The 143314-nt window shown below is 42.8% G+C and overlaps 2 protein-coding genes across 9 annotated transcripts; one reads left to right on the top strand and one right to left on the bottom strand.

The window, feature by feature from the left end:
- Positions 1-20289: 20289 nt before the first annotated feature.
- LOC110530899 (E3 ubiquitin-protein ligase RING2) lies at positions 20290-46099 on the bottom strand. Of its 7 annotated transcripts, XM_090183005.1 has the most exons (9): positions 46023-46099; positions 42316-42411; positions 38956-39116; positions 35769-35984; positions 35017-35116; positions 34338-34516; positions 33277-33466; positions 24621-24755; positions 23915-24554 (listed from the first exon to the last, which is right to left on the bottom strand). In XM_090183005.1, exons 2-8 carry the CDS (start codon positions 42400-42402, stop codon positions 24654-24656), a joined length of 1035 nt encoding a protein of 344 aa, XP_090039131.1. In that variant the 5' UTR covers positions 42403-42411; positions 46023-46099; the 3' UTR covers positions 23915-24554; positions 24621-24653. The 7 variants fall into 7 exon arrangements, with proteins under 7 accessions (XP_090039130.1, XP_036842664.1, XP_036842665.1 ...); XM_036986769.2 differs by having other exon boundaries at positions 22691-24755; XM_036986770.2 differs by having other exon boundaries at positions 23356-24755; positions 34338-34513.
- A 16806-nt stretch (positions 46100-62905) lies between these two features.
- Positions 62906-140524, top strand: LOC110531063 (protein Niban 1). 2 transcript variants are annotated; one of them, XM_036986768.2, is made up of 14 exons: positions 62906-63972; positions 102730-102860; positions 109377-109505; positions 109733-109847; positions 110241-110408; positions 115163-115278; positions 127714-127818; positions 128131-128293; positions 128530-128717; positions 128886-129032; positions 131210-131320; positions 132337-132444; positions 132615-132726; positions 138235-140524. In XM_036986768.2, exons 1-14 carry the CDS (start codon positions 63918-63920, stop codon positions 139938-139940), a joined length of 3354 nt encoding a protein of 1117 aa, XP_036842663.2. In that variant the 5' UTR covers positions 62906-63917; the 3' UTR covers positions 139941-140524. The 2 variants fall into 2 exon arrangements, with proteins under 2 accessions (XP_036842663.2, XP_090039129.1); XM_090183003.1 differs by lacking the exons at positions 62906-63972; positions 102730-102860 and adding an exon at positions 104325-104460.
- Positions 140525-143314: the final 2790 nt, after the last annotated feature.

The following is a 143314-nucleotide window of genomic DNA, read 5'->3' as shown; positions in this document are numbered from 1 at the left end:
ACAGAGATAAAGGAGGAGAGAGTGAAAGAGAAAAAAGAGAGAGGTAGTGACAGACAGAAAGAAGGAGAGAGAGAGAGAGAAAAAGAGAGAGGTAGCGACAGAGAGAGAAAAAGAGAGAGGTAGCGACAGAGAGAAAGAGAGGTAGCGAGAAAGAGAGAGAGCAACAGGTAGCGAGAGAAAGAGAGAGAGAGGAGAGAGCAACAGGTAGCGACAGAGAGAAAGAAAGAGAGAGAGAGAGAGAAAGAGAGACCAAGGAGGGTCCACAGCAGCACCTAGATCTTCTGCACTGATTCTGTCAGACCTGAGTCGTGATAGTAAATCTCAGTAAGACAAATCAAATCACATTTTATTTGTCACACACACATGGTTAGCAGATGTTAATGCGAGTGTAGCGAAATGCTTGTGCTTCTAGTTCTGACAATGCAGTAATAACCAAGGAGTAATCTAACCTAAATATTACACAACAACTACCTTATACACACAAGTGTAAAGGGTTGAAGAATATGTATATAAAGATATATGAATGATTGATGGTACAGAACGACATAGGCAAGATGCAGTAGATGGTATCGAGTATAGTATATACATATGAGATGAGTAATGTAGGGTATGTAAACATTATATTAAGTGGCATTGTTTAAAGTGGCTAGTGATATATTTATTACATCAAATTGGTGACTGGTGACATAGTGTTGTGGAGGGTAGTATCTTGTATATGTCCTGGTGACATAGTGAAGGTTATGTTGTGGAGGGTAGTATCCTGTATATGTCCTGGTGACATAGTGTTGTAGAGGGTAGTATCCTGTATATGTCCTGGTGACATAGTGTTGTGGAGGGTAGTATCTTGTATATGTCCTGGTGACATAGTGAAGGTTATGTTGTGGAGGGTAGTGTCCTGTATATGTCCTGGTGACATAGTGAAGGTTATGTTGTGGAGGGTAGTATATACAGTGGGGCAAAAAAGTATTTAGTCAGCCACCAATTGTGCAAGTTCTCCCACTTAAAAAGATGAGAGAGGCCTGTAATTTTCATCATAGGTACACTTCAACTATGACAGACAAAATGTGGGAAAAAAATGCAGAAAATCACATTGTAGGATTTTTTATTAATTTATTTGCAAATTATGGTGGAAAATAAGTATCTCCTCCTCTCTATATTCCCCCTATATGATCTCTATGTGATTTTAAATAGCCCATAGCGTGACTAATGATGGAAACATGTTAAAATCAGTACAGAAACGTCCTTGGGAAAGACAAATGAATATTCGTCAGAATAATTAACTTAATGAACTAATTTCACATGAATATTCATAAGCGGGGCTATTGAAGTCTTCCCCTGCTGTCTGTCTGCTGAACAGACCAGTTCCCTGCCCGTCTGTCTGTCTGTCTGTCTGTCTAACAGACCAGTTCTCTCTCTCTCTCTCTCTCTCTCTCTCTCTCTCTGTCTGTCTGTCTGTCTGTCTGTCTGTCTGTCTGTCTGTCTGTCTGTCTGTCTGTCTGTCTGTCTGTCTGTCTGTCTGTGTCTGTCTGTCTGTCTGTCTGTCTGTCTGTCTGTCTGTCTGTCTGTCTGTCTGTCTGTCTGTCTGTCTGTCTCTGTCTGTCTGTCTGTCTGTCTGTCTGTCTGTCTGTCTGTCTGTCTGTCTGTGTCTGTCTGTCTGTCTGTCTGTCTGTCTGTCTGTCTGTCTGTCTGTCTGTCTGTCTGTCTGTCTGTCTGTCTGTCTGTACAAATCAATTCCAATTTTATTGGTCACATACAGATGGTTAGCAGATGTTAATGTGAGTGTAGTGAAATGCTTATGCTTCTAGTTCCGACAGTGCAGTGATATCTAACAATTCCCCAACAACTACCTAATACACACAAATATAAAGGGGTGGAATAAGAATATGTACATATAAATATATGGATGAGCGATATCAGAGTGGCATAGGCAAGATGCAGTAGATGGTATAGAGTACAGTATGTAAATATGAGATAAGTAATGTAGGGTATGTAACAAATAAATAAAGTGGCATTATTTAAAGTAACTAATGATACAGTTCTTACATACATTTTTCCATTATTAAAGTGGCTGGAGTTGAGTCAGTATGTTGGCAGCAGCCACTCAATGTTAGTGATGGCTGTTTAACAGTCTGATGGCCTTGAGATAGAAGCTGTTTTTCAGTCTCTCGGTCCCAGCTTTGATGCACCTGTACTGACCTCGCCTTCTGGATGATAACGGGTTGAACAGGCAGTGGCTCGGGTGGTTGTTGTCCTTGATGATCTTTATGGCCTTCCTGTGACATCGGGTGGTGTAGGTGTCCTGGAGGGCAGGTAGTTTGCTCCTGGTGATGTGTTGTGCAGACCTCACTACCCTCTGGAGAGCCTTACGGTTGTGGGTGGAGCAGTTGCCGTACCAGGCGGTGATACAGCCCGACGGGATGCTCTCGATTGTGCATCTGTAGAAGTTTGTGAGTGCTTTTGGTGACAAGCCAAATTTCTTCAGCCTCCTGAGGTTGAAGAGGCGCTGCTGCGCCTTCTTCACGATGCTGTCTGTGTGGGTGGACCAATTCAGTTTGTCCGTGATGTGTACACCGAGGAAATTAAAACGTACTACCCTCTCCACTACTGTCCAGTCGATGTGGATAGGGGGGTCCTCCCTCTGCTGTTTCCTGAAGTCCACGATCATCTCCTTTCCTAATACCACACTCCGATGGCCCTCACCCCGTCCCTGTAGGCCGTCTCGTCGCTGTTGGTAATCAAGCCTACCACTGTAGTGTCATCTGCAAACTTGATGATTGAGTTGGAGACGTGCGTGGCCACGCAGTCATGGGTGAACAGGGAGTAAGGGGGAGAGCTCAGAACGCACCCATGTGGGGCCCCAGTGTTGAGGATCAGCAGGGTGGAAATGTTGTTACCTACTCTCACCACCTGGGGGCGGCCCGTCAGGAAGTCCAGTACCCAGTTGCACAGGGCGGGGTCGAGACCAAGGGTCTCAATTGCGTCGTCTGTGGACCTATTGGGGTGGTGAGCAAATTGGAGTGGGTCTAGGGTGTTAGGTAGGGTGGAGGTGATATGGTCCTTGACTAGTCTCTCAAAGCACTTCATGATGACGGAAGTGAGTGCTACAGGGCGGTAGTCGTTTAGCTCAGTTACCTTAGCTTTCTTGGGAACAGGAACAATGATGGCCCTCTTGAAGCATGCGGGAACAGCAGACTGGGATAAGGATTGATTGAATATGTCCGTAAACACACCAGCCAGCTGGTCTGTGCATGCTCTGAGGACGTGACTGGGGATGCCGTCTGGGCCTGCAGCCTTGCGAGGGTTAACACGTTTAAATGTTTTACTCAAGTCTGCCACAGAGAAGGAGAGTCCGCAGGTTTTGGTAGCGGGTCGTGTCAGTGGCACTGTGTTGTCCTCAAAGCGAGCAAATAAATTGTTTAGTCTGTCTGCGAGCAACACATCCTGGTCCGCGACTGGGCTGGTTTTCTTTTTGCAGTCCGTGATTGTCTGATACCCTACCACATACCTCTTGTGTCTGAGCCGTTGAATTGCGACACTACTTTGTCTCTCTACTGACGCTTAGCTTGTTTGATTGCCTTGAGGAGGGAATACCTACACTGTTTGTATTTGGTCATGTTTCCAGTCACCTTGCCCTGGTTAAAATCAGTGGTTCGCACTTTCAGTTTCGCACGAATGTTGCCATCAATCCACGGTTTCTGGTTTGGGAATGTTTTAATAGTTGCTGTGGGTACGACATCGCCGATGCACTTTCTAATGAACTCGCTCACCGAATCAGCGTATTCAATGTTGTTGTTTGACGCAATGCGGAACATATCCCAATCCACGTGATCGAAGCAATCTTGAAGCGTGGAATCAGATTGGTCGGATCAGCGTTGAACAGACCTGAGTGCGGGAGCTTTCTGTTTTAGTTTCTGTCTATAGGCTGGAAGCAACAAAATGGAGATGTGGTCAGCTTTTCCGAAAGGAGGCCGGGGGAGGGCCTTATATGCGTCGCAGAAGTTAGAATAACAATGATCCAGGGTTTTACCAGCCCTGGTTGCGCAATCGATATGCTGATAGAATTTAGGGGGTCTTGTTTTCAGTTTAGCCTTGTTAAAATCCCCAGCTACAATTAATGCAGCCTCAGGATATGTGGTTTCCAGTTTGCAAAGAGTCAAATAAAGCTTGTTCAGGGCCATCGATGTGTCTGCTTGGGGGGGGGGGGGGGGGGGGGGGATATATACGGCTGTGATTATAACCGAAGAGAATTCTCTTGGTAGATAATGCGGTCGACATTTGATTGTGAGGAATTCTAAGTCAGGAGAACAGAAGGACTTGAGTTCCTGTATGTTCTTATGGTCACACGACGTCTCTTTAATCATAACCCCCCGCCCCTCTTCTTACCAGAAAGATGCTTGTTTCTGTCGGCGCGATGCGTGAAGAAACCAGCTGGCGGCACCGACTCCGATAGCGTGTCTCGAGTGAGCCATGTTTCCGTGAAGCAGAGAACGTTACAGTCTCTGATGTCTCTCTGGAATGCTACCCTTGCTCGGATTTCATCAACCTCGTTGTCAAGAGACTAGACATTGGCGAGTATGTCTGCCCCTTTTACGGCGTTGTTGTTTTGGTTCACCGGCTGGATCCATTGTCCTGGGATCCGCTTCGGGAAAGTCGTATTCCTGGTCGTAATGATGGTGAGTTGACGTTGCTCTTATATTCAGTAGTTCCTCCCGACTGTATGTAATAAAACCTAAGATTACCTGGGGTACCAATGTAAGAAATAACACGTAAAAAAAAAATATCCTGCATTGTTCCCTAGGAACGCGAAGCGAGGCAGCCATCTCTGGCACCAACAGACACAACTAATGGTCCAGTTACAGATTCCATCTAGACACCGTTGTCCTAGAGCACACAAAAAACTATACCTACCTCGGCCTAAACATCAGCACCACAGGAAACTTCCACAAAGCTGTGAACGATCTGAGAGACAAGATAAGGCAAGAAGGGTCTTCTATGTCATCAAAAGGAACATCAAATTCAACATACCAATTAGGATCTGGCTAAAAGTACTTAAATCAGTTACAGAACCCATTACCCTTTATGGTTGTGATGTCTGGGGTCCGCTCACCAACCAAGAAATCACAAAATGGGACAAACACCAAATTGAGACTCTGCAATTCAGAATTCTGTAAAAATATCCTCTGTGTACAACGTAACACCAAATAATGTAGAGCAGAATTAGGTCGATATGCGCTAATTATCAAAATCCAGGACAGAGCCGTTAAATTCTCCAACCACCTGGGTCTCCTGAGTGGAGCAGCGTTCTAAGGCGTCACAGCTCTAGAGATTCTGGGTTCCAGTCCAGGGTCTGTCGCAGCCGGCCGCGACCGGGAGACACATGGGGAGGTGCGCAATTGGCCCACCGGGTTAGGAGAGGGTTTGGCCGGCAGGGATGTTCTTGTCCCATTGTACACTAGCGACTTCTGTGGTGGGCCGGGCGCAGTGCACGCGGACACGGTCGCCAAGTGTACGGTGTTTCCTCCGACACATTGGTGCGGCTGGTTTCCAGGTTAAGCTGGCGTTGTGTCAAGAAGCAGTGTGGCTTGCCTGGGTTGTGTTTCGGAGGACGAATGGGAGTACGGGAGTCGCAGCGATGGGACAAGACTGTAACTACCAATTGGATACCACGAAAATGGGGTAAAAAATAAAATAACATCTACAACCACCTAAAAGGAAGTGATTCCCAAACCTTCCATAACAAAGCCATCACCTACAGAGAGATGAACCTGGAGAAGAGGCCCCTAAGCAAGCTGGTCCTGAGGCTCTGTTCACAAACACACCCCACAGAGCCCCAGGACAGCAGCACAATTAGACCCAACCAAATCATAAGAATACAAAAAGATAATTGCTTTACACATTTGAAATAACAAAAAAACAGAGCAAACTAGAATGCTATTTGGCCCTAAACAGAGAGTACACAGTGGCAGAATACCTGTCCACTGTGACTGACCCAAATTTAAGGAAAGCTTTGACTATGTACAGACTCAGTGAGCATAGCCTTGCTATTGAGGAAGGCCGCCGTAGGCAGACATGGCTCTCAAGAGAAGACAGGCTATGTGCTCACTGCCCACAAAATGAGGTGGAAACTGAGCTGCACTTCCTAACCTCCTGCCAAATGTATGACCATATTAGAGACACATATTTCCCTCAGATTACACAGATACACAAAGAATTTGAAAACAAACCCAATTTTGATAAACTCCCATATCAACTGGGTGAAATACCACAGTGTGCCATCACAGCAGCAAGATGTGTGACCTGTTGCCTCAAGAAAAGGGCAACCAGTGAAGAACAAACACCATTGTAAATACAACCCATATTTATGGTTATTTATTTTCCCCTTTGTACTTGAACTATTTGCACATCATATGACAATTGAAATGTCTTTATTCTTTTGGAACTTTGTGAGTGTAAGGTTTACTGTTCATTTAACCATGTATATGATTAAAACCCACAGTGGTTGTTGATGTTGTAGTTACTTAGGGCCCCCCAGTGGCCATGGAGAGTCTCTGCATACATAGAAAAGAGGGTCCTGTCCAGAAACAACCCTTAACCCCTTATACTTAACCCCTAACCCCTTACACTTAACCCCTTACACTTATCCCCTAACCCCTGCACTTAACCCCTAACCCCTAACCTCTAACACTTAACCCCCAACCCTTAACCCCTGCACTTAACCCCAAACCCCTTACACTTAACCCTTAACCCCTTACACTTAACCCCTAAACCCTAACATTTAACCCCTAACCTCTAACACTTAACCCCTAACACTTAACCCCTGCACTTAACCCCTAATCTCTAACACTTAACACCTAACCACTGCACTTAACCCCTAACCCCTGCACTTAATCCATAACCCCTGCACTTAATCCCTAACCCCTAACCCTTGCACTTAATCCCTAACCCCTGCACTTAACCCCTAACCACTTCACTTAATCCCTAACCCCTGCTCTCTAACACTTAACCCCTAACCCCTAACCTCTAACACTTAACCCCTGCTCTCTAACCCTTAACCCCTGCTCTGTAACCCTTAACCCCTAACCTCTAACACTTAACCCCTAACCACTGCACTTAATCCCTAACCCCTAACACTTAACCCCTAACCCCTGCTCTCTAACACTTAACCCCTGCTCTCTAACACTTAACCCCTGCTCTCTAACCCTTAACTCCAGCTCTCTAACCCTTAACCCCTGCTCTCTAACACTTAACCCCTGCTCTCTAACACTTAACCCCTGCTCTCTAACCCTTAACCCCTGCTCTCTAACCCTTAACCCCTAACCACTGCACTTAATCCCTAACCCCTAACACTTAACCCCTAACCCCTGCTCTCTAACACTTAACCCCTGCTCTCTAACACTTAACTCCTGCTCTCTAACACTTAACCCCTGCTCTCTAACCCCTAACCCCAGCTCTCTAACCCTTAACCCCTGCTCTCTAACACTTAACCCCTAACCTCTAACACTTAACCCCTGACCCCTAAACCAGTGGTATTCAAATGATTTCAGCGGGGACCCCACACAACCCTCAAAGCGTTACATTTCCATTTTTATATCTTATAAACATTTAAAGAAACCCGCTGAATACACTTACTCAATAATATTTTATTTTTCAAATGATCTTTCTCAGAAACGTCATCTCATTTCAGCTGTGTATTTTCGGTGGGACAGGCTGACGCATCAGAGCATCAAGAGATGTGCCGAAGCATCGGTTTTAAAAATAAGTACATTGAACAAAAATATAAACACAACATATAAAGTGTTGATCCCATGTGTCATCTACAAAATTGCTTCCAACACTCTACTCAGCAAACTGGATGCAGTTTATCACAGTGCCATCCGTTTTGTCACTAAAAGCACCTTATACCACCCACCACTGCGACTTGTATGCTCTAGTCGGCTGGCCCTCGCTACATATTCGTCGCCAGACCCACTGGCTCCAGGTCATCTACAAGTCCATGCTAGGTAAAGCTCCGCCTTATCTCAGTTCACTGGTTACGATGGCAACACCCATCCGTAGCACGCGCTCCAGCAGGTGTGTCTCACTGATCATCCCTAAAGCCAACACCTCATTTGGCCGCCTTTCGTTCCAGTTCTCTGCTGCCTGTGACTGGAACGAATTGCAAAAATCGCTGAAGTTGGAGACTTTTATCTCCCTCACCAACTTCAAACATCTGCTATCTGAGCAGCTAACCGATCGCTGCAGCTGTACATAGCCTATTGGTAAATAGCCCACCCATTTTCACCTACCTCATCCCCATACTGTTTTTATTTATTTATTTTTCTGCTCTTTTGCACACCAATATCTCTACCTGTACATAACCATCTGATCATTTATCACTCCAGTGTTAATCTGCATAATTGTAATTATTCGCCTACCTCCTCATGCCTTTTGCACACAATGTATATAGACTCCCCTTTGTTTTCTACTGTGTTATTGACTTGTTAATTGTTTACTCCATGTGTAACTCTGTGTTGTCTGTTCACACTGCTATGCCTTATCTTGGCCAGGTCGCAGTTGCAAATGAGAACTTGTTCTCAACTAGCCTACCTGGTTAAATAAAGGTGAAATAAATAAAAAAAATAACAATTAAAATTAGCTGAAATAAAAGACACCAGAAATGTTCCATACGCTCAAAAATATTTTTCTTTAAAATTTTGTGCAGAGCTGTTGCCAAAGAATTGAATGTTAATTTCCCTATCATAAGCTGTCCCCCATGTCGCTCTAGGGAATTTGGCAGAACGTCCAACTGGCCTCATAACCCCAGCACTTGTAAACATGCCAGCATGCCAGGAGTATTTCTGCCTGTAAAGTCCTTTTGTGGGGAAAAACTCATTCTGGCTGGGCTTGGCTCCCCAGTGGTTGGTCATATGCCCTCCCAGGCCCACCATGGCTGCACCCCTGCCCAGTCATGTGAAATCCATAGATTAGGGCCTAATGAATTCATTTAAATTGACTGATTTCCTGATATGAACAGTAACTCTGTTATATAAAAATATTTGAAATTGTTGCATGTTGCGTTTATAACGTTATTCAGTATAATTTCAGGTGCCTAGGAGACCTTGTAGCTGTCACTGAAAATGATAACACAGGGGTCAGGGGTCAGGGCTTTCACATAAAGGAAACTGTTTTCTGTGTAGTGTATGTAGTGGTAGGGTTTGGTTTATGAGGCGTTAGCGGTCAGGGGTCAGGGCTTTCACATAAAGGAAACTGTTTTCTGTGTAGTGTATGTGGTGGTAGGGTTTGGTTTATGAAGCGTTAGAGGTCAGGGGTCAGGGATTTTATCTGACAGAGAGGAAGCGAGAGGCGGAAAATCTGTCTCCCTCCAGCAGGTGGCGTGTGTTCATTGTTTCGCGCACCAACAAATACGTTTTTGTGTGGAGGTCAATGAGTGTCAGATTTGGTCAACAAATGACTTGCTACATGAGGTTTATTTGATCTAATAGAAGTTTGGTAATGCTGTTGTTACGAGTGTACTGATATAAGTAGGACACGTGACTTTGACAAAAAAAAACTATATCGGATTTGTCTCCAGATGGCTATGCATATTCATGAGGCTAGAAGCATAGCATCTCTCTCCATTCATGAGGCTAATAGCATAGCATCTCTCTCCATTCATGAGGCTAGTAGCATAGCATCTCTCTCCATTCATGAGGCTAGCAGCATAGCATCTCACTCCATTCATGAGACTAGCAGCATAGCATCTCTCTCCATTCATGAGGCTAGCAGCATAGCATCTATCTCCATTCATGAGGCTAGCAGCATAGCATCTCTCTCCATTCATGAGGCTAGCAGCATAGCATCTCTCTCCATTCATGAGGCTAGCAGCATAGCACCTCTCTCCATTCATGAGGCTAGCAGCATAGCATCTCTCTCCATTCATGAGGCTAGCAGCATAGCATCTTTCTCCATTCATGAGGCTAATAGCATAGCATCTCTCTCCATTCATGAGGCTAGCAGCATAGCATCTCACTCCATTCATGAGACTAGCAGCATAGCATCTCTCTCCATTCATGAGGCTAGCAGCATAGCATCTATCTCCATTCATGAGGCTAGCAGCATAGCATCTCTCTCCATTCATGAGGATAGCAGCATAGCATCTCTCTCCATTCATGAGGCTAGCAGCATAGCATCTCTCTCCATTCATGAGGATAGCAGCATAGCATCTCTCTCCATTCATGAGGCTAGCAGCATAGCATCTCTCTCCATTCATGAGGCTAGCAGCATAGCACCTCTCTCCATTCATGAGGCTAGCAGCATAGCATCTCTCTCCATTCATGAGGATAGCAGCATTGCATTTCTCTCCATTCATGAGGCTAGCAGCATAGCATCTCTCTCCATTCATGAGGATAGCAGCATAGCATCTCTCTCCATTCATGAGGCTAGCAGCATAGCATCGCTCTCCATTCATGAGGCTAGCAGCATAGCATCTCTCTCCATTCAATACAGGCGGATGACTTGGACAACCCTCATTTATTATTCAAAAAAGAACTAGAGTAATGAGATGTATCCACCATTCCAAAGAAAGGACAGGCGTGAGTTAGAACAGCCTGCCGTGCCTCTTTGTGGACAACGACTCCCATTGTTAGGGCGGAGAGACACGTTTCTTGTCAGTATATTCATCATCTTTGCCTGACATTAGAGAGAAGGTAGTGGTATCCTGACGACACTCCAGTTCCTGCTTTGCTGCTGATCATGTGTAGGAGAGACCATATACATGGTTATCTGTAGGAGAGACCATATACATGGTTATCTGTAGGAGACCATATACATGGTTATCTGTAGGAGACCATATACATGGTTATCTGTAGAACTACTATTACTATAGAACTAGCTAACAACGATTATTATATAAATAAATACTATAACTATAGAACTAGCTAACTATTATTACTATAGAACTATTAGTACTATATAACTAACTAACTACTATTAATATAGAACTATTATTACTATAGAACTAACTATTATTACTATAGAACTATTAGTACTATATAACTAACTAACTACTATTAATATAGAACTATTATTACTATAGAACTAACTATTATTACTATAGAACTATTATTACTATAGAACTAACTAACTACTATTACTATAGAACTATTATTACTATAGAACTATTATTACTATAGAACTATTATTACTATAGAACTATTATTACTATAGAACTAACTACTATTACTATAGAACTATTATTACTATAGAACTATTATTACTATAGAACTAACTACTATTACTATAGAACTAACTATTATTACTATAGAACTAACTACTATTACTATAGAACTAACTATTATTACTATAGAACTAACTACTATTACTATAGAACTATTATTACTATAGAACTATTATTACTATAGAACTATTATTACTATAGAACTATTATTACTATAGAACTAACTACTATTACTATAGAACTAACTATTATTACTATAGAACTAACTACTATTACTATAGAACTAACTATTATTACTATAGAACTAACTACTATTACTATAGAACTATTATTACTATAGAACTATTATTACTATAGAACTATTATTACTATAGAACTATTATTACTATAGAACTAACTAACTACTATTACTATAGAACTATTATTACTATATAACTAACTAACTACTATTACTATAGAACTAACTATTATTACTATAGAACGAACTACTATTACTATAGAACTACTATTACTATAGAACTATTATTACTATAGAACTAACTACTATTACTATAGAACTAACTATTATTACTATAGAACTAACTACTATTACTATAGAACTATTATTACTATAGAACTATTATTACTATAGAACTATTATTACTATAGAACTAACTACTATTACTATAGAACTAACTATTATTACTATAGAACTAACTACTATTACTATAGAACTATTATTACTATAGAACTACTATTACTATAGAACTATTATTACTATAGAACTATTATTACTATAGAACTAACTACTATTACTATAGAACTATTATTACTATAGAACTAACTAACTACTATTACTATAGAACTATTATAACTATAGAACTAACTAACTACTATTACTATAGAACTATTATTACTATAGAACTAACTAACTACTATTACTATAGAACTATTATAACTATAGAACTAACTAACTACTATTACTATAGAACTAACTATTATTACTATAGAACTAACTATTATTACTATAGAACTAACTATTATTACTATAGAACTAACTACTATTACTATAGAACTACTATTACTATAGAACTATTATTACTATAGAACTATTATTACTATAGAACTAACTAACTACTATTACTATAGAACTATTATTACTATAGAACTAACTATTATTACTATAGAACTATTATTACTATAGAACTAACTACTATTACTATAGAACTAACTAACTACTATTACTATAGAACTACTATTACTATATAACTATTATTACTATAGAACTATTATTACTATAGAACTAACTATTATTACTATAGAACTATTATTACTATAGAACTAACTACTATTACTATAGAACTATTATTACTATAGAACTAACTACTATTACTATATAACTATTATTACTATATAACTAACTATTATTACTATAGAACTAACTAACTACTATTACTATAGAACTATTATAACTATAGAACTAACTAACTACTATTACTATAGAACTATTATTACTATATAACTAACTAACTACTATTACTATAGAACTATTATTACTATAGAACTAACTATTATTACTATAGAACTATTATTACTATATAACTATTATTACTATAGAACTATTATTACTATAGAACTAACTATTATTACTATAGAACTAACTATTATTACTATAGAACTAACTACTATTACTATAGAACTAACTACTATTACTATAGAACTATTATTACTATAGAACTAACTATTATTACTATAGAACTATTATTACTATAGAACTATTATTACTATAGAACTATTATTACTATAGAACTAACTACTATTACTATAGAACTAACTACTATTACTATAGAACTAACTACTATTACTATAGAACTATTATTACTATAGAACTAACTATTATTACTATAGAACTATTATTACTATAGAACTATTATTACTATAGAACTAACTATTATTACTATAGAACTAACTATTATAACTATAGAACTAACTAACTACTATTACTATAGAACTAACTATTATTACTATAGAACTAACTATTATTACTATAGAACTAACTATTATTACTATAGAACTAACTACTATTACTATAGAACTACTATTACTATAGAACTATTATTACTATAGAACTATTATTACTATAGAACTAACTAACTACTATTACTATAGAACTATTATTACTATAGAACTAACTATTATTACTATAGAACTATTATTACTATAGAACTAACTATTATTACTATAGAACTAACTATTATTACTATAGAACTAATATTACTATAGAAATAACTACTATTACTATATAACTATTATTACTATAGAACTAACTATTATTACTATAGAACTAACTATTATTACTATAGAACTATTATTACTATAGAACTAACTATTATTACTATAGAACTATTATTACTATAGAACTATTATTACTATAGAACTAACTATTATTACTATAGAACTAACTATTATAACTATAGAACTAACTAACTACTATTACTATAGAACTAACTATTATTACTATAGAACTAACTATTATTACTATAGAAGTAACTATTATTACTATAGAACTAACTACTATTACTATAGAACTACTATTACTATAGAACTATTATTACTATAGAACTATTATTACTATAGAACTAACTAACTACTATTACTATAGAACTATTATTACTATAGAACTATTATTACTATAGAACTAACTAACTACTATTACTATAGAACTATTATTACTATAGAACTAACTATTATTACTATAGAACTATTATTACTATAGAACTAACTATTATTACTATAGAACTAACTATTATTACTATAGAACTAACTATTATTACTATAGAACTATTATTACTATAGAACTAACTACTATTACTATAGAACTAACTACTATTACTATAGAACTAACTATTATTACTATAGAACTATTATTACTATAGAACTATTATTACTATAGAACTATTATTACTATAGAACTAACTATTATTACTATAGAACTAACTATTATTACTATAGAACTAACTACTATTACTATAGAACTACTATTACTATAGAACTATTATTACTATAGAACTATTATTACTATAGAACTAACTAACTACTATTACTATATAACTATTATTACTATAGAACTAACTACTATTACTATAGAACTATTATTACTATAGAACTAACTACTATTACTATATAACTATTATTACTATAGAACTAACTATTATTACAATAGAACTAACTAACTACTATTACTATAGAACTATTATAACTATAGAACTAACTAACTACTATTACTATAGAACTATTATTACTATATAACTAACTAACTACTATTACTATAGAACTATTATTACTATAGAACTATTATTACTATAGAACTAACTAACTACTATTACTATAGAACTATTATTACTATAGAACTATTATTACTATAGAACTAACTACTATTACTATATAACTATTATTACTATAGAACTAACTACTATTACTATAGAACTAACTAACTACTATTACTATAGAACTATTATTACTATAGAACTAACTACTATTACTATAGAACTAACTAACTACTATTACTATATAACTAACTACTATTACTATAGAACAAACTACTATTACTATAGAACTATTATTACTATAGAACTAACTAACTAACTACTATTACTATACTACTACTACTATAGTAGTTGTCTCAGCCTCCAGTATTTATGCTGCAGTAGTTTATGTGTCAGGGGGCTAGGGTCAGTTTGTTATATCTGGAGTACCTCTCCTGTCCTATTTGGTGTCCTGTGTGAATTTAAGTGTGCTCTCTCTAATTCTCTCTTTCTTTCTCTCTCTCGGAGGACCTGAGCCCTAGGACCATGCCTCAGGACTACCTGACATGATGACTCCTTGCTGTCCCCAGTCCACCTGGTCGTGCTGCTGCTCCAGTTTCAACTGTTCTGCCTGTGATTATTATTATTTGACCATGCTGGTCATTTATGAACATTTTGAACATCTTGGCCATGTTTTGTTATAATCTCCACCCGGCACAGCCAGAAGAGGACTGGCCACCCCACATAGCCGGGTTCCTCTCTAGGTTTCTTCCTAGGTTTTGGCCTTTCTAGGGAGCTTTTCCTAGCCACCGTGCTTCTACACCTGCATTGCTTGCTGTTTGGGGTTTTAGGCTGGGTTTCTGTACAGCACTTTGAGATATCAGCTGATGTACGAAGGGCTATATAAATACATTTGATTAGACTATAGAACTAGCTACTATTACTATAGAACTAACTACTATTACTATAGAACTAACTAACTACTATTACTATAGAACTACTATTACTATAGAACTAACTACTATTACTGTAGAACTAACTAACTACTATTACTATAGAACTAACTAACTACTATTACTATAGAACTACTATTACTATAGAACTAACTATTATTACTATACAACTAACTACTATTACTATAGAACTAACTAACTACTATTACTATATAACTAACTACTATATAACTAATATTACTATAGAACTACCTAACTACTATTACTATATAACTAACTAACTACTATATAACTAACTTACTAGTACTAACTACTATTACTATAGAACGAACTACTATTACTATAGAACTAACTAACTACTATATAACTAACTACTATTACTATAGAACTAACTAACTACTATTACTATAGAACTAACTAACTACTATATAACTAACTTATTATTACTAACTACTATTACTATAGAACTAGGTAACTACTATTACTAACTACTATTACTATAGAACCACCTAACTACTATTACTATATAACGAACTACTATTACTATAGAACTAACTACTATAGAACTAACTAACTACTATTACTATATAACTAACTACTATTACTATATAACTAACTACTGTTACTATACAACTAACTATTATTACTATAGAACTAATTAACTCCTGTTACTATACAACTAACTACTATATAACTAACTACTATTACTATATAACTAACTACTGTTACTATATAACTAACTACTATTACTATATAACTAACTACTACATAACTACTATTACTATAGAACCACCTAACTACTATTACTATATAACTAACTACTATTACTATAGAACTAACTACTACATAACTACTATTACTATAGAACCACCTAACTACTATTACTATATAACTAACTACTACATAACTACTATTACTATATAACTAACTAACTACTATTACTATATAACTAACTACTATTACTATATAACTAACTACTATTACTATATAACTAACTACTACATAACTACTATTCCTATAGAACCACCTAACTACTATTACTATATAACTAACTACTATTACTATACCAGAGTAATTATTTGGGTCTTTTGGGGGTTTACTACCAGGGGGTCGGTGACAGCAGGCGCAGATCATCTGCGAAGAGGAGGCACTGAACCCCTGAATTGTGGTATTTCTCTAGAATAGTGGCCAATTCTTTGATGTAAATATTGAATATTTATTGGCAATTTTGATGCTGCAAGTATTGCCAGTTGATTAAATGATGTCATATGTTTATCCCCTAGACCACTTTCAATAAATGTGTAGAACAGTCCTATAATCCAAATAGAATCAAATGCTTTTTGAAAGTCGATAAAGTGTACATGTTTTTACTATTCTGGTGGATATGTTTATCAGCTGTAGACCTGACAGTGAAATGCTGAATTCAACAGGTGTAGTAGACCTTACAGTGAAATGCTGAATACATCAGGTGTAGTAGACCTTACAGTGAAATGCTGAATACAACAGGTGTAGTAGACCTTACAGTGAAGTGCTGAATACAACAGGTGTAGTAGACCTCACAGTGAAATGCTGAATACAACAGGTGTAGTAGACCTTACAGTGAAATGCTGAATACAACAGGTGTAGTAGACCTCACAGTGAAATGCTGAATACAACAGGTGTAGTAGACCTTACAGTGAAATGCTGAATACAACAGGTGTAGTAGACCTTACAGTGAAATGCTGAATACAACAGGTGTAGTAGACCTTACAGTGAAATGCTGAATACAACAGGTGTAGTAGACCTCACAGTGAAATGCTGAATACAACAGGTGTAGTAGACCTTACAGTGAAATGCTGAATACAACAGGTGTAGGTAGACCTTACAGTGAAATGCTGAATACAACAGGTGTAGTAGACCTTACAGTGAAATGCTGAATACAACAGGTGTAGTAGACCTAACAGTGAAATGCTGAATACAACAGGTGTAGTAGACCTCACAGTGAAATGCTGAATACAACAGGTGTAGTAGACCTTACAGTGAAATGCTGAATACAACAGGGGTAGTAGACCTGACAGTGAAATGCTGAATACAACAGGTGTAGTAGACCTCACAGTGAAATGCTGAATACAACAGGTGTAGTAGACCTTACAGTGAAATGCTGAATACAACAGCTGTAGACCTCACAGTGAAATGCTGAATACATCAGGTGTAGTAGACCTTACAGTGAAATGCTGAATACAACAGGTGTAGTAGACCTTACAGTGAAGTGCTGAATACAACAGGTGTAGTAGACCTCACAGTGAAATGCTGAATACAACAGGTGTAGTAGACCTTACAGTGAAATGCTGAATACAACAGGTGTAGTAGACCTCACAGTGAAATGCTGAATACAACAGGTGTAGTAGACCTTACAGTGAAATGCTGAATACAACAGGTGTAGTAGACCTTACAGTGAAATGCTGAATACAACAGGTGTAGTAGACCTTACAGTGAAATGCTGAATACAACAGGTGTAGTAGACCTCACAGTGAAATGCTGAATACAACAGGTGTAGTAGACCTTACAGTGAAATGCTGAATACAACAGGTGTAGGTAGACCTTACAGTGAAATGCTGAATACAACAGGTGTAGTAGACCTTACAGTGAAATGCTGAATACAACAGGTGTAGTAGACCTTACAGTGAAATGCTGAATACAACAGGTGTAGTAGACCTTACAGTGAAATGCTGAATACAACAGGTGTAGTAGACCTCACAGTGAAATGCTGAATACAACAGGTGTAGTAGACCTTACAGTGAAATGCTGAATACAACAGGTGTAGGTAGACCTTACAGTGAAATGCTGAATACAACAGGTGTAGTAGACCTTACAGTGAAATGCTGAATACAACAGGTGTAGTAGACCTAACAGTGAAATGCTGAATACAACAGGTGTAGTAGACCTCACAGTGAAATGCTGAATACAACAGGTGTAGTAGACCTTACAGTGAAATGCTGAATGCAACAGGTGTAGTAGACCTCACAGTGAAATGCTGAATACAACAGGTGTAGTAGACCTCACAGTGAAATGCTGAATACAACAGGTGTAGTAGACCTTACAGTGAAATGCTGAATACAACAGGTGTAGTAGACCTAACAGTGAAATGCTGAATACAACAGGTGTAGTAGACCTCACAGTGAAATGCTGAATACAACAGGTGTAGTAGACCTTACAGTGAAATGCTGAATACAACAGCTGTAGACCTCACAGTGAAATGCTGAATACAACAGGGGTAGTAGACCTTACAGTGAAATGCTGAATACAACAGGTGTCGTAGACCTTACAGTGAAATGCTGAATACAACAGGTGTAGTAGACCTTACAGTGAAATGCTGAATACAACAGGTGTAGTAGACCTCACAGTGAAATGCTGAATACAACAGGTGTAGTAGACCTCACAGTGAAATGCTGAATACAACAGGTGTAGTAGACCTCACAGTTAATTACTTACTTACAAGCCCTTAACTTTAAGAAGTTAAGAAAAAATTTGTTGATCAATTTCTTCAACAAATGATCAGGTCTATGTACTTCTGAAACATACATTAGTAATGGAAAGGAAACAGACTCTTAGTTTAAGTATTAAAATACTCAATTGTAATACGATTGTAGGCAGAAGTTGATACAGAGTACAGTATAACAGTGCATAATAGTTCTATCATGCACCCCCGAGGGGCCCCCGTATTGAGGATCAGCGTGGCGGAGGTGTTGTTACCTACCCTCACCACCCGGGGGCAGCCCTCACCGCCCGGGGGCGGCCTGTCAGGAAGTCCAGGATCCAGTTGCAGAGGGAGGTGTTTAGTCCCAGAGTCCTCAGCTTAGTGATGAGCTTCGTGGGCACTATGGTGTTGAACGCTGAGCTGAAGTCAATGAACAGCATTCTCACGTAGGTGTTCCTTTTGTCCAGGTGTGAAAGGGCAGTGTGGAGTGCAATAGAGATTGTGTCATCTGTGGATCTGTTGGTGCGGTATGCAAATTAGATGTGGTGTCTCAGGTGTAAATATGATTGTTCGTGCCATGTTTTGGCATAATTCCAATTAGGCTTTTACTCAAGACATTGTGCTTATTAAGGAAGTTTATAACTCTTACAATGTATTATTCTACAGAAAACCTTCCCCAGGTTACTGTTCACACAAATGCCTCTGTAGTTGTTAGGGTCAAGTTTGTCTCTGTTCTTAAAGATTGGGGCTATGAGTCCTTGATTCCAGAAGTCAGGGAAATAACCTAAAATCAGTATCAAATTAAACTGTTTAAATATAGGCATTTGAAATGTTGCACTAGTGAGTTTGAGCATCTCATTTAGGAGGCCATCAGGTCCACATGCTTTTTAAATTTGAGGGCCTGAAGTTTCTTATAGAGCTCCTGGTCAGTAATAGTTTAGTTTCTTATAGAGAGGTGTACCTAGGGGAAACTACACCCTGGAGCCGTCATGAACCTGCACCTAGGGGAAACTACACCCTGGAGCCGTCATGAACCTGTACCTAGGGGAAACTACACCCAGGAGCCGTCATGAACCTGTACCTAGGGGAAACTACACCCAGGAGCATTGAGCCGTCATGAACCTGTACCTAGGGGAAACTACACCCAGGAGCATTGAGCCGTCATGAACCTGCACCTAGGGGAAACTACACCCTGGAGCCGTCATGAACCTGTACCTAGGGGAAACTACACCCAGGAGCCGTCATGAACCTGTACCTAGGGGAAACTACACCCAGGAGCATTGAGCCGTCATGAACCTGTACCTAGGGGAAACTACACCCAGGAGCATTGAGCCGTCATGAAACTTCACCCCGGAGCATTGAGATATCATGGGGCTTGGGTTCAATGATGAACACACATTGTTTTGTTTATTTTCCAAACAAGTATTTCCATTTACACTTTCAACAATAATAACTGATATTTATACAAAGGATGCTGTCAAACTGTAAAACTGAACATGCTTCTAAAAAGTACATTTGCACATTTTTCTTCCACGGTATCGTCGTTCTGAAACATTTTTTGGGGGGAGAAAACCCGATTTGGGTCCCTCTTCTATCTCACACTAAGCTTGAAGGTGATGAATGGAGCTGGTTGGTTTATGTACAGACATTACTTCCATACAGCTGATGACGTCTGACCTGTGAATGAACGATTCATTCATTCTTCTCCCAAAATGTGGTTGAGATGTTGGCATGAACAAAGGTCCTGGACAATACACAGAAAGAATAACCAGCCTAGTTGTATTGAACTGGACTGTTAGCCCGCTGAGCTAATGAAATGTTTCAGTGAAGCAGGGTTAGGGGTCAATTTTAGCCTTAATCAATTCAGGAGGAGGTGGATTCAAACTCAAATCAGGAATAGAAAATTGTTCATTGTTTTCAAAAAACAACTGGATCCTTGAAGAAGTCACAGCACACAGGACAGAAGAGATTCATCCGACTAAGGCAGATGGAAGGTTTAGAGATTATTCCACTTCCTGATCTGATTGAAGTGAAGAGGAATTGAGCCCAACCCTGCTGTTAACATCAAGCGTTTTCTAGGAGAACAGAATGAAAGCCAAGCAGACTAGAGAAGGAAAACAAAGAGATGAAGTCTGTCTCTTCAGGTTACTATAACATAATGTCCTCGTGTCATAGCAGACGTTTGTTTGTCATTGGAGCACCCTAATTATTATGTATCAAAGCCCTAGTTTGCAATTTCAGTCAAAGGGAACAGGAGAGGAACAGTAGACCTTACTCCATCCACTGTGATGATTTAACCAATGATATGTTGTCATGGCTCCCAGATCAGTCAGGTGAAGTGACATCAATATGGTTCTGTCCTAAAGTGCACTCTATTCCCTATGGGCCCTTGTCAAAAGTAGTGCACTACATAGGGAAATAGGGTGCCATTTGAGTCACACAATGTCAACAAATACAACAGGATTGTGGGTTTATAGAAAACAGCTTCATGACCTCTCTGCTGGACATGTTTTTAAAAACACAACAAAAACATTAGTTCTCTGTACAGAAACACCGCTAATATATCCCAAAACACATCCCACCCCGTCCCCAACCCAGTTCGCCGTCCCCCAGATACAAAAAGACCATACAACATCCTGAAGCAGCCACAGTTATCCAGAGCAGGTAGAAGCCCCTGAAACTACCAGGTACCACCTCGGTATTAGGACCTGAACACAGAGAGCAGGTAGCAGGTAGAAGGCCCTGAAACTACCAGGTACCACCTCGGTATTAGGACCTAAACACAGAGAGCAGGTAGCAGGTAGAAGGCCCTGAAACTACCAGGTACCACCCCCGTATTAGGACCTGAACACAGAGAGCAGGTAGCAGGTAGAAGGCCCTGAAACTACCAGGTACCACCTCGGTATTAGGACCTAAACACAGGTAAGCAGGTAGCAGGTAGAAGGCCCTGAAACTACCAGGTACCACCCCCGTATTAGGACCTGAACACAGAGAGCAGGTAGCAGGTAGAAGGCCCTGAAACTACCAGGTACCACCTCGGCATTAGGACCTAAACACAGGTAAGCAGGTAGACAGCCCTGGAGAGAGCGATGTAGAGAGAGAGAGAGAACATACTCTGACATGTAGAGTAAGGAATCATGACAAATCCATTTCTAGCAGCAGCGTTCGGTATGCAGTGCCCTCCTGAACGCCACCCTGGAATTGCAGTGACGTTCTGCATGGCTAGTGACTATATCAGATACATTTATACATACCCCCTATACTAACATGTTACCAACAAATTCACACCAGACAGAGAGAGAGGTGTAGAGAGCGAGAGAGAGATGTAGAGAGCGAGATGTAGAGAGTGAGAGAGATGACGAGAGCGAGATGTGGAGAGAGAGATGTAGAGAGATATGTAGAGAGAGAGAGAGATATGTAGAGAGTGAGATGTAAGAGAGAGAGATGTAGAGAGAGAGAGATGTATAGATGTAGAGAGAGAGAGCAAGATGTAGAGAGAGAGAGCAAGATGTAGAGAGAGATGTAGAGAGAGAGAGCGAGATGTAGAGAGAGAGATGTAGAGATATGTAGAGAGTGAGATGTAAGAGAGAGAGATGTAGAGAGCGATGTAGAGAGAGAGATGTATAGATGTAGAGAGAGAGAGCAAGATGTAGAGAGAGATGTAGAGAGAGAGAGCGAGATGTAGAGAGAGAGATGTAGAGATGTAGAGAGAGAGAGATGTAGAGAGAGAGAGATGTAGAGAGAGAGAGATGTAGAGAGAGATATGTAGAGAGAGAGAGATATGTAGAGAGAGAGAGAGATGTAGAGAGAGAGATGTAGAGAGAGAGATGTAGAGAGAGAGAGATGTAGAGAGAGAGAGGTGTAGAGAGAGAGAGAGAGATGACGAGAGCGAGATGTAGAGAGAGAGAGAGATGTAGAGAGAGAGAGAGATGTAGAGAGAGAGAGAGATGTAGAGAGAGAGAGAGATGTAGAGAGAGAGAGAGATGTAGAGAGAGAGAGATGTAGAGAGAGAGAGAGATGTAGAGAGAGAGAGAGATGTAGAGAGAGAGAGAGAGATGTAGAGAGAGAGATATGTAGAGAGATATGTAGAGAGATATGTAGAGAGAGAGAGAGAGATGTAGAGAGCGAGAGAGATGACGAGAGCGAGAGAGATGTAGAGAGAGAGATGTAGAGAGATATGTAGAGAGAGAGAGAGATGTAGAGAGAGAGAGACAGAGAGAGATAGATGTAGAGAGAGAGAGATGGAGTGAGATGTAGAGAGAGAGAGAGATGTAGAGAGAGAGAGAGATGTAGAGAGAGAGAGATGTAGAGAGAGAGAGATGTAGAGAGAGAGAGAGAGAGAGAGAGAGAGAGAGAGAGAGATGTAGAGAGAGAGAGAGAGAGAGAGAGAGGTGTAGAGAGCGAGAGAGAGATGTAGAGAGCGAGAGAGAGATGTTGAGAGCGTTAGAGATGACGAGAGCGAGATGTAGAGATATGTAGAGAGAGAGAGAGAGATATGTAGAGAGAGAGAGAGATGTAGAGAGAGTGAGAGAGATGTAGAGAGAGAGACAGATGTAGAGAGAGATGTAGAGAGAGAGATGTAGAGAGAGAGAGATGTAGAGAGAGAGAGAGAGAGAGAGAGAGATGTAGAGAGAGAGAGAGAGAGATGTAGAGAGAGAGAGAGAGAGAGAGATGTAGAGAGAGAGAGAGAGAGAGAGATGTAGAGAGAGAGAGAGAGAGAGAGAGAGATGTAGAGAGAGAGAGAGAGAGAGAGAGAGATGTAGAGAGAGAGAGGTAGAGAGAGAGAGATGTAGAGAGAGAGAGAGGTAGAGAGAGAGAGAGAGAGAGAGAGAGAGAGAGATGTAGAGAGAGAGAGATGTAGAGAGAGATGTAGAGAGAGATGTAGAGAGAGAGAGAGAGAGATGTAGAGAGAGAGAGAGAGAGAGAGAGATGTAGAGAGAGAGAGAGAGAGATGTAGAGAGAGAGAGAGAGAGAGAGAGAGAGAGAGAGATGTAGAGAGAGAGAGAGAGAGAGAGAGATGTAGAGAGAGAGAGAGAGAGAGAGAGAGAGAGAGAGAGAGATGTAGAGAGAGAGATGGAGAGAGAGAGAGAGAGAGAGAGAGATGTAGAGAGAGAGAGAGAGATGTAGAGAGAGAGATGTAGAGAGAGAGAGAGAGAGAGATGTAGAGAGAGAGAGAGAGAGAGATGTAGAGAGAGAGAGAGAGAGAGAGATGTAGAGAGAGAGAGAGAGAGAGAGAGAGAGAGAGATATAGAGAGAGAGAGAGAGAGAGATAGATGTAGAGAGAGAGAGAGAGAGATGTAGAGAGAGAGATGTAGAGAGAGATGTATAGATGTTGAGAGTCCATTAGACACCTCGTCCTCCTGGCAGGTCTCATCCAGGGTTGTGTCCTAAAGGGCACCCTATTCCCTATATAGTGCACTACTTTTGGCCAAAGCCCTACATAGGAAATAGGGTGCCCCAGGTGTACTCCAGGTGATCTACCCCCAGGTGTACTCCAGGTGATCTACCCCCAGGTGTACTCCAGGTGATCTACCCCCAGGTGTACTCCAGTTGGTCTACCCCCCCAGGTGTACTCCAGTTGGTCTACCCCCCCAGGTGTGCTCCAGGTGGTCTACCCCCCCAGGTGTGCTCCAGGTGTACTCCAGGTGGTCTACCCCCCAGGTGTACTCCAGGTGGTCTACCCCCCCAGGTGTGCTCCAGGTGTACTCCAGGCGGTCTACCCCCCCAGGTGTACTCCAGGCGGTCTACTTGTGCTCCTTGGTGGGGGCGAAGTACAGCTCCATGGGTTTGTTCACCTTCCAGTACTTCTCACTGACAAGCTCCAGAGAGAAAGACCCGTTCAGCACCTAGAGGACAGATGATTGGTTGATGTTCATCATCCTCAGGAGGAAATGTTTCCCACAGTTCACAAGATACAGATAGACAAGCTCACCTCACCAAGAGTGAGAGGAGATAACACTAGGGTAAAGGTCACCAGGAAATACTGATTGACATACTTGACCCTCTTACGTCTCTCTGGATAGGAGGGCTGTTAAACCATGGGATCCTAAATGTTTAACACAGGCCACCACTATCACTACTAGTAGAGATAGTAATAGTAGTGACAGTGATAGTAAAAGTAGTGATAGTGGTAGTAATAGTAGTGATAGTGGTAGTAATAGTAGTAATAGCGTCAGTAATAGCAGTAATAGTGGTAGTAATAGTAGTGGTAGTAATAGTAGTAGTAATAGTAGTAATAGTAATAATAGTAATAGTGGTAGTAGTAATAGTGGTAGTAGTAATAGTAATAGTGGTAGTAGTAATAGTGGTAGTAGTAATAGTGGTAGTAACAGAGTAATAGCGGTAGTAATCGTAGTAATAGTGGTAGTAGTAATAGTGGTAGTAATAGTAGTAATAGTGGTAGTGATAGTGGTAGTAATAGTGGTAGTGATAGTAATAATAGTGGTAGTAATAATAGTAGTAATAGTGTCAGTAATAGCAGTAATAGTGGTAGTAATAGTGGTAGTGATAGTGGTAGTAATAGTAGTAATAGTGGTAGTGATAGTGGTAGTAATAGTGGTAGTAATAGTAATAATAGTGGTAGTAATAATAGTAGTAATAGTGTCAGTAATAGCAGTAATAGTGGTAGTAATAGTGGTAGTGATAGTGGTAGTAATAGTAGTAATAGTGGTAGTGATAGTGGTAGTAATAGTGGTAGTAATAGTAATAATAGTGGTAGTAATAGTGGTAGTGATAGTGTCAGTAATAGCAGTAATAGTGGTAGTAATAGTGGTAGTAGTAGAGGTAGTAATAGAGTAATAGTGGCAGTAATAGAGTAATAGTGGAAGTATCAGTAGTAGTAATAGTAGTAATAGTGGTAATAGTGGTGGTAGTAATAGTGGTAGAAATAGTAGTAATAGCAATAGTGGTAGTAGTAATAGTGGTAGTAGCAATAGTGGTAGTAATAGTAGTAATAGTGGTAGTAATAGTGGTAGTAGTAATAGTGGTAGTGATAGTAATAGTAGTGATAGTGGTAGTGATAGTAATAGTAGTGACAGTGGTAGTGATAGTGGTAGTGATAGTAATAGTAGTAATAGTGGTAGTGGTAGTGATAGTGATGGTAATAGAAGTGATAGTGGTAGTGATAGTGATAGTAATAGTAGTAATAGTAGTAGTGATAGTAATAGTAGTGGTAGTGGTAGAAATAGTAGTGATAGTAATAGTAGTGATAGTAGTGATAGTAATAGTAGTGATAGTAATAGTAGTGATAGTAATAGTAGTGATAGTGGTAGTGATAGTAATAGTAGTGATAGTGGTAGTAATAGTAGTGATAGTAATAGTAGTGATAGTAATAGTAGTGATAGTGGTAGTAATAGTAGTGATAGTAGTGATAGTGGTAGTAATAGTAGTGATAGTAATAGTAGTAATAGTAGTGATAGTAATAGTAGTAATAGTTATAATAGCAGTAGTGGTAGTGATAGTAATAGTAGTGATAGTGGTAGTAATAGTAGTAATAGTGATAGTAATAATAGCAGTAGTAATAGTAATGGTAGTGATAGTAATAGTAGTAATAGTGGTAGTAATAGTAGTAATGTCAATAGTGGTAGTAGTAATAGTGGTAGTAGCAATAGTGGTAGTAATAGTAGTAATAGTGGTAGTAATAGTGGTAGTAGTAATAGTGGTAGTGATAGTAATAGTAGTGATAGTGGTAGTGATAGTAATAGTAGTGACAGTGGTAGTGATAGTGGTAGTGATAGTAATAGTAGTAATAGTGGTAGTGGTAGTGATAGTGATGGTAATAGAAGTGATAGTGGTAGTGATAGTGATAGTAATAGTAGTAATAGTAGTAGTGATAGTAATAGTAGTGGTAGTGGTAGAAATAGTAGTGATAGTAATAGTAGTGATAGTAGTGATAGTAATAGTAGTGATAGTAATAGTAGTGATAGTAATAGTAGTGATAGTAATAGTAGTGATAGTGGTAGTGATAGTAATAGTAGTGATAGTGGTAGTAATAGTAGTGATAGTAATAGTAGTGATAGTGGTAGTAATAGTAGTGATAGTAGTGATAGTGGTAGTAATAGTAGTGATAGTAATAGTAGTAATAGTAGTGATAGTAATAGTAGTAATAGTTATAATAGCAGTAGTGGTAGTGATAGTAATAGTAGTGATAGTGGTAGTAATAGTAGTAATAGTGATAGTAATAATAGCAGTAGTAATAGTAATGGTAGTGATAGTAATAGTAGTAATAGTGGTAGTAATAGTAGTAATGGCAATAGTGGTAGTAGTAATAGTGGTAGTAGCAATAGTGGTAGTAATAGTAGTAATAGTGGTAGTAATAGTGGTAGTAGTAATAGTAGTGATAGTGGTAGTGATAGTAATAGTAGTGATAGTGGTAGTAATAGTAGTAATAGTGATAGTAATAATAGCAGTAGTAATAGTAATGGTAGTGATAGTAATAGTAGTAATAGTGGTAGTAATAGTAGTAATGTCAATAGTGGTAGTAGTAATAGTGGTAGTAGCAATAGTGGTAGTAATAGTAGTAATAGTGGTAGTAATAGTGGTAGTAGTAATAGTGGTAGTGATAGTAATAGTAGTGATAGTGGTAGTGATAGTAATAGTAGTGACAGTGGTAGTGATAGTGGTAGTGATAGTAATAGTAGTAATAGTGGTAGTGGTAGTGATAGTGATGGTAATAGAAGTGATAGTGGTAGTGATAGTGATAGTAATAGTAGTAATAGTAGTAGTGATAGTAATAGTAGTGGTAGTGGTAGAAATAGTAGTGATAGTAATAGTAGTGATAGTAGTGATAGTAATAGTAGTGATAGTAATAGTAGTGATAGTAATAGTAGTGATAGTAATAGTAGTGATAGTGGTAGTGATAGTAATAGTAGTGATAGTGGTAGTAATAGTAGTGATAGTAATAGTAGTGATAGTAATAGTAGTGATAGTGGTAGTAATAGTAGTGATAGTAGTGATAGTGGTAGTAATAGTAGTGATAGTAATAGTAGTAATAGTAGTGATAGTAATAGTAGTAATAGTTATAATAGCAGTAGTGGTAGTGATAGTAATAGTAGTGATAGTGGTAGTAATAGTAGTAATAGTGATAGTAATAATAGCAGTAGTAATAGTAATGGTAGTGATAGTAATAGTAGTAATAGTGGTAGTAATAGTAGTAATGGCAATAGTGGTAGTAGTAATAGTGGTAGTAGCAATAGTGGTAGTAATAGTAGTAATAGTGGTAGTAATAGTGGTAGTAGTAATAGTAGTGATAGTGGTAGTGATAGTAATAGTAGTGATAGTGGTAGTAATAGTAGTAATAGTAATGATAGTAATAGTAGTGATAGTAATAGTAGTAATAGTAGTTATAGTAACAGTAGTAACAGTAGTGATAGTGGTAGTAATAGTAGTGATAGTAATAGTAGTAATAGTAATGATAGTAATAGTAGTGATAGTAGTAATAGTAGTTATAGTTATAATAGCAGTAGTGGTAGTGATAGTAATAGTCGTGATAGTGGTAGTGATAGTGATAGTAATAATAGCAGTAGTAATAGTAATGGTAGTGATAGTAATAGTAGTAATAGTGGTAGTAATAGTAGTAATGGCAATAGTGGTAGTAGTAATAGTGGTAGTAGCAATAGTGGTAGTAATAGTAGTAATAGTGGTAGTAATAGTGGTAGTAGTAATAGTAGTGATAGTGGTAGTGATAGTAATAGTGGTAGTAATAGTAGTGATAGTAATAGTAGTAATAGTAATGATAGTAATAGTAGTGATAGTAATAGTAGTAATAGTAGTTATAGTAACAGTAGTAACATTAGTGATAGTGGTAGTAATAGTAGTGATAGTAATAGTAGTAATAGTAATGATAGTAATAGTAGTGATAGTAATAGTAGTAATAGTAGTTATAGTTATAATAGCAGTAGTGGTAGTGATAGTAATAGTCGTGATAGTGGTAGTGATAGTGATAGCAATAATAGCAGTAGTAATAGTAATGGTAGTGATAGTAATAGTAGTAATAGTGGTAGTAATAGTAGTAATAGCAACAGTGGTAGTAGTAATAGTGGTAGTAGCAATAGTGGTAGTAATAGTAGTGATAGTGGTAGTGGTAGCGATAGTAATAGTAGTAATAGTGGTAGTGATAGTGATAGTAATAGTAGTAATAGTAGTGATAGTAATAGTAGTGATAGTGGTAGTAATAGTAGTGATAGTAATAGTAGTAATAGTAATAGTAGTAATAGTAGTGATAGTTATAATAGCAGTAGTGGTAGTGATAGTAATAGTAGTAATAGTGGTAGTAGCAATAGTGGTAGTAATAGTAGTAATAGTGGTAGTAATAGTGGTAGTAATAGTAGTAATGGTGATAGTAATAATAGCAGTAGTAATAGTAATGGTAGTGATAGTAATAATATCAGTAGTAATACTAGTGGTAGTAATAGTGGTAGTAATAGCAGTGAAAGTAATAGTAGCAGTAGTAATAGTAGTGATAGTAATAGTGATAGTAATAGTAGTGATAGTAATAGTAGTAATCGTGGTAGTAATAGTAGTGATAGTAGAAGTAGTAGTAGTAGTGATAGTAATATTAGTAATAGTGGAAGTAATAGTGGTAGTAATAATATCAGTAGTAATAGTAGTGATAGTAATAGTGGTAGTAATAGTCGTGATAGTGGTAGTAATAGTAGTGATAGTAATAGTAGCAGTAGTAATAGTAGTAATAGTTATAGTAGTGATAGTGGTAGTAATAGTGGTAGTAATAGTAGTGATGGTTATAGTAGTGATAGTAATAGTAGTAGTGATAGTAATAGTAGCAGTAGTAATAGTAGTAATAGTGATAGTAATAGCGATAGTAATAGTGATAGTAATAGTAGTGATAGTAATAGTAATAGTAGTAATAGTGGTAGTAATAGTAGCGATAGTGGTAGTAATAGTAGTAGGAGTGGTAGTAATAGTGGTAGTAATAGTAGTAATAGTGGTAGTAATAGTGATAGTAATAGTGATAGTAATAGTAGTGATAGTGGTAGTAATAGCGATAGTAATAGTAGTGATAGTAATAGTAGTGATAGTAATAGTAGTAATAGTGGTAGTAATAGTGATAGTAATAGTAGTAATAGTGGTAGTAATAGTAATAATAGTGGTAGTAATAGTAGTAATAGTGATAGTAATAGTAGTAATAGTGGTAGTAATAGTGATAGTAATAGTAGTGATAGTAATAGTAGTAATAGTGGTAGTAGTAATAGTGATAGTAATAGTAGTAATAGTGGTAGTAATAGTAGTAATAGTGGTAGTAATAGTAGTAGTGGTAGTAATAGTAGTGATAGTGGTAGTAATAGTAGTGATAGTGGTAGTAATAGTAGTGAAAGTAATAGTAGTAATAGTAGTAGTAATAGTAGTGAAAGTAATAGTAGTAGTAATAGTAGTGATATTAATAGTTGTAATAGTGGTGGTAATAGTAGTGATAGTAATAGTAGTAGTAATAGTAGTGGTAGCAGTGATAGTAATAGTAGTAATAGTGGTAGTAATAGTAGTGATAGTGGTAGTAATAGTAGTGAAAGTAATAGTAGTAATAGTAGTAGTAATAGTAGTGATAGTAATAGTAGTAATAGTGGTAGTAATAGTAGTGATAGTGGTAGTAATAGTAGTGAAAGTAATAGTAGTGATAGTAATAGTGATAGTAATAATAGCAGTAGTAATAGTAGTGGTAGTGATATTAATAATAGCAGTAGTAATAGTAGTGGTAGTGATAATAATAGCAGTAGTAATAGTAGTGGTAATGATATTAATAATAGCAGTAGTAATAGTAGTGGTAGTGATATTAATAATAGCAGTAGTAATAGTAGTGGTAGTGATATTAATAATAGCAGTAGTAATAGTAGCAGTAGTAATAATACTGGTCGTAGCATCAGTAATATTGATAGTAATAGTGATAGTATTAGTAGTAATTGCAGTGGAAGTAGCAGTAACAGTGGTAGGGATATAAATGGTGTATTGTAGATGTATTTGTAGTAGTATATTGTATTACTACCGTGAACTGGCCGTTGGCTGTAGGGATATAAATGGTGTATTGTAGTAGTATATTGTATTATTACCGTGAATTGGCCGTAGGGATATAAATGGTGTATTGTAGTAGTATTTGTAGTAATACACTGCTCAAAAAAATAAAGGGAACCCTTAAACAACACAATGTAACTCCAAGTCAATCACACGTCTGTGAAATCAAACTGTCCACTTAGGAAGCAACACTGATTGACAATACATTTCACATGCTGTTGTGCAAATGGAATAGACAACAGGTGGAAATCATAGGCAATTAGCAAGACACCCCCAATAAAGGAGTGGTTCTAGAGGTGGTGACCACAGACCACTTCTCAGTTTCTATGCTTCCTGGCTGATGTTTTGGTCACTTTTGAATGCTGGCGGTGCTTTCACTCTAGTGGTAGCATGAGACGGCGTCTACAACCCACACAAGTGGCTCAGGTCATGCAGCTCATCCAGGATGGCACATCAATGCGAGCTGTGGCAAGAAGGTTTGCTGTGTCTGTCAGCGTAGTGTCCAGAGCATGGAGGTGCTACCAGGAGACAGGCCAGTACATCAGGAGACGTGGCGGGGACATAGGAGGGCAACAACCCAGCAGCAGGACCGCTACCTGCGCCTTTGTACAAGGAGGAGCAGGAGGAGCACTGCCAGAGCCCTGCAAAATGACCTCCAGCAGGCCACAAATGTGCATGTGTCTGCTCAAACGGTCAGAAACAGACTCCATGAGGGTGGTATGAGGGCCCGACATCCATAGGTGGGGGTTGTGCTTACAGCCCAACACCGTGATGGACATTTGGCATTTGCCAGAGAACACCAAGATTGGCAAATTCGCCACTGGCGCCCTGTGCTCTTCACAGATGAAAGCAGGTTCACACTGAGCACATGTGACAGACGTGACAGTCTGGAGACGCCGTGGAGAACGTTCTGCTGCCTGCAACATCCTCCAGCATGACCGGTTTGGCGGTGGGTCAGTCATGGTGTGGGGTGGCATTTCTTTGGGGGGCCGCACAGCCCTCCATGTGCTCGCCAGAGGTAGCCTGACTGCCATTCGGTACCGAGATGAGATCCTCAGACCCCTTGTGAGACCGTATGCTGGTGCGGTTGGCCCTGGGTTCCTCCTAATGCAAGACAATGCTAGACCTCATGTGGCTGGAGTGTGTCAGCAGTTCCTACAAGAGGAAGGCATTGATGCTATGGACTGGCCCACCCGTTCACCAGACCTGAATCCAATTGGGCACATCTGGGACATCATGTCTCGCTCCATCCACCAACGCCACGTTGCACCACAGACTGTCCAGGAGTTGGTGGATGCTCTAGTCCAGGTCTGGGAGGAGATCCCTCAGGAGACCATCCGCCACCTCATCAGGAGCATGCCCAGGCGTTGTAGGGAGGTCATACAGGCACGTGGAGGCCACACACACTACTGGGCCTCATTTTGACTTGTTTTAAGGACATTACATCAAAGTTGGATCAGCCTGTAGTGTGGTTTTCCACTTTAATTTTGAGTGTGACTCCAAATCCAGACCTCCATGGGTTGATAAATTTGATTTCCATTGATAATTTTTGTGTGATTTTGTTGTCAGCACATTCAACTATGTAAAGAAAAAAGTATTTAATAAGAATATTTCATTCATTCAGATCTAGGATGTGTTATTTTAGTGTTCCCTTTATTTTTTGAGCAGTGTATATTGTATTATTACCGTGAACTGGCCGTTGGCTGTAGCGATATAAATGGTGTATTGTAGTAGTATTTGTAGTAATATATTGTATCATTACCGTGAACTTGCCGTTGGCTGTAGGGATATAAATGGTGTATTGTAGTAGTATTTGTAGTAATATATTGTATCATTACCGTGAACTGGCCGTTGGCTGTAGGGATATAAATGGTTTATTGTAGTAGTATTTGTAGTAGTATATTGTATTATTACCGTGAACTGGCCTTTGGCTGTAGGGATATAAATGGTTTATTGTAGTAGTATTTGTAGTAATATATTGTATCATTACCGTGAACTTGCCGTTGGCTGTAGGGATATAAATGGTGTATTGTAGTAGTATTTGTAGTAATATATTGTATCATTACCGTGAACTTGCCGTTGGCTGTAGGGAAATAAATGGTGTATTGTAGTAGTATTTGTAGTAATATATTGTATCATTACCGTGAACTGGCCGTTGGCTGTAGGGATATAAATGGTGTATTGTAGTAGTATTTGTAGTAATATATTGTATCATTACCGTGAACTGGCCGTTGGCTGTAGGGATATAAATGGTGTATTGTAGTAGTATATTGTATTATTACCGTGAACTGGCCGTTGGCTGTAGGGATATAAATGGTGTATTGTAGTAATATATTGTATTATTACCGTGAACTGGCCGTTGGCTGTAGGGATATAAATGGTGTATTGTTTCTCTGAGGCAGCGTCTACATTGACAGGGCTGGCCTCTCCGTTCTTCCTCAGTTCCTCCAGAGCCAGACGCACAGCCAGGTACTTAGACAGGTGGTCCACTGTGGCGTTACCCGACGTCTTGATGTACCTGGGAACAAACTCAACACTACCACACACAAGTGTTACTTAATGTCTTCAGCCAGGGGTCTTGGACCAGAGACTTAGACAACAACACACAAGTATCCCCTCCCACACGTTAACCTCTCCCACAAGTTAACCCCTCCCACCTCCCACACGTTAACCCCTCCCTCCCTCCCACACGTTATGCCCCTCCTCCCCCCCACACGTTAACCCCCCTCCTCCACCCCACACATTAACCCCCCCACCGCCCACACGTTAACCCCTCCCTCCCACACGTTAACCCCTCCTACCTCCCACACGTTAACCCCCCCCACACGTTAACCCCCCACACGTTAACCCTCCCTCCCACACATTAACCCCCCCCCTCCCTCCCACACATTAACCCCCCCCCCTCCCTCCCACACGTTAACCCCCCCCCCCCCTCCCACACGTTAACCCCCCCCCTCACTCCCACACGTTAACCCCCCTCCCTCCCTCCCACACGTTAACCCCCCTCCCTCCCTCCCACACGTTAACCCCCCTCCCTCCCTCCCACACGTTAACCCCCCTCCCTCCCTCCCACACGTTAACCCCCCTCCCTCCCTCCCACACGTTAACCCCCCCCTCCCTCCCACACGTTAACCCCCCCTCCCTCCCACACGTTAACCCCTCCTCCCTCCCACACATTATGCCCCTCCCACACGTGATGCCCCTCCTCCCTCCCACACGTTATGCCCCTCCCCCCTCCCACACGTTATGCCCCTCCCACACGTTATGCCCCTCCTCCCTCCCACACATTAACCCCTCCCACATGTTATGCCCCTCCCACACGCTAACCCCTCCCTCCCTCTCACACATTAACCCCTCCCTCCCACACGTTAACCCCTCCCACACGTTATCCCCTCCCACAAAGCCACCTGGTCTGCACGGTGTCCTCCTTGTCCATGAGCGTAGGATGAGGACAGAACACCAGTTCTATCTCGCTGGCTCCGTCCATGGCCACGTCCCCTCCCCCTCCGTTCTCTGTAGCGTTGTCCATGTCCAGACCAGAGTCATCTGACGTCTTGGTGCGCTTGATGCTCGGCCCCGCCTCCTGCTTTACATTTATTGGGGGGGAAAGACTCGCTGAGTACAACCCAGGGGATAACATGTAACAGCAGGAAGACAGGAGAACGTTCCTGGTGTCACGTTCCTGGTGTCACGTTCCTGGTGGGATTGATCTTTACTCAACAAAATGTATATTTGTATGCATGCATTGTTATCGCGTCATAATAACAGTACATTACATTGCACGCTAACCCATCCCATGTCACACACGTCTCGTATAGGCACATACATAACCCTTACACATTATGTCAGAGGCGTACTAACACAGCTCAACTTTACTGATTGCCGTTTAGGTATTTGATAGATGTGATTAGGGTTGAAAACCCCCCCAGCTCCTTTAATCAAGAGTCCCAGTGGGAGGTTTCCAGCCCCCCCCCCCCCCCCCCTGATCCTGGGAATTTTCCAACCGGGATTTCTGATAAACCTGGGAATTTGGGGGAAGTTACCAGAATTTTGCTACCCTACATGGGAATGAAGGTATCCTTGTACCTGGTTAGAGTGGACGGAGGCGTTGCTGCAGTGGGAGGAGTCACCGTTGTCCTCCAGCCCACTCCCGTTCTCCAGCTGGTGCTTCTTCCCTCGCTGCAGCCTGGAGGGAGGTGGGGACACCCAGTGGTGGGAGGAGGGAAGATCAGAGAGGATTTTGATAAAGTAACATTCAAGAACATAGTTCCAGAAACATATTCTGCATCATAGTTTCTGTTAGTGAGGAGACATCATAGTTTCTGTTGGTTAGGAGACATCATAGTTTCTGTTGGTTAGGAGACATCATAGTTTCTGTTGGTTAGGAGACATCATAGTTTCTGTTGGTTAGGAGACATCATAGTTTCTGTTGGTGAGGAGACACCGAAATGGGAAATAGTGAGGAGCAGGACAGTCATGGTCTGTATGTTGAGGCCCTCCTCGATGCTGTGGGACAGGGGTTAGGGTTTAAAGGTCAGGGTACAGTACCTGTATCTTGAGGCCCTCCTCGATGCTGTGGGACAGGGGTTAGGGTTTAGAGGTCAGGGTACAGTACCTGTTCATGGCCTGTATCTTGAGGCCCTCCTCGATGCTGTGGGACAGGGGTTAGGGTTTAGAGGTCAGGGTACAGTACCTGTATCTTGAGGCCCTCCTCAATGCTGTGGGACAGGGGTTAGGGTTTAGAGGTCAGGGTACAGTACCTGTTCATGGCCTGTATCTTGAGGCCCTCCTCGATGCTGTGGGACAGGGGTTAGAGGTTAAAGGTCAGGGTACAGTACCTGTTCATGGCCTGTATCTTGAGGCCCTCCTCGATGCTGTGGGACAGGGCCTGCTGGTTGTTGTGTTTGGAGATGCGGGCCAGAACCCTCTCCTGGTGGGCCTCGTACTCATCTCTGCTGGGGTAGATCTTACTGATGAGGGCATCAAAGTTAGGGTCCGGCCGCAGGGACCGCTTAGACACCAGCTTCTTCCTGCACGTAGGGCATTCCTTGTTGCTAGGGGGAACAGACAGAGTTAGACCGAGCGAGCCCTTTTAAGTTGTTCTTTACCAGGCAGGTCAGAGCCTGACCCCCTTGTTATACAGGACATCAACCCTGTGGTGGTGGTGATGACGTCCTGTGTAACAACAGATATCTGCTGTCAATCAGGACTTTGATAAATACAACAAAAATAATCAGTGTCTGAGACCAAACGGATAGATTAGTGTCAACAGTGGCATGTCGTGTTGCTTTCTGCTCAAACTGAGGAGCATCATGTGAACATGGTTAGGCTACATAACAAATCTTTATCATAACCTTTACCCTGATCTGAATGCAATGATGATGCAGTCAGCACAAGACTAGTTAGAGGTAGTTAGCCTAGCCTGACCTAAAGTAACCTAAGTTACTAGAGGTCAGGCTAGGCTAAGTTACTCTAGGTCAGGCTAGGCTAAGTTACTTTAGGTCAGGTAAGGCTAGGTTCCTTTAGGGTAGCCTGGGTTACTTTAGGGTAGGCTGGGTTACTTTAGGTCAGGTTAGGCTAGGTTCCTTTAGGGTAGGTGGGTAACTTTAGGTCAGGTTAGGCTAGGTTCCTTTAGGGTAGGCTAGGTTCCATTAGGGTAGGCTAGGTTCCTTTAGGGTAGGCTAGGTTCCTTTAGGGTAGGCTAGGTTCCTTTAGGTCAGGTTAGGCTAGGTTCCTTTAGGTCAGGTTAGGCTAGGTTCCTTTAGGTCAGGTTAGGCTAGGTTCCTTTAGGGTAGGCTGGGTTCCTTTAGGGTAGGCTGGGTTACTTTAGGTCAGGTAAGGCTAGGTTCCTTTAGGGTAGGCTAGGTTCCTTTAGGGTAGGCTAAGTTACTTTAGGGTAGGCTAGGTTCCTTTAGGGTAGGCTGGGGTTCCTTTAGGGTAGGCTTGGTTCCTTTAGGGTAGGTGGGTAACTTTAGGTCAGGTTAGGCTAGGTTCCTTTAGGGTAGGTTCCTTTAGGGTAGGCTGGGTTACTTTAGGTCAGGTTAGGCTAGGTTCCTTTAGGGTAGGTTCCTTTAGGGTAGGCTAGGTTCCTTTAGGGTAGATGGGTAACTTTAGGTCAGGTTAGGCTAGGTTCCTTTAGGGTAGACTGGGTTACTTTAGGGTAGGCTAGGTTCCTTTAGGGTAGGTGGGTTACTTTAGGTCAGGTTAGGCTAGGTTCCTTTAGGGTAGGTGGGTAACTTTAGGTCAGGTTAGGCTAGGTTCCTTTAGGGTAGGCTAGGTTCCTTTAGGGTAGGTGGGTAACTTTAGGACAGGTTAGGCTAGGTTCCTTTAGGGTAGGCTGGGTTACTTTAGGGTAGGCTAGGTTCCTTTAGGGTAGGTGGGTAACTTTAGGTCAGGTTAGGCTAGGTTCCTTTAGGGTAGGCTAAGTTACTTTAGGGTAGGTGGGTTACTTTAGGTCAAGTTAGGCTAGGTTCCTTTAGGGTAGGCTGGGTTCCTTTAGGGTAGGCTGGGTTCCTTTACGGTAGGTGGGTAACTTTAGGTCAGGTTAGGCTAGGTTCCTTTAGGGTAGGCTGGGTTACTTTAGGGTAGGCTGGGTTAGTTTAGGTCAGGTTAGGTTGCTTTAGGGTAGGTTCCTTTAGGGTAGGCTGGGTTACTTTAGGTCAGGTTAGGCTAGGTTCCTTTAGGGTAGGCTGGGTTACTTTAGGGTAGGCTGGGTTACTTTAGGTCAGGTTAGGCTAGGTTCCTTTAGGGTAGGCTGGGTTACTTTAGGGTAGGCTAGGTTACTTTAGGGTAGGCTAGGTTCCTTTAGGGTAGGTGGGTTACTTTAGGTCAGGCTAGGCTAGGTTCCTTTAGGGTAGGTGGGTTACTTTAGGTCAGGTTAGTCTAGGTTCCTTTAGGGTAGGCTGGGTTACTTTAGGCCAGGCTAGGCTAGGTTCCTTTAGGGTAGGCTGGGTTACTTTAGGCTAGGTTAGTTTAGGATAGTTTAAGCTAGGTTAGTTTAGGGTAGTTTAGGGTTGGTTACTTTAGGGTAGTTTGGGGTTGGTTACTTTAGGTTAGGTTGATTTAGGGTAGGTTAGGGTAGGTTACTTTAGGGTAGGTTAGGGTTGGTTACTTTAGGGTAGGTTAGGGTTGGTTACGTTAGGGTAGGTTACTTTAGGGTTGGTTACTTTAGGGTAGATTACTTTAGGGTAGGTTACTTTAGGGTAGGTTACTTTAGGGTAGGTTAGGGTTGGTTACTTTAGGGTAGGTTAGCGTAGGGTTGGTTACTTTAGGGTATGTTAGGGTAGGGTTGGTTACTTTAGGGTAGGTTAGAGTAGGGTTGGTTACTTTAGGGTAGGTTAGAGTAGGGTAGGTTAGGGTTGGGTTGGTTACTTTAGGGTAGGTTACCACCTTACTTTAGGGTAGGTTACTTTAGGGTAGGTTACTTCAGGGTAGGTTACCACCTTACTTTAGGGTAGGTTAGGGTAGGTTACCACCTTACTTTAGGGTAGGTTAGGGTTGGTTACTTTAGGGTAGTTTACTTTAGGGTAAGTTACTTTAGGGTAGGTTACTTTAGGGTAGGTTAGGGTTGGTTGCTTTAGGGTAGTTTACTTTAGGGTAGGTTACTTTAGGGTAGGTTAGGGTTGATTGCTTTAGGGTAGTTTACTTTAGGGTAGGTTAGGGGTACATACCCTGATCTGAGGGCGGTGATGATGGGTAGGTATTGTTACTTTAGGGTAGGTTACTTTAGGGTAGGTTAGTGTTGGTTACTTTAGGGTAGGTTACTTCAGGGTAGGTTAGGGGTACATACCCTGATCAGAGGGCGTGATGATGGGTAGGTGAGGTTACTTTAGGGTAGGTTGGGGTATGGGTACATACCCTGATAGGAGGGCGGTGATGATAGGTAGGGTAGGTTACTTTAGGGTAGGTTGGGGTATGGGTACATACCCTGATAGGAGGGCGGTGATGATGGGTAGGTTAGGTTACTTTAGGGTAGGTTACTTTAGGGTAGGTATGGTTACTTTAGGGTAGGTTAGGGGTACATACCCTGATCGGAGGGCGGTGATGATGCAGTCGGCACAGAAGCGGTGCAGACATTCCTTGGTTGTCATGGTGTTCTTCAGCATGTCCAGACAGATGGGACACATCAGCTCACTGTGGAGGCTCCTGGGAGACACCGCTATCTCCAGCCCATCTGTGATGGCCTCCTGTACGGGGGGGACAGAGGAAAACATATACCTTACTCTGGTCCTATATATAGTAACCTATATACTTACTCTGGTCCTATATAGCCTCCTGCACAGGGGATGGGGTATTCAGACCCCTTGACTTTTTGTTACTTCACAGTCTTATTCTAAAATGGATTTAATTGTTTTCCCCCCTCAATCTACACACAATACCTCATATTGACAAAGCAAATGTATAGATTATAAATAAATAATGAAATATCACATAAGTATTCAGACCCTTTACTAGGTACTTTGTTGAAGCACCTTTGGCAGCGATTACAGCCTCAAGTCTTCTTGGGTATGACGCTACAAGCTTGGCACACCTGTATTTGGGGAGTTTCTCCCATTCTTCTCTGCAGATCCTCAAGCTCTGTCAGGTTGGATGGGGCGGATTTCTGCACAGCTATTTTCAGCTCTCTCCAAGTCCAGGCTCTGGCTGGGCCACTCAAAGACATTCAGAGACTTGTCCCAAAGCCACTGCTGCGTTATCTTGGCTGTGTGCTTTGGGTCGTTGTCCTGTTGGAAGGTGAACCTTCACCCCAATCTGAGGTCCTGAGCGCTCTGGAGCAGGTTTTCATCAAGGATCTCTCTGTACTTTGCTCCGTTCATCTTTACCTCTATCCTGACTAGTCTCTCAGTCCCTGCCGCTGAAAAACATCCCCACAGCATGATGCTGCCACCACCATGCTTCACCGTAGGGATGGTGCCAGGTTTCCTCCAGATCATGGTCAGAGTCTTTTAGGTGCCTTTTGGCAAACTCCAAGTGGGCTGTCATGTGCCTTTTACTGAGGAGTGGCTTCCATCTGACCACTCTACCATAAAGGCCTGATTGGTGGAGTGCTGCAGAGATGAGTGTTCTTCTGGAAGGTTCTGCCATCTCCACAGAGGATCTCTAGAGCTTTGCCAGTGACCATCGGGTTCTTGGTCACCTCCCAGACCACCTCCCAGACCTTGTCCTCTGATTGCTCAGTTTGGCCGGGCCGCCAGCTCTAGGAAGAGTCTTGGTGGTTCCAAACTTCTTCCATTTAAGAATGATGGAGGCCGCTGTGTTCTTGGGGACCTTCAATGCTGCAGACATTTGTTGGTACCATTCCCGCAGATCTGTGCCTCGACACAATCCTGTCTCTGAGCTCTTCGACCTCATGGCTTGGTTTTTGCTCTGACATGCACTGTCAACTGTGGAACCTTATATAGACAGGTGTGTGCCTTTCCAAATCATGTCCAATCAATTGAATTTACCACAGGTGGAGACCAATCAAGTTGTAGAAACATCTCAAGGATCATCAATGGAAACAGGATGCACCTGAGCTCAATTTCGAGTCTCAAAGCAAAGAATCTGAATACTTACGTAAATAAGGCATTTATGTTTTTTTATTCTACAAAAAATGTAAAAACTGTTTGTAATTATGTGGTATTACGTGTAGATGGGTTAAATCAACATTTTCCTCATCCATTTTAGATTAAGGCTGTAACGTAACAAAATGTGGAAAAAGTCCAGGGGTCTGAATACTTTCCGAAGGCATGGTATGATGTCGGAAGACACACACCAACACAAAAGGAAACTAGGGAATAGAGATTCACCAAGGGTTACAATTTCTTATTTTTAATTTTTAGATTCATACAGCGCCTCATCATCCACCTAAAGAAACCACTGGGTTTATTACACTAAAAAGCCGATTCACACAGAAGCTCATGTTGGAAACAGTGAATATGACGCATTTGAGGAGTCTCGGTTAACGTAATGTCTTCAGATTTCAGAACTCCGTTTTACAAAGGAATCCATGAGGAGCCTTCCTGTAATATCTGAACTGATTGGCTAGCCTATGCCGTGATCAATACCGTATATTATAAACTGGGTGGTTCGAGCCCTGAATGCTGATTGGCTGAAAGCAATGGTATTTGAGACAGTATACCACGGGTATGACAAAACACTACGTTAGTAACCAGTTTATAACAGCAATAAGGCACCTCAAGGGTTTGTTGTATATAGCCAATATACCACGGCTAAGGGCTGTATCCAGGCACTCCGCGTTGTGTCGTGCTTTAGCACAGCCCTTAGCCGTGGTAAATTGGCCATATCCCACACCCCCTCAGACCTTATAACTGAAACAGAGCTGCTCCCCTCCTCACAGAAGTCCTCCACCTGCCAATCCAAGGCCATTACTGTGCTTCCACTGTGGATGTGGTACCTTTATCTGCATTACCATTTCTCCTGACGGTGCGCTGCGTGGGAGAGGCGGGTTTCAGCCGCACCGCTCAGAAAAGAGCTGCCAAACTATCGCCAAAAGTCAGAGGAGGCACACTCTACGGCACCAGGGCGGCTCCGCCTCCGCTCTACGGCACCCGGGCGGCTCCGCCTCCGCTCTACGGCACCCGGGCGGCTCCGCCTCCGCTCTACGGCACCAGGGCGGCTCCGCCTCCGCTCTACGGCACCAGGGCGGCTCCGCCTCCGCTCTACGGCACCAGGGCGGCTCCGCCTCCGCTCTACGGCACCAGGGCGGCTCCGCCTCCGCTCTACGGCACCAGGGCGGCTCCGCCTCCGCTCTACGGCACCAGGGCGGCTCCGCCTCCGCTCTACGGCACCAGGGCGGCTCCGCCTCCGCTCTACGGCACCAGGGCGGCTCCGCCTCCGCTCTACGGCACCAGGGCGGCTCCGCCTCCGCTCTACGGCACCAGGGCGGCTCCGCCTCCGCTCTACGGCACCAGGGCGGCTCCGCCTCCGCTCTACGGCACCAGGGCGGCTCCGCCTCCGCTCTACGGCACCAGACGGCTCCGCCTCCACTCTACGGTACCAGGCGGGTGAACTAGGGCTAAGTCTAATGCAGCTAGTGATGGTGTTCGGTGTCTGCAGCCATGTCAGGACATATATACGAACCCTGATCTGTGAAACACGGAAATCTACGTAATAACACTTTAAAACTAAAAATGAAAAGCAACCCTACCTGCGGAGTCCTCTGTAGCTCAGAGACAGAGAGGTGTTACAGTAAATGTGCTCCCCTACCTGCGGAGTCCTCTGTAGTTCAGAGACAGAGAGGTGTTACAGTAAATGTGCTCCCCTACCTGTGGAGTCCTCTGTAGCTCAGAGACAGAGAGGTGTTACAATAAATGTGCTCCCCTACCTGCGGAGTCCTCTGTAGCTCAGAGACAGAGAGGTGTTACAGTAAATGTGCTCCCCTACCTGTGGAGTCCTCTGTAGCTCATACAGACTGAGTTCCCATGTCTTACTGAGGGGCTGCACCCCATTCGTCTGCACTGTCTGTGTCATACTCCCAACCTGGAATAAAAAAACATTAGCATCATTAAAATGGACCAAACACACAGGCACACAGTTTACTTTTGGTTAGCATCAAAAAAAATACATAGTTGATGTACCATTGGCTGAAAGCCATGGTATATCAGACCGTATACCACGGGTATGACAAAACATTTTCTTTACTGTTCTAGTTACGTTAGTAACCAGTTTACAACAGCAATAAGGCACCTCAGGGTTTGTTAAAGTCAGAAGTTTACATACACTTAGGTTGGAGTCATTAAAACTTGTTTTTCAACCACTCCACAAATTTCTTGTTAACAAACTATAGTTTTGGCAAGTCAGTTAGGACATCAACTTTGTGCATGACACAAGTAATTTTTCCAACAACTGTTTAAAGACAGATTATTTCATTTATAATTCACTGTATCACAATTCCAGTGGGTCAGAAGTTTACATACACTAAGTTGACTGTGCCTTTAAACAGCTTGGAAAATTCCAGACAATTATGTCATGGCTTTAGAAGCTTCTGATAGGCTAATTGACATCATTTAAGGTCAATTGGAGGTGTACCTGCGGATGTATTTCAAGGCCTACCTTCAAACTCAGTGCCTCTTTGCTTGACAGCATGGGAAAATCAAAAGAAATCAGCCAAGACCTCAGAAAAAGAATTGTAGACCTCCACAAGTCTGGTTCATCCTTGTGAGCAACTTCCAAACGCCTGAAGGTACCACGTTCATCTATACAAACAATAGTACGCAAGTATAAACACCATGGGACCCCGCAGCTGTCATACCACTCAGGAAGGAGACGTGTTCTGTCTCCTAGAGATGAACGTACTTTGGTGCGAAAAGTGCAAATCAATCCCAGAACAACAGCACAGGGCCTTGTGAAGATGCTGGAGGAAACAGGTACAAAAGTATCTATATCCACAGTAAAACGAGTCCTATATCGACATAACCTGAAAGGCCGCTCAGCAAGGAAGAAGCCACTGCTCCAAAACCGCCATAAAAAAGCCAGACTATGGTTTGCAACTGCACATGGGGACAAAGATCGTACTTTTTGGAGAAATGTCCTCTGGTCTGCTGAAACAAAAATAGAACTGTTTGGCCATCATGACCATCGTTATGTTTGGAGGGAAAAGGGGAGGCTTGCAAGCCGAAGAACACCATCCCAACCATGAAGCACGGGGGTGGCAGCATCATGTTGTGGGGGTGCTTTGCTGCAGGAGGGACTGGTGCACTTCACAAAATAGATGGTGTCATGAGGGGGAAAAATTATGTGGATATATTGAAGCAACATCTCAAGACATCAGTCAGGAAGTTAAAGCTTGGTCCCAAATGGGTATTCTAAATGGACAATGACCCCAAGCATACTTCCAAAGTTGTGGCAAAATGGCTTAAGGACAACAAAGTCAAGGTATTGGAGTGACCATCACAAAGCCCTGACCTCAATCCTGTAGACAATTTGTGGGCAGAACTGAACAAGCATGTGCGAGCAAGGAGGTCTACAAATCTGACTCAGTTGCACCAGCTCTGTCAAGGAGGAATGGGCCAAAATTCACCCAACTTATTGTGGGAAGCTAGTGGAAGGCTACCCAAAACGTTTGACCCAAGTTAAACATTTTAAAGGCAATGCTACCAAATACTAATGGAGTGTATGTAAACTTCTGACCCACTGGGAATGTGATGAAAGAAATAAACGCTGAAATAAATCACTCTCTCTACTATTATTCTGACATTTCACATTTTTAAAATAAAGTGGTGATCCTAACTGACCTAAGACAGGGAATTTTTACTATGATTAAATGTCAGGAATTGTGAAAAACTGAGTTTAAATGTATTTGGCTAAGGTGTATGTCAACTTCTGACCTCAACTGTATATGGCCAAAAACAGAGAAGCAAGATAGGTAGATAAATCCAATAGCTTGCTAGGTAGATTTGTTATTTTACCAGATAAGTTGACTGAGGACACATTGTCAGCAATGACCTGGGCGGTAGTTACAGAGAAGATGAAGGGGATGAATGAGCCAATTGGAAGCTGGGGAAGATTAGGTGGCCATGATGGTATGAGGGCCAGATTGGGAATTTAGCCAGGACACCGGGGTTAACACCCCTATTCTTATGATAAGTGGCATGGGATCTTTTAGTGACCACAGAGTCAGGTCAGCCGTTTAACATAACATCCAAAAGACAGAACCCTACACTGGGCAATGTCCCCAATCACTACCCTGGGGCATTTGGATATTTTTTTAGACCAAAGAGTGCTTCCTACTGACCCTCCAACACCACTTCCAGCAGCATCTGGTCTCGCATCCTGGGACTGACCAGGACCAACCCTGTTTACCTTCATAGGCAGGGTGGTATGCTGTCATTGTGATCATTACACAGGTGCACCTTGTACTGGAGACAATAAAATGTGCACTTGTCACAACACATTGCCACAGATGTCTCAAATTTTGAGGGAATGGGCAATTGGCATGCTGACTGCAGGAATGTCCACCAGAGCTGTCACCAGATAATTTAATGTTTATTTCTCTAGCATAAGCCGCAACCACGTCATTTTAAAGAATTTGTCAGTCCGTCCAACCGGCCTCACAACCGCAGACCATGTATAACCACACCAGCCCAGGACCTCCACTTCCTGCTTCTTCACCTGAGGGATTGTCTGAGACCAGCCACCCTGACAGCTGATGAAACTGAGGAGTATTTATGTCTGTAATAACACCCTTTTGAGGGGGAAAACTAATTCTGATTGGCTGGGCCTGGCTCCCAAGTTGGTGGGCATATGCCCTCCCAGGCCCATCAATGGCTGTGTCCCTCCCCAGTCATGTGAAATCCATAGATTAGGGCATAATTGATTTATTTCACTTGATTGATTTCCTTATATGAAATATAAAACTCAAGAAAATCTCTGAAATTGTTGCGTTTATATTTTTGTTCAGTATAGATAGCTAGGTAGATAAATTAATACTGTAGCTACATCATCAGGGAACAACTGGACAACAAAAAATAACCTCAACATGGTAATAGTTGTCAAATCAATCTGATGGTTTGACAGGTAACTACCGTGGGGTTAATGTCCTGCCTCCAAAGCACATGAATTAACTAGTTACCCCGAATAACGTTACATTCACACCAATGAATACTGAACACTATGTTGGAAGTAAACTGTCAAACTGTATTTTATATTTCCAGTTTCATGTCCCAGACACCACATTATTAAGTAACATTAGTTTAACACAGTATTAACAGAGCTTCTTTGTGTAGGATCCCGGCTGCGTGCTACAGATGTGCAAATACTGAATCGCCTGGATAAAATATGCTTTTGCCTTTTACATGCTCAATTGTAATCGTATTTAGAAATAATGGTGTATGTGCATCAAGATAAAACCGCTTTATATGCATATCGTTCTGCAATGTCACTAGAAAAAGACAGGCTAGCTAGCTAGCTAGATTGCTAACGTTAGAGCTGTGACGAAGCCTCACGACCAATCAACGATGCACTAAAATAGACGAAGATATGTATTCTTCAATGTACATTTAGACGGTCAACCCTTGTCTTATCGTTACTGTGTGAGTCTAGATGAAAAACAATCAAATATATGACCAAAGCGTGTTTGTTTATGTACTTACGTGTTGTGGATACAGACGAACCAGACGAGTATTCTGCCAGCAGCACAAACACTGACGTCACCCTGTATGGTAATGAGGAATCATTCAAAATAAAAGCCCGCGTTTAAAAAAAAAAAACATAAATGTGGATAACTAATTCAAAAATACATTACATTTTAGTAAATGTCCATTTTTAGTGTGCTTGTTAGCAAATGCTAGAAAGACTTAATTGAAACAATTACAAATATGCTTCTAAAAACCCCTATTGAAAAAAAAATACAATGTCCAGATTGTTCACAACATGAGACTGCAGAGAAAAAAACATATATATTATTATTATATATTTTTTTTCATTCACCTTTATTTAGCCAGGTAGGCCAGTTGAGAACAAGTTCTGATGTACAAGTGCGACCTGGACAAGATAAAGCAAATGTATATTTAGATGTCAAATAGAGGTACAAGTGTGGTTGAAAAGACGCAGTGGGGTCAACAGCATCTATCAGTGGAGGCGGGCCATAAAAATGTCTGGAATTGAGTCAATGGAGCGGTATCCGACCGCAAGGCACTACAGAGGGTAGTGAGTACGGCCCAGTACATCACTGGGACCAAGCTTCCTGCCATCCAGGACCTCTAAACCAGGCGGTGTCAGAGGAAGGCTAAAAAAAAATGTCAAAGATTCCAGCCACCTTAGTCACAGAGTGTTCTCTCTGCTACCATACGGCAAGCGGTACCGGAGCGCCAAGTCTAGGTCCAAAAGGCTTCTTAACAGCTTCTACCCCCAAGCCATAAGACTCCTGAACAGCTCATCAAATGGCTACCCAGACTATGTTAGTTTACGCTGCTCTCTGTTTATTATTTATGCATAATCATTTTACCTCTACCTACATGTACATATTACCTCGACTAACTTGTGCTCCCGCACACTGACTCTGTACCGGTACCCCCTGTATATAGCCTCCACATTGACTCTGTACCGTAACACCCTGTATATAGCCTCCACATTGACTCTGTACCGGTACTCCCTGTATATAGCCTCCACATTGACTCTGTACCGGTACCCCCTGTATATAGCCTCCACATTGACTCTGTACCATAACACCCTGTATATAGCCTCCACATTGACTCTGTACCGGTACCCCCTGTATATAGCCTCCACACTGACTCTGTACCGTAACACCCTGTATATAGCCTCCACATTGACTCTGTACCGGTACCCCCTGTATATAGCCTCCACATTGACTCTGTACCGGTACCCCCTGTATATAGCCTCCACATTGACTCTGTACCGGTACCCCCTGTATATAGCCTCCACATTGACTCTGTACCATAACACCCTGTGTATAGCCTCCACATTGACTCTGTACCGGTACCCCCTGTATATAGCCTCCACATTGACTCTGTACCGGTACCCCCTGTATATAGCCTCCACATTGACTCTGTACCGGTACCCCCTGTATATAGCCTCCACATTGACTCTGTACCGGTACCTCTTGTATATCAATGTTTAGCAGATGTTAATGCGAGTGTAGCGAAATACTTGTAGCGAATATAGCTACTGTATTTTACTGCTGCTCTTCAATTATTATTATTTTCGATTTTATTTTTATTTTTCTTATCTATTTTTTACTTAACACTAATTTTTTCTTAAAACTGCATTGTTGGTTAAGGGCTTGTAAGTAAGCATTTTAAGGTCTACTACACCTGTTGTATTCAGCATTTCACTGTAAGGTCTACTACACCTGTTGTATTCAGCATCTCACTGTGAGGTCTACTACACCTGTTGTATTCAGCATCTCACTGTGAGGTCTACAGCTGTTGTATTCAGCATTTCACTGTAAGGTCTACTACACCTGTTGTATTCAGCATTTCACTGTAAGGTCTACTACACCTGTTGTATTCAGCATTTCACTGTAAGGTCTACTACACCTGTTGTATTCAGCATTTCACTGTAAGGTCTACTACACCTGTTGTATTCAGCATTTCACTGTAAGGTCTACTACACCTGTTGTATTCAGCATTTCACTGTAAGGTCTACTACACCTGTTGTATTCAGCATTTCACTGTGAGGTCTACTACACCTGTTGTATTCAGCATTTCACTGTGAGGTCTACTACACCTGTTGTATTCAGCATTTCACTGTGAGGTCTACTACACCTGTTGTATTCAGCATTTCACTGTCAGGTCTACTACACCTGTTGTATTCAGCATTTCACTGTAAGGTCTACTACACCTGTTGTATTCAGCATTTCACTGTAAGGTCTACTACACCTGTTGTATTCAGCATTTCACTGTAAGGTCTACCACACCTGTTGTATTCAGCATTTCACTGTAAGGTCTACCACACCTGTTGTATTCAGCATTTCACTGTAAGGTCTACTACACCTGTTGTATTCAGCATTTCACTGTGAGGTCTACTACACCTGTTGTATTCAGCATTTCACTGTAAGGTCTACTACACCTGTTGTATTCAGCCTTTCACTGTGAGGTCTACTACACCTGTTGTATTCAGCATTTCACTGTAAGGTCTACTACACCTGTTGTATTCAGCATTTCACTGTCAGGTCTACTACACCTGTTGTATTCAGCATTTCACTGTCAGGTCTACTACACCTGTTGTATTCAGCATTTCACTGTAAGGTCTACTACACCTGTTGTATTCAGCATTTCACTGTGAGGTCTACTACACCTGTTGTATTCAGCATTTCACTGTGAGGTCTACTACACCTGTTGCATTCAGCATTTCACTGTAAGGTCTACTACACCTGTTGTATTCAGCACATGTGACAAATAACATTTGATTTGATTTGATCAACCACATGGAAACGTTTTATGTGTATGATACCATTCCACTGACTGAGCCTGCTTCCCCTCAGCAGCCTCCACTGGAATCTATATATGCCTTTATTTCATAGAGGACAGGTCTATATATCCACAGGCACTTTCTACTCCAGCCATTCCATTCACTGCAATGCAATCCATTGTAGGCCTATAAATGACATACTGGCTAGTGGTTAGATTTCGGCGCTCTCACCACCACGGCCCTGGTTCAATTCCCGGTCAGGGAACAGATCTAGGGGGGGGGGGGGGGGGGGGGGGGGGCAGGTAGCCTAGTGGTTAGAGTGTAGAGGCGGCAGGTAGCCTAGTGGTTAGAGTGTAGAGGCTGCAGGTAGCCTAGTGGTTAGAGTGTAGAGGCGGCAGGTAGCCTAGTGGTTAGAGTGTAGAGGCGGCAGGTAGCCTAGTGGTTAGAGTGTAGAGGCGGCAGGTAGCCTAGTGGTTAGAGTGTAGAGGTGGCAGGTAGCCTAGTGGTTAGAGTGTAGAGGAGGCAGGTAGCCTAGTGGTTAGAGTGTTGGGCCAGTAACTGGAAGGTTACTAGATCAAATCCCTGAACTGACAAGGTGTCAATCTGAACAAGGCAGTTAACCCACTGTTCCTAGGCTGTCATTGTAAGTAATAATTTGTTCCTAAATGACTTGTCTAGATAAATAAAAGTCAAATAAAAAAAAATTCACAGCCAAAATTGCTGGAGCTAGGATCACAAGCATTTTGCTAAACCTGTAATAACATCTGCTAAATATGTGTATGTGACCAATATAATTTGATTTGATGTTCTGAAGTTAAAGTGGGGTTGAGATTCTACTTCCTCTCTGTAGAATCTATATATGGTGTCATTTCATAAGGGAAGTTGGTCTAAATTCCCTCTAGTCCCTGATCATGACTAGTTCCATTACAGTCACAAGAGTCATTGGACGAAGGCATCTTCTGTACTGGGGAGTTTTGTAGGATTGTACCCTTTAAAAACATTTTTTTTTGCCTAAAATGACACACCAAAATCTAACTGTTATGGTGAGTGAATGAGGACCCAAAAGCGAACTAACTTAAACAGAGCTTCTTTAATAACCAAACATAGGTAGGCTCAGATAGACCGGCAGATTCCGACAGGACAGGACAAGGTTACAGCAAACATGACGATAGTCTGGCTCAGGCATGAAACACAAACAAGAATCCGACAAGGACAGGAACAGAAACAGAGAGAGATATAGGGACCTAATCAGAGGGAAAAAGGGAACAGGTGGGAAACGGGGTGAATGGGTAGTTAGAGGAGACAAGGAACAGCTGGGAGAAAGCGAGGGAGAAAAGGTAACCTAACAACGACCAGCAGAGGGAGACAGGGTGAAGGGAAAGGACAGAGACAAGACACAACATGACAGTACCCCCCCACTCACCGAGCGCCTCCTGGCGCACTCGAGGAGGATACCTGGCGGCAACGGAGGAAATCCTCGATCAGCGCACGGTCCAGCACGTCCCGAGAGGGAACCCAACTCCTCTCCTCAGGACCGTACCCCTCCCAATCGACAAGGTACTGGTGACCACGGCCCCGAGGACGCATGTCCAAAATCCTGCGGACCCTGTAGATGGGTGCGCCCTCGACAAGGATGGGGGGGGGGGGGGGAGACGAGCGGGGGCGCGAAGAACGGGCTTAATACAGGAGACATGGAAGACCGGGTGGACGCGACGAAGGTATCGCGGAAGAAGAAGTCGAACTGCGACAGGATTAATGACCCCAGAAATACGGAACGGACCAATGAACCGCGGGGTCAACTTGCGAGAAGCCGTCTTAAGGGGAAGGTTCTGAGTGGAGAGCCAAACTCTCTGACCGCGACAATATCTAGGACTCTTAGTTCTACGCTTATTAGCAGCCCTCACAGTCTGCGCCCTATAACGGCAAAGTGCAGACCTGACCCTCTTCCAGGTGCGCTCGCAACGTTGGACAAAAGCCTGAGCGGAGGGGACGCTGGACTCGGCGAACTGAGATGAGAACAGCGGAGGCTGGTACCCGAGGCTACTCTGAAAAGGAGATAGCCCGGTCGCAGACGAAGGAAGCGAGTTGTGGGCGTATTCTGCCCAGGGGAGCTGTTCTGACCAAGACGCAGGGTTGCGAAAAGAAAGACTGCGTAAGATGCGACCAATAGTCTGATTGGCCCGTTCTGCTTGACCGTTAGACTGGGGGTGAAAGCCGGAAGAGAGACTGACGGAAGCCCCAATCAAACGGCAAAACTCCCTCCAAAATTGAGACGTGAATTGCGGACCTCTGTCCGAAACGACGTCTGACGGAAGGCCATGAATTCTGAAAACATTCTCGATGATGATTTGTGCCGTCTCTTTAGCAGAAGGAAGCTTAGCAAGGGGAATGAAATGAGCCGCCTTAGAGAACCTATCGACAACCGTAAGAATAACAGTCTTCCCCGCTGACGAAGGCAGTCCGGTGACAAAATCTAAGGCGATGTGAGACCACGGTCGAGAGGGAATAGGAAGCGGCCTGAGACGGCCGGCAGGAGGAGAGTTACCGGACTTAGTCTGCGCGCAGACCGAACAAGCAGCCACGAAACGACGCGTGTCATGCTCCCGGGTGGGCCACCAAAAACGCTGGCGAATGGAAGCAAGCGTACCCCGAACGCCAGGGTGGCCGGCTAACTTGGCAGAGTGAGCCCACTGAAGAACGGCCAGACGAGTAGGAACGGGAACGAAAAGAAGGTTCCTAGGACAAGCGCGCGGCGACGGAGTGTGAGTGAGCGCTTGTTTTACCTGCCTCTCAATTCCCCAGACAGTCAACCCGACAACACGCCCCTCAGGGAGAATCCCCTCGGGGTCAGTGGAGGCTACTGAAGAACTGAAGAGACGAGACAAAGCATCAGGCTTGGTGTTCTTAGAGCCCGGACGATAAGAAATCACGAACTCGAAACGAGCGAAAAACAGCGCCCAACGCGCCTGACGCGCATTAAGTCGTTTGGCAGAACGGATGTACTCAAGGTTCCTATGGTCAGTCCAAACGACAAAAGGAACGGTCGCCCCCTCCAACCACTGTCGCCATTCGCCTAGGGCTAACCGGATGGCGAGCAGTTCGCGATTACCCACATCATAGTTACGTTCCGACGGCGACAGGCGATGAGAAAAATACGCGCATGGGTGGACCTTGTCGTCAGAGAGGGAGCGCTGAGAAAGAATGGCTCCCACGCCCACCTCTGACGCGTCAACCTCGACAACGAACTGTCTAGAGACGTCAGGTGTAACAAGGATAGGAGCGGATGTAAAACGATTCTTGAGGAGATCAAAAGCTCCCTGGGCGGAAACGGACCACTTAAAGCACGTCTTGACAGAAGTAAGGGCTGTGAGAGGAGCTGCCACCTGACCGAAATTACGGATGAAACGACGATAGAAGTTCGCGAAGCCGAGAAAGCGCTGCAGCTCGACGCGTGACTTAGGGACGGGCCAATCAATGACAGCTTGGACCTTAGCGGGATCCATCTTAATGCCTTCAGCGGAAATAACAGAACCGAGAAATGTGACGGAGGAGGCATGAAAAGTGCACTTCTCAGCCTTCACAAAAAGACAATTCTCTAAAAGGCGCTGGAGGACACGTCGAACGTGCTGAACATGAATCTGGAGTGACGGTGAAAAAATCAGGATATCGTCAAGGTAAACGAAAACAAAGATGTTCAGCATGTCTCTCAGGACATCATTGACTAATGCCTGAAAGACAGCTGGAGCGTTAGCGAGGCCGAAAGGAAGAACCCGGTATTCAAAGTGCCCTAACGGAGTGTTAAACGCCGTCTTCCACTCGTCCCCCTCCCTGATGCGCACGAGATGGTAAGCGTTACGAAGGTCCAACTTAGTGAAAAACCTGGCTCCCTGCAGGATCTCGAAGGCTGAAGACATAAGAGGAAGCGGATAACGATTCTTCACTGTTATGTCATTCAGCCCTCGATAATCTATGCAGGGGCGCAGAGACCCGTCCTTCTTCTTGACAAAAAAAAACCCCGCTCCGGCGGGAGAGGAGGAGGGGACTATGGTACCGGCGTCAAGAGCTACAGACAAATAATCTTCGAGAGCCTTACGTTCGGGAGCCGACAGAGAGTATAGTCTACCCCGGGGGGGGGGTGGTTCCCGGAAGGAGATCAATACTACAATCATACGACCGGTGTGGAGGAAGAGAGGTGGCCCTGGACCGACTGAACACCGTGCGCAGATCGTGATATTCCTCCGGCACCCCTGTCAAATCACCAGGCTCCTCCTGTGAAGAAGAGACAGAGGAAACAGGAGGGATAGCAGACATTAAACATTTCACATGACAAGAGACGTTCCAGGAGAGGATAGAATTACTAGACCAATTAATGGAAGGATTATGACAAACTAGCCAGGGATGGCCCAAAACAACAGGTGTAAAAGGTGAACGAAAAATTAAAAAAGAAATGGTTTCACTATGATTACCAGAAACAGTGAGGGTTAAAGGTAGCGTCTCACGCTGAATCCTGGGGAGAGGACTACCATCCAGGGCGAACAAGGCCGTGGGCTCCTTTAACTGTCTGAGAGGAATGTCATGTTCCCGAGCCCAGGTCTCGTCCATAAAACAGCCCTCCGCCCCAGAGTCTATTAAGGCACTGCAGGAAGCTGACGAACCGGTCCAGCGTAGATGGACCGACAAGGTAGTGCAGGATCTTGAAGGAGAGACAGGAGTAGTAGCGCTCACCAGTAGCCCTCCGCTTACTGACGAGCTCTGGCCTTTTACTGGACATGAAGTGACAAAATGACCAGCGGAACCGCAATAGAGACAGAGGCGGTTGGTGATTCTCCGTTCCCTCTCCTTAGTCGAGATGCGGATACCTCCCAGCTGCATGGGCTCAGCACCCGAGCCGGCAGAGGAAGATGGTAGTGATGCGGAGAGGGGGGCGACGGAGAGCGCGAGCTCCTTTCCACGAGCTCGGTGACGAAGATCAACCCGTCGCTCAATGCGAATAGCGAGTTCAATCAAGGAATCCACGCTGGAAGGAACCTCCCGGGAGAGAATCTCATCCTTTACCTCTGCGCGGAGACCCTCCAGAAGACGAGCGAGCAAGGCCGGCTCGTTCCAGCCACTGGAGACAGCAAGAGTGCGAAACTCAATAGAGTAGTCTGTTATGGATCGATTGCCTTGACATAGGGAAGACAGGGCCCTGGAAGCCTCCTCCCCAAAAACAGATCGATCAAAAACCCGTATCATCTCCTCCTTAAAGTCCTGATACTGGTTAGTACACTCAGCCCTTGCCTCCCAGATTGCCGTGCCCCACTCACGAGCCCGTCCAATAAGGAGAGATATGACGTAGGCGACACGAGCAGTGCTCCTGGAGTAAGTGTTGGGCTGGAGAGAAAACACAATATCACACTGGGTGAGGAACGAGCGGCATTCAGTGGGCTCCCCAGAGTAACACGGCGGGTTATTGATTCTGGGCTCCGGAGATTCGAAAGCCCTGGAAGTGGCCGGTGGATCGAGGCGGAGATGGTGAACCTGTTCTGTGAGGTTGGAGACTTGGGTGGCCAGGGTCTCAACGGCATGTCGAGCAGCAGACACTTCCTGCTCGTGTCTGCCTAGCATCGCTCCCTGGATCCCGACGGCTGAGTGGAGAGGATCCGAAGTCGCTGGGTCCATTCTTGGTCGGATTCTTCTGTTATGGTGAGTGAATGAGGACCCAAAAGCAAACTAACTTAAACAGAGCTTCTTTAATAACCAAACATAGGTAGGCTCAGATAGACCGGCAGATTCCGACAGGACAGGACAAGGTTACAGCAAACATGACGATAGTCTGGCTCAGGCATGAAACACAAACAAGAATCCGACAAGGACAGGAACAGAAACAGAGAGAGATATAGGGACCTAATCAGAGGGAAAAAGGGAACAGGTGGGAAACGGGGTGAATGGGTAGTTAGAGGAGACAAGGAACAGCTGGGAGAAAGCGAGGGAGAAAAGGTAACCTAACAACGACCAGCAGAGGGAGACAGGGTGAAGGGAAAGGACAGAGACAAGACACAACATGACACTAACTGCCTGCAGCTCAGGACCTGAAGTAAGGATATGCATATTCTTGGTACCATTTCAAAGGAAACACTCTGAAGTTTGTGGAAATGTGAAATTAACGTAGGAGAATATAAGAGATAAGATCTGCTAAAAGATAATCCATCATCATTGAAATGCAAGAGAAAGGCCATACTTTCAGATAGGAGTCGAGGTGTCATTTACATTTTGGCCACCAGATGGCAGCAGTGTATGTGCAAAGTTTCAGACTGATCCAGTGAAGAATTACATTGCTGCACAATATTTTGTATCAAGTCCGCCAGGAGTTTGCCCAAATGTGCCGATATTGGTCAATTGATACATTTTCAAGTACATAACTATAGAGAACATACAAACTTGCTATGGAAATACATTTAAATGTACACACTACCAGGAATGATGGATCATTAGCTTATACACAACATTTTTTTTTAAACATTTGTATATATATTTTTTAACAATACAAAACATACACATACAAACAACAGCATAGAGATGCACACAAACATACACATAACATCACACCTGCCCAGAACCACCTGCTCTGCCCCCCCCCCCCCCTCCCTCTCCAGCGCCCACATCACTCTCCGCCACATGGCCTCAAACTGCACCATGTAGTTTCTCTCTGTCACCCCCCCCCCCCCTCCAGCGCCCACATCACTCTCCGCCACATGGCCTCAAACTGCACCATGTAGTTTCTCTCTGTCACCCCCCCCCCTCCAGCGCCCACATCACTCTCCGCCACATGGCCTCAATCTGCACCATGTAGTTTCTCTCTGTCACCCACACACGTTCAACATTTAGATAATAAACCAGTTCACCTTTCCGTTGTTTTAATGATGGAGGATTGGTTGATTTCCAGTTGAGTATACGTTTTTTTTCATGATGATTGAGGAGAAAAGTATTGTCCAACCCACTGGGTATATCCCTGCACCTTCATATGTTAGGGATCCTGAGTGGTGCAGCGGTCTAAGGCACTGCATCGTCACTACAGACCCAGGTTCGATCCTGGGCTGTATCACAAACGGCCGTGATATGGAGTCCCACAGGGCGGACCACAATTGGCCCAGGGTCGTCCGGGTTAGGGGAGGGTTTGGCCAGGGTAGGCCATCATTGTAAAATAAGAATTTGTTCTTAACTGCCAAACCTAGTTAAATAAAGTTAAAATAAAAACATATCTGGAAATATGCGGACAGACGGATTAAAAGTACATGTACATTGTAAAACCCCTGACAGCAAAATATCTAACTCTGCCCTTAACTTTTGGACTTTGCATTTTACATTTTGTGACACTTTTAAGTTGCATGTATTTTAAAATATCTCCATTGTTCACCTCCCTCTGCAACTGAATCCTGGCCACGCTGATGCAACACATCCTGGCCACGCTGATGCAACACATCCTGGCCACGCTGATGCAACACATCCTGGCCACGCTGATGCAACACATCCGCCACGCTGATGCAACACATCCTGGCCACGCTGATGCAACACATCCTGGCCACGCTGATGCAACACATCTGCCACGCTGATGCAACACATCCTGGCCACGCTGATGCAACACATCCTGGCCACGCTGATGCAACACATCCTGGCCACGCTGATGCAACACATCCGCCACGCTGATGCAACACATCCTGGCCACGCTGATGCAACACATCCGCCACGCTGATGCAACACATCTGCCACGCTGATGCAACACATCTGCCACGCTGATGCAACACATCCGCCACGCTGATGCAACACATCTGCCACGCTGATGCAACACATCCTGGCCACGCTGATGCAACACATCCTGGCCACGCTGATGCAACACATCCTGGCCACGCTGATGCAACACATCCTGGCCACGCTGATGCAACACATCCTGGCCATGCTGATGCAACACATCCTGGCCACGCTGATGCAACACATCCTGGCCACGCTGATGCAACACATCCTGGCCACGCTGATTTAACACATCCGCCACGCTGATGCAACACATCCGCCACGCTGATGCAACACATCTGCCACGCTGATGCAACACATCCTGGCCACGCTGATGCAACACATCCTGGCCACGCTGATGCAACACATCCGCCACGCTGATGCAACACATCCGCCACGCTGATGCAACACATCCTGGCCACGCTGATGCAACACATCCGCCACGCTGATGCAACACATCCGCCACGCTGATGCAACACATCCGCCACGCTGATGCAACACATCCTGGCCACGCTGATGCAACACATCCTGGCCACGCTGATGCAACACATCCTGGCCACGCTGATGCAACACATCCGCCACGCTGATGCAACACATCCGCCACGCTGATGCAACACATCTGCCACGCTGATGCAACACATCCTGGCCACGCTGATGCAACACATCCTGGCCACGCTGATGCAACACATCCGCCACGCTGATGCAACACATCCTGGCCACGCTGATGCAACACATCCTGGCCACGCTGATGCAACACATCTGCCACGCTGATGCAACACATCCGCCACGCTGATGCAACACATCCTGGCCACGCTGATGCAACACATCCTGGCCACGCTGATGCAACACATCTGCCACGCTGATGCAACACATCCTGGCCACGCTGATGCAACACATCCTGGCCACGCTGATGCAACACATCCGCCACGCTGATGCAACACATCCGCCACGCTGATGCAACACATCTGCCACGCTGATGCAACACATCCTGGCCACGCTGATGCAACACATCCTGGCCACGCTGATGCAACACATCCGCCACGCTGATGCAACACATCCGCCACGCTGATGCAACACATCCGCCACGCTGATGCAACACATCCGCCACGCTGATGCAACACATCCGCCACGCTGATGCAACACATTCGCCACGCTGATGCAACACATCTGCCACGCTGATGCAACACATCCTGGCCACGCTGATGCAACACATCCGCCACGCTGATGCAACACATCCGCCACGCTGATGCAACACATCCTGGCCACGCTGATGCAACACATCCTGGCCACGCTGATGCAACACATCCTGGCCACGCTGATGCAACACATCCGCCACGCTGATGCAACACATCCGCCACGCTGATGCAACACATCCTGGCCACGCTGATGCAACACATCCTGGCCACGCTGATGCAACACATCCGCCACGCTGATGCAACACATCCGCCACGCTGATCCTCAACATGGGGGACCCTCAGGGTTGCGTGCTCATTCCCCTCCTGTACTCCCTGTTCACTCATGACTGCGTGGCCAAGAACGACTCCAACACCATCATTAAGATTGCCGACGACACAACAGTGGCAGGCCTGATCACCGACAATGATGAGACAGCCTGTAGGGAGGAGGTCAGAGACCTGGTGGTACCAGGACAACAACCTCTCCCTCAACGTGATCAAGACAAAGGAGATGATTGTGGACTAAAGGAAAAGGAGGGCCGAGCACGCCCCCATTGTCATCGACGGTGCTGCAGTCGAGCAGGTTGAGAGCTTCAAGTTCCTTGGTGTCCACATCACCAACAAACTATCATGGTCCAAGCACACCAAGACAGTCATGAAGAGAGCACAACAATGCCTTTTCCCCCTCAAGAGACTACAAGGATTTGGGATGGGTCCTCAGATCCTCAAAAGTTATACAGCTGCACCATCGAGAGCGTCCTGACTTGTTGCATCACCGCCTGATATGGCAACTGCTCGGCGCTACAAAGGGTAGTGAGTACGGCCCAGTGCATCACTGGGGCCAAGCTTCCTGCCATCCCGGACCTCTATACCAGGTGGTAGTGAGTACGGCCCAGTGCATCACTGGGGCCAAGCTTCCTGCCATCCCGGACCTCTATACCAGGTGGTAGTGAGTACGGCCCAGTGCATCACTGGGGCCAAGCTTCCTGCCATCCCGGACCTCTATACCAGGTGGTAGTGAGTACGGCCCAGTGCATCACTGGGGCCAAGCTTCCTGCCATCCCGGACCTCTATACCAGGTGGTAGTGAGTACGGCCCAGTGCATCACTGGGGCCAAGCTTCCTGCCATCCAGGACCTCTATACCAGGTGGTAGTGAGTACGGCCCAGTGCATCACTGGGGCCAAGCTTCCTGCCATCCCGGACCTCTATACCAGGTGGTAGTGAGTACGGCCCAGTGCATCACTGGGGCCAAGCTTCCTGCCATCCCGGACCTCTATACCAGGTGGTAGTGAGTACGGCCCAGTGCATCACTGGGGCCAAGCTTCCTGCCATCCAGGACCTCTATTCCAGGTGGTAGTGAGTACGGCCCAGTGCATCACTGGGGCCAAGCTTCCTGCCATCCCGGACCTCTATACCAGGTGGTAGTGAGTACGGCCCAGTGCATCACTGGGGCCAAGCTTCCTGCCATCCCGGACCTCTATACCAGGTGGTAGTGAGTACGGCCCAGTGCATCACTGGGGCCAAGCTTCCTGCCATCCCGGACCTCTATACCAGGTGGTAGTGAGTACGGCCCAGTGCCTCACTGGGGCTAAGCTTCCTGCCATCCCGGACCTCTATACCAGGTGGTAGTGAGTACGGCCCAGTGCATCACTGGGGCCAAGCTTCCTTCCATCCCGGACCTCTATACCAGGTGGTAGTGAGTACGGCCCAGTGCATCACTGGGGCCAAGCTTCCTGCCATCCAGGACCTCTATTCCAGGTGGTAGTGAGTACGGCCCAGTGCATCACTGGGGCCAAGCTTCCTGCCATCCCGGACCTCTATACCAGGTGGTAGTGAGTACGGCCCAGTGCATCACTGGGGCCAAGCTTCCTGCCATCCCGGACCTCTATACCAGGTGGTAGTGAGTACGGCCCAGTGCATCACTGGGGCCAAGCTTCCTGCCATCCCGGACCTCTATACCAGGTGGTAGTGAGTACGGCCCAGTGCCTCACTGGGGCTAAGCTTCCTGCCATCCCGGACCTCTATACCAGGTGGTAGTGAGTACGGCCCAGTGCATCACTGGGGCCAAGCTTCCTTCCATCCCGGACCTCTATACCAGGTGGTAGTGAGTACGGCCCAGTGCATCACTGGGGCTAAGCTTCCTGCCATCCCGGACCTCTATACCAGGTGGTGTCAGAGGAAGGCCCTAAAAATTGAAAAAGACTCCCGCCACTGTGTCATAGACTGTTCTCTCTGCTACCGCATGGGAACGGTAATATCGGTTGAAAATTAGCCGGCTGGCTAAAACCGGCACTTTTACTGAAACGTTGATTAATGTGCATTATAAAAATAAAAATAAACTCAACTTAAACTCATCATGTTGTATTCAGCGCATGTGACAACCCACAGGGGGTGCTATAGTGCATGTGAACTTGTGTTACTTTGGACAGTTATAGCCATAGATATGGACAGTTATAGCCATAGATATGGACAGTTATAGCCATAAATATGGACAGTTATAGCCATAGATATGGACAGTTATAGCCATAGATATGGACAGCTATAGCCATAGATATGGACAGTTATAGCCATAGATATGGACAGTTATAGCCATAGATATGGGCAGTTATAGCCATAGATATGGACAGCTATAGCCATAGATATGGACAGTTATAGCCATAGATATGGACAGTTATAACCATAAATATGGACAGTTATAGCCATAGATATGGACAGTTATAGCCATAGATATGGACAGCTATAGCCATAGATATGGACAGTTATAGCCATAGATATGGACAGTTATAGCTATAGATATGGGCAGTTATAGCCATAGATATGGACAGCTATAGCCATAGATATGGACAGTTATAGCCACAGATATGGACAGTTATAGCCATAGATATGGACAGTTATAGCCATAGATATGGACAGTTATAGCCATAGATATGGGCAGTTATAGCCATAGATATGGGAAGTTATAGCCATAGATATGGACAGTTATAGGCATAGATAGGGACAGTTATAGCCATAGATATGGACAGTTATAGCCATAGATATGGACAGTTATAGCCAAAGCTATGGACAGTTATAGCCAAAGATATGGACAGTTATAGCCAAAGATATGAACCGTTATAGCCATAGATATGGACAGTTATAGCCATAGATATAGACAGTTATAGCCATAGATATAGCCATAGATATGGACAGTTATAGCCATAGATATGGACAGTTATAGCCATAGATATAGCCATAGATATAGACAGTTATAGCCATAGATATTTCCATGGATATAGGCAGTTATAGCCACAGATATAGCCATAGATATAGACAGTTATAGCCATAGATATAGCCATAGATATGGACAGTTATAGCCATAGATATGGGAAGTTATAGCCATAGATATGGACAGTTATAGCCATATATATGGACAGTTATAGCCATAGATATGGACAGTTATAGCCATAGATATGGACAGTTATAGCCATAGATATGGGCAGTTATAGCCATAGATATGGACAGTTATAGCCATAGATATGGACAGTTAAGCCATAGATATGGACAGTTATAGCCAAAGATATGAACCGTTATAGCCATAGATATGGACAGTTATAGCCATAGATATGGACAGTTATAGCCATAGATATGGGCAGTTATAGCCATAGATATGGACAGTTATAGCCATAGATATGGACAGTTATAGCCATAGATATGGGCAGTTATAGCCATAGATATGGACAGTTATAGCCATAGATATGGACAGTTAAGCCATAGATATGGACAGTTATAGCCATAGATATGGACAGTTATAGCCATAGATATGGACAGTTATAGTCATAGTTGTGATGGATGTGACAATGCATGGGGTTTTGGTGGATGTGACAATGCATGGGGTTTTGGTGGATGTGACAATGCATGGGGTTTCAGTCTCCTGAGGGGCAAAAGTTTTGTCGTGCCCTCTTCATGACTGTCTTGGTGTGTTTGGACCATGATAGGAACCACTACAGCCCCGTCGAGGTTAATGGGAGCCTGTTCGTCCTGCCTTTTTCTGTAGTCCACGATCAGCTCCTTTGTCTTGCTCACATTGAGGGAGAGGTTGTCGTCCTGGCACCACACTGCCAGGTCTCTGACCTCCTCCCTATAGGCCGTCTCATCGTTGAGGGAGAGGTTGTTGTCCTGGCACCACACTGTGCCAGTTATCTGAACTCCTCCCTATTGGCTGTCTCATCGTTGAGAGAGAGGTTGTTGTCCTGGCACCACACTGCCAGTTTTTTGACGTCTTCCCTATAGTCTGTCTCATCGTTGTCGAAAACTTAATGATGGTGTTGGAGTCTTGTTTGGCCACGCAGTCGTGGGTGAACAGGGAGTACAGGAGGGGACTAAGTACACACCCCTGAGGGGCCCCAGTGTTGAGGATCAGCATGGCAGATGTGTTGTTGCCAGATGTGCATTGAAGTACAGATTGAGCTTGTATTTATAATATAATATTCCAATTCCATTTTTTATAATGCATGTATTATGTATTTATAACACATTCCAGATGACTACATCATGAAGCTGGTTGAGAGAATGCCAAGAGTGTGCAAAGCTGTCATCAAGGCAAAGGGTGGCTACTTATAAGAATCTCAAATATAAAATATGTTTTGATTTGTTTAACACTTTTTTGGTTACTACATGATTCCATATGTGTTATTTCATAGTTTTGATGTCTTCACTATTAGAAAAACCCCTGAATGAGTAGGTGTGTCCAAACCTCTAATGCTGCATTCAAAACAACTGGGAACTTGGAAATGTCCTACTTCTGACTTCAGTGCAACTAGGAATTAGTGGGAAAAAACAGCTCTGACTTCGAAAAATCTTTTGATTGGTCATCCAACTCGGAATTCCAACTCGGGAACTCAGGCCTCTTTCCAGAGCTCCGACTTTTTGACCTGAAAATCACTGACTTCATGATTTGACCTCAAATTTTTCAGAGTTCCCAGTTATTTTGAATGCGGCAATATTTACAGGAGGCATCAGGCATGACACACCAATTCAAAGTTGCAAACTCTTCCCAAACTCTTCCCAGAACATTGACTTTCCGACCTGAAGATCACTGACATCATGATTCGACCTAGTTTTTTTGCCCGAGTTCCCAGCTGTCTTGTGCGTGTTCACAACAACTGGGAACTCAGAAATCCCTGACTTCTGACTTCAGTGCAACTAGGAACTAGTGAAAAAACGAGCTCTGACTTTGAAAAATCTTTTGATTGGTCATCCAACTCGGAATTCCAACTCGAGAACTCTGGCAAACCTTTCTAGAGCTCCGACTTTCCGAACTGAAGATCAGTGATGTCATGATTTGATTTTGTTTTTTTCAGAGTTCCCATCCGACTTCAGTGCGTTCAAGACACCAGGGGAAATCGTTTTGAAAGGACATCCAACTCGGAATTCCAACTCGGGAACTCGGGCCTCTTTCCAGAGCTCCGACTTTCCGACCTAAAAATCACAGACTTCATGATTTGATTTGACCTCACATTTTTCCGAGTTCCCAGTTATCTTGAAAGCACCATTAGCTGTTCTGCGATTGGTCTGAGTTTACGAGGTTTTCAAGAGTAACGTTAATAACAATAGTTTTGGGGAAAAGCTTGGAGATTTAAAGATGCTTCTACGAAGATTCTAACGATTAATTTATCCTTAAGATATTTTTGGGAAACTGGGCCAAGATTAGCAAAAAAATTCTAATGAATTTAAACGACAAAATAGTGGACCAAATTGGAAATATATATTTGAATAATTCAGCCACACATTTCAGCTGAAATCGATCCATTATAATAATACAGTTATTTTAAAAACGTATTACAGTGACTCTTTCAATGTGTTTATCTGTATTGCAGTGTATCTGTATAGATATAACTATATACAGTCATTGATATATAGCCTAGGCTACATGAGGAGAGGAAAAACAACAATGTAAACGTCGCTCTTAAACCGGAATGCTTCTGAACAGGGTTAGGCTACTTAAGGCGGCGCTGTAGAATGAGGAAGTTCCTACGGTATGATAGTGGTTTCTTCAAGCATGCTTCTTTCTCCACGTCCGTTCTCTGTCAGATGCCAGAATCGACACACTGAAGCGGTCTGTTGACGGGACAATAAACAGCTTCTTCGCCTGTGGCATAGCAGTCTATCGTGGACCGAGATCATTTCATTTCGCTATGGGGGCATCTTCTTCCAGTCTGCTGGATGAGACTAAATCCAACTACATCAGAGGTAAAATAAAGTTACACTTATTGTGGGGGAATTGTGTGTGCTCACCATACCCAGCCTTATCTGTGAAAACAAAACGGTTATTTGGGTTTGTTTTATTTTGTATCAATGAAAGGCATTGCAATTTAATTGATGTATGTTATTACTGAGGTCCATGTAGATTGGCTTCTCAAAATGACAAAGAAAAAGACAGAAATCGTCTGTTGGAATTTGTATTATTATTTGGGGATATGTATAGAACATTTAACTGAAGGCTTTGATAGGTGCAAGGGCTAATGTAAACAATACAAACAATTCATTACTTACAATTCCTCAGAACTGGGGCACACCCATGTCTGTTACAACAATTGGTTTGTGTCTAGCAATGTATTTAATTATGAGAGAGAGAGAGAGCAACACAATTAGACCCAAACAAATCATAAGAAAATAAAAAGATAATTACTTGACACATTGGAAAGAATTAACAAAAAAACAGAGCAAACTAGAATGTTATTTGGCCCTAAACAGAGAGTACACAGCGGCAGAATACCTGACCACTGTGACTGACCCAAAATGAAGGAAAGCTTTGACTATGTACAGACTCAGTGAGCATAGCCTTGCCATTGAGAAAGGACGCCTTAGGCAGACATGGCTCTCAAGAGAAGACAGGCTATGTGCTCACTGCCCACAAAATGAGGTGGGAACTGAGCTGCACTTCCTAACCTTCTGCCAAATGTATGACCATATTAGAGACACATATTTCCCTCAGATTACATAGACCCACAAAGAATTTGAAAACAAACCCAATTTGATAAACTCCCATATTTATTGGGTGAAATACCACAGTGTGCATCAATCACAGCAGCAAGATGTGTGACCTGTTGCCTCAAGAAAAGGGCAACCAGTGAAGAACAAACACCATTGTAAATACAACCCATATTTATGGTTATTTATTTTCCCTTTTGTACTTGAACTATTTGCACATAATATGACAATTCTAATGTCTTTATTCTTTTGGAACTTTTGTGAGTAATGTATACTATGAATTTGTTTTTATTGTTTATTTTACTCAGGTCTATTATCAATTTCACTTGCATGTTAACATATGTTTCCTGTGCCAATGAAGCCCTTTGAATTGACATTGAGAGAGAGAGAGAGAGAGAGCAAGAGAGAGAGAGAGAGAGCAAGAGAGAGAGAGAGAGAGCAAGAGAGAGAGAGAGAGAGAGAGAGAGAGAGAGAGAGCAAGAGAGAGAGAGAGAGAGAGCAAGAGAGAGAGAGAGAGCATGAGAGAGAGAGCAAGAGAGAGAGAGAGAGAGAGAGAGAGCGCAAGAGAGCGAGAGAGAGAGAGAGCAAGAGAGAGAGAGAGCAAGAGAGAGAGAGAGAGAGAGAGAGAGAGAGAGAGATGACCACTTGCAGGGAGAAGTTCAGTTGACTCCTAGAACTCTGGGAATGTGCAGCTGTGCTGTGAGAGAACTAGGCTACATCTACATGGTTGTATTTTCCTTTCTGTTCCAGTTCTGTTCCAGTTCTGTTCAGTTCTGTTCAGTTCTGCTTCAGTCCTGCTTCAACTCTATAGGCTACTCGATAGGATGATTTCCTGAGAGAGATTTTAAGTTGCAAATGGCACATGTACGCACCACATTTCTGTGTGTAAAAATTCTAGAAACACCAGTGGTATATCTGAGTGTTGATTCTAGTGGGTTTAAGACCAGTGTTATATCTGAGTGTGGATTCTAGTGGGGTTAACACCAGTGTTATATCTGAGTGTTGATTCTGAATTCAGATTGTGGATGATAAAAAGTTACATTTGTTGAATATCCTTCCTAGGAATAGGAATTACTAATCACTTCACACAACAGCATATTGAGATTTGGATGTCTGACATGGCCCATGTGCCAGGATTTTCAGACCACAATGTTGGGGGGGGGGGGGGGGGGGGGGGGGACTAGGCCATAACTAAAGGCCTCAGGACATGTCCAATAAGGGTTTATGTTTAATTCAAACACATTCACTTGGTGAAGGCTTCAGGACTGAACATGTATGTAGCAACCATGTCTCTGTCACTAAAAAACACAGTCATTGGTGGGTAACTCTAACATTCACTTGAAAGGGACCCTGGGAAATATGCAAATAAGGCTTTACACAGTGTTAAAACCGACCAAAAAATACTGTAACACCACAGGTGTTAATTCCCTAACACTGAGAAAGTGTAACATCATCCGCTCTAATAAAGTGTTCATTTAAGTTGGGATTTTCAACACTCATGGTGTTAGGGACCCAACACTATGGGGATCTTAGTTTATCAACACATTGAAAAATGTTAGTTTCTCCCAAGTGGCATCGCAGTGCTTGAAGTGTCACTACAGACCTGGGTTCGATCCCAGGCTGTGTCACAGCCGGCCGTGACCAGGAGACCCATAGAGCAGCACACAATTGGCCCAGCGTCGTCCGGGTTAGGGGAGAGTTTGGCCCAGCGTCGTCTGGGTTAGGAGAGAGTTTGGCCCAGCGTCGTCCGGGTTAGGGGAGAGTTTGGCCCAGTGTCGTCTGGGTTAGGGGAGAGTTTGGCCCAGCGTCATTCGGGTTAGGGGAGAGTTTGGCCCAGCGTCGTCCGGGTTAGGGGAGAGTTTGGCCCAGCGTCGTCCGGGTTAGGGGAGAGTTTGGCCCAGCGTCGTCCGGGTTAGGGGAGAGTCTGGCCCAGCGTCGTCCGGGTTAGGGGAGAGTTTGGCCCAGCGTCGTCCGGGTTAGGGGAGAGTTTGGCCCAGCGTCGTCCGGGTTAGGGGAGAGTTTGGCCCAGCGTCGTCCGGGTTAGGGGAGAGTTTGGCCGGGGGGGGGGGGGGGGGGGCTTTACTTAGCTCATCACGCTCTAGCGACTCCTTGTGGCGGGAAACTGTGTTTCCTCTGACACATTGGTGCGGCTGGCTTCCGGGGTTAAGCGGGCGGGTGTTAAGAAGCGCGGTTTGGGGGGTCATGTTTCCGAGGACGCATGCTCAACCTTCGCCTCCCGAGCCCGTTGGGGAGGTGCAGCGATGAGACAAGATCGTAATTGGATATCACGAAATTGGGGAGAAAAGGGGGTTAAAAAAATATCTATAAAAAAATAAAAAATGTTTATTTTAAAGCTATTTGAGATGGTCACATATTGTGACTACCGTAGATTCACCAAGGAGTAGCTAGCTAGCAACTGGTCGAGTGGCTAGTACGTAACTCTGACTTCATCTGAGTCCTATTGAAGCAATAAACGGTGTGGATGGCGAAACACCGTGATGACAATGTGCTGCCTGTTTGCTCCTGGGTCTCCCCTTTGACCTCCTCCCTCTGATCTCACTTCAGCCATGAACTTTCTCAACCTTTAGTCTCTTGAACGTTGATCTCCCTCGTGATGACTAATGATGTTGTTTTTAAATTGCTTGTTTTTTGTTGTTGTTGTTGCTTTACAGCGCTTCAGGATTTCTTTATGTAATAAATAGCTCTATAAAAGTTAAATAAATAATTATTATTATATAATTTCTAAGAAAGTGTTTTTAACACTGTGGGTGTTTAAACTCTGATTAAACATTTCTGGTGGTATATACGGATTCTTTATGATCATCAGCAATGAATGGTCAGAAGCAATGCCTATATATGGTCTGGTCATACTAGTAGCCTATAGGCAACCCACTTCTCTTCTGTAGGTAACATACTAGCAACCCACCTCTCTTCTGTAGGTAACATACTAGCAACCCATCTCTCTTCTGTAGGTAACATACTAGCAACCCACCTCTCTTCTGTAGGTAACATACTAGCAACCCACCTCTCTTCTGTAGGTAACCCACTGGCAACCCACCTCTCTTCTGTAGGCAACACCTAGCAACCCACCTCTCTTCTGTAGGCAACACCTAACTTCTGCACTTTTAGAAATTGTAAACTGATAAAGCAGCATATTACTGTAAGATTTTAAAGTAAAACATACAGCAATTCTTTACTGTGTCAAGAGTATAGTCCTACTCCACTAGCTCTTCATTTGGAGCTCTACACTAGGAGCTCTGATTTAGGAACTCAACATTAGGAGCTCTGATTTAGGAGCTCTACATTAGGAGCTCTACATTAGGAGCTCTGATTTAGGAGCTCTGATTTAGGAGCTCTGATTTAGGTGCTCTACATTAGGAGCTCTACATTAGGATCACTACACTAGGAGCTCTACATTAGGAGCTCTACATTAGGAGCTCTACATTAGGAACTCTACATTAGGAGTGCTGATTTAGGAGCTCTGATTTAGGAGCTCTACATTAGGAGCTCTACATTAGGAGCTCTACATTTAGGGCTCTACATAAAGAGCTCTACATTAGGAGCTCTATATTAAGGGCTCTACATTAAGGGCTCTACATTAGGATCTCTACATTAAGGGCTCTACATTAAGGGCTCTACATTAGGAGCTCTACATTTAGGGCTCTACACTAGGAGCTCTACATTAAGGGCTCTACATTAGGAGCTCTACATTAGGAGCTCTACATTAGGTGCTCTACATTAGGATCTCTACATTAAGGGCTCTACATTAAGGGCTCTACATTAGGAGCTCTACACTAGGAGCTCTACATTAGGAGCTCTACATTTAGGGCTCTACATTAAGGGCTCTACACTAGGAGCTCTACATTAGGAGCTCTACATTAGGAGCTCTACATTAGGAGCTCTACATTAAGGGCTCTACATTAGGATCTCTACATTAAGGGCTCTACATTAGAAGCTCTACATTAGGAGCTCTACATTAGGAGGTCTACGTTATTATTATTTTTTTAACCTTTATTTAACCAGATATTTATATACATATATAACCCTAACCCTTTATTTAACCAGGTAGGCTAGTTCTCATTTACAACTGTGACCTGGCCAAGACAAAGCAAAGCAGTGTGACACAAACAACACAGTGTTACAGATGGGATAAACAAACATACAGTCAATAACACAATAGAAAAAAATAAAGATGATGTGCAAGTAGAAATACTGGTGTGCAAAAGAGCAGAAAAGTAAATAAAAACAATATGGGGATGAGGTAGGTAGATTGGGTGGGCTATTTACAGATGGGCTATGTACAGCTGCAGCTGTACATTAGGAGCTCTACGTTAGGAGCTCTGATTTAGGAGCTCTACATTAGGAGCTCTGATTTAGGAGCTCTACATTAGGAGCTCTGATTTAGGAGCTCTACATTAGGAGCTCTACATTAGGAGCTCTGATTTAGGAGCTCTACATTAGGAGCTCTGATTTAGGAGCTCTACATTAGGAGCTCTACATTATTAGCTCTACATTAGGAGCTCTGTATTAGGAGCTATACATTAGGAGCTCTACATTAGGAGCTCTACATTAGGAGCTATACATTAGTGAGCTCTACATTAGGAGCTCTGATTTAGGAGCTCTACGGTAGGAGCTGTACATTAGGAGCTTTATATTAGGAGCTCTACATTAGGAACCAAGTGGTTTGGCTAGTTTATTTTTGTAAGAGAAGATTCTCCCTCAGAGCTGGTAGGAATACACTCCTTGTGCTTCCTTTATCCCTCTGCACTCAGGTACCTCCAGGACTCAGCTTTTATGGGACATGACATATTTGCACTAAGGTGTCCAATGTACACACATCTGTCTGTCTGTCCGTCTGTCTGTCTGTCCGTCTGTCTGTCTGTCTGTCTGTCTGTCTGTCTGTCTGTCTGTCTGTCTGTCTGTCTGTCTGTCCTTTTGAACAGACCAGTTCCCTGTCTGTCTGTCTGTCTGTCGAACAGACCAGTTCCCTGTCTGTCTGTCTGTCTGTCTGTCTGTCTGTCTGTCTGTCTGTCTGTCTGTCTGTCTGGTTGGCTGGCTGGCTGACTGGCTGTATTCTAGACATGCCATTCACAACCTTTCCCAGACTCTCTAACATGATGTCATTGGTTTCTGGCACTCTGCTCAGGGTGTACTGGTGGGATGTTATCTCCTCCCATCCCCTGGGTCTCTTCTTTCCTCTCTCTGACAGCACAAACTTATCTCTCCTCTCTCTAACAGTACAGTCTCCTCTCTCCTCTCTCTAACAGTACATTCTCCTCTCTCCTCTCTCTAACAGTACAGTCTCCTCTCTCCTCTCTCTGACAGTACAGTCTCCTCTCTCTAACAGTACAGTCTCCTCTCTCCTCTCTATTGCAGTAGCCTCCTCTCTCCAACAGTACAGTCTCCTCTCTCTGACAGTACAGTCTCCTCTCTCCTCTCTCTAACAGTACAGTCTCCTCTCTCCTCTCTCTAACAGTACAGTCCCCTCTCTCTGACAGTACAGTCTCCTCTCTCCTCTCTCTAACAGTACAGTCTCCTCTCCCCTCTCTCTAACAGTACAGTCTCCTCTCTCTGACAGTAGTCTCCTCTCTCTAACAGTACAGTCTCCTCTCTCTAACAGTACAGTCTCCTCTCTCCTCTTTCTGACAGTACAGTCTCCTCTCTCTAACAGTATAGTCTCCTCTCTCTGACAGTACAGTCTCCTCTTTCTGACAGTACAGTCTCCGGTACAGGGGGTACCGGTACAGAGTCAATGTGGAGGCTATATACAGGGGATACCAGTACAGAGTCAATGTGGAGGCTATATACAGGGGGTACCGGTACAGAGTCAATGTGGAGGCTATATACAGGGAGTACTGGTACAGAGTCAATGTGGAGGCTATATACAGGGGGTACCGATACAGAGTCAATGTGGAGGCTATATACAGGGTGTACCGGTACAGAGTCAATGTGGAGGCTATATACAGGGGGTACCGGTACAGAGTCAATGTGGAGGCTATATACAGGGAGTACCGATACAGAGTCAATGTGGAGGCTATATACAGGGGGTACCGATACAGAGTCAATGTGGAGGCTATATACAGGGGGTACCGGTACAGAGTCAATGCGGCAGGGTTGCCTAGTGGTTAGAGCGTTGGACTAGTAACCGCAAGGTTGCAAGTTCAAACCCCCGAGCTGACAAGGTACAAATCTGTCGTTCTGCCCCTGAACAGGCAATTAACCCACTGTTCCTAGGACGTCATTGAAAATAATAATTTGTTCTTAACTGACTTACCAAGTTAAATAAAGGTAAAATAAAAAAATAAAAATGTGGAGGCTATATACAGGGGGTACTGGTACAGAGTCAATGTGGAGGCTATATACAGGGGGTACTGGTACAGAGTCAATGTGGAGGCTATATACAGGGGGTACTGGTACAGAGTCAATGTGGAGGCTATATACAGGGAGTTACGGTACAGAGTCAATGTGGAGGCTATATACAGGGTATTACGGTACAGAGTCAATCTGGAGGCTATATACAGGGGGTACTGGTACAGAGTCAATGTGGAGGCTATATACAGGGAGTTACGGTACAGAGTCAATGTGGAGGCTATATACAGGGTATTACGGTACAGAGTCAATCTGGAGGCTATATACAGGGGGTACTGGTACAGAGTCAATGTGGAGGCTATATACAGGGAGTTACGGTACAGAGTCAATGTGGAGGCTATATACAGGGTATTACGGTACAGAGTCAATGTGGAGGCTATATACAGGGAGTACTGGTACAGAGTCAATGTGGAGGCTATATACAGGGGTACCGGTACAGTATATTGGTATAAAGACACTGACAGGCCACAGACAGTTAGTCCTCTTCACACTGACAGGCCACAGACAGTTAGTCCTCTTCACACTGACAGGCCACAGACAGTTAGTCCTCTACACACTGACAGGCCACAGACAGTTAGTCCTCTACACACTGCCAGGCCACAGACAGTTAGTCCTTTTCACACTGACAGGCCACAGACAGTTAGTCCTCTTCACACTGACAGGCCACAGACAGTTAGTCCTCTTCACACTGACAGGCCACAGACAGTTAGTCCTCTACACACTGCCAGGCCACAGACAGTTAGTCCTCTTCACACTGACAGGCCACACACAGTCAGTCCTCTACACACTGACAGGCCACAGACAGTCAGTCCTCTTCACACTGACAGGCCACAGACAGTCAGTCCTCTTCACACTGACAGGCCACAGACAGTCAATCCTCTACACACTGACAGGCCACAGACAGTCAGTCCTCTACACACTGACAGGCCACAGACAGTCAGTCCTCTACACACTGACAGGCCACAGACAGTTAGTCCTCTACACACTGACAGGCCACAGACAGTCAGTCCTCTACACACTGACAGGCCACAGACAGTCAGTCCTCTACACACTGACAGGCCACAGACACAGTCCTCTACACACTGACAGGCCACAAATCAAATCAAATCAAATTTATTTATATAGCCCTTCGTACATCAGCTGATATCTCAAAGTGCTGTACAGAAACCCAGCCTAAAACCCCAAACAGCAAGCAATGCAGGTGTAGAAGCACGGTGGCTAGGAAAAACTCCCTAGAAAGGCCAAAACCTAGGAAGAAACCTAGAGAGGAACCAGGCTATGTGGGGTGTCCAGTCCTCTTCTGGCTGTGCCGGGTGGAAATTATAACAGAACATGGCCAAGATGTTCAGATGTTCATAAATGACCAGCATGGTCGAATAATAATAAGGCAGAACAGTTGAAACTGGAGCAGCAGCACAGTCAGGTGGACTGGGGACAGCAAGGAGTCATCATGTCAGGTATTCCTGGGGCATGGTCCTAGGGCTCAGGTCCTCCGAGAGAGAGAAAGAAAGAGAGAATTAGAGAGAGCATATGTGGGATGGCCAGTCCTCTTCTGGCTGTGCCGGGTGGAGATTATAACAGAACATGGCCAAGATGTTCAAATGTTCATAAATGACCAGCATGGTCGAATAATAATAAGGCAGAATAGTTGAAACTGGAGCAGCAGCACAGCCAGGTGGACTGGGGACAACAAGGAGTCATCATGTCAGGTAGTCCTGGGGCATGGTCCTAGGGCTCAGGTCCTCCGAGAGAGAGAAAGAGAGAAGGAGAGAATTAGAGAACGCACACTTAGATCACAGACAGTCAGTCACACTGACAGGCCACAGACAGTCAGTCCTCTACACACTGACAGGCCACAGACAGTCAGTCCTCTACACACTGACAGGCCACAGACAGTCAGTCCTCTACACACTGACAGGCCACAGACAGTCAGTCCTCTACACACTGACAGGCCACAGACAGTCAGTCCTCTACACACTGACAGACTACAGACAGTTAGTCCTCTTCACACTGACAGGCCACAGACAGTCAGTCCTCCACACACTGACAGGCCACAGACAGTCAGTCCTCTACACACTGACAGGCCACAGACAGTCAGTCCTCTACACACTGACAGGCCACAGACAGTCAGTCCTCTACACACTGACAGGCCACAGACAGTCAGTCCTCTACACACTGACAGGCCACAGACAGTCAGTCCTCTACACACTGACAGACTAAAGACAGTTAGTCCTCTTCACACTGACAGGCCACAGACAGTCAGTCCTCTACACACTGACAGGCCACAGACAGTCAGTCCTCTACACACTGACAGGCCACAGACAGTCAGTCCTCTACACACTGACAGGCCACAGACAGTCAGTCCTCTACACACTGACAGGCCACAGACAGTCAGTCCTCTACACACTGACAGGCCACAGACAGTTAGTCCTCTACACACTGACAGGCCACAGACAGTCAGTCCTCTACACACTGACAGGCCACAGACAGTCAGTCCTCTACACACTGACAGGCCACAGACAGTTAGTCTTCTACACACTGACAGGCCACAGACAGTCAGTCCTCTTCACACTGACAGGCCACAGACAGTCAGTCCTCTACACACTGACAGGCCACAGACAGTCAGTCCTCTACACACTGACAGGCCACAGACAGTCAGTCCTCTACACACTGACAGGCCACAGACAGTCAGTCCTCTACACACTGACAGGCCACAGACAGTCAGTCCTCTACACACTGACAGGCCACAGACAGTCAGTCCTCTACACACTGACAGGCCACAGACAGTCAGTCCTCTACACACTGACAGGCCACAGACAGTCAGTCCTCTACACACTGACAGACTAAAGACAGTTAGTCCTCTTCACACTGACAGGCCACAGACAGTCAGTCCTCTACACACTGACAGGCCACAGACAGTCAGTCCTCTACACACTGACAGGCCACAGACAGTCAGTCCTCTACACACTGACAGGCCACAGACAGTCAGTCCTCTACACACTGACAGGCCACAGACAGTCAGTCCTCTACACACTGACAGGCCACAGACAGTTAGTCCTCTACACACTGACAGGCCACAGACAGTCAGTCCTCTACACACTGACAGGCCACAGACAGTCAGTCCTCTACACACTGACAGGCCACAGACAGTTAGTCTTCTACACACTGACAGGCCACAGACAGTCAGTCCTCTTCACACTGACAGGCCACAGACAGTCAGTCCTCTACACACTGACAGGCCACAGACAGTCAGTCCTCTACACACTGACAGGCCACAGACAGTCAGTCCTCTACACACTGACAGGCCACAGACAGTCAGTCCTCTACACAGTCCCAGAGGTCTCCACTATTTAGCTTGAAGATAAGAGATCAAATACTGAGGGTCGGAGGGGGTTGGTTTGTAATTGGAGGATGTAGAGAAGAGATAGTGATTTCCTGTTGAATTCCTCTCTCTCTCCACCTCTCTTTCTCTCCACCTCTCAGTAAACCGTCAGAATGACAGTTTCTGTGTCACTACCAAGAATTTGCGGTTGACACAACATTTTAACATTTTAAGGGTGTCTGACAGCGAAACCAGTGTTCTCTAAATCCGTCCTCTATGTTATATATACCACATCTCTTCACCATCTCTCTATATCCATCCTGTATACAATATATACCACATCTCTTCACCATCTCTCTATATCCATCCTGTATACAATATATACCACATCTCTTCACCATCTCTCTATATCCATCCTGTATATTATATACACCACATCTCTTCACCATCTCTCTATATCCATCCTGTATATTATATACACCACATCTCTTCACCATCTCTCTATATCCATCCTGTATATTATATACACCACATCTCTTCACCATCTCTCTATATCCATCCTGTATATTATATACACCACATCTCTTCACCATCTCTCTATATCCATCCTGTATATTATATACACCACATCTCTTCACCATCTCTCTATATCCATCCTGTATACAATATATACCACATCTCTTCACCATCTCTCTATATCCATCCTGTATATTATATACACCACATCTCTTCACCATCTCTCTATATCCATCCTGTATACAATATATACCACATCTCTTCACCATCTCTCTATATCCATCCTCTATATTATATACACCACATCTCTTCACCATCTCTCTATATCCATCCTCTATATTATATACACCACATCTCTTCACCATCTCTCTATATCCATCCTGTATATTATATATACCACATCTCTTCACCATCTCTCTATATCCATCCTGTATATTATATACACCACATCTCTTCACCATCTCTCTATATCCATCCTGTATACAATATATACCACATCTCTTCACCATCTCTCTATATCCATCCTGTATATTATATACACCACATCTCTTCACCATCTCTCTATATCCATCCTGTATATTATATACACCACATCTCTTCACCATCTCTCTATATCCATCCTGTATATTATATATACCACATCTCTTCACCATCTCTCTATATCCATCCTGTATACAATATATACCACATCTCTTCACCATCTCTCTATATCCATCCTGTATATTATATACACCACATCTCTTCACCATCTCTCTATATCCATCCTGTATATTATATACACCACATCTCTTCACCATCTCTCTATATCCATCCTGTATATTATATACACCACATCTCTTCACCATCTCTCTATATCCATCCTGTATATTATATACACCACATCTCTTCACCATCTCTCTATATCCATCCTGTATATTATATATACCACATCTCTTCACCATCTCTCTATATCCATCCTGTATACAATATATACCACATCTCTTCACCATCTCTCTATATCCATCCTCTATATTATATACACCACATCTCTTCACCATCTCTCTATATCCATCCTGTATACAATATATACCACATCTCTTCACCATCTCTCTATATCCATCCTGTATATTATATATACCACATCTCTTCACCATCTCTCTATATCCATCCTGTATATTATATACACCACATCTCTTCACCATCTCTCTATATCCATCCTGTATATTATATACACCACATCTCTTCACCATCTCTCTATATCCATCCTGTATATTATATACACCACATCTCTTCACCATCTCTCTATATCCATCCTGTATACAATATATACCACATCTCTTCACCATCTCTCTATATCCATCCTCTATATTATATACACCACATCTCTTCACCATCTCTCTATATCCATCCTGTATATTATATACACCACATCTCTTCACCATCTCTCTATATCCATCCTGTATATTATATACACCACATCTCTTCACCATCTCTCTATATCCATCCTGTATATTATATACACCACATCTCTTCACCATCTCTCTATATCCATCCTGTATATTATATACACCACATCTCTTCACCATCTCTCTATATCCATCCTGTATATTATATACACCACATCTCTTCACCATCTCTCTATATCCATCCTGTATATTATATATACCACATCTCTTCACCATCTCTCTATATCCATCCTGTATATTATATATACCACATCTCTTCACCATCTCTCTATATCCATCCTGTATATTATATATACCACATCTCTTCACCATCTCTCTATATCCATCCTGTATATTATATACACCACATCTCTTCACCATCTCTCTATATCCATCCTGTATATTATATACACCACATCTCTTCACCATCTCTCTATATCCATCCTCTATATTATATATACCACATCTCTTCACCATCTCTCTATATCCATCCTCTATATTATATATACCACATCTCTTCACCATCTCTCTATATCCATCCTCTATATTATATATACCACATCTCTTCACCATCTCTCTATATCCATCCTGTATATTATATACACCACATCTCTTCACCATCTCTCTATATCCATCCTGTATACAATATATACCACATCTCTTCACCATCTCTCTATATCCATCCTGTATATTATATACACCACATCTCTTCACCATCTCTCTATATCCATCCTGTATATTATATATACCACATCTCTTCACCATCTCTCTATATCCATCCTGTATATTATATACACCACATCTCTTCACCATCTCTCTATATCCATCCTGTATACAATATATACCACATCTCTTCACCATCTCTCTATATCCATCCTCTATATTATATACACCACATCTCTTCACCATCTCTCTATATCCATCCTGTATATTATATATACCACATCTCTTCACCATCTCTCTATATCCATCCTGTATATTATATACACCACATCTCTTCACCATCTCTCTATATCCATCCTGTATACAATATATACCACATCTCTTCACCATCTCTCTATATCCATCCTGTATATTATATATACCACATCTCTTCACCATCTCTCTATATCCATCCTGTATATTATATATACCACATCTCTTCACCATCTCTCTATATCCATCCTGTATATTATATACACCACATCTCTTCACCATCTCTCTATATCCATCCTGTATATTATATACACCACATCTCTTCACCATCTCTCTATATCCATCCTGTATATTATATACACCACATCTCTTCACCATCTCTCTATATCCATCCTGTATATTATATACACCACATCTCTTCACCATCTCTCTATATCCATCCTGTATATTATATACACCACATCTCTTCACCATCTCTCTATATCCATCCTGTATATTATATACACCACATCTCTTCACCATCTCTCTATATCCATCCTGTATATTATATACACCACATCTCTTCACCATCTCTCTATATCCATCCTCTATATTATATATACCACATCTCTTCACCATCTCTCTATATCCATCCTGTATATTATATACACCACATCTCTTCACCATCTCTCTATATCCATCCTGTATATTATATATACCACATCTCTTCACCATCTCTCTATATCCATCCTGTATACAATATATACCACATCTCTTCACCATCTCTCTATATCCATCCTGTATATTATATACACCACATCTCTTCACCATCTCTCTATATCCATCCTCTATATTATATATACCACATCTCTTCACCATCTCTCTATATCCATCCTGTATATTATATACACCACATCTCTTCACCATCTCTCTATATCCATCCTGTATATTATATACACCACATCTCTTCACCATCTCTCTATATCCATCCTGTATACAATATATACCACATCTCTTCACCATCTCTCTATATCCATCCTGTATATTATATACACCACATCTCTTCACCATCTCTCTATATCCATCCTGTATATTATATACACCACATCTCTTCACCATCTCTCTATATCCATCCTGTATATTATATACACCACATCTCTTCACCATCTCTCTATATCCATCCTGTATATTATATACACCACATCTCTTCACCATCTCTCTATATCCATCCTGTATATTATATACACCACATCTCTTCACCATCTCTCTATATCCATCCTGTATATTATATACACCACATCTCTTCACCATCTCTCTATATCCATCCTGTATATTATATACACCACATCTCTTCACCATCTCTCTATATCCATCCTGTATATTATATACACCACATCTCTTCACCATCTCTCTATATCCATCCTGTATACAATATATACCACATCTCTTCACCATCTCTCTATATCCATCCTCTATATTATATACACCACATCTCTTCACCATCTCTCTATATCCATCCTCTATATTATATACACCACATCTCTTCACCATCTCTCTATATCCATCCTGTATATTATATACACCACATCTCTTCACCATCTCTCTATATCCATCCTGTATATTATATACACCACATCTCTTCACCATCTCTCTATATCCATCCTGTATACAATATATACCACATCTCTTCACCATCTCTCTATATCCATCCTCTATATTATATACACCACATCTCTTCACCATCTCTCTATATCCATCCTGTATATTATATACACCACATCTCTTCACCATCTCTCTATATCCATCCTCTATATTATATACACCACATCTCTTCACCATCTCTCTATATCCATCCTCTATATTATATACACCACATCTCTTCACCATCTCTCTATATCCATCCTGTATATTATATACACCACATCTCTTCACCATCTCTCTATATCCATCCTGTATATTATATACACCACATCTCTTCACCATCTCTCTATATCCATCCTGTATATTATATACACCACATCTCTTCACCATCTCTCTATATCCATCCTGTATATTATATACACCACATCTCTTCACCATCTCTCTATATCCATCCTGTATACAATATATACCACATCTCTTCACCATCTCTCTATATCCATCCTCTATATTATATACACCACATCTCTTCACCATCTCTCTATATCCATCCTGTATATTATATACACCACATCTCTTCACCATCTCTCTATATCCATCCTCTATATTATATACACCACATCTCTTCACCATCTCTCTATATCCATCCTCTATATTATATACACCACATCTCTTCACCATCTCTCTATATCCATCCTCTATATTATATATACCACATCTCTTCACCATCTCTCTATATCCATCCTGTATATTATATACACCACATCTCTTCACCATCTCTCTATATCCATCCTGTATACAATATATACCACATCTCTTCACCATCTCTCTATATCCATCCTGTATATTATATACACCACATCTCTTCACCATCTCTCTATATCCATCCTGTATATTATATACACCACATCTCTTCACCATCTCTCTATATCCATCCTGTATATTATATACACCACATCTCTTCACCATCTCTCTATATCCATCCTGTATATTATATACACCACATCTCTTCACCATCTCTCTATATCCATCCTGTATATTATATACACCACATCTCTTCACCATCTCTCTATATCCATCCTGTATATTATATACACCACATCTCTTCACCATCTCTCTATATCCATCCTGTATATTATATACACCACATCTCTTCACCATCTCTCTATATCCATCCTGTATACAATATATACCACATCTCTTCACCATCTCTCTATATCCATCCTGTATATTATATATACCACATCTCTTCACCATCTCTCTATATCCATCCTGTATATTATATATACCACATCTCTTCACCATCTCTCTATATCCATCCTCTATATTATATATACCACATCTCTTCACCATCTCTCTATATCCATCCTGTATATTATATATACCACATCTCTTCACCATCTCTCTATATCCATCCTGTATATTATATACACCACATCTCTTCACCATCTCTCTATATCCATCCTGTATATTATATACACCACATCTCTTCACCATCTCTCTATATCCATCCTGTATATTATATATACCACATCTCTTCACCATCTCTCTATATCCATCCTGTATATTATATATACCACATCTCTTCACCATCTCTCTATATCCATCCTGTATATTATATACACCACATCTCTTCACCATCTCTCTATATCCATCCTGTATACAATATATACCACATCTCTTCACCATCTCTCTATATCCATCCTGTATATTATATACACCACATCTCTTCACCATCTCTCTATATCCATCCTGTATACAATATATACCACAACATGTACACTGTTTATGTTTCCCCATGTCTTTTATTTCATCTCTAACACGTATAGAGTGAAAACAACCCTTGGTGGGTTAGGACTAGGAGAGAGAGAGACTTCCACTTCATATCTACCTGCTCTATATCTACCTTAATAAGACTAGGAGAGAGAGACTCCCACTTCATATCTACCTGCTCTATATCTACCTTAATAAGACTAGGAGAGAGAGTCTCCCACTTCATATTGGCCTTAATAAGACTAGGAGAGAGAGACTCCCACTTCATATCTACCTGCTCTATATCTACCTTAATAAGACTAGGAGAGAGAGACTCCCACTTCATATCTACCTGCTCTATATCTACCTTAATAAGACTAGGAGAGAGAGACTCCCACTTCATATCTACCTGCTCTATATCTACCTTAATAAGACTAGGAGAGAGAGACTCCCACTTCATATCTACCTTAATAAGACTAGGAAAGAGAGACTCCCACTTCATATCTACCTGCTCTATATCTACCTTAATAAGACTAGGAGAGAGAGACTCCCACTTCATATCTACCTGCTCTATATCTACCTTAATAAGACTAGGAGAGAGAGACTCCCACTTCATATCTACCTGCTCTATATCTACCTTAATAAGACTAGGAGAGAGAGACTCCCACTTCATATCTACCTGCTCTATATCTACCTTAATAAGACTAGGAGAGAGAGACTCCCACTTCATATCTACCTGCTCTATATCTACCTTAATAAGACTAGGAGAGAGAGAGACTCCCACTTCATATCTACCTGCTCTATATCTACCTTAATAAGACTAGGAGAGAGAGACTCCCACTTCATATCTACCTGCTCTATATCTACCTTAATAAGACTAGGAGAGAGAGACTCCCACTTCATATCTGCCTTAATAAGACTAGGATAGAGAGACTCCCACTTCATATCTACCTGCTCTATATCTACCTTAATAAGACTAGGAGAGAGAGACTCCCACTTCATATCTACCTGCTCTATATCTACCTTAATAAGACTAGGAGAGAGAGACTCCCACTTCATATCTGCCTTAATAAGACTAGGAGAGAGAGACTCCCACTTCATATCTACCTTAATAAGAATAGGAGAGAGAGAGAGACTCCCACATCATATCTACATGCTCTATATCTACCTTAATAAGACTAGGAGAGAGAGAGAGAGACTCCCACGTCATATCTACCTGCTCTATATCTACCTTAATAAGACTAGGAGAGAAAGAGACTCCCACTTCATATTTGCTTGCTCTATATCTACCTTAATAAGACTAGGAGAGAGAGAGACTCCCACTTCATATCTGCCTGCTCTATATCTACCTTAATAAGACTAGGAGAGAGAGACTCCCACTTCATATCTACCTGCTCTATATCTACCTTAATAAGACTAGGAGAGAGAGAGACTCCCACTTCATTTCTACCTGCTCTATATCTACCTTAATAAGACTAGGAGAGAGAGACTCCCACTTCATATCTGCCTTAATACGACTAGGAGAGAGAGAGACTCCCACTTCATATCTACCTTAATAAGACTAGGAGAGAGAGAGACTCCCACTTCATATCTACCTTAATAAGACTAGGAGAGAGAGAGACTCCCACTTCATATCTACCTTAATAAGACTAGGAGAGAGAGAGACTCCCACTTCATATCTACCTTAATAAGACTAGGAGAGAGAGAGACTCCCACTTCATATCTACCTTAATAAGACTAGGAGAGAGAGAGACTCCCACTTCATATCTACCTTAATAAGACTAGGAGAGATAGAGACTCCCACTTCATACATACCTTAATAAGACTAGGAGAGAGAGAGAGACTCCCACTTCATATCTGCCTTAATACGACTAGGAGAGAGAGAGACTCCCACTTCATATCTACCTTAATAAGACTAGGAGAGAGAGAGACTCCCACTTCATATCTACCTTAATAAGACTAGGAGAGAGAGAGAGACTCCCACTTCATACATACCTTAATGAGACTAGGAGAGAGAGAGACTCCCACTTCATATCTACCTTAATAAGACTAGGAGAAAGAGAGACTACAACTTCATATCTACCTTAATAAGACTAGGAGAGATAGAGACTGCCACTTCATATCTACCTTAATAAGACTAGGAGAGATAGAGACTCCCACTTCATATATACCTTAATAAGACTAGGAGAGAGAGATACTCCCACTTCATATCTACCTTAATAAGACTAGGAGAGAGAGAGACTCCCACTTCATATCTACCTGCTCTATATCTACCTTAATAAGACTAGGAGAGAGAGAGACTCCCACTTCATATCTACCTTAATAATACTAGGAGAGAGAGAGACTCCCACTTCATATCTACCTTAATAAGACTAGGAGAGAGAGAGACTCCCACTTCATATCTACCTTAATAAGACTAGGAGAGAGAGAGAGACTCCCACTTCATATCTACCTTAATAAGACTAGGAGAGAGAGAGACTCCCACTTCATATCTACCTGCTCTATATCTACCTTAATAAGACTAGGAGAGAGAGAGACTCCCACTTCATATCTACCTTAATAATACTAGGAGAGAGAGAGACTCCCACTTCATATCTACCTTAATAAGACTAGGAGAGAGAGAGACTCCCACTTCATATCTACCTTAATAAGACTAGGAGAGAGAGAGAGACTCCCACTTCATATCTACCTTAATAAGACTAGGAGAGAGAGAGACTCCCACTTCATATCTACCTTAATAAGACTAGGAGAGAGAGAGACTCCCAATTCATACCTACCTTAATAAGACTAGGAGAGAGAGAGACTCCCACTTCATATCTACCTTAATAAGACTAGGAGAGAGAGAGACTCCCACTTCATATCTACCTTAATAAGACTAGGGGAGAGAGAGACTGCCACTTCATATCTACCTTAATAAGACTAGGAGAGAGACTCCCACTTCATATCTGCCTGCTCTATATCTACCTTAATAAGACTAGGAGAGAGAGACTCCCACTTCATATCTACCTGCTCTATATCTACCTTAATAAGACTAGGAGAGAGAGACTCCCACTTCATATCTACCTGCTCTATATCTACCTTAATAAGACTAGGAGAGAGAGTCTCCCACTTCATATTGGCCTTAATAAGACTAGGAGAGAGAGACTCCCACTTCATATCTACCTGCTCTATATCTACCTTAATAAGACTAGGAGAGAGAGACTCCCACTTCATATCTACCTGCTCTATATCTACCTTAATAAGACTAGGAGAGAGAGACTCCCACTTCATATCTACCTGCTCTATATCTACCTTAATAAGACTAGGAGAGAGAGACTCCCACTTCATATCTACCTTAATAAGACTAGGAAAGAGAGACTCCCACTTCATATCTACCTGCTCTATATCTACCTTAATAAGACTAGGAGAGAGAGACTCCCACTTCATATCTACCTGCTCTATATCTACCTTAATAAGACTAGGAGAGAGAGACTCCCACTTCATATCTACCTGCTCTATATCTACCTTAATAAGACTAGGAGAGAGAGACTCCCACTTCATATCTACCTGCTCTATATCTACCTTAATAAGACTAGGAGAGAGAGACTCCCACTTCATATCTACCTGCTCTATATCTACCTTAATAAGACTAGGAGAGAGAGACTCCCACTTCATATCTACCTGCTCTATATCTACCTTAATAAGACTAGGAGAGAGAGACTCCCACTTCATATCTACCTGCTCTATATCTACCTTAATAAGACTAGGAGAGAGAGACTCCCACTTCATATCTGCCTTAATAAGACTAGGATAGAGAGACTCCCACTTCATATCTACCTGCTCTATATCTACCTTAATAAGACTAGGAGAGAGAGACTCCCACTTCATATCTACCTGCTCTATATCTACCTTAATAAGACTAGGAGAGAGAGACTCCCACTTCATATCTGCCTTAATAAGACTAGGAGAGAGAGACTCCCACTTCATATCTACCTTAATAAGAATAGGAGAGAGAGAGAGACTCCCACATCATATCTACATGCTCTATATCTACCTTAATAAGACTAGGAGAGAGAGAGAGAGACTCCCACGTCATATCTACCTGCTCTATATCTACCTTAATAAGACTAGGAGAGAAAGAGACTCCCACTTCATATTTGCTTGCTCTATATCTACCTTAATAAGACTAGGAGAGAGAGAGACTCCCACTTCATATCTGCCTGCTCTATATCTACCTTAATAAGACTAGGAGAGAGAGACTCCCACTTCATATCTACCTGCTCTATATCTACCTTAATAAGACTAGGAGAGAGAGAGACTCCCACTTCATTTCTACCTGCTCTATATCTACCTTAATAAGACTAGGAGAGAGAGACTCCCACTTCATATCTGCCTTAATACGACTAGGAGAGAGAGAGACTCCCACTTCATATCTACCTTAATAAGACTAGGAGAGAGAGAGACTCCCACTTCATATCTACCTTAATAAGACTAGGAGAGAGAGAGACTCCCACTTCATATCTACCTTAATAAGACTAGGAGAGAGAGAGACTCCCACTTCATATCTACCTTAATAAGACTAGGAGAGAGAGAGACTCCCACTTCATATCTACCTTAATAAGACTAGGAGAGAGAGAGACTCCCACTTCATATCTACCTTAATAAGACTAGGAGAGATAGAGACTCCCACTTCATACATACCTTAATAAGACTAGGAGAGAGAGAGAGACTCCCACTTCATATCTGCCTTAATACGACTAGGAGAGAGAGAGACTCCCACTTCATATCTACCTTAATAAGACTAGGAGAGAGAGAGACTCCCACTTCATATCTACCTTAATAAGACTAGGAGAGAGAGAGAGACTCCCACTTCATACATACCTTAATGAGACTAGGAGAGAGAGAGACTCCCACTTCATATCTACCTTAATAAGACTAGGAGAAAGAGAGACTACAACTTCATATCTACCTTAATAAGACTAGGAGAGATAGAGACTGCCACTTCATATCTACCTTAATAAGACTAGGAGAGATAGAGACTCCCACTTCATATATACCTTAATAAGACTAGGAGAGAGAGATACTCCCACTTCATATCTACCTTAATAAGACTAGGAGAGAGAGAGACTCCCACTTCATATCTACCTGCTCTATATCTACCTTAATAAGACTAGGAGAGAGAGAGACTCCCACTTCATATCTACCTTAATAATACTAGGAGAGAGAGAGACTCCCACTTCATATCTACCTTAATAAGACTAGGAGAGAGAGAGACTCCCACTTCATATCTACCTTAATAAGACTAGGAGAGAGAGAGAGACTCCCACTTCATATCTACCTTAATAAGACTAGGAGAGAGAGAGACTCCCACTTCATATCTACCTGCTCTATATCTACCTTAATAAGACTAGGAGAGAGAGAGACTCCCACTTCATATCTACCTTAATAATACTAGGAGAGAGAGAGACTCCCACTTCATATCTACCTTAATAAGACTAGGAGAGAGAGAGACTCCCACTTCATATCTACCTTAATAAGACTAGGAGAGAGAGAGAGACTCCCACTTCATATCTACCTTAATAAGACTAGGAGAGAGAGAGACTCCCACTTCATATCTACCTTAATAAGACTAGGAGAGAGAGAGACTCCCAATTCATACCTACCTTAATAAGACTAGGAGAGAGAGAGACTCCCACTTCATATCTACCTTAATAAGACTAGGAGAGAGAGAGACTCCCACTTCATATCTACCTTAATAAGACTAGGGGAGAGAGAGACTGCCACTTCATATCTACCTTAATAAGACTAGGAGAGAGACTCCCACTTCATATCTGCCTTAATAAGACTAGGAGAGAGAGAGACTCCCACTTCATATCTACCTGCTCTATATCTACCTTAGTAAGACTAGGAGAGAGAGAGACTCCCACTTCATATCTACCTGCTCTATATCTACCTTAATAAGACTAGGAGAGAGATACTCCCACTTCATATTGGCCTTAATAGGACTAGGAGAGAGAGAGAATCCCACTTCATATCTACCTGCTCTATTTCTACCTTAATAAGACTAGGAGAGAGAGTCTCCCACTTCATATTGGCCTTAATAGGACTAGGAGAGAGAGAGACTCCCACTTCATATCTACCTTAATATGACTTGGAGAAAGAGACTCCCACTTCATATCTACCTGCTCTATATCTACCTTAATAAGACTAGGAGAGAGAGACTCCCACTTCATATCTGCCTTAATAGGACTAGGAAAGAGAGACTCCCACTTCATATCTGCCTTAATAAGATTAGGAGAGAGAGACTCCCACTTCATATCTGCCTGCTCTATATCTACCTTAATAAGACTAGGAGAGATAGACTCCCACTTCATATCTACCTGCTCTATATCTACCTTAATAAGACTAGGAGAGAGACTCCCACTTCATATCTACATGCTCTATATCTACCTTAATAAGACTAGGAGAGAGAGACTCCCACTTCATATCTGCCTTAATAGGACTAGGAAAGAGAGACTCCCACTTCATATCTGCCTTAATAAGACTAGGAGAGAGAGAGACTCCCACTTCATATCTACCTGCTCTATATCTACCTTAATAAGACTAGGAGAGAGAGACTCCCACTTCATATCTACCTGCTCTATATCTACCTTAATAAGACTAGGAGAGAGAGACTCCCACTTCATATCTGCCTGCTCTATATCTACCTTAATAAGACTAGGAGAGAGAGAGACTCCCACTTCATATCTACCTGCTCTATATCTACCTTAATAAGACTAGGAGAGAGAGACTACCACTTCATATCTGCCTGCTCTATATCTACCTTAATAAGACTAGGAGAGAGAGAGACTCCCACTTCATATCTACCTGCTCTATATCTACCTTAATAAGACTAGGAGAGAGAGAGACTCCCACTTCATATCTACATTGCCTTGCGAAAGTATTCGGCCCCCTTGAACTTTGCGACCTTTTGCCACATTTCAGGCTTCAAACATAAAGATATAAAACTGTATTTTTTTGTGAAGAATCAACAACAAGTGGGACACAATCATGAAGTGGAACGACATTTATTGGATATTTCAAACTTTTTTAACAAATCAAAAACGGAATAATTGGGCGTGCAAAATTATTCAGCCCCCTTAAGTTAATACTTTGTAGCGCCACCTTTTGCTGCAATTACAGCTGTAAGTCGCTTGGGGTATGTCTCTATCAGTTTTGCACATCGAGAGACTGAAGTTTTTCCCATTCCTCCTTGCAAAACAGCTCGAGCTCAGTGAGGTTGGATGGAGAGCATTTGTGAACAGCAGTTTTCAGTTCTTTCCACAGATTCTCGATTGGATTCAGGTCTGGACTTTGACTTGGCCATTCTAACACCTGGATATGTTTATTTTTGAACCATTCCATTGAAGATTTTGCTTTATGTTTTGGATCATTGTCTTGTTGGAAGACAAATCTCCGTCCCAGTCTCAGGTCTTTTGCAGACTCCATCAGGTTTTCTTCCAGAATGGTCCTGTATTTGGCTCCATCCATCTTCCCATCAATTTTAACCATCTTCCCTGTCCCTGCTGAAGAAAAGCAGGCCCAAACCATGATGCTGCCACCACCATGTTTGACAGTGGGGATAGTGTGTTCAGGGTGATGAGCTGTGTTGTTTTTACGCCAAACATAACGTTTTGCATTGTTGCCAAAAAGTTCAATTTTGGTTTCATCTGACCAGAGCACCTTCTTCCACATGTTTGGTGTGTCTCCCAGGTGGCTTGTGGCAAACTTTAAACGACACTTTAAGAAATGGCTTTCTTCTTGACACTCTTCCATAAAGGCCAGATTTGTGCAATATATGACTGATTGTTGTCCTATGGACAGAGTCTCCCACCTCAGCTGTAGATCTCTGCAGTTCATCCAGAGTGATCATGGGCCTCTTGGCTGCATCTCTGATCAGTATTCTCCTTGTATGAGCTGAAAGTTTAGAGGGACGGCCAGGTCTTGGTAGATTTGCAGTGGTCTGATACTCCTTCCATTTCAATATTATCACTTGCACAGTGCTCCTTGGGATGTTTAAAGCTTGGGAAATCTTTTTGTATCCAAATCCGGCTTTAAACTTCTTCACAACAGTATCTCGGACCTGCCTGGTGTGTTCCTTGTTCTTCATGATGCTCTCTGCGCTTTTAACGGACCTCTGAGACTATCACAGTGCAGGTGCATTTATACGGAGACTTGATTACACACAGGTGGATTGTATTTATCATCATTAGTCATTTAGGTCAACATTGGATCATTCAGAGATCCTCACTGAACTTATGGAGAGAGTTTGCTGCACTGAAAGTAAAGGGGCTGAATAATTTTGCACGCCCAATTTTTCAGTTTTTGATTTGTTAAAAAAGTTTGAAATATCCAATAAATGTCGTTCCACTTCATGATTGTGTCCCACTTGTTGTTGATTCTTCACAAAAAAATACAGTTTTATATCTTTATGTTTGAAGCCTGAAATGTGGCAAAAGGTCGCAAAGTTCAAGGGGGCCGAATACTTTCGCAAGGCACTGTACCTGCTCTATATCTACCTTAATAAGACTAGGAGAGAGAGAGACTCCCACTTCATATCTGCCTGCTCTATATCTACCTTAATAAGACTAGGAGAGAGAGAGACTCCCACTTCATATCTGCCTGCTCTATATCTACCTTAATAAGACTAGGAGAGAGAGAGACTCCCACTTCATATCTGCCTTAATAGGACTAGGAAAGAGAGACTCCCACTTCATATCTGCCTTAATAAGACTAGGAGAGAGAGAGACTCCCACTTCATATCTACCTGCTCTATATCTACCTTAATAAGACTAGGAGAGAGAGAGACTCCCACTTCACATCTGCCTGCTCTATATCTACCTTAATAAGACTAGGAGAGAGAGAGACTCCCACTTCATTTCTACCTGCTCTATATCTACCTTAATAAGACTAGGAGAGAGAGAGACTCCCACTTCATATCTGCCTTAATACGACTAGGAGAGAGAGAGACTCCCACTTCATATCTACCTTAATAAGACTAGGAGAGAGAGAGACTCCCACTTCATATCTACCTTAATAAGACTAGGAGAGAGAGAGACTCCCACTTCATATCTACCTTAATAAGACTAGGAGAGATAGAGACTCCCACTTCATATCTACCTTAATAAGACTAGGAGAGATTGAGACTCCCACTTCATACATACCTTAATAAGACTAGGAGCGAGAGAGACTCCCACTTCATATCTACCTTAATAAGACTAGGAGAGAGAGAGACTGCCACTTCATATCTACCTTAATAAGACTAGGAGAGATAGAGACTCCCACTTCATATATACCTTAATAAGACTAGGAGAGAGAGATACTCCCACTTCATATCTACCTTAAAAAGACTAGGAGAGAGAGAGACTCCCACTTCATATCTACCTGCTCTATATCTACCTTAATAAGACTAGGAGAGAGAGATACTCCCACTTCATATCTACCTTAATAAGACTAGGAGAGAGAGAGACTCCCACTTCATATCTGCCTGCTCTATATCTACCTTAATAAGACTAGGAGAGAGAGAGACTCCCACTTCATATCTGCCTTAATAGGACTAGGAAAGAGAGACTCCCACTTCATATCTGCCTTAATAAGACTAGGAGAGAGAGAGACTCCCACTTCATATCTACCTGCTCTATATCTACCTTAATAAGACTAGGAGAGAGAGACTCCCACTTCATATCTACCTGCTCTATATCTACCTTAATAAGACTAGGAGAGAGAGACTCCCACTTCATATCTACCTGCTCTATATCTACCTTAATAAGACTAGGAGAGAGAGACTCCCACTTCATATCTGCCTTAATAGGACTAGGAAAGACAGACTCCCACTTCATATCTGCCTTAATAAGACTAGGAGAGAGAAAGACTCCCACTTCATATCTACCTGCTCTATATCTACCTTAATAAGACTAGGAGAGAGAGACTCCCACTTCATATCTACCTGCTCTATATCTACCTTAATAAGACTAGGAGAGAGAGACTCCCACTTCATATCTGCCTGCTCTATATCTACCTTAATAAGACTAGGAGAGAGAGAGACTCCCACTTCATATCTACCTGCTCTATATCTACCTTAATAAGACTAGGCGAGAGAGAGACTCCCACTTCATATCTGCCTGAATAAGACTAGGAGAGAGAGACTCCCACTTCATATCTACCTTAATAAGACTAGGAGAGAGAGACTCCCACTTCATATCTACCTTAATAAGACTAGGAGAGAGAGACTCCCACTTCATATCTACCTTAATAAGACTAGGAGAGAGAGTGACTCCCACTTCATATATACCTTAATAAGACTAGGAGTGATAGAGACTCCCACTTCATATCTACCTTAATAAGACTAGGAGAGAGAGACTCCCACTTCATATCTACCTGCTCTATATCTACCTTAATAAGACTAGGAGAGAGAGACTCCCACTTCATATCTGCCTTAATAAGACTATGAGAGAGAGACTCCCACTTCATATCTACCTGCTCTATATCTACCGTAATAAGACTAGGAGAGAGAGACTCCCACTTCATATCTGCCTGCTCTATATCTACCTTAATAAGACTAGGAGAGAGAGAGACTCCCACTTCATATCTACCTGCTCTATATCTACCTTAATAAGACTAGGAGAGAGAGACTCCCACTTCATATCTGCCTTAATAAGACTAGGAGAGAGAGACTCCCACTTCATATCTACCTGCTCTATATCTACCTTAATAAGACTAGGAGAGAGAGACTCCCACTTCATATCTGCCTTAATAAGACTATGAGAGAGAGAGACTCCCACTTCATATCTGCCTTAATACGACTAGGAGAGAGAGACTCCCACTTCATATCTGCCTTAATACGACTAGGAGAGTGAGACTCCCACTTCATATCTGCCTTAATAAGACTAGGAGAGAGAGACTCCCACTTCATATCTGCCTTAATAAGACTAGGAGAGAGAGACTCCCACTTCATATCTGCCTTAATAAGACTAGGAGAGAGAGAGACTACCACTTCATATCTACCGTAATAAGACTAGGAGAGAGAGACTCGCACTTCATATCTACCTGCTCTATATCTACCTTAATAAGACTAGGAGAGAGAGACTCCCACTTCATATCTACCTTAATAAGACTAGGAGAGAGAGACTCCCACTTCATATCTACCTGCTCTATATCTACCTTAATAAGACTAGGAGAGAGAGAGAGACTCCCACGTCATATCTACCTGCTCTATATCTACCTTAATAAGACTAGGAGAGAGAGACTCCCACTTCATATCTACCTGCTCTATATCTACCTTAATAAGACTAGGAGAGAGAGACTCCCACTTCATATCTACCTGCTCTATATCTACCTTAATAAGACTAGGAGAGAGAGACTCCCACTTCATATCTACCTGCTCTATATCTACCTTAATACGACTAGGAGAGAGAGACTCCCACTTCATATCTACCTTAATAAGACTAGGAGAGAGAGACTCCCACTTCATATCCACCTTAATAAGACTAGGAGAGAGAGACTCCCACTTCATATCTACCTTAATAAGACTAGGAGAGAGAGACTCCCACTTCATATCTGCCTGCTCTATATCTACCTTAATAAGACTAGGAGAGAGAGACTCCCACTTCATATCTACCTTAATAAGACTAGGAGAGAGAGACTCCCACTTCATATCTGCCTGCTCTATATCTACCTTAATAAGACTAGGAGAGAGAGACTCCCACTTCATATCTACCTTAATAAGACTAGGAGAGAGAGACTCCCACTTCATATCTGCCTGCTCTATATCTACCTTAATAAGACTAGGAGAGAGAGACTCCCACTTCATATCTGCCTGCTCTATATCTACCTTAATAAGACTAGGAGAGAGAGACTCCCACTTCATATCTACCTGCTCTATATCTACCTTAATAAGACTAGGAGAGAGAGAGACTCCCACTTCATATCTGCCTGCTCTATATCTACCTTAATAAGACTAGGAGAGAGAGAGACTCCCACTTCATATCTGCCTGCTCTATATCTACCTTAATAAGAGTAGGAGAGAGAGAGACTCCCACTTCATATCTGCCTGCTCTATATCTACCTTAATAAGACTAGGAGAGAGAGACTCCCACTTCATATCTACCTGCTCTATATCTACCTTAATAAGACTAGGAGAGAGAGACTCCCACTTCATATCTGCCTGCTCTATATCTACCTTAATAAGACTAGGAGAGAGAGACTCCCACTTCATATCTACCTGCTCTATATCTACCTTAATAAGACTAGGAGAGAGAGACTCCCACTTCATATCTGCCTGCTCTATATCTACCTTAATAAGACTAGGAGAGAGAGACTCCCACTTCATATCTGCCTGCTCTATATCTACCTTAATAAGACTAGGAGAGAGACTCCCACTTCATATCTGCCTTAATAGGACTAGGAAAGAGAGACTCCCACTTCATATCTGCCTGCTCTATATCTACCTTAATAAGACTAGGAGAGAGAGACTCCCACTTCATATCTGCCTGCTCTATATCTACCTTAATAAGACTAGGAAAGAGAGACTCCCACTTCATATCTGCCTGCTCTATATCTACCTTAATAAGACTAGGAGAGAGAGACTCCCACTTCATATCTGCCTGCTCTATATCTACCTTAATAAGACTAGGAGAGAGAGAGACTCCCACTTCATATCTGCCTGAATAAGACTAGGAAAGAGAGACTCCCACTTCATATCTGCCTGCTCTATATCTACCTTAATAAGACTAGGAGAGAGAGACTCCCACTTCATATCTGCCTTAATAAGACTATGAGAGAGAGACTCCCACTTCATATCTACCTGCTCTATATCTACCGTAATAAGACTAGGAGAGAGAGACTCCCACTTCATATCTGCCTGCTCTATATCTACCTTAATAAGACTAGGAGAGAGAGAGACTCCCACTTCATATCTACCTGCTCTATATCTACCTTAATAAGACTAGGAGAGAGAGACTCCCACTTCATATCTGCCTTAATAAGACTAGGAGAGAGAGACTCCCACTTCATATCTACCTGCTCTATATCTACCTTAATAAGACTAGGAGAGAGAGACTCCCACTTCATATCTGCCTTAATAAGACTATGAGAGAGAGAGACTCCCACTTCATATCTGCCTTAATACGACTAGGAGAGAGAGACTCCCACTTCATATCTGCCTTAATACGACTAGGAGAGTGAGACTCCCACTTCATATCTGCCTTAATAAGACTAGGAGAGAGAGACTCCCACTTCATATCTGCCTTAATAAGACTAGGAGAGAGAGACTCCCACTTCATATCTGCCTTAATAAGACTAGGAGAGAGAGAGACTACCACTTCATATCTACCGTAATAAGACTAGGAGAGAGAGACTCGCACTTCATATCTACCTGCTCTATATCTACCTTAATAAGACTAGGAGAGAGAGACTCCCACTTCATATCTACCTTAATAAGACTAGGAGAGAGAGACTCCCACTTCATATCTACCTGCTCTATATCTACCTTAATAAGACTAGGAGAGAGAGAGAGACTCCCACGTCATATCTACCTGCTCTATATCTACCTTAATAAGACTAGGAGAGAGAGACTCCCACTTCATATCTACCTGCTCTATATCTACCTTAATAAGACTAGGAGAGAGAGACTCCCACTTCATATCTACCTGCTCTATATCTACCTTAATAAGACTAGGAGAGAGAGACTCCCACTTCATATCTACCTGCTCTATATCTACCTTAATACGACTAGGAGAGAGAGACTCCCACTTCATATCTACCTTAATAAGACTAGGAGAGAGAGACTCCCACTTCATATCCACCTTAATAAGACTAGGAGAGAGAGACTCCCACTTCATATCTACCTTAATAAGACTAGGAGAGAGAGACTCCCACTTCATATCTGCCTGCTCTATATCTACCTTAATAAGACTAGGAGAGAGAGACTCCCACTTCATATCTACCTTAATAAGACTAGGAGAGAGAGACTCCCACTTCATATCTGCCTGCTCTATATCTACCTTAATAAGACTAGGAGAGAGAGACTCCCACTTCATATCTACCTTAATAAGACTAGGAGAGAGAGACTCCCACTTCATATCTGCCTGCTCTATATCTACCTTAATAAGACTAGGAGAGAGAGACTCCCACTTCATATCTGCCTGCTCTATATCTACCTTAATAAGACTAGGAGAGAGAGACTCCCACTTCATATCTACCTGCTCTATATCTACCTTAATAAGACTAGGAGAGAGAGAGACTCCCACTTCATATCTGCCTGCTCTATATCTACCTTAATAAGACTAGGAGAGAGAGAGACTCCCACTTCATATCTGCCTGCTCTATATCTACCTTAATAAGAGTAGGAGAGAGAGAGACTCCCACTTCATATCTGCCTGCTCTATATCTACCTTAATAAGACTAGGAGAGAGAGACTCCCACTTCATATCTACCTGCTCTATATCTACCTTAATAAGACTAGGAGAGAGAGACTCCCACTTCATATCTGCCTGCTCTATATCTACCTTAATAAGACTAGGAGAGAGAGACTCCCACTTCATATCTACCTGCTCTATATCTACCTTAATAAGACTAGGAGAGAGAGACTCCCACTTCATATCTGCCTGCTCTATATCTACCTTAATAAGACTAGGAGAGAGAGACTCCCACTTCATATCTGCCTGCTCTATATCTACCTTAATAAGACTAGGAGAGAGACTCCCACTTCATATCTGCCTTAATAGGACTAGGAAAGAGAGACTCCCACTTCATATCTGCCTGCTCTATATCTACCTTAATAAGACTAGGAGAGAGAGACTCCCACTTCATATCTGCCTGCTCTATATCTACCTTAATAAGACTAGGAAAGAGAGACTCCCACTTCATATCTGCCTGCTCTATATCTACCTTAATAAGACTAGGAGAGAGAGACTCCCACTTCATATCTGCCTGCTCTATATCTACCTTAATAAGACTAGGAGAGAGAGAGACTCCCACTTCATATCTGCCTGAATAAGACTAGGAAAGAGAGACTCCCACTTCATATCTGCCTGCTCTATATCTACCTTAATAAGACTAGGAGAGAGAGAGACTCCCACTTCATATCTGCCTTAATAGGACTAGGAAAGAGAGACTCCCACTTCATATCTGCCTGCTCTATATCTACCTTAATAAGACTAGGAGAGAGAGACTCCCACTTCATATCTGCCTGCTCTATATCTACCTTAATAAGACTAGGAAAGAGAGACTCCCACTTCATATCTGCCTGCTCTATATCTACCTTAATAAGACTAGGAGAGAGAGACTCCCACTTCATATCTGCCTGCTCTATATCTAAGCCCTTAAAAAGCTGCTAATACGTTGAATTGGGTCAAATTGCACTGAGTGTTTCCATGGGACATAATGACAGGATGTTCTGATGGAGATAACGTCTGCATGGAGGGACATAGTTAGAGGAGTGCAGGATACAGAAGGGTAACATAGATGAGGGTAGAATGCAGGAGAATTGAAAACAGGAGGGTAGAATTCAGGAGGGTAGAATTCAGGAGGGTAGAATAGATGAGGGGTAGAATATGGGAGGGTAGGATATATGAGGGGTAGAATGCAGAAGGGTATAATACAGGAGGATTGAATACAGGAAGGAATAATTCAGGAGGGTAGAATACAGGAGGGTAGAATACAGGAGGATTGAACACAGGAGGGTAGAATTCAGGAGGGTAGAATGCAGTAGGGTAGAGTGTAGGAGGGTAGAATAGATGAGGGGTAGAATGCAGGAGGGTGGAATACAGGAGGGTAGTATAGATGAGGGGTAGAATGCAGGAGGGTAGAATACAGGAGGGTAGAATAGATGAGGGGTAGAATACAGGAGGGTAGAATTCAGGAGGGTAGAATGCAGGAGGGTAGAATACAGGAGGGTAGTGTAGATGAGGGGTAGAATGCAGGAGGGTAGAATACAGGAGTGTAGAATAGATGAGGGGTAGAATACATGAGGGTAGAATACAGGAGGATTGAATACAGGATGGTAGAATTCAGGAGGGTAGATTTCAGGAGGGTAGAATGTAGGAGGGTAGAATAGATGAGGGGTAGAATGCAGGAGGCTGGAATACAGGAGGGTAGAATAGATGAGGGGTAGAATACAGGAGGGTAGAATTCAGGAGGGTAGAATGCAGGAGAGTAGAATACAGGAGCGTAGAATAGATGAGGGGTAGAATGCAGGAGGATAGAATACAGGAGTGTAGAATAGATGAGGGGTAGAATGCAGGAGGGTGGAATACAGGAGGGTAGAATAGATGAGGGGTAGAATACAGGAGGGTAGAATTCAGGAGGGTAGAATTCAGGAGGGTAGAATTCAGGAGTGTAGAATACAGGAGGGTAGAATAGATGAGGGGTAGAATGCAGGAGGGTAGAATAGATGAGTGGTATAATACATGAGGGTAGAAATCAGGAGGGGTAGAATTCAGGAGGACCTAATACAGTAAGATAAAATACAGGAGGGTGGAATACAGGAGGGTGGAATTCAGGAGATGGAGAAAAGATGAGGGGTAGATAGATTGCAGGAGGGTAGAATACAGGAGGGTAGAATAAAAGAGGGTAGAATACAGGAGGGTGGAATAGAGGATGTTAAAATACAGGAGAGTAGAATAGATGAGGGTAGAATGCAGGAGGGTCGTATATAGTAAGACAGAATACAGGAAGATAGAATACAGGAGGGTAGAATACAGGTGGACAGAATACAGTAGAACAGAATACAGGAGGGTAGTATATAGTAAGACAGAATACAGGAGGGTAGTATCTAGTAGGACAGAATACAGGAGGGTAGTATATAGTAGGACATAATACAGGAGGGTAGTATAGAGTAGGACAGAATACAGGAAGGTAGAATACAGGACGGTAGAATACAGGTGGACAGAATACAGGAGGGTAGTATATAGGTGGACAGAATACAGGAGGGTAGTATATAGTAGGACAGAATACAGGAGTGTAGTATATAGTAGGACAGAATACAGGAAGACAGAATACAGGAGGGGAGTATATAGTAGGACAGAATACAGGAGGGTAGTATCTAGTAGGACAGAATACAGGAGGGTAGTATATAGTAGGACAGAATACAGGAGGGTGGTATATAGTAGGACAGAATACAGGAAGATAGAATACAGGAAGAACGAATACAGGAAGATAGAATACAGGAAGATAGAATACAGGAAGACAGAATACAGGAGGGTAGAATACAGGAGGGTAGAAAACAGGTGGACAGAATACAAGAGGGTAGTATATAGTAGGACAGAATACAGGAGGGTAGTATATAGTAGGACAGAATACAGAAAGATAGAATACAGGAGGGTAGAAAACAGGTGGGTAGAATACAAGAGGGTAGTATATAGTAGGACAGAATACAGGAGGGTAGTATATAGTAGGACAGAATACAGGAGGGTAGTATCTAGTAGGACAGAATACAGGAGGGTAGTATATAGTAGGACAGAATACAGGAGGGTAGTATATAGTAGGACAGAATACAGGAGGGTCGTATATAGTAGGACAGAATACAGGAGGGTAGTATAAAGTGGGTAGAATACAGGATGGTAGTATATAGTAGGACAGAATACAGGAGGGTAGAATACAGGAGGGTAGAATACAGGAGTGATGAATAGTGCCAACTATAAAGTTTGGTGGGTGAGGAATAATGGTCTGGGGCTGTTTTTCATGGTTCGCGCTCCTTAGTTCTAGTAAAGGGAAATCTTAACGCTGCAGCATACAATGACATTCTAGAAGATTCTGTACTTCCAACTTTGTGGCAACTGTTCAGGGAAGCCCTTTCCTGTTTCAGCATGACAATACCCCCGTTCACAAAACGAGGTCCATACAGAAATGGTTTGTTGAGATCAGTGTGGAAGATCTTGACTGGCCTGCAGAAAGGCCTGACCTCAACCCCATCGAACACCTTTGGGATTAATTGGAACACCGACTGCGAGACAGACCCAATCGCCCAAAATCAGTGCCCGACCTCATTTAAAAAAAAAAAATGTACCCCTTTTTCTCCCCAATTTCGTGGTATCCAATTGTTGTAGTAGCTACTATCTTGTCTCATCGCTACAACTCCCATACGGGCTCGGGAGAGATACACAACCCAACCAGCCGCACTGCTTCTTAACACAGCGCGCATCCAACCCGGAAGCCAGCCGCACCAATGTGTCGGAGGCTACACCGTGCACCTGGCAACCTTGGCTAGCGCGCACTGCGCCCGGCCCGCCACAGGAGTCGCTGGTGCGTGATGAGACAAGGACATCCCTACCAACCAAACCCTCCCTAACCCGGACGACGCTAGGCCAATTGTGCGTCGCCCCACGGACCTCCCGGTCGCGGCCGGTTACGACAGAGCCTGGGCACGAACCCAGGGACTCTGATGGCACAGCTGGCGCTGCAGTACAGCGCCCTTAACCACTGCACCACCCGGGAGGCCCTGCCCGACCTCATTAATGCTTGTGGCTGAATGGAAGCAAATCCCTGCAGCAATGTTCCAACATCTAGTGGAAAGCCTTCCCAGAAGAGTGGAGGCTGTTATAGCAGCAATGTTCCAACATCTAGTAGAAAGCCTTCCTAGAAGAGTGGAGGCTGTTATAGCAGCAAGGGGGGAACCAAGTCCATATTAATGAGATGTTCGAGGAGCAGGTGTCCACATATTTTATGTCATGGAGTGTACTGTATGTAAAAACTACATAGACAGATAATGTTATGACTAGTGTGTGGATAGAGAGAACCTACTCTATAGTACCCAAAAGAGATAATATGATAATGTTATGACTAGCGTGTGGATAGAGATAACCTACTCTATAGTACCCAAAAGAGATAATATGATAATGTTATGACTAGTGTGTGGATAGAGAGAACCTACTCTACAGTACCCAAAAGAGATAATATGATAATGTTATGACTAGCGTGTGGATAGAGATAACCTACTCTACAGTACCCAAAAGAGATAATATGATAATGTTATGACTAGCGTGTGGATAGAGAGAACCTACTCTCTAGTACCCAAAAGAGATAATATGATAATGTTATGACTAGCGTGTGGATAGAGATAACCTACTCTATAGTACCCAAAAGAGATAATATGATAATGTTATGACTAGTGTGTGGATAGAGAGAACCTACTCTATAGTACCCAAAAGAGATAATATGATAATGTTATGACTAGCGTGTGGATAGAGAGAACCTACTCTACAGTACCCAAAAGAGATAATATGATAATGTTATGACTAGCGTGTGGATAGAGAGAACCTACTCTCTAGTACCCAAAAGAGATAATATGATAATGTTATGACTAGCGTGTGGATAGAGAGAACCTACTCTATAGTACCCAAAAGAGATAATATGATAATGTTATGACTAGTGTGTGGATAGAGAGAACCTACTCTATAGTACCCAAAAGAGATAATATGATAATGTTATGACTAGCGTGTGGATAGAGATAACCTACTCTATAGTACCCAAAAGAGATAATATGATAATGTTATGACTAGTGTGTGGATAGAGAGAACCTACTCTATAGTACCCAAAAGAGATAATATGATAATGTTATGACTAGCGTGTGGATAGAGAGAACCTACTCTACAGTACCCAAAAGAGATAATATGATAATGTTATGACTAGCGTGTGGATAGAGAGAACCTACTCTCTAGTACCCAAAAGAGATAATATGATAATGTTATGACTAGCGTGTGGATAGAGAGAACCTACTCTATAGTACCCAAAAGAGATAATGTGATAATGTTATGACTAGCATGTGGATAGAGATAACCAACTCTATAGTACCCAAAAGAGATAATATGATAATGTTATGACTAGTGTGTGGATAGAGAGAACCTACTCTACAGTACCCAAAAGAGATAATATGATAATGTTATGACTAGCATGTGGATAGAGATAACCAACTCTATAGTACCCAAAAGAGATAATATGATAATGTTATGACTAGCGTGTGGATAGAGAGAACCTACTCTATAGTACCCTGACTGATGTGTGTCAATAACTATTCAGATAGAAGGATCAACAGATGTATTTCCACACACAGACAGGAGAATAATACAATTAACAGAGCTATTTCTCAACAACATAATGGGCAATATACTGTATTTCTATCATTTATGCAATATATAACACAATATATAACACAATATATAACACAATATATAACACAATATATCACACAATATATAACACAATATATAACACAATATATAACACAATATATCACACAATATATAACACAATATATAACACAATATATAACACAATATATCACACAATATATAACACAATATATAACACAATATATCACACAATATATAACACAATTTATAACACAATATATAACACAATATATCACACAATATATAACACAATATATAACACAATATATAACACAATATATAACACAATATATCACACAATATATAACACAATATATAACACAATATATAACACAATATATAACACAATATATAACACAATATATCACACAATATATCACACAATATATAACACAATATATAACACAATATATAACACAATATATAACACAATATATAACACAATATATCACACAATATATAACACAATATATCACACAATATATAACACAATATATAACACAATATATAACACAATATATCACACAATATATCACACAATATATAACACAATATATAACACAATATATAACACAATATATAACACAATATATAACACAATATATCACACAATATATAACACAATATATAACACAATATATAACACAATATATAACACAATATATAACACAATATATCACACCGCTGGGGTGTATTCATTACGTCTTGAAACAGAAACCTTTTAAGAACCAAACGGAAGCTAGATCACATTATAATACATCACATGAAGCCTCTCTCTCTCTCTCTCTCTCTTCATTGGCATGGAAAACATATGTTAACATTGCCCAAGCAAGTGAACTAGATAATAACAAAAGTGAACTGTAAACATTACACTATATTCCAAAATTAGAGATTATGTTGTATTGTGGTTGGGATGTTGAAGTGAGATTATGTTGTATTGTGGTTGGGATGTTGAAATAAGATGTGAATTGACATACGGTTAACTGACAAGATAATGGCAACACTGAGGTAAATGAGGGATACAAAGAATATTGAAATCAGGTGCTTCCACACAGGTGAGGTTCCTGAGTTAATTTAGCAATTAACATCCCATAAACCCTGGCCGTCTCAGTCACCAATATCTCAACCCAGTTAAAAACTAACGGGAGATTCTGGAGCGACGCCTGAGACGGCGGTTTCCACCAAAAAAACACCAACTGATGGAATTTCTCATGGAAGAATGGTGTCGCATTCCTCCAATCGAGTTTCAGACACTTGTAGATTCTATAGAATGGTGTCGCATTCCTCCAATCGAGTTCCAGACACTTGTAGAATCTATAGAATGGTGTCGCATTCCTCCAATCGAGTTCCAGACACCTGTAGAATCTATAGAATGTTGTCGCATCCCTCCAATTGAGTTCCAGACACTTGTAGATTCTATAGAATGGTGTCGCATTCCTCCAATCGAGTCCCAGACACTTGTAGAATCTATAGAATGGTGTCGCATTCCTGCAATCGAGTTCCAGACACTTGTAGAATCTATACCTGGTCTATACCAACGCCCCCCATTGAACCTGTTCTGATTGGTGGTGGCCCAACGCCCCCGATTGAACCTGTTCTGATTGGTGGTGGCCCAACTCCCCCCATTGAACCTGTTCTGATTGGTGGAGGCCCAACGCCCTCCATTGAACCTGTTCTGATTGGTGGTGGCCCAACGCCCCCCATTGATGTTGGTGTTTCCTTCATTTTGTCCGTTACCTGTCGCTCTGTGATGTGGTTTACTTGGAGGATGTGAGAAAGATGGTTCACCGCTGAATGGCATTGTCTTGTTGTGAGCTACTGACCTTTAATGTCTTCAATGACACAGATCTGGTTCTGACCAGTGTGTGTGTGTGTGTGTGTGTGTGTGTGTGTGTGTGTGTGTGTGTGTGTGTGTGTGTGTGTGTGTGTGTGTGTGTGTGTGTGTGTGTGTGTGCAGGTCGTGCGGAGTCCGAGCTGAAGAACTTCAGTCCCCACTACAGGCAGCAGTACTTTGTGGCCTTCTTCTCTCAGCTGCAGGAGGAGGTGGAGCAACACAAAGAGACACACACTCAGCTCCTTAAACAGAGGGTAGGACATATTTGCGTTGTTTGTTTTTATATTTTGTTTGGTCAGGGTGTGATATGAGGATGTATTCACTTTGGTCTCCTCACTACGACGTTCGTGACAGAACGATAATAGAACTGTTTGACCATCATGACCACCGTTATGTTTGGAGGAAAAAGGGGAGGTTTGCAAGCCGAAGAGCACCATCCCAACCGTGAAGCACGGGGGTGGCAGCATCATGTTGTGGTGGTGCTTTGCTGCAGGAGGGACTGGTGCACTTCACAAAATAGATGGCATCATGAGGAGGAAAATTGTATGGATATATTGAAGCAACATCTCAAGACATCAGTCAGGAAGTTAAAGCTTGGTCGCAAATGGGTCTTCCAAATGGATATTGACCCCAAGCATACTTCCAATGTTATGGCAATATGGCTTACGGACAACAAAGTCAAGGTATTGGAGTGGCCATCACAAAGCCCTGGCCTCAATCCCATAGAAAATGTGTGGGCAGAACTAAAAAAGCATGTGTGAGCAAGGAGGCCTACAAACCTGACTCAGTTACACCAGCTCTGTCAGGAGGAATGGAACAAAATTCACCCAACTTATTGTGGGAAGCTTGTGGAATGCTACCCAACACGTTTGACCCAAGTTAAACAATTTAAAGGCAATGCTACCAAATACTAATTGAGTGTATGTAAACTTCTGACCCACTGGGAATGTGATGAAATAAATAAAAGCTGATAATAATTCCTCTACTATTATTCTGACATTTTACATTCTTAAAATAAAGTGGTGATCCTAACTGACCTAAGACAGGGAACTTTTACTTAGATGAAATGTATTTGGCTAATGTGTATGTAAACATCCGACTTCAACTGTATAAAGCCCTTCTTACATTAACCTTTTAAGGTATAGGGGGCAGCATTTTCACTTTTGGATAAATAGCGTGCCCGATTTCAACTTCCTGCTACTCATGCCAGGAATATAATATATGCATATTATTAGTAGATGTGGATAGAAAACACTCTGAAGTTTCTAAAACTGTTTGAATCATGTCTGTGAGTATAACAGAACTTATGTAGCAGGCAAAAACCCGAGGACTAACTGTTCAGATTTTTTTTTCTTTTTGCCTCTGACTGCTCCCTCAGTTGTCTTTGCCAAGGGATATTTGATTGGAACCATTTTTCAGTTCCTACCACTTCCACTGGATGTCACTAATCTTTGGAATTTGGTTGAGGTTATTCATTTGTGCAACGAAGAAGAAGCACATCCTGGAACAACGTTACACTATTGAGAGTTGCGCAAGATGTGAAAAGGAGCATGGTTTCTTTACTTGCTGTATTGAATACAGATAGCCCCGTCTACAATTTGATCGACTATTAACGTTTAATTAAAAATACCCAAATTTGTATTACAAAAGTTTGAAATATTTTGGCAAAGTTTATAGGCAACTTTTGAAATGTTTTGTAGTGACGTTGTGTTTTTGTAAGCTGTTTTTTTCTGGATCAAACGGGCTTTATAAATTGACATTTTGGGTATACATGGACGGAATTAATCGAACAAAAGGACCAATTGTGATGTTTATGGGACATATTGGAGTGCCAACAAAAGAAGCTTGTCAAAGGTAATGCATGTTTTATATTTTATTTCAGCTTTGTGTAGCGCCTGCAGGTTTGAAATATGCTACCCTCTTTATTGACATTGTGCTATCATCAGATAATAGCTTCTTAATGCTTTCGCCAAAAAGCTTTTAAAAATCTGACATGTTGGCTGGATTCACAACATGTGTAGCTTTAATTGAGTTCATATATGTGTGATTTAATGAATGTTTGATTTTATATAATTATTTGAATTTGCCGCGCTGCATTTTCCCTGTTTTTTTCCCAAGTGGGACGCAAGCGTCCACTATACCATAGAAATAAAGTGCTGTACAGAAACCCAGCCTAAGACCCCAAACTGCAAGCAATGTAGGTGTAGAAGCACGGTGGCTAGGAAAAACTCCCTAGAAAGAAAATAAACTAGGAAGAAACCTAGAAAGGAACCAGGCTCTGAGGGGTGGCCAGTCCTCTTCTGGCTGTGCCAGGTGGAGATTATAACAGAACACAGCCAAGATGTTCAAATGATCATAGATGACCAGCATGGTCAAATAATAATAATCACAGTGGTTGTCGAGGGTGCAGCAAGTCAGCACCCCCGGAGTAAATTTCAGTTGGCTTTTTATAGCCGATCATTCAGAGTATCTCTACTGCTCCTGCTGTCTCTAGAGAGTTGAAAACAGCAGGTCTGGGACAGGTAGCACGTCCGGTGAACAGGTCAGGGTTCCATAGCCGCAGGCAGAACGGTTGAAACTGGAGCAGCAGCACGGCCAGGTGGACTGGGGACAGCAAGGAGTCATCTGGCCAGGTAGTCCTGAGGCATGGTCCTAGGGCTCAGGTCCTCCGAGAGAGAGAAAGAAAGAAAGAAAGAAAGAAAGAAAGAAAGAAAGAAAGAAAGAAAGAAAGAAAGAAGAGAGAATTAGAGAGAGCATACTTCAATTCACACAGAACACTGGATAAGACAGGATAAATACTCCAGATATAACAGACTGACCCTAGCCCCCCGACACATAAACTATTGCAGCATAAATACTGGAGGCTGAGACAGGAGGGGTCAGGTGACACTGTGGCCCCATCTGATGATACCCGGACAGGACAGGGTCAAACAGGAGAGGGTCAAACAGGCAGGATATAAACGCACCCACTTCGCACCCACTTTGCCAAAGCACAGCTCCCACACCACTAGAGGGATATCTTCAACCACAAACTTACCATCCTGAGACAAGGGGGAGTATAGCCCATAAAGATCTCCCCCACGGCACAAAACCAACCCACTCAAGTGACGCACCCCTCCTAGGTACGGCATGGAAGAGCACCAGTAAGCCAGTGACTCAGCCCCTGTAATAAGGTTGAGGCAGAGAATCCCAGTGGAGAGAGGGGAACTGGCCAGGCAGAGACAGCAAGGGCTGTTCGTTGCTCCAGTGCCTTTCCGTTCACCTTCACACTCCTGGGCCAGACTACACTCAATCATAGGACCTTCTGAAGAGATGAGTCTTCAATATAGACTTAAACATCGAGACCAAGTATGCGTCTCTCACATGGATAGGCAGACCATTCCATAAAAATGGAGCTCTATAGGAGAAAGCCCTGCGTCTTGTGACCGTAGCGTACGTGTAGGTATGTACGGCAGGTATGTACGGCAGGACCAAATCGGAAAGATAGGTAGGAGCAAGCCCATGTAATGCTTTGTAGGTTAGCAGTAAATCAGCCCTAGCCTTAACAGGAAGCCAGTGTAGAGAGGCTAGCACTGGAGTAATATGATCAAATGTTTTGGTTCTAGTCAAGGTTCTAGCAGCCGTGTTTAGCACTAACTGAAGTTTATTTAGTGCTTTATCCGGGTAGCCGGAAAGTAGAGCATTGTAGTAGTCTAACCTAGAAGTGACGACAAGCATAGCTTTTTTTTTGTACTCTGACGTCCTTGGGTAGGCGGAGGGAGTCTGGAAGGGCATCTAGGAATCTTTGGGTTGTCCGAGAATTTATAGCATGGCTTTTGATGATCCTTGGTTGGGGTCTGAGCAGATTATTTGTTGCGAATGCAAACATAATAAAATGGTGTTTCGATAGTCCATAATTATGACAAAAAAACATTAAGATCCACAACATTTATTCCACGGGACAAAACTAGGTCCAGAGTATGACTGTGGCAGTAAGTAGGTCCAGAGACATGTTGGACAAAACCCACTGAGTCGATGATGGCTGCGAAAGCCTTTTGGAGTGGGTCTGTGGACTTTTCCATGTGAATATTAAAGTCACCAAAAATTTGAATATTATCTGCCATGACTACAAGGTCCGACAGGAAGTCAGGGAACTCAGTGAGGAACTCTGTATACGGCCCAGGAGGCCTGTAAACAGTAGATATAAAATGTGATTGAGTAGGCTGCATAGATTTCATGACTAGAAGCTGGCTAACAGCCTGCTGCCTGGCCTGCACCCTATTTCATTGTGGAGCTAGGGGAGTTAGAGCCCTGTCTATGTTGGTAGATAAGATGAGAGCACCCCTCCAGCTAGGATGGTGTCCGTCACTCCTCAACAGGCCAGGCTTGGTCCTGTTTGTGGGTGAGTCCCAGAAAGAGAACCAATTATCTACAATTCTATATTTTGGGAGGGGCAGAAAACAGTTTTCAACCAGCAATTGAGTTGTGAGACTCTGCTGTAGAGCTCATCACTCCCCCTAACTGGGAGGGGGCAAGAGACAATTACTCGATGCCGACACATCTTTCTAGCTGATTTACACGCTGCAGCTATGTTGCGCTTGGTAACCTCTGACTGTTTCATCCTAACATCGTTGGTGCCGATGTGGATAACAAAATCCCTATACTCTCTACACTCGCCAGTTTTAGCTTTAGCCAGCACCATCTTCAGATTAGCATTAACGTCGGTAGCCTTGCCACCTGGTAAACAATGAATGATCGCTGGATGATTCATTTTAAGTCTAATACTGCGGGTAATGGAGTCGCCAATGACTAGGGGTTTAAACCCTTTCTTCTTTAAGGTTGCTGCCCCTACATCGCCACGCCTATCTCTGACCTTTTTGACCTGTCTCTCCTTTCTGGGGAGGTTCCTATTGCTTGGAAGGCAGCCACAGTTCATCCTTTATTTAAAGGGGGAGATCAAGCTGATCCTAACTGTTATAGGTCTATTTCTATTTTGCCCTGTTTATAAAAAGTGTTGGAAAAAACTTCTGGTTTCCGCTCAGGTTATGGATGTGTCACTGCAACCTTAACGGTCCTCAATGATGTCACCATTGCCCTTGATTATAAGCAATGTTGTGCTGCTATTTTATTGACTTGGCCACAGCTTTTGATAGGGTAGACCATTCCATTCTTGTGGGCCGGCTAAGGAGTATTGGTGTCTCTGAGGGCTCTTTGGCCTGGTTTGCTAACTACCTCTCTCAAAGAGTGCAGTGTATAAAGTCAGAAAATCTGCTCTCTCAGCCACTGCCTGTCACTAAGGGTGTACCCCAAGGCTCGATCCTAGGCCCCACGCTCTTCTCAATTTACATCAACAACATAGCTCAGGCAGTAGGAAGCTCTCTCATCCATTTATATGCAGATGATACAGTCTTATACTCAGCTGGCCGCTCCCTGGATTTTGTGTTAAATGCTCTACAACAGAGCTTTCTTTGTGTCCAACAAGCTTTCTCTGCCCTTAAATAAAGGTTAAATAAAAAATAAACCATTCTGGAGGAGAAAACTGCACACTCGTGCTGGTAGCTAGCTAGCTACTGAAGTTAGCAAGGCAAATTTGAAATAAATTGCACTAACTGGACACAAAAATGTAATTCTAAAACCAAGAAAACAATTTATAATATACCTCCTCCGTCTCCTGTAATTAAAAAATAATAATTTAAATTCTATAATATTCCAAAAATCTCAACTATCACTCTTCACTCATAACCTCTATCCAACAATGTCACCAAGCCTCTCAACACATAGAACCCCCATGATGCTCTGTGGCACAATCACAATACAACTCACTCGGTTCGTTATCTGATCCTAATTCTAAGATTGTATGGACAACATGTCAGTTCATACTGCAAAAGCTGTGATTGGTTGGAGGAAGACGAAGTCAATGTAGCCAGAGGAAAATGAAAGCGAGCTGTCCTCCGGCTATACCATGGTGCTAGCCCAGACAGTGCCCAGACAGTGCCCAGACAATGCTAAGACAGTGCCCAGACAGTGCCCAGACAGTGCTCAGACAGTGCTCAGACAGTGCTCAGACAGTGCCCAGACAGTGCTCAGACAGTGCCCAGACAGTGCTCAGACAGTGCCCAGACAGTGCTCAGACAGTGCTCAGACAGTGCCCAGACAGTGCTCAGACAGTGCTCAGACAGTGCCCAGACAGTGCCCAGACAGTGCCCAGACAGTGCTCAGACAGTGCCCAGACAGTGCTCAGACAGTGCTCAGACAGTGCTCAGACAGTGCTCAGACAGTGCCCAGACAGTGCTCAGACAGTGCTCAGACAGTGCCCAGACAGTGCTCAGACAGTGCTCAGACAGTGCCCAGACAGTGCTCAGACAGTGCTCAGACAGTGCCCAGACAGTGCCCAGACAGTGCCCAGACAGTGCTCAGACAGTGCCCAGACAGTGCTCAGACAGTGCTCAGACAGTGCCCAGACAGTGCTCAGACAGTGCTCAGACAGTGCTCAGACAGTGCTCAGACAGTGCCCAGACAGTGCTCAGACAGTGCCCAGACACTGCACAGACCTTCATTGCAAAACAGTTTATTTATCAATTATTTGGTGACATATGAATATATTTTGTATTGTTTTATCACACACACACACACACACACACACACACACACACACACACACACACACACACACACACACACACACACACACACACACACACACACACACACACACACACACACACACACACACACACACACTACTCACTCCTCACTCCTCACTCGCCACTCCTTCTGCATCTGTCCTGTAGGAGCCCCTTAGGCCAGAGGAAGTTTTGTATCAGGACAGTGTTCTGCACTATGACGACACCGGAAAGTGGAAGGAGAGGTTTGTTGTGATGAGAGCCAATCACAGCCTGGAGTGTCATGACAACCAGGAGGTAAACCAACACCATACCAACATACAACCGACCTTACATGACTTACCATGACCCTATGTAACGGAGAATAAACCCCAGGCTGGGTGATGGATTACCTCACCTGAGACCTACATAGTTGTGTTAGCTTTCTAAGGTAATGCCTTGGCTTTAGCTCAGCGGGCTAACACATAGTCAGTCACATTACTCTGATGTTTGGTAAATTGGTTGTTGTATTTGCCCCTCCACAGAGCTTCAGTAAAGGTGTTCCGGCCAGACAGAGACTCCTGCCAACAGGGGGCGTAGTTCTGACATCAGAGGAGAAGTACACAGCGCTGGTGGACAAGGCCTTCCCTGACCCTAAATGTGAGTGTCTGGTCAACCCCTAAAGAGATACATCACAGTCTTGAAACACAGAGGCAACTGTTGAACTGGCAACACGGAGACTGGGAGACAGGGGAAAATTCAGCCTTTCAATCAATCAGTTAATTGTATGTTTATGCATGTCTGTGTGTTGTACTATAGGTTTGAAGGAGGAGACATCTCCCCCCATGGTAGTGGTACCTTCTGGTCAGTTCCCTGTCTACCTCAGACTGCCCTGACCCCTGACCCCTAATCCTGTGTCTGTGTGTTGTACTATAGGTTTGAAGGAGGAGACATCTCCCCCCATGGTAGTGGTACCTTCTGGTCAGTTCCCTGTCTACCTCAGACTGCCCTGACCCCTGACCCCTAATCCTGTGTCTGTGTGTTGTACTATAGGTTTGAAGGAGGAGACATCTCCCCCCATGGTAGTGGTACCTTCCGGTCAGTTCCCTGTCTACCTCAGACTGCCCTACAGACGTGACGTGTACTTTAGCTTCCCCCAGGAGGACCGACGAGCGACCTTCCTCTCCATCCTCACGGGCTGCATCAGGCACCAGAACCACGGTACGCTACACCTGGGGTTCTGACTCTGACCCTTAACCCTAACACTAACCCTAACCCTACACCTGGGCTTCTGACTCTGACCCTAACCCTACACCTGGGCTTCTGACTCTGACCCTAACCCTACACCTGGGCTTATGACTCTGACCCTAACCCTACACCTGGGCTTCTGACTCTGACCCTAACCCTACACCTGGGCTTATGACTCTGACCCCTAACCCTAACACTAACCCTAACCCTACACCTTGGCTTCTGACTCTGACCCTAACCCTACACCTGGGGTTCTGACTCTGACCCCTGACCCTAACCCTAACCCTACACCTGGGGTTCTGACCCCTAACCCTAACTCTACACCTGGGGTTCTGACTCTGACCCCTAACCCTAACTCTACACCTGGGGTTCTGACCCCTGACCCTAACCCTAAACCTACACCTGGGGTTCTGACTCTGACCCCTGACCCTAACCCTACACCTGGGGTTCTGACTCTGACCACTGAACCTAACCCTAACCCTACACATGGGGATCTGACCCCTATCCCTAACTCTACACCTGGGGTTCTGATCCCTAACCCTAACTCTACACCTGGGGTTCTGACCCTAACCCTAACTCTACACCTGGGGTTCTGACCCCTGACCCTAACTCTACACCTGGGGTTCTGACCCTAACCCTAACTCTACACCTGGGGTTCTGACTCTGACCCCTAACCCTAACTCTACACCTGGGGTTCTGACCCCTGACCCTAACCCTAACTCTACACCTGGGGTTCTGACTCTGACCCCTAACCCTAACTCTACACCTGGGGTTCTGATCCCTAACCCTAACCTTAACTCTACACCTGGGGTTCTGACCCCTGACCCTAACCCTAAACCTACACCTGGGGTTCTGACTCTGACCCCTAACCCTAACTCTACACCTGGGGTTCTGACCACTGACCCTAACTCTACACCTGGGGTTCTGACCCCTGACCCTAACCCTAACTCTACACCTGGGGTTCTGACTCTGACCCCTGACCCTAACCCTAACTCTACACCTGGGGTTCTGACTCTGACCCCTAACCCTAACTCTACACTTGGGGTTCTGACCCCTGACCCTAACCCTAACTCTACACCTGGGGTTCTTACTCTGACCCCTAACCCTAACTCTACACCTGGGGTTCTGACTCTGACCCCTAACCCTAACTCTACACCTGGGGTTCTGACCCCTGACCCCTAACCCTAACTCTACACCTGGGGTTCTGACCCCTGACCCCAACCCTAACATACTCCTGGGGTTCTGACCCCTGACCCTAACCCTAACTCTACACCTGGGGTTCTGACCCCTGACCCTAACTCTACACCTGGGGTTCTGACCCCTGACCCTAACTCTACACCTGGGGTTCTGACCCCTGACCCTAACTCTACACCTGGGGTTCTGACCCCTGACCCTAACTCTACACCTGGGGTTCTGACCCCTGACCCCAACCCTAACTCTACTCCTGGGGTTCTGACCCCTGACCCTAACCCTAACTCTACACCTGGGGTTCTGACCCCTGACCCTAACTCTACATCTGGGGTTCTGACCCCTGACCCTAACTCTACACCTGGGGTTCTGACCCCTGACCCTAACTCTACACCTGGGGTTCTGACCCCTGACCCTAACTCTACACCTGGGGTTCTGACCCCTGACCCTAACTCTACACCTGGGGTTCTGACCCCTGACCCTAACTCTACACCTGGGGTTCTGACCCCTGACCCTAACCCTTGAGACAATGTGTAATGTTGGCAAAAACAAAATATCCTTTGCCCACTGCTTTTTTCAGAAAGTAATTTAATTGTGTCGGTAGTCAACATTTAATTATCAGTTAAGAGATAAAGCAGTCCGAGTGCCTTTTTAATTTCATATTTTAACAAGAATGTTCATACTAAACCTCCATATTAAACCTCTATACTAAACCTCTATACTAAACCTCCATATTAAACCTCCATATTAAACCTCCATATTAAACCTCCATATTAAACCTCTATACTAAACCTCCATATTAAACCTCCATATTAAACCTCTATACTAAACCTCCATATTAAACCTCCATATTAAACCTCCATATTAAACCTCTATACTAAACCTCTATACTAAACCTCCATATTAAACCTCCATATTAAACCTCTATACTAAACCTCCATATTAAACCTCCATATTAAACCTCTATACTAAACCTCTATATTAAACCTCTATATTAAACCTCCATATTAAACCTCCATATTAAACCTCTATACTAAACCTCCATATTAAACCTCCATATTAAACCTCTATACTAAACCTCTATACTAAACCTCCATATTAAACCTCCATATTAAACCTCCATATTAAACTTCTATATTAAACCTCTATATTAAACCTTGATATTAAACCTCTATATTAAACCTCTATACTAAACCTCTATATTAAACCTCTATACTAAACCTCTATATTAAACCTCTATACTAAACCTCTATACTAAACCTCCATATTAAACCTCCATATTAAACCTCTATACTAAACCTCCATATTAAACCTCCATATTAAACCTCTATACTAAACCTCTATATTAAACCTTGATATTAAACCTCTATATTAAACCTCTATACTAAACCTCTATATTAAACATCCATACTAAACCTCCATATTAAACCTCTATATTGAACCTCCATATTAAACCTCTATACTAAACCTCCATACTAAACCTCTATACTAAACCTCTATATTGAACCTCTATATTAAACCTCTATATTAAACCTCCATACTAAACCTCCATATTAAACCTCTATACTAAACCTCCATATTAAACCTCTATACTAAACCTAGATATTAAACCTCCATATTAAACCTCTATACTAAACCTCCATATTAAACCTCCATATTAAACCTCCATATTAAACCTCTATACTAAACCTCCATATTAAACCTCTATACTAAACCTCTATACTAAACCTCTATATTAAACCTCTATACTAAACCTCCATATTAAACCTATATTTTAAATCTCTATACTAAACCTCTATACTAAACCTCCATATTAAACCTCTATACTAAACCTCCATATTAAACCTCTATACTAAACCTCTATACTAAACCTCTATACTAAACCTCTATATTAAACCTCTATACTAAACCTCCATATTAAACCTATATTTTAAATCTCTATACTAAACCTCTATACTAAACCTCCATATTAAACCTCTATACTAAACCTCTATACTAAACCTCTATATTAAACCTCTATACTAAACCTCCATATTAAACCTATATTTTAAATCTCTATACTAAACCTCTATACTAAACCTCCATATTAAACCTCTATACTAAACCTCCATATTAAACCTCTATACTAAACCTCTATACTAAACCTCTATACTAAACCTCTATACTAAACCTCTATACTAAACCTCTATACTAAACCTCTATACTAAACCTCTATATTAAACCTCTATACTAAACCTCCATATTAAACCTATATTTTAAATCTCTATACTAAACCTCTATACTAAACCTCTATACTAAACCTCTATACTAAACCTCTATATTAAACCTCTATACTAAACCTCCATATTAAACCTCTATACTAAACCTATATATTAAGCCTCTATACTAAACCTAGATATTAAACCTCCATATTAAAACTCTATACTAAACCTCCATACTAAACCTCCATATTAAACCTCCATATTAAACCTCTATACTAAACCTCTATACTAAACCTCCATATTAAATCTCAATACTAAACCTCCATATTAAACCTCAATACTAAACCTCTATATTAAACCTCTATACTAAACCTCTATACTAAACCTCTATACTAAACCTGTATACTAAACCTCCATATTAAACCTCTATACTAAACCTCTATACTAAACCTCTATACTAAACCTCTATACTAAACCTCTATACTAAACCTCTATACTAAACCTCTATACTATACCTCTATACTAAACCTCTATATTAAACCTCTATACTAAACCTCCATATTAAACCTCCATATTAAACCTCAATACTAAACCTCCATATTAAACCTCTATACTAAACCTCTATACTAAACCTCTATACTAAACCTCTATACTATACCTCTATACTAAACCTCTATACTAAACCTCTCTAAACCAGTTCATGATCAACCTGCTAGCCTGCAGTGTTGTACTATTGTTATTCTTCGGTTGTCTTGGTAACAACCTAATAATACTCCTCAGCACACATTAGCTTCCTGTGAGGGAGAAACCTAGAGCCAGCCTGTCAGTTAGTGGTTAGGCTAGCGTTTAGCAACTTCTGCAGAGCACCAACCAAAGCAGCAACCGTCAACAGCGCAGCATCTCTTTTAGCTCTGCCTCAATACCAACTAGTCAATAGCAACTTTATAAAATAGATGTCCAGAGGATGCAGTGACTATGTAGCGCAGAAATAGAACACAAACATCCCATTCCGAGCTCATGCTCTCTTTTCTTCTCTCTCTCTGACACTATTTTATTTTTCTCCAGTTTCACATTTACATTTCACAGTGACAAAAAGGGAAGTGCTTAAAATATCTTGCATTTGTCTCAGATGCATTACTCAATTCTTTCAGTATTTAAGACAGACCAGTTATCCCATAGAGAAATATTACACTGCTCACTTCCACATTCTCTCTCTCTCTCTCTCTCTCTCTCTCTCTCTCATTCTCTCTCTCTCTCTCTCTCTCTCTCTCTCTCTCTCTCTCTCTCTCTCTCTCCCTCCCTCCCTCCCTCCCTCCCTCCCTCCCTCCCTCACTCCAGATTCTCTGAGGAGGTCTTCCTGTGAGTGTCAGGCGTTCCTCAAGGCCATACATTTCTACCGTCAGGAGAAAGGACACTATGAGTCCTGGGACATGCTGGTGGGCTGTGAGGAGCAGGTGATGCCCAAACCGCACATACACACACTGTTCAACACTTAGCATCTAGCCCACAACTCACTCTGAAACACACTGAAACACACCAATGTTTCGAAACACACTGAAACACACTCTGAAACACACCCATGTTTCGAAACACACTCTGAAACACACCCATGTTGTGAAACACACTCTGAAACACACCCATGTTCGAAACACACTGAAACACACCCATGTTTCGAAACACTCTGAAACACACCCATGTTTCGAAACACACTGAAACACACCCATGTTCGAAACACACTGAAACAAACCCATGTTCGAAACACTCTGAAACACACCCATGTTTCGAAACACACTGAAACACACCCATGTTCGAAACACACTGAAACACACCCATGTTTCGAAACACTCTGAAACACACCCATGTTTCGAAACACACTGAAACACACCCATGTTCGAAACACACTGAAACAAACCCATGTTCGAAACACTCTGAAACACACCCATGTTCGAAACACACTGAAACACACCCATGTTCGAAACACACTGAAACAAACCCATGTTCGAAACACTCTGAAACACACCCATGTTCGAAACACTCTGAAACACACCCATGTTCGAAACACACTGAAACACACCCATGGTCGAAACACTCTGAAACACACCCATGTTTCGAAACACTCTGAAACACACCCATGTTTCGAAACACACTGAAACACACCCATGTTCGAAACACACTGAAACACACCCATGGTCGAAACACTCTGAAACACACCCATGGTCGAAACACACTGAAACACACCCATGTTTCGAAACACACTCTGAAACACACCCATGTTCGAAACACACTCTGAAACACACCGATGTTCGAAACACACTCTGAAACACACCCATGTTTCGAAACACACTCTGAAACACACCCATGTTTCGAAACACACTCTGAAACACACCCATGTTCGAAACACACTCCGAAACACACTCTGAAACACACTCTGAAACACACCGATGTTCGAAACACACTCTGAAACACACCGATGTTCGAAACACACTCTGAAACACACCCATGTTTCGAAACACACTCTGAAACACACCCATGTTCGAAACACACTCTGAAACACACCCATGTTCGAAACACACTCTGAAACACACCCATGTTCGAAACACACTCTGAAACACACTCTGAAACACACCCATGTTCGAAACACACTCTGAAACACACCCATGTTCGAAACACACTCTGAAACACACTCTGAAACACACCCATGTTCGAAACACACTCTGAAACACACTCCGAAACACACTCATGCACACTTAAACACAAACGCACACACCGACTTGTTTCCAGGGGAAAATCCGAGACAGAGGGAGACAGTTTGTGTGAGTGTGTGCTGCTTCTGTTAAGTGGGCTGTTGTCATCTCATCACACACACAGAGCCTGACTCACGAAGCTGCCGATGCCAACCAAGAGAGCCACGAGAGGAAACTCTGACTCGGACTCTAAAGCCCCATTTATACCTGGTTCTAACATGCGTCCTTTGTCCTGTTCTTGTCCACATTGTGATTGTGCCCACATTTTTAGACATGTGTAGACAATTAAAAGAAGCATTGTGATCTGATCTTCCTGAGCGCCTCCGGTGGTACTCAGGGATGCATTGTGTCTGGATATCTGACAAGGTTAGACGGATCTGGAGAGCGAAACCATTTCAATCATAAATCATTGACAGGTGATACCATTGACTTCCCTGCTGAAAAAAAACAGCATAAACTAGCATAGGATGGTGACCAGCCTTTGTTGTGTTTTTGCCAGTGGTGGAAAAAGTACTAAATTTGTATACTTGAGTAAAAGTAATGATACCTTAATAGAAAATGACTCAAGTAAAAGTAAAAGTCACCCAGTAAAATACTACTTGAGTAAAAGTCCCCCAGTAAAATACTACTTGAGTAAAAGTCACCCAGTAAAATACTACTTGAGTAAAAGTCAAAAAAAGTATTTGGTTTAAAAAAAACGGAAGTATCGAAAGTAAATGTAATTGTTAAAATATACTTAGTTATCAAAAGTAAAAGTACAACTATAAATCATTTCACATTCTTTATATTAAACAATCCAAATGCCACGATTTTTTGTTGTTGTAGTTTACCTCCTTTTTCTACCCAATTTTGATCTTGTCCCATCGCTGCAACTCCCCAAAGGGCTCGGTTGAGGCTAAGGTTGAGGCATGCGTCCTCCGAAACATGACCCGCCAAACCATGCTTCTTAACACCCGCCGCCCTATGGTACTCCCAATCACGGTCGGTTGGGAAACAGCCCGGGATCGAACCCGGGTTTGTTGTGACACCTCTAGCACTGTGATGCGGTGCCTTAAACCGCCGCGCCACTTTCGGGAGGCCCACAAATTAAGCATTTGTATTTAGTGAGTCCACAAGATCAGAGACAGTAGGACTGACCAGGGATGTTCTCTGTTTAGTGAGTCCACAAGATCAGAGGCAGTAGGGATGACCAGGGATGTTCTCTGTTTAGTGAGTCCTCCAGATCAGAGCCAGTAGGGATGACCAGGGATGTTCTCTGTTTAGTGGGTCCACCAGATCAGAGGCAGTAGGGATGACCAGGGATGTTCTCTGTTTAGTGAGTCCACCAGATCAGAGGCAGTAGGGATGACCAGGGATGTTCAATGTTTAGTGAGTCAGACAGATCAGAGGCAGAACGAATGACCAGGGATGTTCTCTGTTTAGTGAGTCCTCCAGATCAGAGGCAGTAGGGATGACCAGGGATGTTCTCTGTTTAGTGAGTCCACCAGATCAGAGGCAGTAGGGATGACCAGGGATGTTCTCTTCATAAGTGTGTGAATTGGACCATTTTCCTGTCCTGCTCAGCATTCAAAACGTAACGAGTACTTTTGGGTGCCAGGGAAAATGTATGGAGTAAAACATACATTAATTTCTTTAGGAATGTAAATGAAGAAAAAGTAAAATTTGTCAAAAATATAATTAGTAACTACATATACCCCAAAGTACTTTTACTTAAGTACGTTACGTTACGTTAAGTACGTTACGTTACGTTACGTTACGTTACACGTGTTTTTAGTGGTGACCAGCCTTCGTTAGGTTTTTAGTGGTGACCAGCCTTCGTTATGTTTTTAGTGGTGACCAGTCTTCGTTATGTTTTTAGTGGTGACCAGCCTTCGTTAGGTTTTTAGTGGTGACCAGTCTTCACTGTATTTTTAGTGGTGACCAGCCTTCGTTATGTTTTTAGTGGTGACCAGTCTTCGTTATGTTTTTAGTGGTGACCAGTCTTCGTTAGGTTTTTAGTGGTGACCAGTCTTCGTTATGTTTTTAGTGGTGACCAGCCTTCGTTATGTTTTTAGTGGTGACCAGCCTTCGTTATGTTTTTAGTGGTGACCAGCCTTCGTTATGTTTTTAGTGGTGACCAGTCTTCGTTATGTTTTTAGTGGTGACCAGCCTTCGTTATGTTTTTAGTGGTGACCAGCCTTCGTTATGTTTTTAGTGGTGACCAGCCTTCGTTAGGTTTTTAGTGGTGACCAGTCTTCGTTATGTTTTTAGTGGTGACCAGTCTTCACTGTATTTTTAGTGGTGACCAGCCTTCGTTATGTTTTTAGTGGTGACCAGCCTTCGTTATGTTTTTAGTGGTGACCAGCCTTCGTTATGTTTTTAGTGGTGACCAGCCTTTGTTAGGTTTTTAGTGGTGACCAGTCTTCGTTATGATTTTAGTGGTGACCAGCCTTCGTTATGTTTTTAGTGGTGACCAGCCTTCGTTATGTTTTTAGTGGTGACCAGCCTTCGTTATGTTTTTAGTGGTGACCAGCCTTCGTTATGTTTTTAGTGGTGACCAGTCTTCACTGTATTTTTAGTGGTGACCAGCCTTCGTTATGTTTTTAGTGGTGACCAGCCTTCGTTATGTTTTTAGTGGTGACCAGCCTTCGTTATGTTTTTAGTGGTGACCAGCCTTTGTTATGTTTTTAGTGGTGACCAGCCTTCGTTATGTTTTTAGTGGTGACCAGCCTTTGTTATGTTTTTAGTGGTGACCAGCCTTCGTTACGTTTTTAGTGGTGACCAGTCTTCACTGTATTTTTAGTGGTGACCAGTCTTCACTGTATTTTTAGTGGTGACCAGTCTTCACTGTATTTTTAGTGGTGACCAGCCTTCATTATGTTTTTAGTGGTGACCAGCCTTCGTTATGTTTTTAGTGGTGACCAGCCTTTGTTATGTTTTTAGTGGTGACCAGCCTTCGTTATGTTTTTAGTGGTGACCAGTCTTCACTGTATTTTTAGTGGTGACCAGTCTTCACTGTATTTAACGTGGTGACCAGCCTTCACTGTATTTTTGGTGGTGACCAGCCTTCACTGGGTTTTTGGTGGTGACCAGCCTTCACTGTATTTAACGTGGTGACCAGCCTTCACTGTATTTTTGGTGGTGACCAGACTTTGTTATGTTTTTGGTGGTGACCAGCCTTCATTATGTTTTTGGTGGTGTTCGTTGTGTTTTTGTTTTGGACACTGGTGACAAACATAAACTGGTCACCAGCGTACAAGCATATGCCGGTCAGGCGTAAAACCATCATCAAGTCACATTATTTATGCAGGCTTGCTAAGTGACGTTGTTTTCCTATTGGAATCCAGCCAGAGTGGATTCCCACAGTCTGCATTGAGAATGGCTGCCAGGGTTAAGGTTAGTCAATCACGCTCCCTAAACCATATAAACTGGAACAACTACTTCAATAACGGGTTCAATAAATCCAACTAACAGATTAGTTTAGAAATATGTATGTTACTTATCTTTGTATAGCATAAAATAAATTCATTTATCAATTAATCAATCAATATACAGTGGGGAGAACAAGTATTTGATACACTGTCGAATTTGCAGGTTTTCCTACTTACAAAGCATGTAGAGGTCTGTAATTTTTATCATAGGTACACCAACTGTGAGAGACGGAATCAAAAACAAAAATCTCGAAAATCACACTGTGATTTTTAAGTAATTAATTAGCATTTAAATAAAAAAATGTATGTGCAAAAACACAGATACTAAAACAAACAATTCAAACAAACTAACTGCAATAGAGCATGATGGGAAATATGATCATGATGGGTGTGGTTTTGCAAAAAGGTAATTACATACCTACAGTAGAAAGGAGGAGAATGTCTTATTTCGGTTACGCTTTATATGACGTTCAGCTTCATAAAGCCTTCATAAAGCCTTCATAAACACTAAAATGTGTTACAAAGTATCTAAATGCAGCAAAAAAAGAACCGTCCTCTCACTGTCAACTGCGTTTATTTTCAGCAAACTTAACATGTGTAAATATTTGTATGAACATAACAAGATTCAACAACTGAGACATATACTGAACAAGTTCCACAGACATGTGACTAACAGAAATGGAATAATGTGTCCCTGAACAAAGGGGGGTCAAAATCAAAAGTAACAGTCAGTATCTGGTGTGGCCACCAGCTGCATTAAGTACTGCAGTGCATCTCCTCCTAATGGACTGCACCAGATGTGTCAGTTCTTGCTGTGAGATGTTACCCCACTCTTCCACCAAGGCACCTGCAAGTTCCCGGACATTTCGGGGGGGAATGGCCCCAGTCCTCACCCTCCGATCCAACAGGTCCCAAACGTGCTCAATGGGATTGAGATTCGGGCTCTTCGCTGGCCATGGCAGAACACTGACATTCCTGTCTTGCAGGAAATCACGCACAGAAGGAGCAATATGGCTGGTGGCATTGTCATGCTGGAGGGTCATGTTGTCATGCTGGAGGGTCAGGATGAGCCTGCAGGAAGGGTATCACATGATGGAGGAGGATGTCTTCCCTGTAACGCACAGCGTTGAGATTGCCTGCAATGACAACAACCTCAGATGATGATGCTGTGACACACCGTCCCAGACCATGACGGACCCTCTACCTCCAAATCGATCCCGCTCCAGAGTACAGGCCTCGGTGTAACGCTCATTCCTTCGACGATAAATGCGAATCCGACCATCACCCCTGGTGAGACAAAACCGTGACTCGTTAGTGAAGAGCACTTTTTGCCAGTCCTGTCCGGTCCAGCGACGGTGGGTTTGTGCCCGACGTTGTTGCCGGTGATGTCTGGTGAGGATCTGCCTTACAACAGGCCAACAAGCCCTCAGTCCAGCCTCTCTCAGTGTATTGCGGACAGTCTGAACATTGATGGAGGGATTGTGCATTCCTGGTGTAACTCGGGCAGTTGTTGTTGCCATCCTGTACCTGTCCCGCAGGTGTGATGTTCAGATGTACCGATACTGTGCAGGTGTTGTTACATGTGGTCTACCACTGCGAGGATGATCAGCTGTCCGTCCTGTCTCCCTGTAGCGCTGTCTTAAGCGTCTCACAGTACGGACATTGCAATTTATTGCCCTGGCCACATCTGTAGTCCTCATGCCTCCTTGCAGCATGCCTAAGGCACATTCACGCAGATGAGCAGGGACCCTGGGCATCTTTCTTTTGGTGTTTTTCAGAGTCAGTAGAAAGGCCTCTTTAGTGTCCTACGTTTTCATAACTGTGACCTTAATTCCCTACCGTCTGTAAGCTGTTAGTGTCTTAACGACCGTTCCACAGGTGCATGTTAATTAATTGTTTATGGTCCATTGAACAAGCATGGAAAACAGTGTTTAAACCCTTTACAATGAAGATCTGTGAAGTTATTTGGATTTTTATGAATTATCTTTGAAAGACAGGGTCCTGAAAAGGGGACGTTTCTTTTTTTGCTGAGTTCATAACCGTATGTCATGCTTTATAAATGGTTCATAAATGTGGCATAACTGTGTGACATAACCACCTATGTCAAATGTGACATAACCCATCATGTTGAATATGATATAAACATGTGCTGAAGAATGAGCTGAACATAGAACATTACACAGGGCTGTGAATAGTGTAGCTGGTCCCTTACCTCTCTTATGTAGAACATTACACAGGGCTGTGAATAGTGTAGCTGGTCCCTTACCTCTCTTATATAGAACATTACACAGGGCTGTGAATAGTGTAGCTGGTCCATTACCTCTCTTATATAGAACATTACACAGGGCTGTGAATAGTGTAGCTGGTCCCTTACCTCTCTTATATAGAACATTACACAGGGCTTTGAATAGTGTAGCTGGTCCCTTACCTCTCTTATATAGAACATTACACAGGGCTGTGAATAGTGTAGCTGGTCCCTTACCTCTCTTATATAGAACATTACACAGGGCTGTGAATAGTGTAGCTGGTCCCTTACCTCTCTTATATAGAACATTACACAGGGCTGTGAATAGTGTAGCTGGTCCCTTACCTCTCTTATATAGAACATTACACAGGGCTGTGAATAGTGTAGCTGGTCCCTTACCTCTCTTATATAGAACATTACACAGGGCTGTGAATAGTGTAGCTGGTCCCTTACCTCTCTTATATAGAACATTACACAGGGCTGTGAATAGTGTAGCTGGTCCCTTACCTCTCTTATATAGAACATTACACAGGGCTGTGAATAGTGTAGCTGGTCCCTTACCTCTCTTATATAGAACATTACACAGGGCTGTGAATAGTGTAGCTGGTCCCTTACCTCTCTTATATAGAACATTACACAGGGCTTTGAATAGTGTAGCTGGTCCCTTACCTCTCTTATATAGAACATTACACAGGGCTGTGAATAGTGTAGCTGGTCCCTTACCTCTCTTATATAGAACATTACACAGGGCTGTGAATAGTGTAGCTGGTCCCTTACCTCTCTTATATAGAACATTACACAGGGCTGTGAATAGTGTAGCTGGTCCCTTACCTCTCTTATATAGAACATTACACAGAGCTGTGAATAGTGTAGCTGGTCCCTTACCTCTCTTATATAGAACATTACACAGGGCTGTGAATAGTGTAGCTGGTCCCTTATCTCTCTTATATAGAACATTACACAGGGCTGTGAATAGTGTAGCTGGTCCCTTACCTCTCTTATATAGAACATTACACAGGGCTGTGAATAGTGTAGCTGGTCCCTTACCTCTCTTATATAGAACATTACACAGGGCTGTGAATAGTGTAGCTGGTCCCTTACCTCTCTTATATAGAACATTACACAGGGCTGTGAATAGTGTAGCTGGTCCCTTACCTCTCTTATATAGAACATTACACAGGGCTGTGAATAGTGTAGCTGGTCCCTTACCTCTCTTATATAGAACATTACACAGGGCTGTGAATAGTGTAGCTGGTCTCTGAGCTGGCGGATGGATGGTTCTTGTCTCTTCCTGCTAGAGGTACTGCATGTTGGTTCCAACCTTGAATGTAACAACAAAGAAAGTTAGTAGGTCTTTTAAGAAATTCCTTTGTCACACCATCTGGATAAGGTCTGTGCTGCACCAAAAATACTCAGAAAGGCGCGTTCACACCTGAGCACAGGGCTAAGAGCCTCCTGAGCACAGGGCTAAGAGCCTCCTGATCACAGGGCTAAGAGCCACCTGAGAGCCTCCTGAGCTAAGGGGGATTTTAGCCTGGTGCTAAGCAAGTGTTCACACTTACACATTCTAAATTGGGATAGCACCAACCTTAGCCCAACCAACCTTACACTCAAAAATTGAAGTTTATTGTTTATGTCATATTTGACCAAGTGGCTTATGTCACATTTAACATTGGTGCATAATGTCACATATGTTATGCCACATCTATGAACCCTTTATAAAGCATGACATACGGTTATAAATGATTTGTGCACCTGTGTAGCTTCGTGAAGCCTTTATAAGCTGCACGTGGTTTAAAGCTGGACCCCTTATTCATCATGATTTGTAATTTCACTGATTGTATGTCGCTCTGGATACGAGTGTTAAATGCTAGTGCTAAAGTGCTAAATGACTCAAATATAATAATGAGAAATGTATTTCTCAACTCCTGATATTGACCCACTTACACTCACCGGAGTATCTGACGTAGGTTTTGAAAAGGCACCCACAAACAGGCTACCAATGTGGAAAATATGTTTGCCCTTATCTTTCTAGCTAATAGGCTATATTAGAGTTTACACTTCCTGTTCCAATTACATTGCAGTCGGAAAGTATTCAGACCCCTTGACTCTTTCCACATTTTGTTACGTTACAGCCGTATTCTGAATTTAAAAATAAAATAACAAATAAAAAACTTAAATATCACATTTAAAATAGTATTCAGACCCTTTACTCAGTACTTTGTTGAAGCATCTTTAGCAGCGATTACAGCCTCAAGTCTTCTTGGGTATGACGCTACAAGCTTGGCGCACCTGTATTTGGGGAGTTTCTCCCATTCCTCTCTGCAGATCCTCTCACCCTCTGTCAGGTTGGATGGGGACCGTCGCTGCACAGCTATTTTCACGTTTCTATTTTCACGTTTCTCCAGAGATGTTCAATCAGGTTCTTATTTATTTATTATTTATTTGTTTATTTGGCTCCTTTGCACCCCAGTATTTCTACTTTGCACATTCATCAACTGCACATCTACCATTCCAGTGTTTTCCTTGCTATGTTGTATTGACTTAGCCCCTATGTACTGCCTTAAATCCCTCATTTAACACACTATATATGTATATATTTATATTTTTCTATTGACTGTATGTTTGTTTTATTCCATGTGTAACTCTGTGTTGTTGTTTATTCCATGTGTAACTCTGTGTTGTTGTTTATTCCATGTGTAACTCTGTGTTGTTGTTTATTCCATGTGTAACTCTGTGTTGTTGTTTATTCCATGTGTAACTCTGTGTTGTTGTTTATTCCATGTGTAACTCTGTGTTGTTGTTTATTCCATGTGTAACTCTGTGTTGTTGTTTATTCCATGTGTAACTCTGTGTTGTTGTTTATTCCATGTGTAACTCTGTGTTGTTGTTTATTCCATGTGTAACTCTGTGTTGTTGTTTATTCCATGTGTAACTCTGTGTTGTTGTTTATTCCATGTGTAACTCTGTGTTGTTGTTTATTCCACGTGTAACTCTGTGTTGTTGTTTATTCCATGTGTAACTCTGTGTTGTTGTTTATTCCATGTGTAACTCTGTGTTGTTGTTTATTCCATGTGTAACTCTGTGTTGTTGTTTATTCCATGTGTAACTCTGTGTTGTTGTTTACTCCATGTGTAACTCTGTGTTGTTGTTTATTCCATGTGTAACTCTGTGTTGTTGTTTATTCCATGTGTAACTCTGTGTTGTTGTTTATTCCATGTGTAACTCTGTGTTGTTGTTTATTCCATGTGTAACTCTGTGTTGTTGTTTATTCCATGTGTAACTCTGTGTTGTTGTTTATTCCATGTGTAACTCTGTGTTGTTGTTTATTCCATGTGTAACTCTGTGTTGTTGTTTATTCCATGTGTAACTCTGTGTTGTTGTTTATTCCATGTGTAACTCTGTGTTGTTGTTTATTCCATGTGTAACTCTGTGTTGTTGTTTATTCCATGTGTAACTCTGTGTTGTTGTTTATTCCATGTGTAACTCTGTGTTGTTGTTTATTCCATGTGTAACTCTGTGTTGTTGTTTACTCCATGTGTAACTCTGTGTTGTTGTTTATTCCATGTGTAACTCTGTGTTGTTGTTTATTCCATGTGTAACTCTGTGTTGTTGTTTATTCCATGTGTAACTCTGTGTTGTTGTTTATTCCATGTGTAACTCTGTGTTGTTGTTTACTCCATGTGTAACTCTGTGTTGTTGTTTATTCCATGTGTAACTCTGTGTTGTTGTTTATTCCATGTGTAACTCTGTGTTGTTTGTGTCGAACTGCTTTGCTTTATTCTTGGCCAGGTCGCAGTTGTAAATGAGAACTTGTTCTCAACTAGCCTACCTGGTTAAATAAAGGTGAAATAAAATAAAAAAATAAAATAAAAGATTGATGAGGAAAATAACGTTTGATGGGTCGCCGGTTCGCCTGTTTACACACACAAAGAAAAATGAAGGGGTTCTTGTCAGGGGTTAGGGAGATATGTGTAACCATTATTATTATTTTTGCAAATGGGGAAGGGTTATTTACTGGAAAATACCAGTCTATTTGTGGAAAAATCAACCTGATTAACAAAGTTTATACCTTTTTTAAACATTTTCAAAATAAAATGTTATAAAATTCCAAATAAAATTTTATATTTTTTGCTAAAAAACAAGTCGCTAGTTGTAGCCAAGCCCATAAGCAAATAGGTAAACTGGGATATGACTTAAGAGTTAAACATACTATGTAACATGTACAGTATATAGTATGTATAGGCTGGAAGTAGAAGCCTAAGTGTCGTTGTCCTCTAGTTTACTCCAATTAGGGGAGGGGTGGTAGGGTTAGGAGAACATAATAAAGGAAAATATATTTAATAATATATATATATATTTATATTTATATATATATATATATACAGTACCAGTCATAAGTTTGGACACACCTACTCCTTCAAGGGTTTTTCATTATTTTGAAATTTTTCTACATTGTAGAATAATAGTGAAGACATCAAAACTATGAAATAACACATATGGAATCATGTAGTAACTAAAAAAAGTGTTAACTAAAATATATTTGAGGTTTGAGATTCTTCAAAGTGGCCACCCCCTGTCTTGATGGCAGCTAGCCTTTATGTACTTTGTTGGTTACTACATGATTCCATATGTGTTATTTCATAGTTTAGATGTCTTCACTATTATTCTACAATGTAGAAAATAGTCTAAATAAATAAAAACCCTTGGTTTGTCCAGATTACCGGTTGGTCCAGCTCTGTCCAGATTACTGGTAGGTCCAGCTCTGTCCAGATTACCGGTAGGTCCAGCTCTGTCCAGATTACCGGCTGGTCCAGGTTTGTCCAGATTACCAGTTGGTCCAGCTCTGTCCAGATTACCGGTTGGTCCAGCTCTGTCCAGATTACCAGCTGGTCCAGGTTTGTCCAGATTACCGGTTGGTCCAGGTTTGTCCAGATTACCGGTTGGTCCAGGTCTGTCTCAACTAAGAAAGCTCAGTCAGAGACCGGGAAACACTTCTGCTTCAGACTCAGACATTGTTTGGGTTGGACTCCAGTCTCATCACAGAGAAACATTGGTTGGGTTGGACTCCAGTCTCTCATCACAAAGAAACATTGTTTGGGTTGGACTCCAGTCTCATCACAGAGAAACATTGTTTGGGTTGGACTCCAGTCTCATCACAGAGAAACATTGGTTGGGTTGGACTCCAGTCTCTCATCACAAATACACATTGTTTGGGTTGGACTCCAGTCTCTCATCACAGAGAAACATTGGTTGGGTTGGACTCCAGTCTCTCATCACAGAGAAACATTGTTTGGGTTGGACTCCAGTCTCATCACAAAGAAACATTGGAGAGACATTTATAGTAGGACTTTTCCTTGCTGATGCCGAAGTTCAACCAGTTGTTAACAATGAGCTCAGTAGATCAGTAGTGTGTATCATTGTCTTACAGCTGTGTAGTGCGTCCAGATCACGGTATGATGTAACTCATTTTGTCTTTCTGTTTTCCAGGTCCTCGCCAATCTGGTTTTGGAGGAGCTACAACCCTCTCTACAGACAGAACTGCTGGCCAGACTAAAGGGAAAGAAAGCAGGGAGGAAGAGAGTCTGGTTCACCGTGAGTGAATGAACGTCTCAGATCCTTTATTCAGAAAGTCCTACGGTAATGTTATAGCTCTGAGTTCTGTCGTCCTGTAGGGATCTCTGCTCTATACTGCCCCCTGATGTTCAGTCTATAACCTGGTCCTGGATCAGTTAACAGAGGGTCTATGCATTCTGTACTCAGCTGTGTTCTGTCGTCCTGTAGTGATCTCTGCTCTATACTGCCCCCTGATGTTCAGATGTTGGAGGCAGTCTATAACCTGGTCCTGGATCAGCTAACAGAGGGTCTATACATTCTGTACTCAGCTGTGTTCTGTTGTCCCCCCAGACGTTGGAAGCCGCGTACCACCTGGTCCAGGATCAGCTGAGGGAGGGTCTGAAGGGACTGAAGGAGGAGTGTAAAGAGACAGCCAGGTCTCATGAAGCTCTGCTTCGCTCTGATATGGACCAGATAGCCAGTTCTAGAACCTTCCTGCAGGCCAAGCTACAAGGTACAATACCATGATGGGGATCTACAGATGTGGTAGCCTGGCGGCAAACACGGGTCGAGAATGCATTGTGGTGTAAAGGAGTAACCTCAGTAACAAAGAACTAACACCTTAGGATCCGAGGCAGGATATTGTGGGACCTGAATGAATGAAAAAGCAACAGTTATTGGGACAGTAGTTGTGATGAGCAGACATGGGATTACTATATCTAAACTGTTGTTCCATCTCGGTCCCCACAGCCTCCGTCAGTGATCCAGCAGCAAAGTTCTGCAGTGAGAACGTGTCTCCGTACCTGGCGTCCATCTTGGAAGAGCTGATGTCTCCGGTGACGGGGGGCTTCCAGGGGGTCCGGCTTCTCCTGGAGGGGGAGATAAACACTCTCTGTCTGGGCTTCCCCGAGGGAGCGGGGCAGGAGGGGTTAAACCAGGTAAGAAGGTGTTGGTGGAGCAAAAGATGGTCAAGTTCCCTCGCATAAGAGTGAACAACTGAAGCGTGAACAACAAATAATCTTATTGCTTGAGGTGAATCACTCTAATGTCTAATAGTATGTGTGTTATAGCGTGTGTTGCCTCTGTCTCTCTTTCTCTCTCCCCAGGCACTGGGTCAGATGTGTCAGGCAAGTCTGGAAGAGTGTTACCAGAAAGTGGAGGTCCTGACAGAACAGCTTCAGGAACTCAGGCATCGCTTCAAGTTCTCCAACTCAGTTCGTCTGATCCACTGCACGCAGATAGACATGCAACAGGTTAGACAGATACTGTAGGACATGTCAAAAGTAGACCTAGACTCAACAAAAAACTAACTCTGTCGTTAATCTCTCTTCTGTATATTCTACAACATACCATTTCCTCACATCTCAGATTTGGATGAGATGTTATCCTATGTGTTTCTGTCTTGTTGTAGCTGATAGAGAATGCTGTGTGGTTATGTCTTGTTGTAGCTGATGGAGAATGCTGTGTGGTTATGTCTTGTTGTAGCTGAAGGAGAATACTGTGTGGTTCTGTGTTGTAGCTGATAGAGAATGCTGTGTGGTTCTGTGTTGTAGCTGACAGAGAATGCTGTGTGGTTCTGTCTTGTTGTAACTGATGGAGAATGCTGTGTGGTTCTGTGTTATAGCTGATAGAGAATGCTGTGTGGTTCTGTGTTGTAGCTGATAGAGAATGCTGTGTGGTTCTGTCTTGTTGTAGCTGGGTGGAGAATGCTGTGTGGTTCTGTCTTGTAGCTGAAGGAGAATACTGTGTGGTTCTGTGCTGCAGCTGATAGAGAATGCTGTGTGGTTCTGTGTTGTAGCTGACAGACAATGCTGTGTGGTTCTGTGTTATAGCTGATAGAGAATGCTGTGTGGTTCTGTGTTGTAGCTGATAGAGAATGCTGTGTGGTTCTGTCTTGTTGTAGCTGGGTAGAGAATGCTGTGTGGTTCTGTCTTGTAGCTGAAGGAGAATACTGTGTGGTTCTGTGCTGTAGCTGATAGAGAATGCTGTGTGGTTCTGTGTTGTAGCTGACAGACAATGCTGTGTGGTTCTGTGTTGTAGCTGATAGAGAATGCTGTGTGGTTCTGTGTTGTAGCTGATAGAGAATGATGTGTGGTTCTGTCTTGTTGTAGCTGATGGAGAATGCTGTGTGGTTCTGTCTTGTAGCTGAAGGAGAATACTGTGTGGTTCTGTGTTGTAGCTGATAGAGAATGCTGTGTGGTTCTGTGTTGTAGCTGACAGAGAATGCTGTGTGGTTCTGTGTTGTAGCTGATAGAGAATGCTGTGTGGTTCTGTCTTGTTGTAGCTGATGGAGAATGCTGTGTGGTTCTGTCTTGTAGCTGAAGGAGAATACTGTGTGGTTCTGTGTTGTAGCTGACAGAGAATGCTGTGTGGTTCTGTGTTGTAGCTGACAGAGAATGCTGTGTGGTTCTGTGTTGTAGCTGATAGAGAATGCTGGGTGGTTCTGTGTTGTAGCTGATAGAGAATGCTGTGTGGTTCTGTATTGTAGCTGACAGAGAATGCTGTGTGGTTCTGTGTTGTAGCTGATAGAGAATGCTGTGTGGTTCTGTGTTGTAGCTGATAGAGAATGCTGTGTGGTTCCGTGTTGTAGCTGATAGAGAATTCTGTGTGGTTATGTCTTGTTGTAACTGATGGAGAATGCTGTGTGGTTCTGTGTTGTTGCTGGTAGAGAATGCTGTGTGGTTCTGTGTTGAAGCTGACAGAAAATGCTGTGTGGTTCTGTGTTGTTGTAACTGATGGAGAATGATGTGTGGTTCCGTGTTGTAGCTGATAGAGAATGCTGTGTGGTTATGTCTTGTTGTAACTGATGGAGAATGCTGTGTGGTTCTGTGTTGTAGCTGATAGAGAATTCTGTGTGGTTCCATGTTGTAGCTGATAGAGAATGCTGTGTGGTTCTGTGTTGTAGCTGATAGAGAATGCTGTGTAGTTCTGTGTTGTAGCTGATAGAGAATGCTGTGTGGTTCTGTCTTGTTGTAACTGATGGAGAATGCTGTGTGGTTTTGTGTTGTAGCTGATAGAGAATGCTGTGTGGTTCTGTCTTGTTGTAGCTGATGGAGAATGCTGTGTGTTTCTGTGTTGTAGCTGATAGAGAATGCTGCATGGTTCTGTCTTGTTGTAGCTGATGGAGAATGCTGTGTGTTTCTGTGTTGTAGCTGATAGAGAATGCTGTGTGTTTCTGTGTTGTAGCTGATGGAGAATGCTGCGTGTTTCTGTGTTGTAGCTGATGGAGAATGCTGTGTGGTTCTGTCTTGTTGTAGCTAATGGAGAATGCTGTGTGGTTCTGTGTTGTAGCTGATAGAGAATGCTGTGTGGTTCTGTGTTGTAGCTGATGGAGAATGCTGTGTGTTTCTGTGTTGTAGCTGATAGAGAATGCTGTGTGGTTCTGTCTTGTTGTAGCTGATGGAGAATGCTGTGTGTTTCTGTGTTGTAGCTGATAGAGAATGCCGTGTACACCTTTAAATTGCTCCTCCAGAGCTCACTGAAAGACAACCCTTCCAAACTCACCTCAGCCATGGAGAAAGCAAAGCTCAGAGTCCTCAAGGTGAGATAACAGACAGAGCTTCATACCTCCTGCCTTCTGTCTGTAGCTTCACACCTCCTGCCTTCTGTCTGTAGCTTCGTACCTCCTGTCTTCTGACTGTAGCTTCACACCTCCTGCCTTCTGTCTGTAGCTTCATACCTCCTGCCTTCTGTCTGTAGCTTCGCACCTCCTGCCTTCTGACTGTAGCTTCGCACCTCCTGCCTTATGACTGTAGCTCCATACCTCCTGCCTTCTGACTGTAACTTCACACCTCCTGCTTTCTGACTGTAGCTTCACACCTCCTGCCTTCTGCCTGTAGCTTCACACCTCCTGCCTTCTGACTGTAGCTCCATACCTCCTGCCTTCTGACTGTAGCTTCACACCTCCTGCCTTCTGACTGTACAATGCAACACTCCTCTACCTACTGTAGCTTCGTACCTCCTGCCTTCTGTCTGTAGCTCCGTACCTCCTGCCTTCTGACTGTACGATGCAACACTCTACCTGCTGTAGCTTACTTTCAGTGAATTCATAGTTGACTAGGAGAAACTCAGCCTTGGTTATTCTGTCTAACACTTGTTGTGTGGTTGTCTTGTTGTGGTTGTCTTGTGTGGTTGTCTTGTTGTGTGGTTGTCTTGTTGTGTGGTTGTCTTGTTGTGTGGTTGTCTTGTTGTAGTTGTCTTGTGTGGTTGTCTTGTTGTGTGGTTGTCTTGTTGTGTGGTTGTCTTGTTGTGGTTGTCTTGTTGTCTTGTTGTAGTTGTCTTGTTGTGTGGTTGTCTTGTTGTGGTTGTCTTGTTGTCTTGTGTGGTTGTCTTGTTGTGTGGTTGTCTTGTTGTGGTTGTCTTGTTGTGTGGTTGTCTTGTTGTGATTAATTGGTTGACTGGTTGGTTGGTTAGATTTATGGATTGATTGGTTCATTGATTAGTTGATGGATTGATTGATTGTTTTATTGATTGATTGATGCATCTTTCCTTTAGCAATATGTCTATAACAGGGTGTAGAGTCTGGTAACATTCTTGTTCTGTGGTTGTTCCCTGCAGCAATATGACCATGACAGTAGCACGGTGAGGAAGAGGATCTTTCAGGAGGCTCTGGTTGACATCACGCTTCCTGCTATCAGGAGGAACCTGGCTCCGGCACACAAACCGGTATGTACGCTGGTAACCTTTTGTCTCTTTATATCAGTCATTATATGCTAGATATATCCCAGGGCTGATGGTCTCAGTCCATCCACATCTCACCCTATCAAATTAAAGTAATGTTGGAGCAGGTACTGTTAGTTCATCAGAATATAAACCGTGAAACCAACACTTTACAGGACCTGCAGAAGTTAGACCAGTACATCTTTGCGGATTACACCAACTTCATCAAAGTGGAAAACGTTTATGAAGATATTCTACTGAACATTCTGACCATCGAGGTGGACAAAGGTGAGTTTACCTGCTTCTGTCTGTCATCCAGGGACCAGGTTTCTCTTTATATATACAGCCATGTGTTTTTCCATCATTGTAAGCCTGCCACACACACACTATACGATGCATTTATTAAACATAAGAATGAGTGTGAGTTTTTATCACATCCCGGCTCGTGGAAAGTGACAAAGAGCTCTTATAGGACCAGGGCACAAATTATAATAATCAATAATTTTGCTCTTTATTTAACCATCTTACATATCAAACCTTAATTGTTCATCAAAAATTGTGAAGGGTGTGCTTGAAAGGATGCACATAACACTGCAATGTTGAGTTGTATTGGAGAGAGTCTCAGTCTTAAATCATTTTCCACACACAGTCTGTGTGTGGGGGCCGAGAATCCACTCTCACATAGGTACGTGGTTGCAAAGGGCATCTTAACAGTGCGATTTGCCAAGGCAAGAAACTCTGAGCATGGCCCTATCCAGAAATCTGGCAGGGGCTTCTGATTAAATTCAATTTTCACAGAACTACTTGTAGCAATTTCGATGAGTCTCTCTTGTTCAGATATCGGTAAGTGGACTGGAGGCAGGGCATGAAAGGGATAACGAATCCAGTTGTTTGTGTTGTCCGTTTCGGGAAAGTACCTGCGTAATTGTGCACCCAGCTCACTCAGGTGCTTCGCATTTGACATTGTCCTATGGCTTGAGTTCAATGATGGAAAGACCTGTGTTGTCCTTGTTAATGCAGACTGAGAAGAGTTCCAACTTCTGAATCATAGCCTCAATTTTGTCCAGCACATTGAATATAGTTGCAGAGAGTCCCTGTAATCCTAGATTCAGATCATTCAGGCGAGAAACAACATCACCCAGATAGGCCAGTCGTGTGAGAAACTCGTCATCATGCAAGCGGTCAGACAAGTGAAAATAATGGTCAGCAAAGAAAACTTTAAGCTCGTCTCTTAATTTTAAAAAATGTGTCAATACTTTGCCCCTTGAAAACCAGCTTACTGGTTGTTGTAAAAGCGTTACATGGTCACTGCCGATATCATTGCATAATACATAAAATACACAAGAGTTCAGGGGCCTTGCTTTAACAAAGTTAACCATTTTCACTGTAGTGTCCAAAACAGCTTTCAAGCTGTCAGGCATTCCCTTGGCAGCAAGAGCCTCTCGGTGGATGCTGCAGTGTACCCAAGAGCCTCTCGGTGGATGCTGTAGTGTACCCAAGAGCCTCTCGGTGGATGCTGCAGTCTACCCAAGAGCCTCTCGGTGTATGCTGTAGTGTACCCAAGAGCCTCTCGGTGGATGCTGCAGTCTACCCAAGAGCCTCTCGGTGGATGCTGTAGTGTACCCAAGAGCCTCTCGGTGGATGCTGTAGTGTACCCAAGAGCCTCTCGGTGGATGCTGCAGTGTACCCAAGAGCCTCTCGGTGGATGCTGCAGTCTACCCAAGAGCCTCTCGGTGGATGCTGCAGTGTACCCAAGAGCCTCTCGGTGGATGCTGTAGTGTACCCAAGAGCCTCTCGGTGGATGCTGCAGTGTACCCAAGAGCCTCTCGGTGGATGCTGCAGTGTACCCAAGAGGCTCTCGGTGGATGCTGCAGTACCCAAGAAACAGTGTTGTTTGATGAAGACATTGTCTGTATAGTTTTTTGAGCCTTTTCCCCCAGCATTGTCCCAGCCATATCCGCGGCAGCAGGAAGAATGAAGTCCTCCACAATAGTATGGAGCTTGCCTGTCCTTGCCACTCGGTAGCTCACCATATAAGATGTGTCACTGCCTAATCTTAGTTATCTTAGTTTTCTTTATTATTTTGGTTAGGTCAAGGTGTGACGAGGATGGTTTGTTTAGTTTTTGTATTGTTTCGTTTTTTTTGTATGTCTAGAGGTTTTTGTTTTGTCTAGGGGATTTTGTTTTGTCTAGGGGTTTTTGTTTTGTCTAGGGGATTTTGTTTTGTCTAGAGGTTTTTGTTTTGTCTAGGGGTTTTTGTATTGTTTCGTTTTTTTTTGTATGTCTAGAGGTATGTCTTTTTGTTTTGTCTAGGGGTCTAGGGGTTTTTGTAAGTCTAGGTGTTTACATGTCTATGGTTGCCTAGATTGGTTCTAAATCAGAGGCAGCTGTTTATCGTTGTCTCTGATTGGGGACCATATTTAGGTAGCCATATTCCTTGGGTAGTTTGTGGGTTCTTATTCTATGTTTAGTTGCCTGTTCTGCACTAGCCATATTAGCTTCACGGTTCGTTTTGTTGTTTTGTTCAGTGTTCGACCTTTCATTAAAGAAGTATGTACGCATACCACGCTGCGCCTTGGTCTCCTCCATATGACGGCCGTGACAAGATGCTTCTAGACCTTTCTTATTAATGGATTCTGTTGCTTTCATACATGTCTTACTACTCGAAAGACGTCTTTATTGATTGATTGGATGAGTATCGGTTAATGTGATTGGATGAGTATCGGTTAATGTGATTGGATGAGTAACGGTTAATGTGATTGGATGAGTAACGGTTAATGTGATTGGATGAGTATCGGTTAATGTGATTGGATGAGTAACGGTTAATGTGATTGGATGAGTAACGGTTAATGTGATTGGATGAGTAATGGTTAATGTGATTGGATGAGTAACGGTTAATGTGATTGGATGACTAGGTTACCTGTATTTGACATTGCGTTGTTATTTCGCTGAACGGTAGATGGTTCAGTTTTATTTTTGGCAGTGAAACGAGGCTACTCAGGCGAGAGGAAAACAACCTCACCCAAATGTAGAGCCCCATTGGAAAATATAAATGTTATTTTTTTATGTGAATCACATTTTTATTTGGCGTACTCCGACAGCATTGTGCATACCCCTGGGTGTACCCCAGTTTGGGACTACCTGGGGGTACCCCAGTTGGGGAATACCTGTACCATTTTATCAACCCAACCCATTCTACTAAAGTATAGGAGACAACTACTTATCAACCCAACCCATTCTACTAAAGTATAGGAGACAACTACTTATCAACCCAACCCATTCTACTAAAGTATAGGAGACAACTACTTATCAACCCAACCCATTCTACTAAAGTATAGGAGACAACTACTTATCAACCCAACCCATTCTACTAAAGTATAGGAGACAACTACTTATCAACCCAACCCATTCTACTAAAGTATAGGAGACAACTACTTATCAACCCAACCCATTCTACTAAAGTATAGGAGATAACTACTTATCAACCCAACCCATTCTACTAAAGTATAGGAGACAACCACTTATCAATTCATTGCATTAAAAATGAACACATTTCACTGTGTTCCCTTTTGGTCTCCCTGTTCTAAAATAAGTTACTAAAAACTCATCCCTTGTCTTTTCTACTGTCAGTAATAGAAGTGTATAACACCATTATGCATGACACCATTACCCTCTTGCATAACACCATTACCCTCTTGCATACCCTGCATAGCACCATTACCCTCTTGTATACACTATATAGCACCATTACCCTCCTGTATAACACCATTACCCTCTTGTATACCCTGTATGACACCATTACCCTCCTGTATACCCTGCATGACACCATTACCCTCCTGTATACCCTGCATGACACCATTACCCTCTTGTATACCCTGCATGACACCATTACCCTCCTGTATACCCTGCATGACACCATTACCCTCGTGTATACCCTGCATGACACCATTACCCTCTTGTATACCCTGTATAGCACCATTACCCTCTTGTATACACCGTATAGCACCATTACCCTCCTGTATAACACCATTACCCTCTTGTATACCCTGCATGACACCATTACCCTCCTGTATACCCTGCATGACACCATTACCATCTTGTATATCCTGCATGACACCATTACCCTCCTGTATACCCTGCATGACACCATTACCCTCTTGTATACCCTGCATGACACCATTACCCTCCTGTATACCCTGCATGACACCATTACCCTCTTGTATACCCTGCATGACACCATTACCCTCCTGTATACCCTGCATGACACCATTACCCTCTTGTATACCCTGCATGACACCATTACCCTCTTGTATACCCTGCATGACACCATTACCCTCTTGTATACCCTGCATGACACCATTACCCTCCTGTATAACATCCTTACCCTCCTGTATACCCTGCATGGCACCATTACCCTCCTGTATAACATCCTTACCCTCCTGTATACCCTGCATGACACCATTACCCTCTTGTATACCCTGCATGACACCACTACCCTTTTGTGTATCCTGTATAGCACCATTACCCTCTTGTATAACATCATTACCCTCTTGTATACCCTGCATGACACCATTACCCTCCTGTATAGCACCATTACCCTTTTGTGTATCCTGTATAGCACCATTACCCTCCTGTATAGCACCATTACCCTCTTGTATACCCTGTATAGCACCATTACCCTCTTGTATACCCTGCATAGCATCATTGCCCTCCTGTATAGCACCATTACCCTCTTGTATACCCTGTATAGCACCATTACCCTCTTGTATACCCTGTATAGCACCATTACCCTCTTGTATACCCTGTATAGCACCATTACCCTCTTGTATACCCTGTATAGCACCATAGCCCTCTTGTATGCCCTGTATATCACCATTACCCTCCTGTATAACACCATTACCCTCTTGTATGCCCTGTATAGCACCATAGCCCTCTTGTATGCCCTGTATAGCACCATTACCCTCCTATATAACACCATTACCCTCTTGTATGCCCTGTATAACACCATCACCCTCTTGTATGCCCTGTATAACACCATTACCCTCTTGTATACCCTGTATAGCACCATTACCCTCCTGTATAGCACCATTACCCTCTTGTATGCCCTGTATAGCACCATTGCCCTCCTATATAACGCCATTACCCTCTTGTATGCCCTGTATAACACCATCACCCTCTTGTATACCCTGTATAGCACCATTACCCTCCTGTATAGCACCCTTACCCTCTTGTATACCCTGTATAACACCATTACCCTCCTATATAACACCATTACCCTCTTGTATACCCTGTATAGCACCATTACCCTCTTGTATGCCCTGTATAGCACCATTACCCTCCTGTATAGCACCATTACCCTCTTGTATACCCTGTATAACACCATTACCCTCTTGTATACCATGTATAGCACCATTACCCTCCTGTATAGCACCATTGCCCTCTTTTATACCCTGTATAACACCATTACCCTCTTGTATACCATGTATAGCACCATTACCCTCCTGTATAGCACCATTACCCTCTTGTATACCCTGTATAGCACCATTACCCTCCTGTATAGCACCATTACCCTCTTGTATACCCTGTATAGCACCATTACCCTCCTGTATACCCTGTATAGCACCATTACCCTCCTGTATACCCTGTATAGCACCATTACCCTCCTGTATACCCTGTATAGCACCATTACCCTCCTGTATACCCTGTATGACATAATTGATTATATGTACTGTATGCTTCTCCTGTATGAACTTAATCAATTCTTTCTCCTCCCTTTCGGTCTCTCATTTTCTCCAGTGGTGAAAGAAGCTGCCAGTCTGAGGAAGAACAACTTGATGGTGGACAGTACTGACCTGCAGAGTGCCAGCCAGAGCAGCCTAACAGACAGTCGCACCCCTCCCCTCTCCGCCCCCGCCAGCCCTGCCAAGATGGCTGTCTCTGGGCTGAGCAGACAGGCCGAGCGGGCATCTTCTCCCCTGGTGCAGAACTTGTCTTCTAGCGCTGGGAGGCTGGAGGTGGAAGGTGGCCCAGTGGTCCCAGATATGGCTGCCCTCACTCCTCCTGTCATTGTCATAACTCCACAAAGTGAGGCTCCAGACCCAGACCCAGCCCCACTCTCACTCCCAGCCCCAGCACATATACTTACCTATACTGCTGATGTCTCTGTAGCAGAGCCTGATACCCCTTCACCTCTACCTGATACCCCTTCCCCTCTACCTGATACCCCTTCACCTCTACCTGAAATGTCCTCTGCTGAAAGTGATTACCCTTCTGGTGCTGCCTCAACCAAACCTGATGCTTCCTTAGTCAATCATGACGCCCCTTTGGCCACAATCACACCTTATGCCGCCTCCCCCCAGCCTCCTCTTCCTGTGGCTGAACCAGCTCCCCAGACACCGGAAGTTACAGACACAGCCAAAGCATCCCAACCACCAGGAACTGAAGACAAACCAGACACAGACAAAGCCAGAAACAGCCCAGTGAGTGACAGTGTGTTGGTGTGTGTCGAGGCTCTGTCAGCAGTGAGTATGATTCTTCCTGAGGCCACGGTGCTCTCCACTGATCAGAGACAGAGACAAGCCACAGACAGAGCAGTCTACCTAAAAACTCCTGCAGGGGTGAAGGAGGGGGCATCTGTACCTCTCACTGTGGACGAGAAGGAAGAGGAGGAAGAACATCTTTGTAAGGAGGCAGAAGCACATCACATTGGTACAGCCCCATCCAACGCCCATATAGAAACTGTAGACAGTGATTTGGTCCACTCTGACACCCCTCCAGAAATGAAAGCTAGTGGTACAGTCCAAACTAGCTCATCTACCCAAGCCAGAGACACTGAACTAGCCTGCCCGACTCAGAATGACCCTAACTCCACTGAACCAGCCTCCCAGACTCAGAAGGACCCTAACCCCACTAAACCAGCCTCCCAGACTCAGATTGACCTTAACCCCACAGGATCAGAGATGCAGCCTGGAGGCAGTGAGGACAGAGCTGCAGTTACCTCCGTCACTAGAGTTACTGTCACTGAGAGCGAGGGTGCCCTGCTTGCATGCAATACCCTGGTCACATCACGAGGGGGTGCTACTACTCCACTCACTGGGCCTGGGGAGGGTGTAGTGGAGGCAGGGGATAGAGGAGAGGCTCTGGGGGGTGTAGTGGAGGCAGGGGACAGAGGAGAGGCTCTGGGGGGTGTAGTGGAGGCAGGGGACAGAGGAGAGGCTCTGGGGGGTGTAGAGGCAGGGGACAGAGGAGAGGCTCTGGGGGGTGTAGTGGAGGCAGGGGACAGAGGAGAGGCTCTGGGGGGTGTAGTGGAGGCAGGAGACAGAGGAGAGGCTCTGGGGGGTGTAGTGGAGGCTCTGGGGCTACAGTCTAACACAGTGGGGATGGAGGGAGAGGAGGAAGCGGTTCCATTGGGTAGTGTGCAGTCCATCCGTGACTTGGTGATGGAGGTAGTGGAGGTGGAAGAGCTGATACAGAGGTGTCCCCCAGAAAACAGCACTCCCTAGCTGGGGAAAGAACGACTAGGGGGGGGGGGGGGGGGGTGTACCAACAGCAGAGCAATTAACGGTGTTCATTTTGAACCCAATTCAAAATCTTTTAACTATTTCTATGTCAAATAAATGACTGAAAATGTTTACTCTACAGACTGATAGAAATTGAGGAGGTAATCATCTCTCTCCTCCCTCCTCAGAGGAGCAACCACAGACTGGAGAAGAAAGAAACTGACCAAATAACATAAACGTTAACATCTGATAGCTATACTAACAAGGACTGCTATTGGTGCAGCAGACGATAATACAACTTTCACGTACATACTCAATTTTATATTGAACAACTTTGCTTTATTTGTTGTTGAAATAATTGTCATCTTTTTCATATTTTGGGGGGGGTTGAAATGAGCACCGTACCTTACATTTTGATCTGTTGTGCAGTTGGTTTTACCGTGACAACAGAAGTACTGCATTTCTAAGCCATTTGGCTTTGTTCTGTAGGACCTTTTGGGACAAAGCTATTTAGATCTGAATATATTTAACAGTTATAAGAATAATGATAAGGGAGGTGCTTAAATTAATAAAAACATAACACTTAACATACGTTTCTTGTTTTGTGTTCACACTGTATCTTTCTGTAAGTATATAAAATATAATACCTTTAGAATTTGCGAGATCTTTTAAAAGATACTGTAGGAGAGACTGGGGTAAGTTCAGCCATTTGTTTTACATTCAGCATCATTCTGTCAAGGGAAATATAGTATTATTTCTAACAAAGATCTCTACATATGTTGTGTATCTCTGGAAACATTACAGTTTTGAAATCATAGCTTTTCCACAAAGTTGTCTCTTGGCACAACCCGGGTATGGGGTTGTTGAGCCGCGGGACAGGGTAAATTAAGCTGTCTACAAATTTCTGTACTCAATGAACCCTGTTATCTCATATCTCAGAGATAATGCCTTGCATGACACTTGGGAAGAAAACACATACATTAGTTCAACTTCCCCCATGGCTATTGGTTCAACTTCCCCCATGGCCATTGGTTCAACTTCCCCCATGGCCATTGGTTCAACTTCCCCCATGGCCATTGGTTCAACTTCCCCCATGACCACTGGCTCAACTTCCCCCATGGCCATTGGCTCAACTTCCCCCATGGCCACTGGCTCAACTTCCCCCATGGCCATTGGTTCAACTTCCCCCATGACCACTGGCTCAACTTCCCCCATGGCCATTGGCTCAACTTCCCCCATGACCACTGGCTCAACTTCCCCCATGGCCATTGGCTCAACTTCCCCCATGACCACTGGCTCAACTTCCCCCATGGCCATTGGCTCAACTTCCCCCATGGCCATTGGCTCAACTTCCCCCATGGCCATTGGCTCAACTTCCCCCATGGCCATTGGCTCAATTTACCCATGACCATTGGCTCAATTTACCCCAAGGCAAATATTGTGACTATATTAGCCCACACAGCTACAAGGATGCACTTTCATTCTAGGTTTAGGACCTGATATTGAAGCTTATAGAGACCATAACTGGTTTAGGACCTCATATTGTAGCTTATAGAGACCATAACTGGTTTAGGACCTCATATTGTAGCTTATAGAGACCATAACTGGTTTAGGACCTCATATTGTAGCTTATAGAGACCATAACTGGTTTAGGACCTCATATTGTAGCTTATAGAGACCATAACTGGTTTAGGACCTGATATTGAAGCTTATAGAGACCATAACTGGTTTAGGACCTCATATTGTAGCTTATAGAGACCATAACTGGTTTAGGACCTCATATTGTAGCTTATAGAGACCATAACTGGTTTAGGACCTCATATTGTAGCTTATAGAGACCATAACTGGTTTAGGACCTCATATTGTAGCTTATAGAGACCATAACTGTTTTAGGACCTCATATTGTAGCTTATAGAGACCATAACTGGTTTAGGACCTCATATTGTAGCTTATAGAGACCATAACTGGTTTAGGACCTCATATTGTAGCTTATAGAGACCATAACTGGTTTAGGACCTGATATTGTAGCTTATAGAGACCATAACTGGTTTAGGACCTCATATTGAAGCTTATAGAGACCATAACTGATTGTAGAACCATCTTAAAATGATCTACTTTGGTTAAGGTACAAGCATCATAAAACCTCTAACACCAACAACAAAAACATATCTTTTTTTTTTAAGCTAAAGCATGAATGCCTATAGACTAGGATGGGTACTGATCACAGTGAGAGGCCGTTCCAAGCAGTGGCTGCTGCATGACGACCCAGTAGCGATGAACCTGCCATTTCTACTTGTAGAAACGCAATGCTCGTCAGTGGCCAACAACTTGACTTTGAGCCAATCAGAGAGCACAAACCCCCACGTGGGGGGAGTCAACAGGTGTGACAACAAAAAGGAAAAAACATAGGAAATTGTCTCTGTACATTCACAGTTAAATGACATGAGACAGTCACACTTCATATGCAATGTAGGCTATGGGATGGTAGCCAGCTAAGTGCACCGCTGCAATGCACACAACACTAAATACTTACTACAAGCTAGCTAACCACTGTAGCTAGTCTTGGCATTATAATTACATCACAATGGATTAGTGTCCATGACACAGCATTTGGCTATGGCCTGGCAGTATGGGATTATAGAGAATGAATAAAATTGTTTCCTAGTCATCTTGCTAGGTAGTTATCTAGCAGTGGCCATCTGGCTAGTTTCAACAAGGGCTTTCTACAAAATAGCAACAGAGCAGTCATCCAGCTAGCTAGCTAACATTGGAATCTAGACAATAAACTACACTGAAAAAAATTATAAATGCAACATGCAACAATTTCAAAGATTTACAGTTCATCTAAGGAAATCAGTCAATTTAGATGGATTCATTAGACACTAAATCTATGGATTTCACATGACTGGGAATACAGATCTGCATCTGTTGGTCACAGATACCTTAATAAAGAGGTAGGGTTTGGATCAGAAAACCAGTCAGTATCTGGTGTGACCATTTGCCTCATGCAGTGTGACACATCTCGTTCACATAGAATTGATCAGGCTGTTGATTGTGGCCTGTGGAATGTTGTCCCATTCCTCTTCAATGGCTGAGCGAAGTTGCTGGATATTGGCGGGAACTGGAACACGCTGTCGTACACGTCGATCCAGAGCATCCCAAACATGCTCAATGGGTGACATGTCTGGTGAGTATGCAGACCATGGAAGAACTGGGACATTTTCAGCTTCCAGGAATTGTGGCCAGATCCTTGTGACATGGGGCTGTACATTATCATACTGAAACATGAGGTGATGGTGGAGGATGAATGGCACGGCGATGGGCCTCAGGATCTCGTTACAGTATCTCTGTGCATTCAAATTGCCATCGATGAAATG

This window comes from Oncorhynchus mykiss, chromosome 8 (assembly GCF_057628025.1).
Source record: "Oncorhynchus mykiss isolate SJ-2025 chromosome 8, ASM5762802v1, whole genome shotgun sequence".
In the NCBI taxonomy this organism is placed as follows: Eukaryota; Metazoa; Chordata; class Actinopteri; order Salmoniformes; family Salmonidae; genus Oncorhynchus; species Oncorhynchus mykiss.
Note: the sequence above shows the minus strand (reverse complement) of the source record. Positions and strands in the feature narration are given on the sequence as shown.

What these genes read in the sequence shown, in the direction of transcription:
- LOC110530899 (XM_090183004.1), bottom strand. Translation starts at nt 24,283, where the DNA reads ATGAGACCTGCCAGGAGGACGAGGTGTCTAATGGACTCTCAACATCTA.
- LOC110531063 (XM_036986768.2), top strand. Translation starts at nt 63,918, where the DNA reads ATGGGGGCATCTTCTTCCAGTCTGCTGGATGAGACTAAATCCAACTAC. An exon ending in CTCAGCTCCTTAAACAGAGG is followed by an intron (nt 102,861 to 109,376) that starts GTAGGACATATT and finishes TCTGTCCTGTAG; the next exon opens with GAGCCCCTTAGGCCAGAGGA. An exon ending in GGCAGGAGGGGTTAAACCAG is followed by an intron (nt 128,718 to 128,885) that starts GTAAGAAGGTGT and finishes CTCTCTCCCCAG; the next exon opens with GCACTGGGTCAGATGTGTCA.